We start from the raw sequence: 121,896 nt of genomic DNA on the forward strand, positions 1-121,896 counted from the left end.
TGTTTACAAGGTTTGATTTACAAGGCAAGACATTATACAAACTCAGTAGGAAACCAAGATCTAGGTGCAAGGCTGGCTCAAAATTTCATTTCTGAAGTTTTCAAGAACAAGAGACCATGGCCAGCTGAGTTACAGCAGCCCTGAGAATTGTCCACCTGGCTAATACAAAAGCCTGTTTCTTTGTCATAGCACAGCCTACATTTTTGATAACAGTCATGCCTGTAAGTCAGTGAAATTGTGTTTCAAATCCCTTGGCAGCCTTTGGGAGGTTCAGGAGTAAATCTTCATCTCCAGAAGGAAGACTCCATGCAGCACAGAAGACGCCTCAGCAGCTGTGCTGCCTGGCTGGGGGCAGGCAGCCTTTCAGAAGCTGCAGTGTGGCTCTGCAAGGCAGCAGTGGTCCTTGGTGCTCCTAATGGTGCCTCTCTGAGCAGAAGTCAGAGGCCTTTTCTCACAGTCTGGTCTTGTTTTTCTCTTTGTTTGTTTTTCACCTAAACCATCAAATGTAATAAGGCATAAATAGTCCAGGGAACACAGATCAAAACCCAGATCTCACATACACCGTGCCAGCATCCTTAATCAATAAGATAAAGATTTGCTGTCCCACTTATCTGTTTTCATTCTGGCCATCAGAGTTAGGCAGTGATGGAAAGTAGACTCTCTGACTCCCTCTCTTGAATTTAGGGATCTATGTTTTATCAGACAAAGTAGCCTTGTCTGTACAAATGTCATTAACTGTCCCCATTCATTGGGAGCTAGGATTTCTGTATGTGCCAGTGATGCATACTAGCATCCCTGAAAACTGTCTGGCTTCTGGGGACTTCTAGAAAACCTGCCTGGTTCCCAGGGCGGGCAAGAGCAAATCTAACTCCCAAGGGCAAGATCATTTATATGGAAAGAGCGAGGAATGAAAATCCACAGGGAATTTGTAGTCAATCCTCCTACTTTTGTGAAATTATTGTGAAATTTATTCAAGTGACCAAGTCTGTTTTGTTTTAAATGTATATACTTTATCTAAAGAAAAACATCCATTTTTCAGCACTTTTACACTATTTTTCTGTCTTCGTCATAAATACATTAACATTATTGCAAAGAATGGAATACAAAGAGGTGAGGGTAGTACACTGAACAATCTGCAGTATTGTGGGCCATCTGATGAGTATGAATTAGGAGTAACACTTCAGAAGTCCAAGAAGTCAAACTGACCTAAAACTGCTACAAGGCCTTTGGTTGGAGGTTTCTTACATATGAAATTACAATTGTGGTCCTCTGGCTGGTTTACAAAAGTGCTGTGCATTCAGGAGAGGTCACAAATTTATGAAGTCAGTGGCTGCCATATAAAGAGCTCAGTCATCAGGGTGAGAGCAACCTGACATTGTCTAATTGTCGAATAACAAAGTTAAAATTTCCCTGTATTTTAATGTCCTCTTTCTGAGCCCTTTGAAAAGAGTCATAATTTATCAGATCCAAGGTAATTAACAAATCAAAGTGAAGACAGAGAGTATGACCCAGGGCATGAGCCTCTTGTAACTATTCCCACTATTGTTCATGCCAGGCTCATGTTCCCACTATTGTTCATGCCAGGCACCTCTAACCCCTCAGCTGGAGTCCCAAGAGATATCTAACCTCTCAGAGCCATTTACATGAAAAATTAGGCACCACCAAAACATATCCTTAACAAAATCATATAGTGAAGGGAAGCTTCCTAAGGCGCTGGGAATCTCCTATGTCTAGCTAATAGGAAATGTCAATCATGTCTGCAATCCCTTCTCTCTCCTCTGGAATTTTGATTTTCTGATCTGAGCTGTGGGCAGACACTCCTTTCACACTTGGGACCCTCAGTGCCAAATGCTCTCCTGAAGGAAGCTTTACCAATTGCTCTTTGTGCAAAACTCATTGTTTTATTTCAAAAATAAATCCAATGGAGGAGCCACATGTAATAGCTCGGTGGTTAGAAGCACTCCCTGAGGAGAGTGAAGGGGGACCCTGCTCTCTGCAGCCTGAGGGGGCATCAAATTAGCAGCTCCAGGAGCTGTTCCAGCCAGGGAGCCCAAGGGGTGCCTCCTTCCTCCCGCTCCCCTGAGCAGCCTGTGGCTGTGGAAAAGCCAGCACGGCTTCTGGGGCCAGCACTGCACAGACAGGTCTGGCTGCAGCAGCTAGGAAGTGGTGACTGGCCATGGTTTGTACTGCCAATTTGTTTTCCCTTCCTCACAAGGAGAATTTATACTACTACACCATTGTCCTGCTGTCCTACTTTCCAGCAAGAACCCCTGTAAATATATTAAATATATAGTAAAACCTGATTCACCCGCTAGTATTGAGGAGAAAAAAGCAAAAAAGGTAGCAATCTCTCAACATTCCTCATATAATTCTTTTTATGTGCTATGTATTAACTCTTGCAAAGACTGGTCTAACTACATTTCATCGTATTCTCTAAATTCATTTGTTATGCATAATGTCACATCATAGGTCACAGTAACTTTTTTCCAACTCAAGAACAGTAGATTCTAATATCAAATATTTTTTTCAAAGAAAAAGCAGATAATTAGTGGATAGGGTAAGCAGAAGTTTTATCTCTAGAGAATTCACTCCTCACAGATCTCTAATTACAGCAGAAGAAATTGCATGATGTGCATATGCTGTTAAGCGTTAGCACAAGCAAACCTTGAAGAGGGCTGGTACAAAGTGATATAGGATATTTTACTTGCTTGTTTCTTAACACTTCATGCAGACAAGACCTCTACTTTTGCTTCAGCTGCTAATCAGCTTGTCTGGTTACTGGATTTTTTTTTTGTTGGCATTATTGATAATTATTTGCATTGCCCTGTTACTTAGGAGACTTATTTACAAGCTGAAATTATGCTACTCCTGCCAAAAAAGCAGGCTCTGCTTCAGCAAGATCGCAATTTAAGGATACATCTGTACTGTACAGGAGACTGCTGCTCATGATAAAGTCATTTCATTTAAAGATATTTCAGATATTTTCTCTCTATTCTGCAGCTAGCTCCATAAATATTATGGAGATGGTGTGATAAGAGGCAACAGATACAGACATATGAGGAAAGACAAGGGAAAAATGAGGCAATATTGGTCACTGAGATTGATAGGGGTCAAAGCACATCCACATCATAATTGCTGTCAGCTGTTCACTAAAATTTATGGTCCCAAAGAAGAGGGTTTTAAGGAGGGAATGAAAAGAGGATGATAAAGTAGCTGTGTATATGGCTTTTCCCCAGGATGAAGAGTAGGGGGAGAGGAAGTTCAGAAGATAAAACCAGTGAATAGTGAAGACTCGGGTGTGAATAGGAGGGATATCAATGGTGGAGACAGGGTCTGGAGAAACTTAATGGTGAAAGCAATAAATTTCATAACAAATGTGGGAAAAGATGCAGAAAAAGGAAAAAATCAGTCCTTTAAAAGATTGAAGAAAGATGGTAAAGAAATGATTGTAACAGCATTTTACATGAGATCAGACTCTTGTAAAACTTGGACTAAGACATCCTACAGTACTACATTGTTTGTAGTTATTAAATATCCACAAAATTTAGATTCATAGTGACTTTAAAGTTATGTTAAGCCAGTGGCTGAAGCTATATCTACAGAGAGAAGAGTGAGACTTCCAGCTCAAGAAGATAATTCATCTTCTACTCTAAGAGAGCTCATGTGAATCTCCTTTTGACTAATAGACACAATCAAAATCTTTCTAAATACTTTTTCAAATTACTTTGTTGAGTTACTTTTTTTATTCCATTTTTTCATGCACCGTCTCAGTTACATCCAGGCTTCCTGTCTCTTCCTGTTCTCTAAAGGTTATGAAGTTAATTTATCAAAGTGGTTTTAAACATGAAGTGGTAATGAATATTTACACATGCTATGTCTGTCTTTGATGAGATAAAATGTGAGGATTTATTAAACAATTTTCCAATTAAAGATAGTCTACAAAGAACAAAAGATACATCATTGGGCAGAGTAAAGCAGCACAAGTGAAGCTGTTAAAAGCTTATGAATTTTGGGAGTATTGACCTGTAATAATACTCTACTTAAAAATCCAGCACTGTTTTCTCAGACACTATTAACTTTTGGTATGCATTGCCCTTTCTAGGATTCTTGGTAGGTTTGTACCCCATGATGCAAATTCTTTAGGAGGCTTCCATCCTAACATCTGTTGTAACCTGTGGATAGTTTATCACATAAAACTGTATTTTCTTGCAGATCTGTAAGGTATAGCATGCCACAGGAGGACAAGTAGAAAAATTGTATTATTTTACCTGTGTCTGGGAAGAAGGGAGTTTTCTTTTGGTGGTGGCTGTCATCATGTACAGAGATGTCAAAAGCTGAATAAGCAGTTTAACTTCTAAACAAGTTATTTTACTGGCCGCACAAAATCTAGGGAAAGCTGCTGTTGAGTCCTACATTATGTCTGGTTTATACTGAGCAAAATCCTCATATATACAGAAATACATTGGACTCTTCAGTCCTCCCACTTGCAAGAAAACCTATGTCAATATTTCTGAAAACCAGTGGGCAAATTCACAGAAACACTGCCAAGTTGAAGAGCTTTCTCAACATTTTCAATATTTTTAATATTTTTTCTTTTGTTATTCCATGGGTCCTGTATGTAAAGGGTCCTGTATGACATTTCTCTGCATAACTACATTATATTCAGTTCAGCTGCTGGTAGGAATAGAAGAAAACAGGATCTCTCTTTGAACTACAAATTGCACTCATGTTCAAGAAAATGTTTATGTTACACAATTATCAGATCAGATTTACCTTGATTTAAAACATTTTCATAACATTTATCAAATGACAAAAAATTAATTTTGTCCTTGTTTTCCTTCAAATCCAGCAGTGTTCTTATTACTAAGAGGGCAGCAAGTGCTAGTTCAAATTCCCAAACCTTTGAAATAAATCCAACAAGTACAGTGAAAATTACTTATTTTTTAAACATCACTAACACACTTACAGACGGGCCGATAGACATCTGTATATTTTAATGTTAGGAGCGGGGACAAAACCCCAAATTTGTTATTCAAATAAAATAAGCTCTAAATATAATCAGACTAGATTCAGCTTCAGGCTCAGCTTACCTATAGGCACTTAAAATATCAAGGCATGTTACAGGAGAGTTCTTGCTGTTGGGAAATCTACACCCACGTGTGAAGGCACAGGAACAGACACGGCTGAGGGGTTACCAGGCATTGACAACATCTTGCACCTTGCTGCTCCAACTCAACCCCAATAAAGCAGTATTATGCTTTTTATACTTCAGTGATAATCTCAAGACATGCTGTGCTGTCTCAGAAGATGATATGGCATGTCAAAAGGGAAGATCAACTGTGTTAAAAAGGAGCAAGAATTTTTTCAGCAAAATGAACCCCCTCCAATTAGAATTTTTCTAAAATCAACTGTTAGGCATTTTTCCTCTTTTCTTTCACCTGCCTCATTTCAGTCAAAAAAGGCAAAATCTCAGTGCCAGCATCACACATACTGTCTGCAGCTGATGCAAATGAAACTAGTTATTAGCTTTGGATAAAGGAAATATATCTTGACAAATAAGGTTTTTTGTCAACTGTGTATAAAACCTTTGATATATATTCAAAAAACTGAGCTTGAATCTAGATACTCTGTTCTCCTTAAGTGTATATGGTAGAGCACAAAGTGAGGTTAACACTTATAAGGGGTAATTTATAGCAGAATGAACAATTGATGTGATTTTACCTTCCAAAATATGAGGGTGATATCAGACTTTTGACTTCATGTGGCCAAAAAGAGCAACATTGTTTCTACTGTTCCTGTCAGTGAGATGCCAGCTGTCAGCCTATGTTTGAATTAAAGTAGCTATTACTGCATAGATCCTAAAATGAATTGCTGCATTCAGAAATCTCTTATCGAGCAGGATTGATCCTTGCTGTAGGTTGCATCAAACAGAATATACATCCACCCATGACTGAGTAACATTTTGACATTTCAGACAGAACATGTCCAGTCTGGTGAAATCTCAGCTGGGGTTAGAGCCTGGTCCATGATGGCAGAGATTGTTGGCATCTTGAGTCAGGCAGCCCTCTGAAACCTGCTACAGGATGGCTTTTCATCCATGGGATGATTTCAGGTTGCATCTATCATTGTAAGTTTTTACAGTAAATCTAAGAGGCAGTTGGGCCTCAAAATATTTCACTTCCACTTTCTTTAATAAATTGCCTTTAATTCATTAATATACTTAAGAATTAATAAATGTAAACATTATTTATATTATTAATGATAATTAATTAATCAATTAAGTCATAAACAGGTATAATAGTAAAAATGTGATTAATTTAGAACATAGTTACTGGAATAAACTTTGTAGTTTTTCATAAATATTAAACAAATGGGAATCATAACACATTTTAGAAAAAATATTGGCAGGTAAATTCAAGAGGGGATTGCCTGCAACTTTACTCACTTCTGGCATTTTGGAAGTTGTCTCTACTAATTATGTCACAATCTTTCAGGTTCTCCATGGAGATCTTAGTTGGCAGCAGAAAGATAAATATGTACCAGATAATATTATTCTAAATTAAAACTGCCGTCATTATAATTGAAGGAAATGTGAACACAGGCAAATTCAGCTCCCTGAAATTCAGAGCCATCACCTATTCAAGTCAATGGGTCAGCATTAATTTTAATTTAAGCTTCTATTGCAGTACATAATGAAATTTTAAAAATCAACATAGAGAAAAGATTATATAGTTAAAGTTTTAAATCCGAAGAGATACATGCATCAGTCCAATCTCACACCATTCCTGCTGCCCCTCCCTACTCTGTCCATTCTCTTCCCAGAGAATGCACTCACTGCTGCCTTCAGTGCCTCCTGGTGACTGGATGGTCTTTGCACATAGTCCCACCCCAGACACATCTGCACCAGAGTTCAGATCACTCCACAGCAATTGCTGACAAGAAACAGCCCCAGGAGTTCCTGAACACAAGGTGACATCCCACAGCACCTTGAGGGAACTTAAGAATAAACTCTTTTCCACCTTTTGCACTTAGAGATTCACACAAACCTTCTACCCTCATGTTGAGAGAAAAATGGAATAAGTAGGTCAGTTAACCTTTGATTGTTTGTGAGACTAGCTCTTCTATTCATCTCTACATTGCTCAAGAAATCCAGCCCATATCTAAAAAGTCAAGGAGCCAAGGAGGCTCAATCCAGAACTTGTCCCAGCTGAATGTGATGAATGCTGGTTGGTGAACTTATATGCACAAATGCACAATTGGGGAGCTTGGGGGTTGCTGTTTATGTTCATTTCTTAACACACAGCAAGGTTCCTTTGCCATAAGAAGAAAAGGAATAAGGCTCAAATCATCTTGGTATAGCAATATTTGCCTCTGATTTCTAATTCTTCATGGACTCTGCCTCAGTAGCTTGTTTTTAGACCAGAGGCTGTTTTTCCTTGCTTCTGAAGGAGTAAATCTTTCAAAGCTGTGCTATAGCTGTGGGAGAGCCAAAGAAGGTAGACATCCCACATTTACTTTTCAGAACAAAGTAAATTAGCCAGGATGCAACTTGCAGATAGAATAACAGAATCATTTAGGTTGGAAAAGACCTCTGAGGACCCAGCACTGCCACATCCACCACCAAGCCACGTCCTCAGGTGCCACATTTACACATCTTCTAAATACCTCCAGGGTTGGTGACTCAGCCACTTCCCTGGGCAGCCTGTTCCAATGCTGGAAAACCATTTCAATGTTGCAGCTGGAGGGATCCTAATTCCTTCTTTAGGGGTAACTCAGTATTGTCTACAGAGTGCTCTATATTCACCAACATAGCTGCACAAGCTGCAGAAGCAGCAAACCTGTCCTGCTAACAGCTCGTCTCTGGCTGGCTGTTTGCTTGTTCCCAGCGTATACAACACCCATGTGTTTACATTGCTTACAAGCAGGGATGACCAGCCCCCAGGCAGCAGCAGTGCAGCCAAATCCATTGAGTTCAATGAAAATATTTCTGTTCAGGTCAGCAAACACAGGGTCAGACTCTCTTACATTCAAATGAACAATTAACAAGCAAAGAATAAACTGACACGTGCTCCTGAAGGCTTCAAGAAGAATGAGGAAGCTTCTCTTACAGCTCAATTATAAAAGGTTAAAAGCTTAGGACATCTGATTATAGGACTTCTAAGCCTCATTGATCTAGGGCATACTTGCACATTAAGCAATGAGAAATATTTTAATTGATCATCCTGATTAGCCATGAAGTGTAAGGCTGAGCCAGCTGGGCACTGAGCACTGTCCAGGCTGAAAATCAGTAATCAGAAGTTATCTCTAATTTAACTGGACTTGGGGTCTTTTTTGGTCCTGCATTTTACTTGCACATGCTGTGTTTATTCCTATCTGCCAAAAGTCTTAGCTCCTCTGCAGACTAGCAGCTTGATCTCAACATTAACCATTCCAAACTCAGACAATGCAAAATCAATTTTGCAACCAACATTTGCCAAGACACAGAATACGTTTGTGTCAGCGTTTTGAGTTACCTTTTTTCCCCCCATTGCCCTGTTTCCAACAGTGAGTGGCTCAGCATTTTTTTAAGGTAGGAGGGTTTTTTCACTTTGTGTTAGTACAATGTCTTTGATGCAGATATCTTCAAATGTTTTACAACTGTGCAGTAACCTTACTGCATATCATGGGGGTTGCATATTTGTTTATCTGTATAGCTAAATTTACACACATTATATAAAATCCAAATAGCACATACACACATGCACATATGTAAAATAATACAAGTATTAGAACACATTTTGCATTATATGATTATACAATGCTACATGTGGTTGCCAGCTAGGCAAATATCTTACTGCATTATTTCCTTGAGGGAATATGTATTCCCTCAAGGAAATTATGGAGTAAGATTTTAAGATGGTTGTAAAATATGTGAACATTTCTGAGTCAAAGATTCTGCATATACAAAATCATTGCATATACAATCATCATTGTCTTTACTCATGTCTGGATGAACTATAGCACATAGCAAATTCTCAGGATCATTCAACAAATCATGAGCACAATTGGGAATAGGCAGCCCTACCCATGAGATACAATTTATTTTCAGTGCTGTGTATTGAGAAATGGAAGACATTACAGAGAGTACTGATGCACCAGTGCTAAACAAAACAGAGTTTCTTTCTTCCCTGACTTCCTCATTTTTTGGCAGAAGCAATTTTATTTTTGAACATTTATATTCTTCTTGTAATAGAGTGCTTCAAAACAGGAGTGTCAGAAAGTTAAAGTGCAGGAAGATCAATGAAGCTTTTTAAATGGTTTCTAAAAATGTGATAAATCTTTCTTCTAGTTTCTTCTATAATAAGCACAATGTTTAGCAAAGTAGTGAAAGCAATTTGGGACTCCTGCAAATCTGACTTAAGCTGTTCTAGCATCAATATGGAGAGGAACCTTGAAGAATAAGAGGCCCTTTTGTTAGCAACTTTGGCTGTAGCTGATTTACTCTCAACCAGCAAGCAGGTTCTAAGGCACTCAAGGTATTTCTCTTTTGTCTGATTAAACCACAGGTAAGAAAACATATAATTAAAATAGTTCTAGCCTATGATTCATAATCAATATTTAGTAGGGTAGCACAGAGATTTCTAAGGCTAAGTCAGGGGTACATGATGCTTTCTTAACAGAATGTTAGTGCACACTAAAAGAAAAAGTATTATCACATGTTGGTGGCCAGGGAATCACAATGTTAGCACCATGGTTTTCCAGCAGTCTTTTGGTCGCTACATGCACAGATGTTCCTAAATACAGTTAAATTAACACTGCTTGCAGTCCATGTCACATGGTCTCCATAACATCAAATCACTTAAGCAGTATGAATTGGTTAACATATTTTATGACTGAGCCATATTAATGAGTATTAAGCATATTTTAACAAAATCAAAGAAAACCAGCCCAATATGTTAGATTTAATAGGTAACTTGGAAAACTAAATGCTTTTTTTCCTGCTTGAAAATAAGAGTCATCTGGTTTTTTGTTACTGTGTGAATATGAATATTCTGATGAAACTGGTGTAGCTGTTGCTTTCTGTTGCTCTCTGTTACTCAGTGTTTTCAGAGCTTGGGAACAGATGGTGCACCACCTGACTCTGCACACTCTAATGTAAGATTCATTGTGCTTCACAGGAAATCAAAGATCAAGCAACATTGCAGAAGGTGAAGCAGCACCTCAGCAACCAGCAACACAGTATGATATAGTCAAGTGGTGGAGCAAGAAAGCAGAATGAGAGAAGGAGAGAGGTAAAAAGAGACATAATAGAAGAAAGAATCCTTTCATTTTCTGCTTTTTTTTTTTTTTTTGCTTTATTTTCTTCTTTCTTTTCAATCTCTGATCTATTCTTTGGAAAAGGATCATGTGATTTCAAATGAGCAACTTTAATACTAAGGTTGTCAAAAGTTCAGACCTGCCGAGCAAGATATGAATGCTTAGAAGGAAGAGAGTTGTTTGATTTGGTTGTTGGCTTTAATTTCACTGCAAGAAATTCCTGTTCGCAACATTACCAGCTTTAGAAATTTTTAAAAGTTCATTCTAAATTTCAGTGGGCCTTGTGGCTATAAAGAATTACAGGTATTAGTTACCTGCCTCTCTTCACTTGCTACCCATTCTTCCCTCCTTTTGTCCTGACTTGCCATGCCAAATGGCATTTTGAGGTACCCAGGACAGCACCATGTAGAACACACATGCCTTACACTTTGCTCATAAGAGGCAGGTAACTATCTGAAAGGATCATCCCCAACTTCTCATTACTAAAATACAGGAATTTGCATAACTCTGTATCCTTAATTATATGTTCCATCTCAGCATCTAGGCGTGACCTAAATTGAAGTGAAGTCAATAGGAAAACTGCTTTTATGATCAGTTTGAAGCTCACCAGAGCAAGCTTTGCACTAAAATACTATAGGGCTGTCTGTTTGCAATATGCAAATAGCGAAGCAAAATACATGGCTGAAACATTTACCACGGCGAAGAAAGTAAGGAAAGTCAAGGATCTCCTAAAAAGGAGGGCCAGGGGAGAGTACACAGTGAAAAGAACCATTCACTCAGCCCTCAAACCTATTTGAGTGTCCAGCTTGCATCTGGGTATTTAATGTTCAATGAATTAAAAGTGAGGTAGCTGTTGAGGATCTGATCAAGAAAGTCAGCAAAATTATCAAAGCCATTGAGAAATACAAAAACTATGTTATTATTACAGGGCTCTGATGCTATAAAGAAGATCAGATCTAGGCATAAATATTCAGCAGCACATTAGAGCAGGACTGCACTGCCTCTGGCTTATGCTGAGTCTCAAGAAAGCCAGGCTGGTACCTGTCACTTAGAAAGTTTAGAGCCTATCTTGTTAGTTCTCACTTTTAACCCTTCCAGTAAGAGAGTCCTGAATCTTGTAGAGTCCCTGCTCCTCATCCTTGGCACAACCAAGGAAGGAGGTAAATATTAATTTTGTTTATGAAGGCCTAAGATAGATCTACCTCAGACTTACAGTGTATGGATACTGGTAAGAAAAAGTGCAAAACCAAAATTAAAAAACCACCTGATTGCCCCACAGGGAGAAAAATGGAACTCAGTACCAGATGAACAGAAGTTACACCAGCCTTAAAGACAGTGAAACATCACAGAAGACAAGGAGCTGAAAGCAGCACATCATTCACTGCATCAGTGCTTCACTGTGCTGCATAGACAGATGATAAGACCAAATCTTACACTCCTCCTATGACATTCCCTTTTGAAACCACCTGATTGCCTCTACACATATGCTTTCCAGTGACGTGCGCCAGCTTTACCGCATACTCTTCTTTCACATTTCTAACAGACCCTATATTTATAGGAATGATGCATAAAGTGATGTGTTTGCTCCAGCTAGAGCAGTGCAACAGGGAGCTGAGCACAGCTGATGTGCTGCCAGTTTGAGTTCACTGCAGTGAGGCTGTACCAGAGGATTACAGTGGTGTAGCTGGAGAGATTAGTTTAGTTATCCCACCTATTTTCTTTATATGAACAAGGTGGTACCTAGTCCCCTTGGTCAGGCACACAGAGAACAACAGCTTTGATGTTTAAGCCTCAGGATTTATAAAGTATCTAGTACAGGGGGGGGTGCAAACACAGTTGTGCTATCAGTATGCTAATCATAATAAGAAATTTCATTGGTTTCATAGGTTTAAAATGGACCCTTTACCCTTAAGCATAATAATAAAAATAGAAGTTACAAATTTTAGTTATCAGGTTTTTTTGCTGAAATCTTGATATACAAGACAGCTTAAAGCAAATCCTTATTTGCAGATGGATTATTGTTCTTTGACATATAGAAACTGAAACAATATTTTTGTGCAAACACAGCAGGCTTGAAACACTGCATGTAGAATCAATTCGATATTATGAGTATACATTACCTTACTGAAAGCTTTATTTTTTTCCTTTTTTTTTTTTTTTTTTTTTTTTTTTACTTCAGACAATTACAGTGTAAGCTTTGCAAGTAATCCTTCACAAATCACTGCCCATGTAGGTCTCTACATTCAAAAGTGATGTGGTTGGAATAATGATATTTCTATAAAGAAATAGCAGGCAGGAAAAAAAAATTGGCATACATACATGGCATTAGGGAAGAGATATCTAAATTTCTCTTGGTAAAATCCAAAGCAGCTGAAATACAAAATTCAACAATCTCTTCAATCTAATCAATTTTATATTCTTAAAATATTTGCTCACATTAGTAATATCATTTGTTACTTCAGAAGTAACTGCAGTCACTTGGTTTGACTCTTGTAGCTGAGCATGACACAGAATGAGAAAAGATACTTTAGCTTCAATTTGTCCACGATATTTGAAGAAAAATACTTAAACTCTTACAACAAAAACCTAAGGGTATTAGCCAAAGAAGATAGTAAGTTTGAATAGAAAACATCTAGCTATCAATATGATTATCATCGTTATTTATACTGTGTTCTACCCTACTCTGCAAGTACAATTGACTATTTTTAAAATTCAGTAAAGATATCTTAATATTTTTCTTAGATGACAGAGGCACTTTGTGGACTGAGGGATGAATCATCTCTTCACCAATGAGGGGGATAAACTGTACTTCATATTTTTCCATAGTTTTTTTCAATTGTCCTCCTTATGTCATTTGTGGCTGTTAAGTCATACTCGAACACAAACTACAGTAATCCTGTCCACTCCTCATCTCTCCCCTGGCCACACAGTTTCAATCCCTCCTTGTCACCCATGCTGGCATTTCTGTGATTTGGCACTGAGCTAATTCATGCAGCTGAGTCAGCTGAGGATCATTTTCTTTTTAAAGGATGGGGAAGAGAGGCAGAGCTGTGACTTTGGCTGGTTGTGCACCACTGTAAAATAATGCTCTGAGGGATGGGGCAAATACAAATACATGAGCTCAAGAGCTCAAACCAAAGCTCTCGAGTCCTGTTGTGAGTTTTAAGTGATGCATTGTGCATGTTGGTGTACAGCCTGCTCCTTCAGTAACAGATACAAAGGGGAATGGCTGGAGTGCTTCTAGAAACTCAAAAGTGGTCATTTTTGGAGATATTCAAAAGTTGTCTGGGCACAGTCCTGGGCAACTGGCTCCAGGAGGTCCCACTTGAGTGGAGGGCTTGAGCCAAATGATCTCCATAGGTCTGTTCCAACCTCAGACATTGATTATGTGAGAATTATCCAGACTGATACTGATCTGTTTTTTTCCAAATCACATCTTGCTCCATTCCAGCTATACTGTAGGCATTCTGTTGGGATGTCTTATGAATCAGTACACACTCTTTAACCAGCATCATTGAAAACCTAGGTAGACAGTATCTTAAAGATTGAGTCATGGGTCTTGAATCAACTTCTTAAAAACCCAGAATTTAAACAGTTATTGGGTAAGCCTGACCTGTTCATAATCAAGCTCAGCTTTCAGAGGAAATTAATTTACTTTTTCCCCTTTTACCAATATTGTGTTAATTACCACTGCAAAGAAATTTGCACATATCAGCTTTGAGATGAATACAGAAGGGAATGGGTTTTTTTCAGGAAGAACCTGGGAAATTGTCACAAGCAAGGTTACCATTAAGCCCATACTGGTCCTTCTGCACTACCTTTTCTAGTACACAATAGTAACTCTGAAGCATAGGGTTAAGAGATTCCACTTTTTAAAAATCCAAACTGTACATTGACAATAAGGTAAAAGCCATCAATATAACTAAAGTGGGTCTTTCTTGCCACAGATACGTAGCAAATATTTCATTCCCTCCTTGTCACCCGTGTTGGCGTTTCTGTGATTTGGCACTGAGCTAGTTCATGGAGCTTCTAACCTTGATGCTGGAGATCTGACTTTGCTTATACAGCTCTTTCTTAAGGTACCTCTGTACTTCATACAATCCAAATAGTGAAGAATTTATAATGAGAGGATTCCAGAAGCTTTATTAAGATATAGCATCTGGTTCTCTTAATCTAAAAATATTACTTCCTCTCTTGAACAACACAGCTAAAAGTAAGCATGAGTGGATCAAAATCTAGATCTGTATTTCCCAGAGTCTTCAAAAAATTATATTTTTTGGAATAGAAATGTGAAAATTCTTCTCAAAATGGCTTCTCTGGGAACAAAAAAAAAATCTCCCCCAAAGACCAACCAAGCTAACAAACAAAAAGTAAAAAGCATTATTGGAGTAATGTCTCTCTGCTTATTAGATAATTTGCAGAACAGTATCTTGATCAACCACAACAATGCCTTCTTTTTCAATCAATTATTACCTTTTTATTCCTAATGTCATTTAAAAATACTGGAAACTCCTGAATTTTCATATTCCTTTACCTATAAGAACTTCCACTTGCACTCCTCCCTTTTCCTATTTTATCCTCTCCCTCCTGTCAGTTATTGACTGCTTTTTTCTTCACTTTCCCTGGCCTACCCACCTGTCCTGCATGACTTCCAGAGATTTCCTATCTTCTTTCATACATAACTCATCATCCACACCCTATTTGTCTTTCTCAGTCAAACATTATCTCACTCCAAATATTTGCCTTTCACTCTATCAAGACCAAATAGACTTTCTGTTATCCTGGCCAAACCCAGACAACAACAGTAACCACACACCACTACTCTCATTCAAAGGCTGGGTTGAGCCTGTAGGTCCCCACCCCTGCTACATGTCACCATCCAGGTTGCCTCTCTTGTCCCTACCATGTCTGCTCCTTTCAGGTTTCATCAGCTCTTTGTAGCCATCTTTTCTTCCTTCCCAAAACATCAACCAAACAGTGGACACAGAGCTTCAGGACTGGTTTTATCAGTCCCCCAAAGGGCTGGGTGAGCAGCGCTCCCTACCAGACAGCCCTCAAAACCAGAAGAATGGGAACACAAAGGAGTTGCTGCCTTCCCTGACTCAATGTTTCTCTACAGACAGCTTGAAAGTCCTGTCTTTGTGAAGGTGAGGAGTGTGAGGCTCTGAATTTTATCCAAACAGAATTAATAGCAATCAGAATACCAAAAAGGGTAAAGTAATTCATACCTCACCTCTTTGAGAAATGGGAACTTCTTCAGGGTACATCCAGATGTTAGATTCTGGTTCCAGCTTCTTCTCTTTCTGCCATATTAACAGCTTTTGCAGTTTTATATTACTCAATAACAAAATTGTTCCACAAGGAACTCCTGCTTCATGACTCCAAGACATGGCAGTACTACAAGTCTGACTTGCACTCAGATTTCAGACAGACTTGAACCATAGAGAATACATATTACAACACAAGCTTATTGGTCATGGCGACTCCTTGCTGATGTTGCTGTTACTTTAAAAGTCATTTTCATTCTATCCTTGAAAGTTAAGAGCAGATCATACTAACAAAGAAGTCCTTTTCCTGGAATCTTTAGGGCTGTGAAAATCGTGATTTGGGCCTTGAGTTTTCTTATGTTGTCACTTTGTTCTCAGAACAGAGACCTTGCCAGCTTTGCTTCTTGGAGAATACTGAAGTAAAACAGCTGAACATCAGAAACAGCTCATGATGAGCTTGTCATTTGTGCTCAACAGCAGGGGCCCCACACTTGGTAACCATTACCACTGCCTAATCTACTGCATGTTTTCTTAGTCAGTAGAGATTAGAGCAATGGTACTTCAGACATCTATTGGGAATAGAGCTAAAACAGAATCATGAAAATTATGTGTAAAAATAAGAATGTATAATATAAACAATGTTACTTTGCTGAATGTTGGCCTAATAAAAATGCTGCTTGTTGTTATGCTGAAGTCCTACCTTTGGGAATTGACTGCAGACTCTAACAACAAAACAAAGAGACTATGGGCGTTTGAGGCTTCTATAAATTTAGAAACTCATTGAGAACACTTGTCCACACAGGAGGAAGTTTTCTAAGTTACGTGCTTGGGATTAGGCTGTGTGATTGCCAGCAATGTTAATGGGAGTTATTCTTGCCTCTGAAAATATCAGCCTAACTCTGCAATAAAGTAATTTCCTCCACTATTGGTTTAAGAGCTTTTTGCCAAATTTCTGACCTCAGTTACTTATTTGAAATCCAAGGTTGTTTTCTGGGTTGCATTGTAATGAATCAGTGCCTGCAGGCAAGAGAAGCAATTGCTCAATAAAATTCAGAGACTACGAGTACATCTAGGACTAATATCAGCTGCTTCTAATACATACTTTTGTACCACTATCCTCCACGCATAAACCACCAGTAGGGGACATTAAATGCATTATAAATAGAAAGCCTGTGAAATATCTTCATAGATTGAGGAAAGGAGTATCAGCTGAGAGAACTGCCAGAAGAATGAATCCAATGCTTAACCAAGGTTAGTTTCTGGCCCCTCTCCTTGGGGCAGGCAGAGCTGTTTGGTGCAATGTACAAATGCCAAAATGTTCAGTGCAATGTACAGGAGACTAAAATGACAACTGCTAGCTTTGCATTCCAGAGAGTCCAGCATCTCTTGAGACATTGTGGCTTACCACTGCATTGCAGTGAACTAAGCACTGGCCCACCACAGCAATCCAAATGGGCTGTGGGAGGCTGTTTTGCTGGTTTAGAAAATGTTCACTAATATGCAGTAGCTCTGACAGACCAGGAATAAAGGTTTTTGAGACCTAGGTAGGAGTGGGGGCATGTTTTATAGGCAATAGCCATACATCTATATTTATCATTATTTCAAATTGGGGTGACAACTTAAAACTGAACTACTCACAGAGTACAGTGTAAAAAAAAAAAAAATCATTATATAAAGGTGAAGCAATTTGCTTCTAGCCATTTCAGCATCAAATAATTTCATTATACCAATTAGAAGTGAAGCTGGAAGACATTTTTCCTTCTATGAAACAGTGAATCTGGTTTGAATATGTCTTACGTATTCATGTGAGCCATGTGATACTGTTCCACTCTTTCTGGATTTCCAAAGATGCTATGAAAAGTGGAATATTTTCCAATGTACACAAGACAATGCTCTAAACAACCCAGGCCATGTAAAATTGAGTTACTTGAACAATTTTTCACAGAAAGCTAAGTCAGAAACTACTGTTTAATATTAAATTTATCTAAAAAGAAATTAATTTGACTTAAGTTAACAAAATAAATAATTGTCATGAGATTATAAGTTATCACACGATATTGATAGAAGTAGTTTTTTTATTTTTCTGCCTCTTTTTTTGTGCGTGCATGAAATCTACATTTTTGAACAGAATAAACAGTTAATTGAAAATAGTATGACTAGGTCTAGTTTAAATGCCATAAGCCCTTTGGGTTTACAGAGTACTGGGCATCTCAGCTTTGGTGTAGTAAAGCAGAGTAAAGTATATATAACTTTAAACACAAGAACAATCCAGCATTTATACTGCTCCTGCATAATTTGCAATTCACTGTGGTTTCTAGCTGACTCCCATCAGTGGAAACTCAGTGGGCCACCACACACCTTGGTCTGATTATTTACACCAAAAGAACCTGTTGAAGTCAGAGATGCTTTGTTATTCCTTGTATATCAGTATTTGTTTACAAAGAAAAAAGGAACTATGCCTGCATCCCATCCCAACATTTAGTCAAAAGTATTGACTAAGGCAAATATTTGAGGAGGAGAGGAGTTTATATCTTGTCAAGCATATACAGCACACCATAACACATCTAGAATGTAAAGAAATTGTACAGCCTTCTTCAGCTTGGATTTGGGGTAAACTACACTGGCATAGGTGTCCTTTTTTATCAGAAGCAATAAAGCAGATTGTTGCTGCTGCAGTTTGGCAGATGCTGACAAAGGCCACTCAGGTGTTCTTGTAAAGGTCAGGAAAAAACCAACTTGAAAAACAGACTGTCTTAGTCACCACAAACAAAAAGCCCAGGTAAGAGCAACACAGCTATGGAAGGGATGGATTTTAGACAATGCAGCACTTCCATTACTGCCACTAGGTCCATTGCAGTAGTGGATTATCACTATTTTTAGAGTGCTGCTTTACTTGCGTTAATCTTTTGCAGTAGAGACATATTCAAAAAAATGTTCATTTTTCCCAGAAAAGTGATTTTCAGTCTTTCAGTGTGTGCTTTACACCTCTGTACTCTAACCTAGAAGATCAGATGAAGAAAAGCAGTGTGACTCAGAGGAGGAGGCATTGGTCCTACACCAAACACAAGAAGTGGTTAAAGGTGTAGTGTGGATTATAAACCGAATAGGAGATATCAGTCTGATGTTTACACTCACCAGGAATGGCAACAAGATCCTGTATTTATTATCCTCTTCAGCAAAATCTCAATTTGACAAAATTAGGGAATTGGCAAGAATTAGAGTTAAGCAGCAAGTTAGCAATTTGTCTGCTGGGAAATTTGTCTTCTGTCAATTTCCCAGCTAAAAACCGTGAAAATGCAAGTTGACTAGATTGAGAGAAGAACCACCATCATTTCCAAAAGAGAATGCTGCCTTATATCTGCTGATGAAAGCCTAGATCTTTGGTCTTCAGTCTTTTTACAGTATGTTATTTATGGTGTTCTCTCATGTCAGTCCTTTTATCTCATCAGGTTTCACATGAATAATTCACTGAAACTCTGGCTATATGATTTGATTGCTCTTCTAGAATGTATGTTAAATTTAGTTATGCTGCACTTTTCTTAGTGAAGCCTTATTACTGAAACTCACAGTTTAGCAGGATACAATCCCCTCCTCCCACCTTCCAACTGTGGGTTTTGTTGTGGGTTATTTCTTTTTTTTTTAACAGAATGTCAGCAACACAGTGCTAGACAGATCCTCCATTTATACTCTGAGGCTGTATTTTCATCTAGGTTTTCACTTCTCAGAAAGGTCTTAAGTGTCTTGAACTATGTTCTATTCAAGTGTATTTCTTGTAGGATGCCAGCTGCTTTCCTGGCACTAGCCATGAACGTCACTGCTAAATTATGCTCTCTAACACTGTCTCTGACATCTTGAATGCAATGTTTCTAACCCTGACCCCCCTTCTGAATTGAAAGACATGTTGAGGATTATTCCTGTTCTGGCCCATTCTTTCTCACTTCCACTTGTATTGGGTTAGATAACTGAACTAATTGCTGTGACTCAAAAACGTCACATCTTTGCATGAAGTGGCTTGCTATCATCCTCCCAGAAAACTAACACCATGAATAATGTTGCATCAGCAAAGTTTTAAAATAAAGATGATTTACAAACATTCTTTCTAACTGTGCAACAAACAAGAAGATTATTTGGAAGAGATATTTTGTATTGTCTGCCTAATTAAAATTTTATATTTACATATAAACCCTGCGCATCTCTTACTGAAGGACTGAATTTACCAGGACTGAAAAATCTGAAGGCCGTAGTCTGAAATGAGAGTGGTCAACAAATCCTTTTTTGTGTAGATACTGATATAATCAGGTGTCCTTACCTCTGCTTGACTGTTCTGCATACTCAAACTCTGTACAGCATAGAACTTTCCTTTCTGACGTGTTGGGACCGTGGCTTTTCCCAACACTTTCAATGGGAGTGATGGGGAAGGGCAGAGATTATGACACAGTAAGGAAGTGAGCAGATCTTATTAATTGCATACATGTTTCAATACTTTATGAAGCTTGAGCATGAAGGTCTAGACTATGAAGAAACACATAACACTCATATCAGGAATATCACCTGCATCTAACTTTCTTTGAAATTATTTAGTACAACTTTTGTTTATAGTTCCAGTTTGAAATCAGGAACATCTACAACCCCAAGCATCAATGCCCTTCAATATCTAATTTCACAGTTTTCTTAACACATATCTCATGTTATTTATTATAGTCAGTGTCATCCCAACACCTTTGTCTGTTCTTGCTACATTTTAAATGGTTTAGCTGGCAAGCCATCAATCATAAATCATGAGACATATTTTAACTTCAACTAAGATCAGTTTAGAAAGAAAACAAGTCTTCTATGGCCTAAATGTGTACATTACTCACATCTATAAGTGATAAATGCCTCTTCTGGAAAATTTTTTTTTTAGAGTTTTGGTATATGTCTATAGAAAGAAACAAAATTTTCCATTTCTTTATGGCCTGGAGCAACAATATTATTGATAAAACCAAGACTTTTAATGTGAGGAAGCCTCTGCAGACATAAGTTTCAGTGTTCAGAAACACATCCATTAAACACAAACTTTCTTTCTCAAGTTATATTTCAGTCACTAGCTAAATGGAGGAATGATATAATCTTAGGAATAACTGCATTTCCTCCTCTGGAGACATAAAGAAGCTGGAATAATTGTTTTTATTTACTCAGTGTATTTTAATGTTTCCCTTCCTGTAAGATATCTTATGCAGACTAGTTCTTCTGTTGTTCTCTAACTTCTGACACAATAAAAAAACAAAGATATTTTTAAAATATGAACCCATATGGGAATTGGCCATGTGTTTTTGTGGTTTTCTCTACTCGGTGTTAAAGAACAATATGACAACAATAACAAACTCACAATAGAAAATTATGAAAAAAAATCAAAAACATTCAGTTTTATAGTACAAAACAAACAAGTATTTGGAAAAGATAGCAGTCTTTCTACAATGTAATTTTAATTCAAAATAAAATAGATAATTTTGTATATTCCATCAGGTCTATTACTAGCCACATTAAACAGGTGATGCTCATTTCATTTTACAGGTAATTTATTGCAACTGCAACGCTAACTCCAAGGCAGTTCACAAAAAATAATTTACCTTAAGTAAACACCATTTGCCACTAATGATGGGGCAAAACTTGCAGAGCATTTATGAACAGTAACATCTCTCTCTTTCAGTACACATTTGGAAACCAATCTCTGTTGTTTGCAGATGAATTAAGCATGGCTTGAAAAATCATTAAAGCCATCTGCTTTGATGAGAAAAAAAACCTGCTGTGATCATTTTATTGCACTCAGAGAGGCTAGGGACCATTTTACAATATTTTTTAGCATCATTTACCCTAAATTTGACATCCTGTCTAAAAAATGATCAGTATTATCATGTCATGCTTATTTAGAGCTACATGTACAGACAAAGCAGCTTGTACAGGTAACTCAAGGTATTTGTTTTGCTGGTCTCCAACAGATGGATAAGCCTGTTTTTCAACCATTAAAATCTGTAGTTACAACAAACTAAATGTTTATGGGTTCTGTAAAAAGCTTAATCTCCCTCCTAAATGATAGAAGCTATTAAGCATAAAAATATCATCAGTGTTTCAGTTACAAATTAGTTCCCATGGTCCATTTAAATGTAACCTCCTTTTTTGGTTTTTTTCCCCAAGAGTGCTCTGCAGTTATTCTAAGTATAATAAACCAGTAGGTTAATATTGCTGGCTTTTTTACTTTCCAAATACATACATTTGAGACCAAATCCACCTCATTTAGCTAGAAATAACTTCTAATAACTTTCAGAATCTCAACAATTCCATTTTTAAAATACTACTCAAACTCCTATAATTTGATCAGATTTTCCTCTCAAGTAGCTTTCGGCAGTATTTTACCGACTGGATTCCACCACGGCTGACTCCCCTGAAATACTGTACAAGATGTACAATTGCAGCAATGCTCTACCAATAACAACATTTCCTACTCCCTGTTTAGCTTTTGTACAAATAAATGTACTGTACATATGGAAGTTGTTACTAAAATTTGTGGCAATAAAGCCTCCTAACATTAAATGAGTCATATTACGGCGCTTTTTTCAATTCCACAGAAGGGTGGTGAATGGACCACGTAGAAATGTCACTTATTGCATCATCATCCTAAACAGGATGGGCTGCATGTGACCTGAGCTAGGAACCAAGGAAGAGGAACCAAGGAGCCATGTGAGGCAGTAGCTGCTGCCTCGAACCACAGGAAGTATTTATAGGTACAATATTACTCCCTTTTCCTGTACTCATCCAAATCTTTTGGCATGTAACACACTCCCAAATCCTGAGGCCAGTCTAAAATAAACAGGCCCTGGGTATTCCTGTCTGTGCATTCATCACAGTTACAAGTCCTTAGGGATGATCAATCCAAGTAGACAATCAACACAGCACAAAGCAGCAATGGGACTGGTGGGTTTCAGTGTCTGATGGTCATAACTTCCTTGATCCAGTCTAGAACCTCATCTGCTTTTTCATGACCAGATCACATCCTTCTGCAGTAGGCAAGAACCTCTGTGTAAAATCTGCTTGAAGGCTAGATTGTTCAGGAGAAACTTAATAATACGGAGTCCTCATTCAGATGCATCTGCCTTTTTTTCATTTATTACTCTCCAGTTCTCTCCATTCTAAGTCTTTGCTAGATATTCCCCTTAAACTCTATTCCTTCTCCAACAACTCTAATTCTTCATATGGCTTGAGTTACAGAATGATCATTTCCTCATTTTTTTTACTTTCCCTCCATTTAATTTCCTTTCACTTTGCATCTCACTTTGTAATGTCTTGAAAAGTGCATACATTTCTTTGTTCACCCCTTCCTTGCCAGTCCTCCACCTTTCCCTTATGGTTATACATGTGTGTGTGTTCGAGGGATGTCAGCAACCACACTCCAAAAATCAGTCAACTTATTAAGTTTTCAGTACTTCCTGAATGCTTAGGTGTTCTTCTCTCAACCTCCCCTGTTGCCATTTCTGAAAAAGCCTAATCTTTGTAGCAGGTTTCATGAACAATTGTTTATGCTTAACAATAATATTTGGGGATATTAAATCAATGCAATTACTCCCATTTTGAGGATGGAGAACTTGAGCACAAAAAAAATGAAGACAGTGACCATTCTTGTAAAGTAGTTCAGGTTAAGATCTGAATGAGCAGACAGGTCTCTGGACACATAGCTCTGTGGTTTGTTCATTTTCTCTAGTGCATGTGACAAATATTTGACAACAAATTTTAAGCATACTTCCCGCTAGTAAACATTAAAGAAAAGTTACCCACCTGAAATCTTCCATACCAAGGTGAAAACATATAATCTAGAAACTAATTCCACTGTTAGGTATGAAAACATACTTCATCATTGAGAACATCATGCAACGAAATGAGTTAAATTGACCAGGAACACAGCAAACTCATCATACATGCCCATGTTTCTGGGTGAAGAATGGAGCCCATGGGCTCATTCCTTTCTCATCTTTTCACAGGTGGTTGACCTGTAGTTATCATCACTCTACCTCCCTTGTCTGAGAAGTATATCTGCTGATACCCACAGAGATCTTTGCAAGGCCTAAAAGCAGAATCCAGCTGTATCTCTAATGGTGCAGAGAGACTAGAAAGAAATAGCCAGGAATTTCTTTGACTATGTAGAGGATCACATGAAATGTTTGATGACTGCATAAGAGAATATTTGACATCTATCTCATACATGTAACAGTAGCTGTTAAAGCCTATGCAGTATCAACTATACAATCACAAGTCATTACCTTTCTCTCATTATCTATTCCATGCTATTTCTAAGAATAAAGCATCATATTTGCATAAGAATATTATCTCAGTTACTCAACATTGTTTTTAAAGGCAGACTTAGAAGTTAAACAGTGATATTTTTAAAACAGTACAATGAATATTGTAGGAAACAGTCACATAGCAGAGAGCTGAGTGAGATAATGCATCTGCAGTATTTTTCTGTCTCTAATAAAAGATATTTACAAGCATCCGTGATCGGGCTTCTATACTCCTTGAATGACAGAATTGTGCGGTTGATCCCTGAACATCTTAAGCTGCCTTTTAAGATCCATTCTTTTAATTAGGTAAAGTGCCTTGGATCTCATTGCTTTTATCCCCACATATTCTCACACAGCACCTTTCTTTTAAAAACTTCTTAGGTTGTGTCACAGACACATACACACACACACACACAAAAAAAAAAAAAACCCAAACCAAAACAAAAGTCTTTCAAAATTAACTCTGAGGCAGAATGTTCTTCTAGGTTTGCATGGGAAAAACCTTGTCATTTCAAGACTCTGACTGTTCATCTAGTCTCTTTCTAATGAATTCATCCTTCCATTGTCCCCCAAAATCTGCTGAAGAAAAGATGAAAGGTACACTATAATGGAAGACGTACTACCAACTTATATTAGAAATTAAGATTTATGGTTTTGAAGGAGATAGCTGTTCCCCGTGTACAAGATGTAAAATATATTATATACAACATCCAGCACAGAAAAAATTTTACATGTATATTAGTTAATCTTATCATTTCCTTCATCCTCAAACAATTAGTTAATATATTTTCTTTTTTATTCCATTATACTGAAGAATATAAATATTCTGTATCTAAGCTTACAGTCAGAGCCAACTTTTCCCAGCTGGTTAAGAGTTTAAGGAGCACTGCCAATACTTGCTGATTCACAAAGTCATGTTACTCATTCTCTCTTTGTCTGTCATCCACATTCTCTCTACTCTTTTCCCTATTTTTCTGATCAGTATTGTACAAAAGATGCAATCTTTTCTTTGTTTGCATATTTGTTCCACAAAAAATAGTGTTGATGGTTCTGATAATAGCCAGAGTATGATTTATCTTGATATATTCCATATTCATGTTTCATTAAAATTAAGACACTTTTTCTGTCCACTCTCACATCTTCTATGTTCTATACAAATGAGCTACTAAAAGAAGGTTTTCTTCACTTATTTTGAATAGAAGCTATCTTTAAGTCCTAAGAACTATCCAACATTTTCCATCATCTCATTTCTTTGCTCTTTACTTTTCCCAACACTCAAGCATCTGAGCTTTCTTCGTCCAAATATGCAGGTAGAGTTGTGACAAATTGCAGCTATAAACTAGAAAAAGTTAGAAGCTACAACTCTAGGTTCCACAGTGAAGCGCAGTATTTGCAAAGTACATTACATCACTGCTATTTTTAGGGCAGCAGCAGTAAAAAACAGATTCCAGACCTCACTTCACAAAATACTGCATGAATATGTAGTAAAGAAAAGCTTTTATTCAGAAATCTTATTAATTCTGATCAATCTACTATAGGTGTTGGTGGAAATAGTCCTATTAATTTTACTTACCTCCATGTTGATTTGGGCTTAATCTGTAATTTGCATTATAATGATTGCAACTCACATACAATCTCCTGAAATTTCAGAGGACTTTTGTAAATACTAAGACAAAACAAAACCAAAGCAGCAGAGAATATTTTCCCTGATTTTGGGCAACTAATTTAAGCATGTGCATTGTCAGTGCTGCTTCTAAAAGCCAAATCAGAAAGCAAAGATAGCACTACCTGTTGGCTTTCTGACAAAACCTCAGCTTCTCTTCAATATCCATAGAAAGAGACATGAAGAAAGAAGGTGGGGAATATACCTGTGGGAGGGATGGAAGAAGAGAATGTGACATCTGGAGTGGCATCTGGGATACAGGGCTCAGTACATTATGGCATGGTCCATAAGGATATTCAGAGAATTTAAAAAATTGTTTTGGTTGAAAAAGGCCTCTAACATTGAAAAGCTCAACTACAACCAACCCCACACTGCCAAGCCCACCACTAACCATGTCCCAGGTGCCACATTCACTTGTGGTTTTCAGCACCTGCCAAGGAGCCAAGCAATTCCAGAAGTCACTACTGGCTCAACAAGGGGCATCACCTACTGTGGTCAGGAGAAACCACAAATTAACCACTTGCTGTTTGGAGCATCTACAACCACCAGTGCCTCAGCTCTGCTACAACAGATGTTTCACTGCACCCCAGCAGAGCTGGAATCTGATGGAAGACTGGACATGGATTTATAAAGGATTTCGTCATCCTATGGAAAACTTAATAGATGAGAATAATTTTTTTCTGACACACCTGTTAAAAGTTATTATAGTTCTCACATCACTGAAAAGATGTTTTTTTAAAAATCTACACATAATATTCTGTGTTCCATTTCTGGTTTTAGTTCTGTTAAATTCTCTATGAGTTTTCCAAATGGAGAAGTACTATTGTATTGAAAGCAGTATCAATGATCTATGATAAAGCTTTAGTAATATTATAGTCATTTGACCTAGCCTACATACATGACACAAAAAACTTAGGCACAAAAACCATAGGCTCTTTTCTGTGCTTTTTCTGTCCAAATTTTAAAAAGTTATCTAGCTAGTCATTTCTTTGCTGTGAATTTTTACCTCAGGAAATTATAGAGGCATTAAATTTCTGAGTGAAGTAACAAAAGAAAAAACTCTAGGAACAATTTTCTATTCAATGACTCAAATGATTGCAATTAACAGCTTTCACATTTTCATGAATTTAAGAAAGAATTTGACCTTCTTAACAAAGAATCAGAAACTGAGTACTCTTTCTCTTAATCGCTCTCTGAAGCTGAGCTAATTTAATTCCTGGATGATGCTGATTTCTTTGCTATAGCAGAAATTTGACCTTATAGCTTATAAAAATTGGTTTTTAGTATAAGTGCGTTGGAGATGTTTTTATACAGTATTAATTGATACTTATTGCAAGCTGGATGGCTGATCATTTAAAGCTGTGGTGTCAGGCATGCCTTGCTTGTGGGTCTTTGCGACATGACAGCAAGTACAAAGACTATTAAAATCTCTTTGTGAAAACACACAAAAATCAATCCTCTTCCAGAAGGAGGTGCCCTCCAGCACAATCAATACAAACTGGTACAACAATATCTTATGGTGCTTGTCAGCTGCTTTAAACCTTTTTGCTCAGCAGAGCTCACAAAGTGCTGCTGCGTTTCATCGCTGCTGGATTGTGCCAAATGAAGATGTATTTCTAAATGAGTTGCAGGGGCAAATGCTGCCATCAGTTACCCCTGTGCAGATGGCTTTAAATTTGGCAAGGTTGTAGAAGACTGATCTCAACTTAGATTTCATCCACTAGAGTTAAAGAAGATGAATTTGTTTACTGCTTTGAGACTTTTCTTTCCTCTACTTTAGTTATATTACTGGTTCTTGATGGAAATTTTTGCTCTACATTTTGTTTCTTGCATGCTGGAGAGGCCAGAACATAAAAGCAATCTGAGTCATTACAATCTACAGTTTCTTTCACCTTCCTTCTGTTTAATCAATGGCATTAGCTCTAATTACAAGGCAACTGGTGGAAATTAACATCTTCAGGATTTGTGTGCCTTCATCAGGTGCACATCTACCAACTGCTTTAACTTTGTTTTGTCTCTTTAAGGTTGTGCATTTGTCACACCTCTAACACATGGCTGTGAAAATCCTAGGATTTCTGCAAAGACTTCCTTACAGTCAGATATTCTCCCCAGATCACTATGAACCCATAGCCTGATAAGTGGAACTGTTTGGTTCCTACTGCCTATCACCTACTTCAATCAGTTTTATCTGCTGATACATATCCCTTGAAAATAAGCACCACAAAAACCAGAATGAGAAAGAGCTCTGGATTAACATAATGTTGCTAGACACAGTAAAATACTCCACCAGCCCAGGACAACATACCCTGCACACACATTCAATACAAAAAGGCTTGTGCAGTGAAAAATTCAAAAATTCATTCAGTATTTTCTGCTCTTGTGCTGTATTTCTTTATGTAATGAGACATCAAACACCGCGACCAAAACCAAATCCCCTAAAATCTTGTCCAAACAAGCCCAGTCAAATCAAAATCCCTTTTATGGAAATTAACCTTCTGTGAGAAGAACAGAAAACTCAACCAAATAGGCAGCTGCACGACATTGTGAATTAGTACATTAGCCTTTCAGCCTTGGGAGAACAGAATTTAAGTTCTGGCATTAGGCACAAAAGCAAACAATTTTTGAGGTCTCATATGAGTCATGCTCATGATGTACTTTTGATAGCTCATGTTCAAAGAAAGGTCACTGTGATTTGAATGGATACCACAATAGATCTTTAGCCCCTGTTATTATTAGCTACTTATTTAATTTATTAAAAGTAACAGTGAAAAACAAAGAACCATCCTCCTTGATGTATAAAGAATATGGAGATGAAACAGATCCTGGTTTGTGAGACAGGGAATGGTAGTAAAAATGTTACTTTTTCATTATTCATCATTCCTTTCACAATACAAAATACCTTGGGCATAGATGGAATTGGAAGAGGATAGGAAAACCTCCTAGTAAGTCCAGAGCGTAGTTGATACACAAGCACTTTGATTAATCTTTTCTCTTATTGAGATTACAAGCCTCCAAAATCTCCAACTTTATTCCGTACTTTTCGGTTGAGTGGAGCTGCCATCATGGGCCCTGGTTAGCAGGAGATGCCTGTGCTGACAGCACACCTGCAGAAATCAGGGATTGGCCCTTCTCTTTTGAAGCTGGGGTCCATCCATGCTGGCCACATTTTAAACATCACCTCCTAAGGGCACCAGAGCAGGCAATTCCCAAATGGCAGAAGCAGGCAAGGCAAAAGGCCAGCTTGGCTGAACAGGGATCTTCTTTTGGAAATAGGGCAAAAAAGGAAGGTGCATGTGCAGTGGAAGCAAGGTCAAATGACATGGGAAGAATAGAGAGATGCAGCTTTCTACTCGAGGGAGAAAATTTGTGCGGCCAAAGCTCAGCTGGAGTTCAAGCTGGCCAGAGGACAATAAAAGGAGTTTTTTCAAATATATTGATGGCAATAGGCAATGTAAAAATAACATCATCCCATTACAGGATGATGATCACCTCAAAAACAGGAACGGGACAAGGCAGAGATGTGTAATGCACTCTCTGTGTTTGAAATTGTTCTGTCCATGTTTCGGCAAGGAAGATGTATTTAATACTGTACAATATCCTTCTATAGACTTACAGTGGTCTTATTTTAGTGGGCAATACTAGAATAGTTAATACTCTAAGACAAAATATTTCAGATACTTGCCTTTTGAAATGTTTTTCTGCCACAGGACTCCCAGTAAGATTTGTCAACCTGTCTTAGTATGTTGTTATGTCTGCCTTAGTTTCCTCAAAATGGGATTTTCACAATGAAGGAGTATGAAGCACAGAAGTACTTAAGCAAATGGAAATACATGGGACAAAAAGAAAAAAGGATTTTTGTCATCTGAAGAGGTGAAAAAGCAGATTGCAGTGCTCTGGTGCTGACAGAGATACAGAACAAAAATAAGTAATACTTTGTTACTGCTAAAAATACAGAGGAAGAAAAACTCTTGGATTTGTAAGGAGAAGATAGAAAACAACTGGATGCCACAGCCCAGTTCTTTACATTTTTATCTTCATTTGCATTTGTGCTGATTGGTTTGACCTTGCTCAATTCACACCCTCTACACAAGAATAAATGTATAAAGAAGGGGTTGAGGCAGAATGAATCAGTCTTCTCATAGCAGGCATACACAAAAAATGTGTATGCATACACATCCAATAAGGCATACAAGATTAGCTTCATCCATATGAAAATGAGGTGCAGTAGGGAAATCTTGGGCCCAGCCCTATTGAATTCAATAGACTTCTGAGTTCTAGTTTTAACTAAACTGTACAGAAAAATACATAGAACTACTGGAAATGCTGGAGAACTTACCAAACCATTGAGTGGAGCTCTGCTGCCAGAAAATGTTGAAAAAAACCAATGCTTCTGCTTGTGTTTGGTGTTTGAACTCTGTTCCTTCACAGTTCAGAGTTTCACCTGTGCAGAGAATGTTCATGCATTCAGGATACCATACATCATTTACAGGTATAAAAAAGGCAAAGGAACCTAAAGTCTGTAGGCCTCAAGGTAGACTCAGAGAAAACACCTGAACTGTGTATATTAAAACATTGTGACTAAATATTTGTCTCTTTAATTTATTTTGACAGAGCTGATTAAATTTCAATCCTAAACTCTGCTACCAGCTGTAATTATTATACTTAACCTTCAACTCACTAATTATTTTTCTTTTTCTTGAAGTCTTGTGAAGTCATTCTATTTTACAGTTCTCAGTGGAAGGTGAACATTTTTCTATTGTTATGCAGAAACTTGCAAAAAATAAATGGGTTATCTTATGCCAGTAATGGGAATCTGTTAAATGTTTCTCACAGAACTGCTCAGTCCCTTTCTAATTTCCACAGTTATTTTGGAACTGGACACAGGAAAAACAAAAAGTTTTCTATTTTCAAACTTTGAATATATATCAGTGCAGTCCTTCCTATAGTCTTTTCTTACAGATCTGACTATATTTTGAGACCTGAGTATATTTTAAGTCCTCCTTGATCCACTTCCATATCTTTTCTGCCCATTTCACCAAAAATTGGCCTGTGTGCTTCCTTTCCAGGGCAATTAGACTGGCTACTTTCCTAGGCTTTTATTAGAAGATTTTATGTACTGGTAAGAATTTAATGCAGCTTTTTTGTCTTAATTCTGACAGACCAGAATAAATACCTTATGGGGATCACACTAAGTTGTATCTTACAGCTTCAGGATGGCAGAATCATTAATGACATTCCTTAACAGAAGCACTTATATATTAATAATGTATACATTAATTACATGGCTATTATATAAAGTGCCTATAGAGTCTATGTACATGAATAGTATCCATGTAGTAAATCACAAAGCTATATGTCAACTGTAATTATCCATTCATTTTTAACTTCCTTTTCCCTGCTCCATTGGGCAATCTCATATTCCAGCAATCTAGAAAAGTTAGTCTTCCTTTCTTTATTTTCTGATAAAGTTTTCCTTACTTTCTCACAAAATCTGAAGTTTAAGCAAAATAGGAAACACCAATTTCTATCTATAAACATCTGGAATAATTGACAGCTTTTGTTGAAATAAGTGGTTTGATTATGTGTGTGAGCAGATAAATATTAGCTAACACATCTGTGCTACTTCTCTAAGATGTTTCATTTGGACCTCACTTCCAAAATTCTTTGTCGGGATTTAGGACTTGTCATCACAGTCATTAGCTTTTAAAGCAGAAAAATGAAGAAACCTGTGCCACTATTTAAAATTTTCTAAACACTTGAAGAATATTTTCCTCTTTCTTTTTCTTTAGCATATGAGGTTCAGGGGGAAAAAATAGCTTGGGATTGTTGCAATAAAAGTTTTCTTTATTTGGGCAGGGGGAAAGTTGTAAAATGTACTTCTGTCTCCAGAAACAAACAGTGTGGAAGTAACAAGCAGCTTGGGCACAGTAATACAACTCTTTCATATCCATGTCAATAAAAACCCTATACCACATTGCTCTATGATTATTCCATAATTATGACATAGCAACAGCTGTATTCAGTAGAGGGGGTCAGAGGCTTTAGCTTTAAATCTGAATTTTACCATTCAATAACAAGGATAAAGGAAAGAGTAGGAATCTTGATAGCTATTGAGCTTTAAAGGGGAAGCTTATTTTTCCTTCAAAAGCAGGGTCATGAGAAAAGGAAGCTACCATATACCTGCCTAAACATTTAAAACCTGAGGTACTGGAGAGGCTTGCTTTTCTTGGTGTCCTTTTTTGTTACGTATATAGGCTCTTCCAAGGGGCTTTTCTTTAACAATACTGTTACCATCCACTAACTGATTCAATTTTTTTTTTCTCTTGTCAATCCAGAGGTTCATTTTCTTACATAATGATGTTTTCTTTAGCACGTCTCATTGAACACTCCAGATTTTTATAAGCAAATTTGAGACCATTTCACGTAATACAAAAATTCATTGGCTTGAGTTACTTACATGTCCTAGGTGTGCAGTCCAACAGAAGCTGAACTCATCTGATGTCCCAGAATCAAAGGTCTCTTAGCAAATCATTTTAAGCTAATTTTTGTTTCTCATTAGTTACAATTTACAGCTTGCACTTGCCAATTTGCACCAAGACTGAAGTTTTAATCTTTTTTCCTTATGATAAATGGTTTTAGGATTCTTTCCTTGCTCTTCTCTAATACATACAGCTACGACAGCCTGTTCTCCTAATGTATGGAGCTACTGTCTGTCCCATTTAGGGCTGGCATGAGAATTCAGCTCACACTTGCAATGATATTTTAGACTGATACCATTTTGGGACAATGAGTCAGCAGGTCACACTTCTCTGGTTAAATCCTCTTATATAAATTTTCAGAAATACTGACTTCCCGTTATAGTTTATGCACATGGTCACCCCCAAGTAACACAAATCAGCCAAATAAAACTGCCTTTAGTCTCCCAAAAATATTACTAACTGAAGACATCACATACACAGTATTTCCAGAGTTTTTTTGTATTATTTTACATGAGAGATTTTGGTCTATTTCTGTCTGTGTTTGTCATAAGCATCCCATCAAAATCCAAACCTTCTTGTCATGAGAAATTTGGTCTTGGATCCACACCTCCTTTCAGAGAGTCAGATGCACTGCTCTGTTGATAAAATTGATATAAATGCATGAAGTCACCTGAGGTTTTAAGGAAGAGTCCAAGTCTGATGAAATTATAATACCTACTGCTTAATGTTATCTGTTGAGGCTGGAACTTAGAGCATTATGGAATATGGAATTGATAAATTTAGAGGCAATATGAGAATGGAAAGACATTTATAAGAGTGTTTTTCTCTCTCTCTTTACTTTTGGGGGTTATAACTTCTTAGCCCTACTTCAACCCTATATGTTACTATATAGCCTTAGCTTCCTATATGCAAAAAGGTCCTGCAGAGAGCAAATATTATGGTGAAAAGTTAAGTGTTAGTGGTAGTGATATAAAATGAGTATTACTCACTGACTGGTCAAATTTTATTCCTCATTTTTTAAAAATTTCTTCTTTGTTGAAAGACATACAGTTCCCAGCTAAACATAAATGCAGCAATATTTCTCTTTCATCTTTAAAAATAACTCCAACCCAATGTCAGCAGCTTTGTAATCATGCACAGGCCTTTGCAATTTAGTGTAAGAAATTCAAACTACTGAGGTGAGTTGTGTTACCTCCTCTTCAGTTCAGTTAGAGGACCCAAACAAAATGCCATACACAGAACTACCCTGTACGAATAGAAATTTGTGCCTTCATTTCAAATACTCATGTCCAGGTATACCCAAGTCACCTGTAGCCCAAGGTATATTCCTTTGCTGGTCTAGCCTTTCTGGCTAAATCTGAAATATATGTGATTTTTGCTAATATAGAGAATGGCTGGAAGCTTAGGGCAGTCCTTAAGACTTGTAAATGGTCACAAGGTCTTTGTGACAAGCTGGGCAGGCAGCCTGACCCTGCAGATCCCAGATACCTTTGTAGAGGCTAGTGCTGAGCCGCCAGGAGCAGAGACTCTGTCACACAGTCTGCCAGCATTGGTCAGGAAAGTTAATCACAAGGATCAGAGGTGTGCGTAGAGCTCCATCAGAGAGCTTTATACAAAAGCAGAATGACTTGCCTATATCAGTAGAATTAAGAAGACATGTACTTTTGTTTAATTTCATGTTTTATTGTTGGTCTCATGCTATGCCCCAGGTCTTGATCATTTGTATAACTTTCTGGATAATGCAACAAGTAAAAAATCCTGTGTATATACTATGCTAGACAGGCATACACATTACCAAATACAGGCTCTGTTAACATAAAGCTACATAGCTGATTTTGAGGAAACCAAGCTGAGTTATACCAACCCACAATCTGCCCCATTATCCTGAAAGGTATTCTTTCTTCTTTTGTGTTTGTGGGTTTTGTTGGGTTTTTTTTAGTATAGTGGGATGAAGTAGACATTACATTTACAGCCCCAAACACTCTCTGCATATTCCCGTATCTTGTTTTTAACAACTACCAAACACTGTGCAGATGATTTTACTAAATAATCATCACTCCAAAGTCAGAACTGGTATTCCTGTCCTTGGGGATATGCTACCAGGGCCATATACATCCCCAGTGCAGCTCTGAGCCTAACACATTTGGCCCACTGACCACAAAGTGCACTGCCTCCAATTACCTTTCCCCTCTTGCTCTTATCTCAGTGTACTGACGCTGCACTTATCTTAGTCCCTGCCTTTTATCTAAAACACTGCAATCTTCCAAGTCCCTTAATGCAGTTCATGGTTTGACTCCTGTTGTTCTCATCTAACATTATCATCCCTTTCTGGTGTTTTACTTTCTCTTTTCCTTTTCCTGAAGCACTCCCACAAGCACCAGGGTCTTAAAAAATCACTGCTGTTTACAGAGTTTATTACTTTCCATAATTTCTTATGATTCTCCTGCAGCATGCCATTCAAATAATTATCTTTGTGATTTATTGTATTGGTCATATAACCTCCTTCTTCCTGTACTAATCAGCTCTGGAGTAGCCGCTTGGTAGAGCCAGATTGCCCCTGACAGACTTTTCCCCATCTCTGTGCTTCCTCACTCAGGCATGCTGGGATAGTGCTCTCTCTGGTCTTCTACATACACACTGAGTTCCTTGCCAGGGCAGACTCACCCTGGCTGGCCAGGAATCAGCCTAAACTGCACATTTCAGCAAATGTCTCAAGCTGAGGAGCTGGTGCCTCTGCAAAAAATCTCTCTCTGCCTCTATTTAGGTGGCATAGCCATATGGCACTGCCCATGCAAGATTTTGACTGAAAGCCACCACAGAAAGCCTTTTGCAGTACATCTAAAATACTCAACACTCTGTACCTGAACTATTGAACTATCTTCAGACAGATCAGCTGGGTCCTGTCACTGAAGGGAGGGGAAAAGAAAATGGTGAAATCTCCTCATCTTTCCTTTCTAGGGCAGCAGCAAGGAAATAGCATTGCCTCTATTGTAAATTACACAGCAAAAATTCTATTTTGGACACCGATTCTCTACCTGGTTACTTGGAAAGTCACTGTGGAAAGTAATACACACAGACATTCCTTCTGAAACAAAGCCAGTCGTGGATACCCAAAAACTACCAAACCCCCCTCACCCCCAAATCCAGCCAGTGGCTGTAATTTCCTCTCTACCAGACAACTAAAAAGCATTTATATGGGCATATGTGCCCACAGAGCTTTGTAAGAGCAAAGACAAAGACACAGAGTTATGGCTTACCAGATCCAAATGCTTGATTGTAACCCTGCCTCAGGGTTACCTTCCTGTAACTCATTTAAAAGCTCATTTAAAACGAACAAAATTTCAAGGTACACTGAGTATTTTTGAGGTCAGCCCAATGAAACTATGTAATAAGGACAATACAGCAGTATTAAAGACATGACACATTGCTAGAGTAAATACTACTATAGCTTTGGAGAGCCTGATGTATGGATAACTTCTTGGAGTTTATTTACCCTTTCTTGTGGTGATGCGTGTTGTGGCATTTTCACACAAAAAAAGTTCTTTGGGAAAATGTCAACAAGATATTTCATAGACATTTTCAGACTGTTACATAAGAAGATGGCACACATATTTCCTTCCCACAGAAATTAAATTGGTGTTCAGGGAGAAAACGAATATTTCAACCTCCTGAAGACTGAAGTTCACTTTACCTGCTTCACAATCGTGAAAGCTGGGGGGTAAGGGACAGCACTTGGCTGATGCATTTTTGGTGTCTCAGACAGACAGATCTGGGTAATCCTGCAGTTTTAAAAGGCTACTGCCCTTAGCTTTCCATCCTGCTGCTCTGCCACAGATTACTGCTCTTGTAGCAGAAAAAACAAAAGACAGTGCACTGTTGTCCCCTCTTCTGTAAGAGCACAGGGAGGGGAGGGCCCAGTGCTTACTGCAGATACTCCAGTTCTCAGCCTGGTAGCTTAGCAAAATGCAGTGGACTCTGAACTGGGGTTTCTGATGCAGAGGCACCTGCTCTCAGCTGCTACCTCCTTTCCAAGCAGAGCAGCCTCTGATATAAAACCAAACCAAACCAACAAAATCAGAAAAAAAACCCCCAAAAAACAAAACAAACCACAGCAAAAAACAAAACAGAACACCACAAAAAACCAACCAAAAACTCAAACACACAACAGAAAAACCCTCAGATAACCAGAGAACTGAGAAATTAATTTCCTAGTCTCCAATGTTAGAGGAATATTCCAAAGTGATGATTCTTAGTATAAGATACCATATTAATTAAGACTCCCAAAAAATCTTCAAAGGAGACTATTTAGAAAAGTCCTCAGTACTATTAATGTGAGCACTGAATAGGGCTGTTTATGGGTGCTATTACCTGTAATACATGAACTGAAGCTAATGCTCTTCAGAGGAGAAAGTAGAGCCATTAACAACTCAAAGATTTCCTCATAATACCTTTTGTACACATTGATCTGTTTCCTGCTATTAAAAACCAACCAAACAAAAAAACCACAAAGAAGGCAAAAATATTTAATAGATGATATTGTCCTGTGAAAATGGACTTGAAGCCCTACTCAGTCAGATGTCAAGGGCAATAAAACTCTAAGCATTAATCCCTGGGGAGTAGTCCCATGTAGCAGAGAATCCCAAAGATGAAAAGATTCTGAGTAAAGGCCTCTTTCCAGGGAATTTCTGGAGAAAAGCATTTATGTATCCCAGTTTCCCCTGGTAACCTCACCAGACCAGTCAGGACAGCAAGCAGGTTTGGTCTGAGAAGCAGATGAAATTTGCTCTTTCAGTGAATGTAATGTTAAGGTTGTTAATGTAAGAAAGTTAGACTGGTGTAACCTTGGAGAGAAAAGGGCAGACTCTTTGCCATGGAAGTCGGATCCCTAAAGAAAAAGAAACTGTCTTAAACTTGTAATGTTAACTCTCTCAAATGGATTCTGAGGGATTCTGCCAAGTCCTTCACTAACTTCACCTGTGTTCAGCTATTGGTGCAAGTGATCTGGGATGGCACATGAAAGCTGAGCCCCTTCAGCTGTTCCACAGTGCTGGGTCTTTCCAGCGATGCCTCCTGACTTTGCTTCACAGCAGCTCTGCCCTGTCTGCCCCACTGCTCTGCCCAGCAAACAGAGACAAGCTCACTCTATTACAGCTCCCACTAAAAACAGGTGAAAGCTGCATATTCCCTCCACTTGTGGTGCAGCTTGAAAATGAAACCAAAATACCCCCAAAGCAACCAAAGGAAAACCCAGCCCCCTCACCCCAGCCCCAAACATCCCACACTCAAATCCAGTAAGGTATTAAAATGCCCTCTGAAAATGTGTAGGTGTTCTTAGTAGGAATCAATCCCAAAATATACATAGACCATCCTCCCCCCTTTTGTCAGTCAAATACAATGCTTTGGGAATCTAACTCCTGACTATAACTCATATATACACACACATTAATTGTACATACGCCACCTGTTTCTTCCCCATTCTTCTTTTTCTTTTTTCTTTCTTTTTTTTTCTTTTTTTCTTTTTTGGTTACCCTTTGCAGCAAGCCATTCTAGGCACTGGGGACAGACCATCCTCTCCTCTCCCAAAAGAGTGACCTTTCTGCAGGGGCCTCTCCAATCCAAATGGTTAGGAATCCAATACACAACAATCTTGCAGAAATCAGCTGCCAGATTTATTATTCTACCTGAAAACCCCCAAACAAAACAAAACAAAAAAAAATACCCAACCCCAAACAAACAAAAAAGTGGAATAAAAATAGACTTTAAATAAACCTCTTAGGTACATTTTAAAAAGGGTTAATCAGTTCAGTGAAAGACCTTTTTGTCTTCTGCTGAGAGATCATGTAATGTTGGTCTGACTGCTTGTTTTGTTCAGTGAGTCACTACCGTATACAGATATATATATATATATTCTTCTTAAATATTACACATTCGATGCAATTTTAAAATCTTTTTTTTTTCCTTTTTTTGTCCAACCCCTTTCCCAAATACCCACATCCTGCCACAGCCAAGAGGCGCTCTGTGCTGACATTAAAGAACCAAAACCAATCCAAGGACTTTTCATCAAAGCATGTTTCATTTGAACCTTATTTCAATGGAAACCACATTTTTTTAAACAATATTACTGAACATTTTCCCTTTCCTTTTTGCTAGTTCTGCAATTTTAGACTTCTTTTTCTCAGTTGATCACCAAGTATTTAAGTGCCATTGAGACCTATGAATGACAGAATTAGGTGGCATATTAAGGCATATATCATAAAACATGTTGTCTCATGGATCTGGGTAAATTAAATACCTGCCCAAATGCTTTTTATGCACCTGTGGTTTCTAGTGACCACTACTTCTTTACTTTTGATTAAATGTGTATTAAAATATTCATAACTTAAGTAGTGTCTTAACTGACAAAGGATGGAAGATTAACCCACCACCTAGGACTGTCTTTGAAATCCATCCATTATGATGAAAGTTATTCTTGTCTTTTAATGGTTATGTATTTATTTTTCTCCCACTTCTTGACAATCTAGGAAAACGAGGTACTTCATATAACAACTATTTAAATTTCACTGGGCAAAAAATTAAATCCAATTCTTAGCTTCCTCTCCACCCCTCCAACTTATGAATTATTGTATTTCAAAAAAGGTGCTCATAAATATTTTAAACTTTTGGGGTTTTGCCAATTTTTGTTTTTGTTTTACATACAGAATAGCACGTGTGATTTGTGTCCAAGGTAACCCCTCTCAAAAAATAAAACAATTTGAAAAAATAACAAAACAACCAAAAAAACCCCTCAAAATTTAAATTGTCTTCCGAGCATATCCGATCACATTTACATTTAGTGTCCAAAACAAGTTGATTGGTAACACCAGTGCCAGCACTACAACGTCATACAGCAACTTCATGGTATTCTTTGACAGTTCATCTCTGTTCCACCGAAAATTACAAAAGGTTCTGCAGAGCTTTCCTTAGCAAGCTGAAGCTTACTAGTCATTTGTGGATGCGCATAGAAGCTGCTTATAGCACAGCTATGGCGTAAGCTATTTTCTAAGCAATAAATGGTTCAAGTCATCTATTTTGTCCTGAAATGCTACCTGTAGTTACAGCATTGCTTATAAATGGTCATAGTAAATTCAGCATCAAAGAGAATATTACAGAAAAAGACAGCAGCAGAAGCATTAGCATTATCTAGTATTTATATATGTTATCAACATAACACAGCAGTAAAAGGTTTAAATGCATATTAATGGGTACCGTGTCTAAAAATTACTAAAGTACCTATTTAGTGTATTGGATATTTTTCTCAAGGAGTGCTTGCTGTGTCTAAACAGCATCATTAGATATGTGACTTAGTACAGTTAATTCCTATTGATTAAATAACTTATTTATGTACCAAAGGAAATGGAAGGATACAAAATGTTTTCTCCCTCCTGATCATGATCCTGTATTTAATGCTGACATGATCATCAGAAAGCCTACTCCATGTAATTACTACCCTCAAATGGATCTTGAAAAATCAGCGCCATAGCATGGGCCATATATGTATAGCAATGTGGCACCAGATACAGCATGCAGCTTGCAGTCTGAAGTCAGGGATTTCACTGCTTGGTCACTGTACTTATGGCCAGTCTGTCATTAAATAGGATTTGTTTTTTAAGTCATACACAAAAAAAGAAAAAAATAGAAAAATAATGAAAAGAAAAAAGGGAAAAAATAGGAAAACTATCTGGTTCTTCACAGAGGCAAGGAACAAGTTCTGCCACTGGAAACTTCTAAATTAAATGCTGTGGTTTATGCTTTGCTTCTCTTTTATTACTGCAGAAAGACAATTAGGAATGGCAAGAAAGAAATGCCCTAGGCATGCTGTGCTGATATCATCATCAAAAGTGGTTATTTTGCACAATGAGAATTAACTGTACTACGGATACCCAGAGAAAATGTACAATATCTTATGCCGATATGAAACAAAACAGACATGATATAGCTTTTTTTGTACTTAAAACCTGTATGTTCCCTTCCCAAACTTAAGTAAAAAGCAAACCCACCCTTTTCCTCCTTTTACACAGAATAACATTTAGGTTCCAACCCTCCCCTTTCAAATAAAGTGCGCTGTCCATGGCAGACCATAGGAGTAATGCAACAGGAAAAGCCCCTTTTTAGTGTACTATTTAAAAAACAAACTGAAGTCGATTCAGCTTTCCTCTGGGTCTTGGGAAAGAGGAGAAGCTTAAGGGAGGGGGAAGCACCCCTTCAGTGTCACTGTTGTTAATAGACATAGCCTTCGTTGTAGGGGTGGCTGTTGCAGCAGCCCCCGTCCTGCATGTAGACCATGCTCTCGTCGAAGTGGGACAGAGGCACAGTGTCCTCCTCATTGATGTGGCGCTCCACGTCCGTCTTCAGCAAGGGGCGCTGGTTGTCGGGAAAAGCCATGGAGAAAAGCGCTTCAGGGTCACAAACAAACTTGTACACGTATCTTTCTCCAGCCACCTTGGGACAACACAAAATGGAAAAAAAAGGTGAGGTGCAAGGCCTCTTGTTTCGCAGCTCCAAGTTCAACAGTCTTGCAAAGAACTCACCTTTGTTACACAATTAATAACGTGACAGCAGAACTGGTGAGCTAACAACCTAGCAAAGACAAGTGGGACCTGCCAAGGCAGAATGTGCAGAATGCTCTTGATTTTGCCACTCATGACATCCTGTTGGAAAATGAACTAAGTATTCTGCTTCTAAACATTTGTTTGCGACTGCTTCCTATACTTAACCACAAATGGAACCGTTCTTATTGGAAAATGTAAACAAATTGTCACTACAGTGGCAAAATAAAATTACACACTCCGTGTGCGAAGTGGAAAAAAGAATCGCATTGCACTGCAGAGATCTGGATTTCACTTTACACAGATTGATTCATGCTTACGTATAAAAGCACTTTAGTTATAGTGCCTGCTGATTGTACAGGGACAGTGTAAGCAAATACGTAGGCTAATATGTACTTTGCAATTGCTCATGCAAAGCTGGGACATTTGGATTTGCTTATGGAGGGGATATTTGTCCAAAGATCCTAAAGTTTTCCCTTAATCAGAAACAGCCTTAAATGTCTACGCTTCAATTTCCTAAAAGCTAGAGAATGATAAAAACAACATAAAATTGCTGTCTTATTACAAGCAACAAGCAGAAGTCACTATAGTGTGTTCTCAAGTAGCTTATTTTAAAAATTGTGCTTAAAAATATGCATTAGATTGCATGCTCACAATTTATTAAAATGATTTTAAAATAAAATCATATTGTCTGCTTCTTGCAACTCCAGCTACCATAGCAATGAAGTGAGTTAGTGAAGATGGAAAAAGTGTTGCAAACTTAACTCTCTTCTTATGGGTGCAAAATAGTTTGAAGCACCTCCTTAAACTTTCAGCTTATTTATTCTACAAATAGAATTTGGTAGGGACTGTATCTGCAGCAGAATCTTTAAAATCAAATTAATGTCAACAAGTTTGATAGACTAGAGGTTGCACTCAGAAATCAGGCTTTTGCATAACCTGCTATCATTGTTGATTTTAAAAAAATGGAGGGAAAATATGCATACAAACTTTGTCATAAAGAAACCTTCTTTGCATCTACAACACCCATTAGTTTTTAACATACATGAACTGGCCAGACAGAGTGATCCCAGGAAAAACCCAAAACATTGCTATGTCAGAAAAATAAGCACACAAGCTAGCTTTCAAAACATGTGCTAAATCCATTCTTGTAAATAATAAAGCAGTAGTTTAGGATGTAGCAAGTTAGTTGTCCAAAGCACTTGCAAGATTTCCACGTTAAATGGATGTGTGGGTTGGGGCAGCATTATCAGCCTTCTGGTATTTCTATCCCCATCTTTTCAACTTGTTTCACTCTGCTACTTTTTTTTTTGCCTGTGCTGCCTTTGAAGTGTGCTGGCAGCACAGTTGCCTATGCTGCTGAGCTGTAAAATGCAACAAGGAACTCCTCTGCCTGAAGCACCAGTCAGCAAAACCAAACACTTCTGGTTCTCTCTGATCACATCCAGTCTCAAATGCACCTTACAAAGACTCTGTGCACTGTTACGTGACACACAAAAATGAATGAGGTGCTGAGCTACTGGAGAACTGTAAGCCAATACTAGCCCAGATTATTGTCCAAGTTGACTACTGCTAGTGGAAAAGGAATGCTCTACAACAATCTCATAATCTAAGAAAGGGAACTTTTCAGACTTCACAAATCCTACTGGAAAAGGATAACTTGAGTAACTCTCCCAGTAACCTGAGCTAAGAGCACTGTTTCCATTCATGGAGCTGGCATATGACAAGTTTAAACATGTTCATCATCACTGGTCACAAGACCAATGTGAAGAGACATGGAATAAATTTTGCTGTCCAAGGTGTTTATTATGATCTTTGATCACACCTGGCAGTTTTGTAGATACAGCAGACTGGCTTCTCCTATTGATTTCTCAGTCAATCTACATGGTACTACACAGCAAGATTTAAAAATCAGCAAGTCACAGTAGGAGGATGGCTTGAATACTGTCAGCAAGGCTAGCCCGTAATAGATAAATTATTGTTATATATTTCTCTTAATTCAGTCTATTATAAATATTAAAATCCATTCAAAACCACTATTACTACAACACTATTGGTAAAAATATTAAAGTACTTGGTATGTTAATAGGCATAATTATTCTCCCCTATCTTGCACTTACTAAAGTACCCAAGCACTGGGCAGATAATTTAGATCTGCAAAACATTAATCATACTGTACTCTACCATTTGCCTTTTCCAGCTGCCAGGAAGCTCTTTTGGATATTTTTGAATGTTACTTCTTTCCTTATAATCATGAAACGCATTGTGTGAACTGAAACCACAGACGGTTTTTACATAGAAAAAAATATCTTAATGCATATGCTGTACACAGTAAGTTCAAAAGCTTAGTGTTTGCCAAAGCAGATGAAAAAAACTACCTTAACCATGCAATTACAAGACTCCTTGTAAACTGACCTATGGATTAACATGCAAGACTCTGGTGAAATGTAATACAAAATTAGCTCCTCACCTTTTGCATGATTCCCTTTTCATAATAATAGCGCAGCGATCGGCTAAGCTTATCATAGTTCATAGCTGGCCTGTTCTTCTGAATCCCCCAGCGACGTGCCACCTGCCACAAAAATGGATTAGCAATGATTTGTTAAATGCATTTAACAAGCAGATCTTATCATCAGATACTTTATTTGGGGATGCAGGAGGGAAAACCCTGCAGGTGCAACAAACAGGAAAAGGTTGCGATGACCTGAATTTCCCATGTACTACTATGAATTTTAATTGGATCTGCATCATCATTAAACTTGTAATAGATTTATTGGACAACGTGGTGGATGGTTAGGGGGTTTTTTTGCTTTTTAATAAAGAAAACCAATGAAAAAATAAAGACATATAAAGAGATGATGGACAAAAAACATTTAGCAAGTTCTACCAGAAAACTTTTACAAACCTTTCTTCAGTTTGATAGTATGGATAATTTGCACCATGTCTATCTTTTCCTTGCTGCCAGGAAAAAAACCTAAGTTATTTTAAACACACATGCATGCATATTTAGTTCATGAACTAATACAGACTGTACTTAGAATGACAGCAGTGTTGCAATTATTAGGAGATACAAGACAAAACAAAAGACAACTCCCAGTCTTAAATACTACTTCAGCAAAAAAAAAGAATTATCTGAGGAGGCAGAATAATCACTTGGAAGAACTATATGGTGGAATGAAGAATGGAATAGGAATTTCATAGTTTCAGCTCTATAATTTCCCCTTAAAAATAACAATAAAAAGTGAATTGCAAGTAACTCATGAAGTGATTCCATAGAGAACAATATGCCTTCTGCTCTGACTTATGTTTTCTACTTGACTTTATGCTTCCTGTTTTATTGCTAAAGATAGTTTTGGACAAAGCAACCCTTTGTTTAAAGAGCTTAACTTCTTATTCCTTGCCTGAAATTTAATCGGCTATTGGTGACATTTCAATTACTGTCTGTAAAAATGACTGTAATATCACCTGAGGGAAAAAAAGGCAGAGCTGATGAACTCTTTAAAGCACATTTTATAAAAATGATTGAGAAGTGCATATGCATACAGCTCTGGAAAAAGGACAGAGTAGCCAGCAGCTTCTCTGCAGACTGCTCTGCGAAACTTCCCGTAGGTGTCTGGAGCTTTTTGATGCAAGCCATGGCAACACGCAGCACTAAGAAAAATCTATGATTTTGGTGTCCACCTGGACTATAATTTCTAAAATTTCTTTTGAAAGCATTATTTCCTTTCAGTGGTGCAGCTTTTCAGGGTTATGTAAATGATCACAGTTCTGCTAACTCCAGCTAAATTTTAGCTGTACTGAAACACACCTCCAATCACATACATTTATTCCAGCTGCAGATTTGGCCCAGATGTCTAACTTTGATTCACCTATTCATTTTTGTAACACAAAATGACCACATCATTCATTTTTTATCCCTTCCAAGGTTTTTTTCTGCATTAATCGGAGTCCTAAATGTTCCCAACATAACAGCCTTGCAAAATAAATAAATACACAACAAAGATAAACAAAAAGTAATGGTGAAGAATATGTTACATTTGTGGTATTTTGAGACTCCTAAACAAGCAGTCAGGTCCAGTTCCCATCCCTGAACTGCACAGCATTTACCTAGTCCTGCTCTGTAGAGGGGATTCCACTCTTCTACCCTACCTTCCTGCTGAAGGTTGTTGTCCCTGTGACAAGCCTGCATAAATGGACCTATGCCCAATTCTCAGGCTCCACAGTTCAGTCACTTGCTTCCTGAATGAACTATGGCACTCCAGGAGCTGATACATATTCATTTTTGTTGTCACTCTCTAAGAGGGCGTAAGCCTCCAATAAGGAATGGATGGAAAGGTCATGTCACTGACATCCTAGCTTGCCACAGCAGAACCAACAAGCTCTTTGATTTCCCTTCAATTTATACTAGGCAACCAACAGAATTGTGCGACTTTCCATAGGCTATTCTTATTTTAATTGACCGTTTCTGTCAGATTCATGACATTCATGAAAAAAACAACTTAAAGTCCTTTGTACTTTAGGAACACACAGAGTGAGGCAACCTTCAAGCCTCCTCCAGATCTTGGATGCAATGCTGCTCAAAAAGCAACTTCTACATAGCCAGACATGCAGATGATCTGTTTAATTTAAATTAGAATATCCAATTCTTCAGGGAATTACACAATAAGAAAAACAGGGGTTTGTTACTTTCCTTTCCTTAGCTAATAAATCTATAAAGTTTTTTGCACCATCTGCTGGAAAGCATTTCTCAATAAAATGCTTCAATCTTTAAAAAAATTTGGTATACCTCAAAGACAAGAAAAAACTAAGAGAGTAAAAAATATGAGACTAAGCTAGGGGGAAAAAATCATGTGCATCATTCACCAAAACCAAACAAAAAACTTTCCAAAGATTTTGCTCTGTTCTTAGGTTACACAACTAAGGAATCCATGTAGCCTGCTAAGGCTGCAGGCTTGCCAGCAAAGTTTCAGTATCATATTGAATAGAGCTATTCTGAGTTCAAATCCTCAGATACACAATGACAGGATCTGCCTGGTAGTGGTGACTATCACTAGAGCAGGGGATGCTCAGACAAACGAGATCCAGCACCTGGGTCCTTGCAGCAACCTGCTCCTCAGCCAGACCACGTCAGGAAGGAAAGGGACATCAGTCCTGACACCATCCCCAGCTGCTCCAGCTTCTCCACAGAGCAGTTAGCAGACAATGTAAGTAACATGCAAGAAAGCTTTCATACTCCTAATGCCAGTAGATGGATGGCAAACAGCAGAAATAGCTGGTGGAATGCAGAAGCAGCCATAAACCCCCAAGCCTTCCCACTCAACTGTAACTCAGAGGGGATCCCGTCAGAAAATTTGATGTAGTCTTCTCTATTAGAAAACCATATTCAAGGGGCAAGAAAAGTAAAGCAGAATGATACTGCCTTTTGACAACCCTAATTAAACCCTCCACTTAAATTTTACAACAAAATTCACATCCACCTGATCTTCCAACAATTTCCATGACAGTTTAGAATGCAGGCTAGGTTACATAACATTACCTAGTCCAAAACAGTTTACATAATAAAACATTCAATTTATTCCTGTTTATCACACAAGTGAACTAAGACACGCTTCAGCAAATGTTCATGAATATAAGTAATTTTATCTACCTCATGGTTCAGAAGAGCCATGCATGTGCATGAGTGTCTGCAAGCCTAGGATCTAAGCCTGTACTAAACAATCTAATGATTCAACCTAATGAATCTAATATTTGGTGTTGAAAGACTAATAAGGGACAAATTTTCAAAGGATTTGGGGATACAGTTACATCCATAAAGTGATTCTGAAATATGCAGACCCCACAATTAATGTGAACTATTTCTTAACTCTAGTACTTGCAACATTTTTATTGTTTTGTGGGACTAGAAGTCAAATCTGTGCTTAGCCACACCTCTGCCCTAACTGAAGCACTTCCCTTGCCAGTCCTTTCTGTCAACCTTCTAAAGCACTACTGAAGCAAAATCCTGAAGGAAAACAAGGCCGAAGTCCAAAAGAGCACAGTTAAGTTTGCAGGATGGGGCAGTGGGTGTGAGAACATGCTGTCTGTCTAACTCACCTCCTCTGGCTCAATCAGCTTGAACTCCATGCCTCGGCCAGTCCATGCTATGAAGTGAGAGTTTGATGGGTCGTCCAGAAGAGCTACCAAGAACTGCCAGAGCTGCAGCGAGCCGCGCCGCTGGTACGTGGGGCCCTCGCGGTACATGCCCGGCTCCTGCTTGACATCTCCTGCGCACAACGGCAGCAACGTTAGAGGAGCAATGCCCTGGAACACCAGCACTCACTTTGTCAGACAAGTTGGCAAAGCAACCATTAGGGGTAACAAAACAAAGGGAAGAATCAGCCACCCTCAAATGCAACATTCCCCTGTTTGTTGGGGACTTACAATCACATATTAATATACTAAAAATCATTCAAATTCATTCATGATTTATGGAAGTCTCACTAAGTCTCTCCCCATGTAGGTCTGATAAATACAAATCTCTTGCAAACCATTTTGTAATATCTTCTCTTTGAAAGCACGTTAACTAATTTTGAAGCAGCTCCAAAATGTGCAGAATTGTGTTTGTACTTTGCACAGGCCCCAGTTTTGGTAAAGTAATGTAGGCTTCATAAAGGAGCAAAACCCTATTGAGTGAAACTTCTCTTGCATGCAAATACTTCTAAGGAAATTTTGACAAAGTATTTGACTTGGACTTAAACAGCATGTCCTTTATGTATAGGCATGTAAATCCTGCAGATACACAAGTTCCTCTGTGGCATATTGGACTTGCATATGAGCAAAATTACTTTTACTCATATCTACATATTAAATTCCCTCTGAAAAGCAATAAGTTAATTTTTCTAAAATTTTAAGTCTAGAAAAACATTTTTAAAAATATCAATAACATTCTACTTGCTGTTCTACAAATTGCCAACGAGAAAACCATCCTGTTACATCTATACTGTCTTTGTTGTTTTTGAATCATATTTATACTGAACAACTCCTGCAAACAACAACAGCTGAAAGGTCTGATGCTGAAGCAGACAGCATTTTTTTCTCCAAACAATGACTGCAATCCTACATATACTGGTAAATTCCTCATTTCAACTATCAAAACAGCAAAAGCCTCCAACAAACAGTGTGACCTGTTTAATAAGGAAAGTCAGGAATTTAAATTCAGCCACAACATTAGGATGCTCTGACAGCCATTACAGAATGGCTCTGTGTAGTGAAAGGCAGAATAATAATATTAAAAATGGAGCACTTCCTTTTGTAATCAGGAAAGAAAATTGACTCAATAGCTGTGGAAAACAAATAAATCAGCACAAGGCTTTTTGGTTTATGTGAGGTTCAAGTTCCAGTCCTGAAAGTCCTTCTTTTTCAAGGACGGGCTTTTTCCTTGTAATGATAGCTGTGCAATGTGCAAATAGCAAGCACAGTATTATACAGGATCAAATTCTTTCCTTGTGCTGATCTTTGATTTCAAATGAAGCAGCTGAGAATCTACTTCTGAAACATCAAGACTAGTCCTGAGCTTATCCAACTTTTGCTTTACTGACCAGAATTTGATGACACATCTGCTATTTTTCCCTCAAAACATCATGCTGCAAGCATAAACACACCTATTTGCATCAAGAGTTCAGTCTTCTAGAGTACAAGGTGTTCTCTCAATGGGCAGTCATAGAAACTAGCAGCAGACTGCTTGCTTTGCAGGCACAAAAATACTTCTTAACATTTAATTCTTTTACTGTTCTTGTATTGCTTATTCATTTTCATTCCCTTTCCTGTATAATGCCCAAATTAACCAAAAGGTTTTTTAAGGAAGACATAGACAAATGCTACTGTTAACGAGTCTTTACCTCTTGTAGTACAGGGTCTGATCCCATTCCCATAAATGTACATATAAATCTGACACTGGTGCTCAGATTAGATCCACAATCATTTTTGGGGAACAAAAAAATACCTGACACAATGTGCTTTTAAAAAATGTTAAAAACATCCAAACAAGCTCACATTACAAAGCCACAGTATAAAGCAGACTTTCAATAAAACACTCTGTGACTGTGTCAATGCAGTGACAAGGCAATACTGAATTGAGCAGCCTTCAGTTAGGTCTAATATTGTTCAAAACTCTTTTATCTATTTCTTACCAACATAAAAATATAGGTGATACTCTGAAGAATGCGCAATTCTCTGGGTTACTTTCATTTCAGAGTCTCCAGATTTTCAGCAAATACAACAAATGCTGCTAAACACGCAATATTTTGTAATCCATAAGTGAGTCTCAGGACAAAACAAACAAAATAAAGTAGGAGAAAAACACCAATTCTACAGCCCTACTTTTAGCTGTGGTCAAAGATTTGTTCACAAGTTTATCAGGAAATATCTAATCTTTCCTGCTGAAATAAATAAAGCCAGACATACACACACTAACGCAAAAGCTATAGTAACAATACTACACTAGCCTGAGTCCACTAACATAATGCCATTCTAGCAAATTTAAGTAATTTGTCTCTAAATTACTTCCCAAAGTTGCAGACTAACAGAGTCACTGGCAAGAAATACGGTGTCCATCTACTTTGCTTCTAATGAAATAAATCTGAAATCAACTCAGTTACACCAGGAAACTGATTTTACGTCAGAGTTACTGAGGATAATTTGGACCATTCATTTTAATTGACCTCAGAACTCCTCTTTAAAAAATCTGCTTTAATTGGTAGTGTTGTGAACAGGGCATTGATTTGTTATCAATCCCACTGAAAAATAAACCACTAGTACATTCAACCTAGTGCAAATACATTGGCATAAACACAAAAAATGCCCTATATAGTCACTTCTCACTATTCATCACTTCGTAGACAGCAAAACAAGAGGCTTAATCCTCAGTAAAACCAAAGCTGCTGCTTTCTCCACTGTTTTGTTAATTATAAGTACAGCTTTCATTACATCTCAAACAACAAGTAATATGTGATCATCAGTGCAATGGAAATCCTCTTATGACTTCTCAACGGTACAAAACTCATCTCCTTTGCCACGAGTCTGGATGCAGCATCTTTCGCTGGCAAAAGTCAAATGACATCCTCTTGAAGAGGAGACTTTGGTTTCAAGAAGCAAAGGTCAGCTTTGGTTGGGTGCACCACAAATGGTGTGTTAAGGAACCCTAAATTGGAACGTTACTGGGCTTTTTTGATCAGCAACAGAGAAAAGTCCCTCATCTCTTTTTCATCTCCCTGCACAGGAAAAAGAGATGTGTCATACATACCGTCAAACTTCTCTGGAACAACGCAAGTGTCATCATAAAACTGCCTAGGTCCCTTTTCGTACATGCAGCCTGTAAGTTGAAAAGAGAGAGGTGTTTATATAAATGATGCATGGAGAAAAAAAGAGATCACAGGCTCAATGCCAGAGGGAACACTAAGTTATACAGGAATCAGATTAATATCCCACATCCTTTAGACACCGCCCAATCCCAACATTTTGGCCTAAGTACAAGGGTGTTTAATTAACATATGCATTCCCAAAAGACTGTTAATCTCCACCTGCTAAAATGAAAAAGCACCCATATTTCTCTATGATTTATTACAAAATGTTTGCTCATTTCCTGTTTGAACTAGCATGGCTTTTATATTTAACCATTAGTTCCTGCAGATCTTCTCCCTGCAAGACTAAGAAGTACCACTCAGCATTTCCTCCTCACACCCACACAGGTCACCCTCACACACTGCTCCTGATGTTCCTTCCAATTAAGATAATTTTGTAAAATTTTATTTTGTCATTAAAAGACACTGTCTACAACCCAGCAGCCTTCCTAGCACACCATTCTGTACACATTCCTGCTATTTCCTATTATGCCCATGTTTTGCCTAACCAGAACTGTATTGCATGTCAATACCAGTTTCACCAGTGCTACTGAGTGAGACAAAACATCTCCTCTCCTGCCGCCCTCTGACCCTCCTTCTGACTGCCTAAGCATTGCAGAAGGCTTTTTGCCTTAAGGTTACAGTGCTTGGTTGGGCTGGTTTCCCACTGTGAAGCTGAGGAGGAGGCCCACCTCAAAATCCTTTTTTCCAACATACTGTTTCCCTGTTCCACAGGCCTGATCTACATTCATGTATTAAAAAAACATTTTGTTTAATGTGCCCAGATAACCAAACAATTCAAACTGCTTTGTGACTGCCCTGTCCTGCCCCTTATTTACTGCTCTATCTTTGTGCCATAAAGTTATCTATTAACTTTGTTCCATATCTTTACTGAAAATATTGAATAGCAACACTCCTGATATCAATTCCTACAGAACTATAATCCATTCAGAGATGATTGCCTGCTGACAGCCTCTTTTAGATCTGTCAGTTGGCCAGGTCTTAATGTATTTAATGTGTACTTTATTGATATTGCTTTGTGCTAACTTCTTAATCAGAATGTAACGCAGAGGCAAATTGAATGCCATAAAAAGTCAAACTATACGATACAAGCATCTTTATCAATCAAACTTTTATTTTCAGTAAAGAACAGAATCAGATTTGACATGACCTTTATTCTGTAAAATTGTTGATTGATTTCCAAATACAGAAAACAAATATTTAGCTAACATCACTGCTTTTTTATGTCATTCATGAAAATTCTGCCACCTCCAACTCCTTACAAGACCATAACATGGATAACATGGGTTTTCCCCTATCTGTGCTATGATTAAAACTGAAACTCTTTTGCCCTTATCCCTGCAGTTTGTTTATATTTTTTCTGATGTCTCTCAGGTCCCTTACCAAACTTCTATACTACATATAATTTCATATAACAAGACTTAGAAATTTCCATCTCCTGTTTTACCTTCCTTTTTAAACGCTATCCCTTTTTTTCTGTCTTTATTTCAACCCAGAAGCAGATGGGATTTTAGCCAGATGTGTTATCTTTTTGCTTCTATCTTTACACTAGCAAATGAAGTCTTCCTGGAAGACTTTGATTCATACGTCTATCTGGATTCTCATCAATCTCAAAACCAGATTCCTCATGTTTCTAAAATGTGCCCACTGGAAGAAAAATAAACCCTAAACAAACAAGCAGAAAATAATATATTGGTAAGACAGATAAACTAAAACAGGACAGTGGAGGCTATAACCTCCCTTTCACAGTCATCTTAGTTCTGTTGGACTTCTTATTTCTAGTACATGTAACGTTCTGTTACTCAGAATTCTTAATTTTGACAATTATGTAAGCTCTGTCCTACTGAAATCATTGGGAATTCTGGTACATCTCAATTTGGGCATAAAGTGCATCAAAACATTGCAAAAGTAATAACAAAAGAAAAAACCCAAAACTTTCACTGAATTTGAACTATAAAATGGATTACTTAACACAGTTAACTAAGCCTGTCATGCTAACAGCCTGGAAAATATCACTTGAGCAGAATGGGTTAAACAGACAAATTTTTAAGTGTGTCTTCCTTTCAACTGCTAGAGGCCTTGAAAAGCAGAAGGAGTTAAGTTCATAATATAATTGCTTCTATGCTGATCAACCCATGGCACTAAAAGAAACTACAAAAAAATCAGTGCATCAGAAACTCAACACTGAAAAGGGAAAGAAGGATGATGCAAGTCTTCCCAGAACCAGAATTAAACCAGTGAGCCCCCGATACCCCCAGGCTTTTAATTTTGTTTTTACATTTCACTCATACAAAAGTGATACATAATAGAAAACTTAACTTCTGTTCTGTTTGGGTGAGCCAGGAAGCCTTCTTGCCTCATGTAAATGGAATGGCAGCTAGGCACTTCTGAAAGGAGAAGATGACAATGCAAGTCAAAAGACTGTCAGGAATTAAAAGTGTGCAGATTATCAATGGGACAAGCTGCAAGCACAACAGCAACAGAAAAGGACACAGCTTATAGTGAGAGGGAACCTGTCAACACATAGCATTTCATAGCAGCCCACACCACGCATGGCCAAGGAGAAAGCCATGAAGTGAGGCTCACAGATCCCACCTACCACAGGCACCTGAACTCCAAACCTCTTGTAATCAACTTTGCTAAAAGCTAACTCCCATGGCAACTGCACTTTGGACCATTCACCAAAAAACCCGCACCAGTGACCAAGAATATTTTAAACCCTGTGCTTGTATATCTATCTTCGTATCTAATTCAACCCAAAGTTTTTAATCAATTGTGATGAAAAGACTGCCAGTCACACTTATAAACACTACATTTACACAAGGAATGTCAAAGTAAATTTAGAGTAGGATAATGCTTTTTAGACTCTGGTTAAGGACTTGAAGGGTTAATGAAATTTTCTGCAGTTGCTAAGCATTTTATCTAGAAATTTAGGTCTATCTATATCACTCTCCACTTCTATGTGTTTAAAACAAAAAATGACACCTTAAAAAAAATACTGTGCATATTCTAAATAATACTGATATTTATTTGCCCTTCTTCACCTCTACTCAAATCTGCAGGAAGAATGAGAAAAGCCAAATAGAACTAATGAAAAACGTGTTCTTCAAACGTCTTTCTTTTTCTTCCCCTTGTCTTGCACTGTCCCCAAGTAGTCACATCCTGTGCACAGGGACTTGCAAACAGAAACACACCGTAAATGTTTGCCCTTCTAGACCATGTTTAACCTACTTCTTGGATATCAAAAGTCTTGCTCAACAAAGTCTATTTGATCTTGCGATGAACTCCTACCCTAAGCTATGCAATCTGTTACCAGTAACTTGTAACTCTTTAAGAGATGCAAACAGAGGTCGAAAGAGCAGACATTATTTTTCCAACACCGCCTACAGACTCTTTCAGACTGTGATTCCAAATTTCACTGTTCACTGACTAGTGATGAGTATCAAAGATTTGGCAGGATAAGAAAATGAAGTTTTACACTGACTTCACAAACAAGTGAAACACAGGGCAGTAATAATAATAAGTTTCCTCTAACAGTCCATGGTCCCTCTTGCACATCTGTGCCAAACTCTTCATTACCTCCTCTCTCAATTAAACACTGGGTGCCTGCCTCCTCAGGCCTAGAGAATCTCTAATGTCCCAGGCAGCTATTCTGAGCAGCCACAGGAATCAGTGACTCAGTGATCACCCCAGTCAAGTATAGCTCTGCAGGCTAGAAGTCAAGGCTACAAGCAGTGCTTCACCTGCAAGGAATCATTCATGTTAGCAAGTAGATTGAATTCTAAGGAGAATGGAAAAATCTACGTAAAAAAGAGGAAGCTGTAGAACTGAAACAGATGCTATTTTCTATTTTAGGTAAAGCTTGTCTAGTATTGGCAGCAAAGCCCTTTTTGACTCATGAACTCCGCTCCTGCAAAGTGATAGAGCAGAGTATACTGAATAAAGAATTATGCATGCATCCACAAAGTTGTCTTCTTAGCCAAGTTGGGGTTTCATCTCCCATGCTCTTAAGTCAATTATAATTAACATCTGGAGTCTCTTTAAGGCAAGCATTGTTTGTACCAACATTACTTAATCTTCTGGTTAGCTTGTGCTTAAACAGTCCACAGAGGACCAAAAAAATACAGCAACGAAGAGTTTATTTCTCGTAAAGTAACTAGAGTCTTGTTATCCTAAAGTGCTATCAGTTAATTTATGACTATCAGAGTGGGTCAGACTCTAATCAAATTGTAGAAACATTTCCAAAGTGATTATTCAATCAAATGACTAACATGGTTAATTAGGAGCCATAAACATTGCTCTGAAGTTCATCAAAGTAATGACTTGCCCAGAAAAATTACTGCTAATTAAATTGCCTGCTGCTTTCATTTCTACCTTATCTAATAAAAAGTCCAACCAATGAAATTTAGTATTGCAGTTTTAAATTGTACTAAATGCTTGACTAAGACCCAGAAGTATTTTTACATGCTAAGTGGAGCTACTTCAAAAGAAAACATTTTAGTGCAGAAATTACAGAGCAATTATATGTTTCCTTCTTCTTAAACCATTGTTTCAAGACAACAAATAAGACAGAAGCCATGAAATACTTCCAGGGCAAGATCCAAGAGATGACTGATTTATCATCTTTTTACAAGTTTTGGTCTTTGAAGAAAAAATGTGCCTGGATTTAGACACACAACAAGCTTATTTCAGACTGTTAATGAAGCAATTCACATTGTAAGGTTACATCGGCTCAAGAACAGCAGAGCCCCTTAAAAGAAAATAAAAAACAACAAAACAAAATATGGAAATGTAAAAAAAATTGCTTATCTTTTATTATTCTTTTGGAATACTTAGGGATCATTCTTAATTGCTCTTCTTACTACAGGAACATAGCAATCATCTTAAAACAATGAATATGGTTTTATATCCTAGACCATGAAACCATTTTTTTCACAATAGTGCTGTTTTAAAAAGTACACATAATCTAGACACTGCAAAAGTGCTTTCTCATCCAGGACTGTCACAGAGAAAAATAATGGAAATAAGCTCTGCTATGCCTCCTTCAAAATACATCCAAGCAGAAAAAGCCCAAACAGACTTTCTCAGGACAAGAAAAATCTGCTATTGAACTTAGCAGGCACAGATTCCAAGTTTCATTATCAAGTAAGACACTTGAGTGGTCCCTTGGTAAGGTAGTTCATACTAATTATCATGTCAGAATTTAAGGGGTTAGGTTGTCTCAGCCCTGTATAACTCAGAGCAGACAAAGAATCCTTAAATCCTCTTTTCTGATTGTTATTCAGAGTTAAGGATGAGATTTTGTTCCCACAATCCCACCCTGTACAGAAAATAACAGAATTTCAGCCTGTGTCCTCAGCCAGAACAGACACAGGGAAGATGGAGCTTCTGCAGGCAAAGGGATGAAATGACAAGACTGTATTCTATGGGAGGAAGTGACTGACTGACTTCTTCTGAATGAAGCAGAGCAAAGCAGGAACTGGAAACCTGAACAAGGATTTATTCTTCAGCTGTTCCTGTTTCTGGCTTTACACAGCCTCCCTAACTGAAGGGCAGGTTGTTATGTTACACTCTTACTCTTTTTTAAATTCTTTCTGAATTACTTTTCAGCTTGCTTTACCGACATCAGCTGAAGTTCTGGAGGCGCAGGGCGCAGCCCATGTGCTGGTGACAAAGCACAGTGCCATACAGAGGCATTGCAAGTGTGCATGTGCAGAGGGACAGGAGATGGAGCCTAAGAAGGCACAGACCACCTGAAACAGGGTGGGAGAGGAAAGCAACTGCCTGCCTGGCCTCACCCTCCCTGTGGCAGCTCAGGTGAAAGCTGTGCTGCACTGGCAGGCAGCTGCCTTAGTCAGGGAGCCTGTTAACAGGTCACTCAAATTCACCAAATACTCAGCTTACAGTAAAACATGCCTACTTCCCTACAGGTTTAAAACAAAGTGATAATAAGACTGCGACCTTCTAACTGTTTTCCTGCCCACTTTTCCACTTACACTTTATTACCAAGTAAGTCATATTAGGAGCAGACTCCATAAGGAACTGTTTCAAAAGGACCTGGTCCCCAAAACTTTGAAGGGACTTCACTGGAAACCCTGCAATTTCACTTATATCATGTCCTTCTAAATTGTCCTTTTGGCCTGAAAAGTACTTATGTGAATTTTGGCCCCTATTTCATTAATTCAGAGTTTGTGTGTCTACACAGATAGACTTAAATGTGCCACTTTGCCTTCCCACAGACAAGAAATGCTGCACATGCAGATTCCCTCCCATTGTACCACTGGGTACAGAAGGACATTCACAAGTCCCTTGGGTAGCTGGGACCAACCTGGAGTCACTGCCATGTGCCAGCCTGACCCTGTGAACACACCAGCCCTCCCTCCGGCGCCTTTCAGGCTTCCCCTGCACGGTACAAGCACTTCTCTGCTACATGAGCAGGAGGTTGGTGTACTGGGAGAGAATTTTACCAAGTGCAGAGACAAAAGTAGCCTTTTAAAAATAAAATGCTCAAACTAGAACGCATCATACTTTTGGCATTAAACTTAAAACATCACAATATCACTGCAAATAACTTTTCTGTGCATGGATTTCCAAGAGCACTGACAAACTGTTTACAAAGAAGCACTTCATCCACCACTGAAACACATTCAGCCTCCTGGTGGAAAGCAGCTGTTTACAACATCACTGAGAAGTTCTGACCAGCTCAAGGTGAAGATAATAGTGAAAACACCAGAAAAAAGGACCTTTTTAGGTAAGAACGGCAGTTCTTCAAACAAGATCACAACAAATCGCTCAGGTAGCACCAGGAGTCACTAAGAAAAATGCATGATTTGTGTTTTGCAGGGAGAAGTAAAAAATTATTCTTTTGGATTTTTTAACCTGTAGAACACGTTTAGATTCAAACTCATATCTCCCCAAAAGGAGATATTCAGGTAAAAATACTGGAACTAATTACAAGAATTGCTTAAGCAATTGACCCACCACTCAAATGTTGGTGGATCAAGTTTTAGTTCAACCACCTTTAAAAGCTTTATCCCTTCACAAGCTATGTAATGAACCGAGTCCTACAAAATGGTAAAGTCCTGGCAATACAAAAGTCAGCATTATTTCTTTCAGTAGCAGATAAAGCATGAAAAAATGTAGGTGCACTGAAATTACATAGGTGAAAACAAATAAATAAAAAATCTCTACAAATCTATTTTAAAATTAGGCAATCTTTTCCCAAATCATTATGCAATTTAGAAACATTCAGAATGGAAGGTTTTATGCATTTTCTCAGTCATCAGCCTTTGTGCCAGCAATCTAGGAAAAAAAAAACAAACTTACAAGAATGTGCACTCATAGATACACATACACTTCCTTCTAAAAATAGCTGATTAAAATTGTTAAAGTTTAATTTCATACACCTCATTTCACAAAAACTTGTCAGAGAATTAGGTTTGGCCTCACCGGCTCATGTCTAAGTGGAAATATTACACAGATACAGAAAAAACCTTAAGCAAACATCTTCCTTTCCACAACTTTGGTTTTTAGATCTATGACAACATCCAATGCATTTTGTGAGACCAGATGTCAACAGCCTGTCTAGGCGATGTGTAACTTTTTGTACAGCAGAACAGGAAAACAAAGGCTCATACATTCAGCTCTGAATTGAAATTCCACATGGAGCTGATCTTTTGAGCATACTTTTAAATCATGTATTTGCTTTTATTAACCTCAGTAACTGTAAAATGTGTCTTAAACATTGCTCTCCTTTGAATTCAACAAAAGACAGCAGTATTTTCTCTCTCCCTCGCTCCTTTTGTTGGTAATCTTGCTGCAAAAATGTCTGTGTTGCTTTTTCTCCCCCGCCCCATTCCCTGCCTGTAAAATCGAAGTTGGACAAACACTGCACGGCTGAAGTGACATATTTGAATGGAATTCAGACCAACCAGTTCCTGTTTATGTTTCTGATTTGAGAATGTAGCCTTCTCATTCACTATACATTAGAAACACACCAAGGCCATAAATGGTGTCAGGTTGCAGGCAGGCAGGGCCAAGCAGCATTAATCATTACTTTAAGGCAACTGGCAAAAGCAGCAGCTGAGGGAACACTACACCCTTCAGCTCTGCATAAATGGACATTCCAGGGTTTGGCGTGTGTGGGTTGGCTTTTTTTTTTTTTTTCCCTTCAGCATCCATTTTATGAATGAAACTTCAGGCTGCACAGAGTCCATTCATATAAAAGCTATGCTCACAGGGCTCAGTCTCTCGGGATCAATTGGTCTTGAGCAAGGCTGATGTGATTGGTTTAAGGCAGGCTTCAGCCTTCCATTACTGATTTAAAATGCAGCCTGTGTCCATTTGACCTGCCTTAATGCACAAAGAGTAAATCCAGACTGCGCTTTCAATCCTCAAATCAAATCATTAGCCAGTGCCACTTACTGTAACTGTAGATTTAGAGGATATTTATCCATTTCTTTGAAAAACAGGGACTGCAGGACAATTTTTCAGATCGTATTGTCTGCCTTGAAAACAAAAATACATATACGATCTCCTGCCTGTATACTCACATTAACTTGGTATTCAGGCTTTCCTTTGTTCACAAAGGTAACATTGCAAAATGAAATAATTTCTAACTACAGATTTATTTCAGGCAGAAATAGTGAATAGAGGAAATCAGCTAGATTGACAGAAAGTGAAAAGTTAAATTTGTGCCCTTCACAGCAAACTTCTGAAGTCCAGGTTTCCCAAGTTTCCCTGTCAGATGCTCTTATTTTCTGCCACCACACAGTCCGACAGCAGACTTGTCTTTTAAAAGCAAGCACAAAGTCCAGTGCAGCTTAACTATTGAACAAAATTCATACTCATTCACTGAAGTAACACAGCAAAGACAAGTTCCCAAAACACAAGGCTGAAATATTTTAAACCACAGGGAAAACTGCAAAACCAAAATTGAGGTGAGGAGAGTTCTTAAACTTCCTAACTCAAGAGCAAACCCTGTCCCTTCTCCCCTCCTGCCTTTATGCCATCTGGATTTTCATTGAGAACAATTGTACTTTTGTATATATGAATTTCTTTAAAGCCACAAGGAGATGCAGTTCTGAGATGTGTGTACTAAGCACCATACCCAGGAAAAGGATGGAGTCAGTTTTGTTTCACAAAGCATTTTATAAAAATGTGTTCAAAACAGCCTGATTTTAAAAAAGGGGGGGAAAAAAAAGAAAAAAGGAAACTTGGAGAGAGAGCTGGAAGACTTTTGAAGCAAGATACAAAATCTTGAGTCACACTGACAGAGCACACACACAATCCATCTACAGTGATTTAGAGGTGGTGCATTAGTACCAATAAATTGCTTTCCACGAGATGTAGTTATGAGCAAGGGAATGCAACCAATCAAAGAGAAAATTTAGGTTTATGATCAAGAAATATTTCTTAACTGTGAAGTCTATTTGTCTGTGAAATAATCTCCCAGGGGGAAAAATAGAAGCAATAATACTTAGCAATCACACAGAACTTTATATTTTCAGAGCACAGTACAAAAATTAGCGAATACAATCAAAAACAGTAATGGAAGCACCATGACTTGTGCCACTTTAAATGCTGCACTCGTCAATGCATTTAATGCAGCACTGGAGAATATCCTGGAAAAAGCAAACCAGCACTGCCTCCAATTGACTTTTTCTCTTCACACTAGCATCTCCAAATATCTAAAATTTTTCTTCAGCAATACAATAGAATAACAAACTTTTTAAAAAATAAATTGGTGGGGGGAGGAATCAACCTGCAAATAAATAGAAATATTTTTTCCCCTTGAAATTTCAATTCAGCACTTTCTCTTATGCTATTCTGCAAAATCCCAAATTTAAGAATACGTTGGCTGACGCCTAGGGAAGACTGTGCTACTAGGGGTCTTTTTCCACCTTAATACCCACTGATTTGCTTTCCAAAAAACACCTCACCAGGAATTTGAGAGGATTCTTGCATTTTAACCTGTTTCTAATTATTAGGGAAATACATGTATAACATGGATGGCAGAATGCTACCAACATCCTATTCCTGTAAGAGCAAATTTAGGAGGTTAGTAAGTGTCATAATTAACAACTTCCTGCACAAACTTTATATGAATCCTTTGCTGCAAATATGATACAGCCTTTTGCTCCACTACTCTTGTCTTGAGAGCACAGGTCAAAACTCTTTGCTCTTTGTGGGAAGGAGAGCCATGCTGCAAACAGCTTGGCAGGAGGAGCCTCTGCTTCATTTGTTACAGGGGATGGACATTGTCTATGTACTGAAGTTCTCAAGAAAAGATAATACAGCTGAATGGTCAACTTTAGGCCCCAGTAAAGCCATTCCAGCTCCAACAAGTTTTTTCAGAGTAGCCACATTGCTTCTGACAGATTTTTGGTATTATGTATTTTTATACTGCTTATACTGAGACCCTTATCTGATGTTCCCATAATTCTTCATCTAGAAACACAAAGAAAGTCCCTAGGAGCTAAGATTTGAACATATGTAGTGCATAATGTTATTTTAAAAATCACCCAGTTCTAACTGGGTATCCAAAACAAACAGGTTTATGTATCTGATTTGTCTCTTGGCCTCCGTTCATTTCTTTTAACAGAGGGGCAGTTGCCCATCCATTCTCACTTGCCAACACAAGGTATTTGCTTGTGAGGCTTCAGGAATTAAAGGGATGAGCAACTCAGAAAGAAAGACGTGGAGGCTAATAATTCCGTCTGGAGGGCTCATTCTTTAAGCGATGTGACCAGTGTCTCGGAAGTGACAGGGACAGAATCCAAATTTTCTAAGGTCCGTTCAAGCGCATTAATTGTAAGGCTACCCTGAAATGAAACTGTGAGAACAGCCCTGCCTGTAACACATTCGGGAAGTACGGAATCTATCTAAATTTTGACAGAAAAATTCCTGGCAATCAGTAAGTAGTAGATGCAAGCAACAGTTCCTCCTCTATTCATCTCCATTACCACTGTAGGACAAATTTCAGTTTCCAAAGACATGATTATAAAAAATTCTCAACCAAAATAACTATTTCAATTTTGCAAAATAACTATTTTCAATTGGGCAAAACCAAATATTGGGCAATTGGGCAAAACCAAATATAAGATTTAATAATTTAAGATGTCGCTTTAAAACCTGCTTTTTAGTATTAATTGATACACACACAGCAGGAGTCATACCTTACTATATTTGCAAATACACAACTTCATGTAAGAAGGGTTAAGCCTGTGAAGGTCCTGCTCAAAAACAAAGCACAGAAGAGACAAGCTATATCAAGTTTGGCCTTTTTGTTTAAGTACCTGAATACATTACTGAATTCTAGCAGTGCTAACAGTAAAGGAACACCCACTATTAGGCCTTGTAAACAAAGGTCTTAGGAAGCCTTTTGGAGTATATTCATTAATTACACAAAATCTCAAACCTCTGTATGTCCCTGGCTGCACTTCTGTGACTAAAGTTGCTAGATTTACCATCAAGTACTAAATACATCTGACTGTCAGACATGGGGAAAAAAAAAATCCATGGCAGAAAATGTCTGATTGAACCTATATGATGCACTGTGACTTCTAGAAGCGTGGACGGATAAGGAAGAGCCTCTACACTGTTGACATTTTTCTTTTTCCATTATCTCAAACATCTCCATTATCTCTATTCTGCAGTAGAAATTGCATACCTGCAATTACAATTACAACTAATTGATCTGCCATTTCCCATGTCATAATTAATGTCATGTTTTAATAGAGTTGTAATCATTCTATAATAATGCTTTTCATTCATCAGCTTCCCACACAGTATAAAAGAACAGTGCACAAAAGCAATGAACTTTTACGAGTCCCTTTCAAAAACATCCCAAAAGGAACATCCCAGTGCATTACAATGAACTTTTTAAATGTGTTTCTATATTCTTATCTGAGCTGCAATAAAATACAATGAAAAAAAAGACTTTTTACTCTGGCATTCCTCCTTCCCTGAACATCCATAGGTGAAAAATGAAATCAATGATTCAGTGACAAATACATTATGTTTCCTAAGGGGTTATTTAATGTACTCTTAGCAAGGATGGAAAATGATGGTTTCTGGAGAACAGATGGTAACAAGACAAAATATCAACAGACCACAGTTGTTGACTGCAATTTATGGAGTGTACAGATGTGTCAACTTAAATGCAGTGATTCTGAGGCCAATAAAAGTACTTCCTGATACCAACAGATTAATTTTTCATGACCACTGGTTACACAGCTATTACATTTTTAAAAACTAATCATTCATCTACAAAAGAAGCAACAATTTTGCTTGAAGATAATTATTATAAAGTGGAATGTTGTTCTTACTGGCACAAAATAAATAGACATGACAGGACTGGATACGAGTTTGTACATCTTCATTTCAGAATAAAATTTCCTGCTTTCTTCCATACAGAATATTCCAAAGACAGATGAATGTTAGCTGCCAGTCCAGATTTAAAGTAACAGTATGCAATTAGGAGATCCCACTTCTGAGCCAAATAAGAAGCATATTTACAAATGGGCCTTTTTTTGACCTTTAATTTAGCAAGATGAATAACAGTGCTTGTGAAGGTTGCAAGGGACTGGCAGTGCCTGAAGCTGCAGTCCCCCATTTATTATCCACTGCCACATGAACTACACAGTCTCTCCCATATGCTCTAGGACCAGAGATGCATAACTCCACAAAGCCACAGATCTCAGAACCCTCATCAATGAATGAGTTGAGTTCTGGATCTGATCCTTGTAATTCCATTTCACTTTCATCTTGTCTTATATTTCAGCTTGGAGAAATATTTCACCCCTGGTCCTCTCCCTGTTAAGGGCTAACTCAAATTTTCCTAACAATTGGTTTTTTGCTTGTTAAGAATAAGAAAGGAAACATTTCCAAATTCCCCCATTCTAACATTGAGATCAACTCTACAACAAGCATTTCACATTAATGAAACCACAAAATACCCCACTAGATAGACAGTGTTAAGTTAGCTACAAAAAGAAAATAAAAAAACTGTTTTAAACTATATCAAATTGCAAGATAGTCTTTCATGAGCTGAAATTTCAAAGGACACTTAACTCAGCTGTCATATAGCCTTTGGAAAACAAACTGCAAAAGCATCTAGCCAGAGACTGAACAAGAAGGAAAGCCCTGGGAGTACAGCAGCATCAATAAGAAGGCGGAGTCAGACCGAAGTCAGACAGAGCCATCCATTCCCCCTGCCCAAGTCATCATGGATGTGTATGGAAGCAGTGTACCCTCCTCCAGAAGCACAGCTGGGACACGCTGAAATCCCTTCCTTTCAACAGTGGAGCATGCACAAAGCAGGACCGAGGCAGACACTGAAGAGGAGCTGCAGAAATCACTTACACTAAAACTGAACAACATTTTGATTGCATTATCTTGGCTCCATACCAATCAACTGTTTAACCCCACCTACAGCATTCCTCATGTTTTAATCTCAGCTTCTTTTCATACCACCTTTCCAGCTTTCTTCTTTGTAGCTTCCTTCACCTTGTTACTTGGTACTCATAACTCAATTTCTTTTTTGACTTCTTAATTTTCTCATTCTTTTCCCAAGTATAATATAAATATTATGTTGAAATTTTGTCAAACATTTACAGTATTATTCCCTTGATTTTTCTATCCTTCCTATTGCTTATCTTTTCTATTTTGATCAGAACCTATTGAGAGCAGATTCTGCCACCACCTCCTCTGTTTTGTACTGCCTGTAGAGCAATAAGGTTCCATTCCAGTTGCCCTATAAGCACAATCATAATAAACATTATTAATAGCAACAGTGTATTCTCTACATCAGCAACCTGGCATCTCAGATTATGTACCTCCACAAAACACAGCAGTATGCACAAACTGAGGAGCTGACACCAATTTGGCCGATTCTTCTCCCTCATCGGTTTTATAGCTGTATAAACCCCACTTCAGTGGAGTTACTCCTGATTTAAAGTAATGCAAGCAAGAGGAGAAAGAGTTCTCTATTTCTGGCACACAAATGGAAGAACTCATAAAATGGAGCTCACAAATTCAAAGATGAGATAGTACAGAACAAGTTCCCTCTTAACAAAGCAAATTTGCACCCATTACTTTCTTCCTCAACTTCTTTAATGTTTCTGGACAGAGATTTCTAGAAAATGAAGCCTTTTAAAGAGCAAGAAATGGTGGCACAAGTCACACTGTATTATTTAGCAATCTTAATACTTTGTAAGCTGTCGCACACATAATTTGTGAGATGTGTCAAAAGAGCAAGTTTCAATTCATACAATCAAGACATCAATAGCACTGGCTTGGAGTGAAATATTGTTTTGCTATGCAGAACTAAAGGAGAATCTCACCTACCTGAATCATATGCAAAATCCCTAGGTTCCTGTTTAATCATCAGAGGAGGGGGGAAATTTTGACTGGCTGCACTGCCAACCATAGCGTTGTGTTCATAAACTGGATCGTGGTACTCCTGCTTAAAACCTTGAGGCGGGAAAGGGATGTTTGGTTCAGACATCTGGCGCTGATATATTGGACGTCCTTCCCTTGGCATTGCAGGCAAAGGTGGGAAAGAATTGCAAGGTTCAGAGAGCTGGCGGCGAAATCTAGAACACAAATTAGAGAGGTCATGTAAAGGACTCCAGCTACGTTCCATTTCCCAAAGATCTTCAGAAGTCGTTATTAGTGGCTGTATCACTTTCTCAAAAACCAACATTTTGCTTATGATCATGCCAAGTGCTCCCATCAGGGTCACTGTCTCTGTACAACAGCGGCAAGCAAAGAAACAAAAATCCCACCTATTAATACCAGCTCTAAGACCTGTCCCCACAGGTCAATATCTTTGCTTTCAATATCTTTGGTTTCAATATCTTCCCTCAACAGAAGAGGCAAACAGGAGATGCACCAGCTCCAAAACAGTAGAAAGACTGACATTCTACCACAGTGACATGAAGGAGGTGTAGAGTTCTCTGCTCTTTCACAAACGTTAGCAACATCTTGCTCCTACTCTAATATACTCTTACCCATCTTACTGTTACACAGAAATCATTCTGACCACAATAAACACATTTTTTATAGAGTATTGTCTGCTCTAACATTTGGAAACATTCCAGAGTAAAAGTCCACTGTTCTGGGGTGGTGTTGTGAGAGGTCGATTCACAAGGATGGCACTGCACTCCAGCTGTAACAGGAAGGGAATGTCAGCACCCCCGTTAAAGGAGAGGGTGCAAATTTTTGCTACAACAATTAATTACCCTCCAGCTTTAACTTTTCCCCTTGGTTATTTCTACATAAAAGTTGTAATCTGTACAAGCCACACTGCCATTTGGTATTCCCAAATGCTCTTCAGTAGGCAAAAAAGAAGAGAATTTTAAATTATCTTGTTTTACATGAAATGCTACTCTCAAGAGCCTATGCTTGTTTTCTCTTCCATAAAACCTATCTAACTGAACTAAAAGGCCTGAATGTAATTACTTGGACATCTGCAGGTACAGAATCATACAGAAGAATACCAGGATGCTTTTATTCCACTGGACCCTGATGAATTGCACGATGTCTTCCAGTTATCTCCTGCAAATTACCACAGTAGTAATCACCACAGCAGTAATATTGTGTCCACACTAACCAACAGCAAATGCAATACTCTTGCAATACAAACTGCTTACCAGTCCTGTTATCACTTATTACAAACAAGACACTTAAAAAATATCCCAAAAAACTTGTGCCTTTCTTTGGAAGCTTCTTTTCACACTGTCACAGAAAAGAAAAATGGAGACCCAATCATTCCTGAGCTTCCTGTACTTTGGGTCTGAACCAGCTTTGATTCACGCAAGCAAAAGACTTTCTTTTGGAGAAAACTGTGTGAGTGAAGTACAATGCAGGAATTTGATTGCACGAGCAATAAAACCCTTGACTATCAACTCATAGGTAGTACATATTTCTACAACAATTTAAACTCTATTACCATCTGTCATAATACTGCTGTAACTTATTCTGACAAATATTTACTATCACAGCTTAATTATAAATACTGTGGAAACTACAGAGATAGAAACTATTACCATGCAGTAGTGGAGACAAAATGAATTTTTCCAATGCTGCTGTAAATACTATAATTTTTGCGGTAGAAAGAGTACTGTGCTGTAACATTGGGGTTTGCAATTCCACCTACACCTGCAGAAAATAAACTTAGAAACTCAAATGTATTATGAAACAGTTAGGCTGACTGGCACTGCATTCATTTCCTTTTTTTCCTTTTTTCATTAGCCAAAAAAAGAAGCAGAAATTATCATTAAGAACTGTCAAGGAGTGAATCAGAAAATTGCAACTTGAAGATAAAATAAGAAACAGGCTCACTCACAAAGCCTCAAAGGAAGTTAATAATACTTGTTGTACTGGAAGCTTTGTATGGAATCAAGCCATTTGTTTATACAAGTGGATTTGTTTCCTGTTGGTACTTGTTAGGACCACTTATCGTTCATATACTCATGCCCTGTATGAAGATGTATGCGCTGTATGTACTAGATATTAATGCTATCCTGTGCCACCAATGCATGCTCCAAAAACACTGTGCCTTGAGTTATAGATGCTTATATGAACTCACATAGGCAGGTCATTTGTTTAAGCGACGTTTTCTGAATACAGTCATTGTAGTAGTATCTCACCTTGTAAATCACAAAAATTTGAATTTCACAAAAATATGAAGTACATGTTTGCTTCATAGACAAGATTCAAAATAAACAAGAAAATGGAAAAAAAATATCTCCCACTACAATTCCATTTTTATTTAAAAATGGAGAAAAATGAGATGATTTTTCTTCTTCCTTGAGTCAGCTATTTTGGACTTTACTAGAACACATAATGTTCTATAATAGAAGGGAAGCATTAGTGCAAAATGCCCTAAAGAACATGGATATCAGAGATGGGGAGGGAGCAGAAATTATGTAAAGAGCCTACAAAGCTTGCACAAAGCAAGGGTTGTGGGTACAGAAAGTACATTAGGATGTATGCAAATGTCTATAAATACTGAAGTTAGGGTTGACATACCGGTTCAGTTCTTTACAAGTAGCTTTATAACAAAATATTTCTTTTCATCTGAAAAATCTTACTACTGTTCTCTGCACATCAGCCACTTAGCTTCAGCTGATTTCAGTCTCCTGGCAGCTTGACTTTGGTGTATGTACAGGAACACATTTATCCACCCTCCTGTAATCTAATCCACTGCCTGCCTTCACTGGGGGCCTTTGTGGCTAGACCACAGTCCACAGCTGGGGAGGAGATGGGGACTATGGCAGGTGAAGGGGCCAATTCAGTGTTTCTTGATGGCCAGAAAGGCTTGTAGAGAACCTTGGTGGTATTTAAAGCTATCTCAGCAGAGCACAATACAGCAATATTAACATTAGCAACCTCCTTCAAAAGTGATCTGCACAAATCCCTGGAGATAACAGCCCTTATTAGAGCAGAAACATGCAAATCACACTCCCAACAACTGTTTTTCTTTTCAGGTCTTTCTTAATTTGATAATGGTTAAGAGGTAAAACAAGTTTCTGAACATATATCTCTTTACACACCATTGGAATTTTAAATGTTCGAGGGCAATCAAAACTCAGCATACAAAAACAGGTTCATGCAATAAAGGCTGGAGTAAACAGAATTCCACAAACAAGTGCTTGGGCTGAAAAAACGGGAATCCACTGAACATATCTGTTGCAAAACTGAGCTAAGACAGTTGTCTGGGGATTTCTAACATATCAAAACAAAACAGGGTGACTTAAGGACAGTTTAAGCTTTAATTCTAGTCTCTAACTCTTGTGGCTTTTACTCAGACTAATGTTATTTAAGCACGGTTTATGTTGGCATCTTCTTTTGAAACACTACATTACAGAAGGGCTTGGAAAAACGATCCACCCTCCTAAAGAATATTCTGAAGCAGGAACACTGCAACATAGCCACTTATCCCTTAGATAGGTGAACTGCTTAGCAAGAGGCCAGATATTTATAGCTAGGAACATGCTTGCTAGTGACTTCATCACCTTGAAGGGCTTTCTAGCCTCAAGTGAATCACAGAGCTAGAGAAGAGCTCAGGTTGGAAGGGACCTTGAAAAAACATTGTGTCCAGCCTTTCGTGGGAAAGGGAGCCTAGATGAGATTATCCAGCATACTGTAATCACCCTCACAAGACAGAACCAACATGTAATTTAAATTCCGTCCTGCCAATATGAACTCATACACTAGTGCACTAAGCTGGGTGCCAGCCTTTCATGAACACACACATTTCTGACACTACCAACCTTGCTGGTTTCCACCCTTGATCCCCCAGCCTAAAAGGGAAGAGCTGTGGGCAGGAAGTCAGTATTACCCCATATAAGAGCCACAACTGAACACCTTCCCATGTTTTGTGTTTTACCTGTGATCCATGGGGAAGCTGTTGTCTGGAATGGACTGGGATGGAGGGAGGTGGGCAGGGAAGACGCGGTCAGGTTTCGGGGTCTGGGCAGAGTTTGGGGAGGCATGGTGCAGCGGCGACACGGGAGTGCTGGATGGCGTCGGTGGGTTGGAGGGCCTCATTCCCACTTGTGGTTTCTGATCATAGGCACTATTAGTAAAGCAAGGGAAAAGCAAGGTAGGTTATTTTTTCCAAAGAAAGAAGAAAAAGCAAAACCGTAGCATCTACATCCAGAAAAAAATCACCACAAGTGCCCCATTTAGGAGCTTTGGATTATAGCTAACTTATGAACCAGTTTTGGGCAGAAGAATTCTCAACTTTACACTAGGAAGAGCAATGAAGAAGTCATGTTAGAGGCAAGTGATTCGGCACAGCATTTGCTTCTCTGAGACACAGAAATGTATTTTTAAAGACTCAGTCTTACAGTCACATTCTAACAGGAGGTATACAAAATACATAAAAGTAGAAGCACCTGGACTAGAGCACAAAGAGCTGACAGTGCCTGTCAAGGCTCTTTTTCTTTTGCACAAACCACAAAGTGAGACAGTAAAACAATACAGCCAGAGGGAAGTGATCTGACCCAGAAAAACAATGGTATGCTGGCTTAGCTACCCATACTAGGATGTCAGCAGCCTCTCCTGACAGGTTTTTTTACCCCTCTCTCTCTCTCAAACTGCTGGTCCTACAAATACATAGATGCTATTTTCAAGGGTGCCTCACATCAGGAAAGGACTTGAGAACACTTTGATCATCCCTGTTTCTAACCAGGAGAAATGCAGACATTAGGAATAGTAAGCACAAGCTTGCACACTTTTCTACATCAGCTCCCTTAGCACCCATCAAATCCATCAACGGATTCATTTGATTTTTGAAACCAAAATCACTCCTTATAACTGGCAAAAGTGCCAGTCTTTTCCTTTTTTTACCCCATTCATATCCAAAAAGTTAAATGCTATAATGCTTTAAGTGCTAACAGTTTTCATACTACATTGATGAGAATCAAAGCTAGATGAAAGATTCTAAAATAGACTGAAATGTCAATAAGAAATCTTTCACGGCTGACACTAAAGGAAGGAGTGACATGTAAATGCAACCAAAAGAAAGTCAATAAGGAATGAAGAGGTATCAAGCCCCTCCACCACCCACAAATAAATAAAGCTTTTATTATCTATGCCTATAAAAGAAGACAACTTGCTTTTGAATGCAACTAATGAAACACTGTTTTAAAAGGTAATCACCCAGGAATATACACATACAACATCTTCACAATTTGTCAAATACCTAATGTGTTGCTCAGACCTGCCAATCCCTTGCCTTTTACACAGATCTCTCTTTCCTAATGCACATAATGCATTTTGAAAGTACTTTCAACACAGCTCACAGAAAACAAGATATTCCTTTCTTCTATTTCATGCTTGTACCCTGGGTTTTTAAACTCTGGCTAGCTCCCATGGAGGAGGAATGGAGGATGTGCATTTTGATGAAAAACACTGCTTTAAAATTATTATGTAAGTGTTTGACACAACTGTAAACAAATCCATCAGTGTTCATCAGCTAAATGCATTATCTCATCAGTCTGTTATCTGCTGAAGAGGTAACTTTTCTAAGATCTCTATTATGGTTTTATTACTCTTTCGTCAGTCCTCATTTAAGCCAGCAGTTCTCACTGCAAATATGCTCCTAATTACTTTACCTGACATTGTACAGGCACTTTTCCCCATAACTGAACTTGAATGGTTGCTCTTGACTGCAAGCGGAGCCAAGTTCCGAACATGGGCTATGGGGTTCCTTCTTGATTTTCACAGGGAGACCATGAAAAGCCACTGGAAAGAGAAGGAGAATGCAATTAAAACCCAAGTACAATATCAACAATTAGCTTTCCCAAGTAAGCTCGACACTGCTAATTAAACACATGATTAATTAAACAATTGTAATAATAAAAACAATATAGGAAATAAACATTTCAAATATTTCTTTGAGTGTCAACTGAAAAATAGACACCAGAGATCCTTCACATTGGCTATTATCACTTCTATTGTTTAATAGAATGATGGCCAGCATCCCATCTCATTAGCAGGAAAATAACAGCCCACTTATATTTGGCTTAACTACTGTAAATGTTGTCAGAGGCAAAATACTTCCCAGGCACCAAATGTTTCTAAGTAATATCAGAGGTTGCTTTTAGCTAAAAATGCAATAGTAGTCCACTTCAAAGAGTGTCACACAAACGACTCCAAAACAAATTTAAGATATATCAGCCTCAAGTGTATGATCAGTAATGTTTTTGTCCCACAGAATGCTTGAAAATTTGCAGTGAAACCCCTTGGAACTGGATTATTATATGCACTTTTAATTATAAATAACATCATTAAAAAATCAGAATAAATGGTTTAAGTAATTTTTCTTAAAAATAAGATAAAATCCTGGCCTGACGAAATTCAATAGTAGATGTGATATAGACACAAGCAAAAAAACCAAAGTCATATTTTTTAAAAGCTAAAAAAACCCCAGAGGGGGTGTGACAGAAATGCAGCATTAATTAGAAGCGCAAGGTGGTCTGTACTAAGGGAAAGGCCAAAGGTAAAGGCAAGGTTAACCAGCAAATTAGTTTACACCAGACAACTTTCCTTATTTCATATCCAATCTTAACCAAAATTAAAGCAGAAGAAAATTCAAAGTTCACCTGACACTGACAGACCTAAGTAAGTGGCTAGGAGGACAAAGGACTAAAAGACAGTCATGTAACAGCTTGAAAACACACCTTTCAAGTTTTAAATAAAATGAGGTTGTTAATGCATTATTGAACTCCAAGATGCCTAGAATTCAGAGATAATTTTATCACTTTGATGTTGTCACCAAAACACCATAGTATGAACATCACATTCCAGCCTGACATAGACACTTGTATCTCCACAAAAATCCACGTGCATGCAGCAGTTCCTGTTAGGGAATCTCAGCAAAAAGCCAGGCTATCATTATATACCATCAAGTAGCATCTTACCCCTTGTCTTGCACCTGAACTTGGGAAAGAAGATTTGTTACAGACTACATATCTTCTGATACTAATGCATCTGCATACACATGCCAGGGCTCAGTGGGGAGATAAATGAAATGCTGTCTAAGAAGTGAGCATCAGAACACTAAACTCTGGCATCTGTGAGCAAGGTCTGGATTCCAGACTTTTGCATTGGCTTTTCTCATGGTTAGGCAATGTTCAGAGAACTCTTTCACAAATAGATCCTCTCATACCCTATTACATGACACCTTCTACTACTGCCTTTCAGTTGAGTCATCTGCAACATAACACTATTCAATTTTGACACGTATTTTCACAAAACTCACAAGAGTTAGCAGAAAACTCCTATTCAGCTATTATATTTTGTGGACAATACCACAAAAAGTTATGCGGAAAGATTAGAGAAGCAGACAATGAAACATATAGAAATGCATATGCACAGCAAAACAGCTTAGAAAACAGAGATGGAAAATGTGAACATCACAAAAAGAAAATAATTCTTCCTGAATAAAACTGTCTGAACTTGCACTAAAAAAAAGCCCACATGGACTTCTTGAAAAATGATTCTCAGACTTAATAACATGGCAAAATGCAGCTCAGTCAGTTTTCCAAAGCAATCACAAAGCAGGCTGATATCCAGTAGTTTGTTTCAGGATGCTTCTAGTGAACTTTTACTGCTGACTGTCCTTTGTACGTCTGGTCAAATAATGCATGCCTATACATTTAATGTATATGATGGGCCCCACAACTCTGGGACGCTGGCTCCAAAGGCCACATGCTGCCTTCTTTTTTTTTTTTTTTTTTTTTTTTTTTTTTTTTTTTTTTTTTACTTTGCTACTTCCTTGGAGTTAATCTGTTATGAAAAATTACTTCCCTTATTTATTTTTAAATAACGGGAGTACAGAGACTCCCACACTGCAGCCCTGTGCGGAGAACTGGCTGGGTATTTCATCACAGCGCTGAGAGCCTGAACGTCTGCTAACAGGCAGTTTTCCAGCTCACTGGCACAGGCACAAGTGAAAGCAGCACATTCATTTTGTGCAATTTGCTTTACCTTCCCACATGGAGTTGGTGCATGTAAAAGGCTGTTAAGTACTAAATTATTCCTTATCAAATCACCATCATCTGGAGTCATGATCAACACTAATTAAATTACTTTCACTGAACACGGCTCCAGCCTGCTGCCTCAACTGCGAGGTACATTTTATTTTGCTTACTGTACAGTCCTAGCAAGGTACAGGGCACACTGCTAGAAGGCATCTCTGCTGTAGTTTTAATTAAAGTTTACCTCACCTTCCTACCAGCTTTATAAGCTAGGGTAAAGTGTATCAAATCAAGTAGGTTAACACCTTCACTTCATTTAGAGAAAGCATTACAGACCAAAGTGATTTTATATTAGATCTTTATCTTAACTACAGCCAGAAAGATAATGTAGCTGTAAAATTTAAAGCCTTCCTCGGGCAGTCCCCTGACACAGTCACCATGCTAAGCTTTATCTGTAACTCCACTTTTAGAGGTAGAAAGGAAAAAAGATAGGCTGATAAAAATACTTACTGCTTTTTGGCGGCTTTCTTGAAGGCTACTTGCCCTTTCAGGACATGTCTTAAGTGTGGCTGAAGATGACAGACTTATTTTAACTATACAATTTCAAACATTCAAAGCAGTTTTCATACCGTCACTGAAACCCTTTGCCCATCACTTCTGATTTTAGTGTGACTCTCATTCTATAGTGCACCTATTAAAAGAATTTAAACATACACTCTTTTGCTAAACCGGGTTTTATATTATGTTCTCAATCTTCTTTCTTTTGAGGAGAGCAGGGTTGCTTATTTATACAATCTAATTTTAGTGCAGCATACCAGCTACCAACACATTCATATTAACAAAATGACATTTTAAACAACCATCTCCTTACCACTTCTTTCTTCCTGATGGTAAATTCATTTTACTTAACCCCAGAACAAGAGTCTCAACCCTATTAAAGCAAGGGGCTCTCTGCCTTAATAATGGTCTTATTAAACAGTGACCAAGGGCCAAGATTTCATCCCCAGTGATTACTTACAGATAACTACCTCCGAACTTGAAAGGCAAACAATCCTACAACGTGTATTTAGATGGATGCCTTCAACACCTCCTCTCAACTACCACGCAAAGTCAGGCTTATCGGTATCAGAAACAGACCCTTGCCCCACAGACCCTGTCTGGAGCATCTCCAAAGCCAACACACAGATATAAGGCAAGCATGACTGCTGCCATATATTGCAAATTGATGAAGGTATAATAAATTACTGTATGCATATTCTCTGTGCATAAATATGTCTATTTATATCTGCAGAGTAAAAGGGCTTGCATATTATACATAATGTGCTGCTGTACAGAACTAGATTTTATACAAAGCCATAATGATTTCACCACAAAGTAAACTCACATGTAACATGCGAAAACATGGGGTGGAAACTGCCATCCATCCTTCAGAAGTGCTGTTCTACTTTGCTATCTGTCAACAGCCTAATCCCTGAACATTTTGTTCATAATAACACCCAAAGAATGAAGAACCGCACCACTCAAATGAAGAACAATTTTATTAAGAACTCTGAAGTCAAAGGAGGAATTGGTTTGTCTCAGAGGAGTCTGATATGTACACTTTCTAGCCTGAGAAACAGGAAGTGTACCACCTCTGTACAAACAGAACTGAATCTACTTCTTTTGAGAAAGCCCTAAAATGCACTGCATTAAGCAATGGCTTAAAATATTTTTCAATTCAAGAGGTGACTATTCAAGATGAAGAGGAAATTAGGAATATGTTATATGAAATGGCAAGTCATTTCTCCTTTGAACAAAAAGTAACATTTTAACTTTCAAACTTCAGATTCCTGTCCAGAACACATGATAAAATCTTATTTCTGAGGAAGAATGGTTTTAAACATACTTTAAAAAGCCACAAAATATATCTGGTAATTCAGTGATGTTGGCTAATGGCAGGCAATGCTTACTCTACTGACCAAAGAGACAAAGATGTCCTATCCACACTTACGGGTCAGGAACATCTACTATATGGTATAAAATCAATTGATAGCAGTTGATTTTGTACCACACTTGCTCCTGATAGTGAACTCTGATGTCTCTTAAGTAATACTATATTCACACGTATTACATTTGAGGTTTTTGAGTGCCTGAAGAGAAAAGAAAGAAACAGTAAGTCATGGCCTAAACACGCTGTTTCTGAGCTGTTTTTCAAACTTATGCTCTCAAATCATTCTCTAAACCCAATTCTGTAAATAAACTCACTAATTTTTATCATTAATTAAGGCAAAATGGTTAATATGCAATGTAAGTTTTGAGAGATTTCTTGAACATACTTGAATACAGGGGACTTGACTCAACAGCAAGATGAAAAGACAGAAGTCATAAAAATACTTAAGTTGATACCACTGCAACTCCAGGTACTAGACTGACTGAGGTGAACCAAGATAATACTTGGTAAAATTTCAAATGCAAGAAGGAAAAGCCCCTGTACTGATAAAGGCAACACTGTCACACTCTAAATCTATCTTTCGATACATACAGCAATGCAGCAGGCACTTCAGATACATCAGAGTCTCTCCAAGATTCTTTTCCAGTACATTTACTTCTGCCAAGCCCTCCCCTTCCCCCAACACACAAAAATCCATTACTAAAGGGTCTAATCTCAGCTATCAGCACAGAGTGCCTTTTATGGAGCCATTAAACCATTTCTCTTGTTTACAGTGCCTGAAGAAAGATGTGAATTATGTCTGTGACAAAACAGGCGATAACATTTCTAAACTGCTATCAAAATGCAAACTGAAACACACTTAAGGACAGGGACCCTAATTCATGTTTTTGCCATTTTCCTCACTCACTATAACTTAACAGCACTCACCTGATGATTCAAACAAACTGTTTATGCTATAAGTACAACAGGTAGGCATTAGTAAAAAAAAAAAAATCTGCTTTTAAACAGTTTATTGAACAGTTCGTCAAAGAGCATAAAATGCTAGTTATGTCTTAGGTGTTAGTAGTGACCTAGCTGCTCTTATCAGAAAACATTTTTAAAAAATCCAAGCACAACACTGTGGGTTCACAAGTCCTGAAATGCCTTATTTTTGCAACAGTCACCTTAACATTTGAATCATACATTCAGTATAGGTATTTGCTTACCTTAAGCAATGAACTATGAAACTTAATACTTTCTCTATAGCTTTCTAGGTGGGAATGCCAGGCTTTATATATATTTTCCAAAGAGGTTTCAAAAGTGTGCATTCAACTCATGAAACAACAGCCTTCTGCATTCTGGAAGGCATGTATTGATTATTTATTTCTAGATCATTATGACTTGAGCTTTAGACCTTTGTAGACAGCTGCATTCTGAATTTCAACAGTAAGAATCAGATTAAAGACATCAGGATGCCAAAGCAGTGTGCTCTTTCAATTTCATTGTACTATATATTTTGATGAGAAGTTTTACTGGTAACTTTGAGATGCTCAGGAGTGATCAGAGCAGGCATTTGACATAGCTGACCATTCATTCATACTCCAGAGGTTATTGTGCTGCTGCTGGATGAGGTATGCAGCCAGAGGTATACTAATAGAACCTGAAATAAAAATATCATGTAGGAGAGGTGACAGATGAAGAGAGCTGGGAGAGTAAAGGCTGGTAATCAAGAATTGCCATCTAAACTGTTCCAATGATTTTGAATAAAAACCCTGTAAAACCTAAGATTGCTACAGCTGAAGATAGAAGTGACTTTAAGCATGGACGACTGAGGCAAGATCTGCAGTTGTTTTCACCCTACGTGATCTCTTGCAAAAAAAACGTTTTGTTTCTGACCACTGCAAGAGCTGCAGAAATGAACAAGACTTGAAGGCTGTGAACTGATTTAAAAGTGGTTGAAGAGATTACATCTACACAGACTCCACTAGGTTCTTCAACCACTTATCTATCAAAGTCACCTCTATCAGATCTTAGCTGAGCTCCAGTCAACTGGATTTCATTTAGGTCCTGCTCTCTGCCAGATATTGGAAGAAGTTGGTGACAAATTGGATATCTGACACACAGATATGCATCATCACTGTGGTTTCAGAGACTATCCTGGCAGTTTATAGAAAAGCTGAACATAGACAAGAGACCTGAACTTTCACTACCTTACAAATGAAAGCTGCTAGCAACGGAAGGGAGGGTGGGGATGGGAGTAATCTATGCATTCCTGTCAAGTATCTTTTTGAAGAAATACATGATCTTGATATTATTCTCCATTTTACAGTTGCATCTAGAAAACTAGAACTCCTTCAAGATCCAGAATTTTGACCTAAAGAGAGCTGGGCTCCATCTAGACTCACCAAGTAGTGACTGCTCACCTGAAACAGTCTGCATATGTGTTTGGGTATTGTTGTGTGCACACAGAGTCAAATGAAAGTAAGCATACTGAATATGTAAGCATGTCTCTGCAATGATACATTACATATGGCCAAAATATGTGTAATACTGTGATAAAGAGCAGAAAGATTTTTTCCTTTTCAAATTGATATGTATAACTGGGGAGAAAATGGGTAAGTAGCAAGCAAAAGAAAGTAAAAACTTGTAAGTGTGTGAAAAAGCATTCAATAAAAAGCTAGTTCTTATGTGGTAACCTGACTCTAAGTCCAGAAAAGAAAATCTCTGGACAGCCTTTAACACAGAGAATGTTCTGCCACCCCTTGTCTCAGTGCTCTTTCCCAGAAAGTGGGACTTCATCACTGGGCAGCACTTGGCAAAGCCGTTATATATGATTCCATCAATTCAGTCTTCGCCTTGGCTTCAGATCAGATCCTTCCAGCCCCTACTAGCTCAAAAGATAGAAACAGCATGGGACCTCATTTTTTGGAAGCTAGTTCTGAACGATGAGCCCAAGCACCAGCTTTCAAAGCCAACTGGCAAGAATAGAATACGTGGGCAAGATGGATCTATTTGAGAACCTTGTTTAACAAAAAGAAAATACCAGCTTTGAAGTAATCTGTCACCTTTACTGGAAAATATGCAACTACAAATGCACTTTAATAACAGTTAGAACTCATGCTGCAAAATGAAGCAAATTGCTTATTTTCTCTTCCAAACTAAAGCCTACAATATTGTACATGTCAATTAATAGTCTACTTGAATTGCATGAACGCTATGCAATGGTATAGCCTTTACATCCTTAGGGGGTGGGAAAGGATGTGGGGGGAAGGTAAAGAATAAAAGACAGCCCAAAATTGTGGGATTTTTTCCTCAAAGCCTACATGGAATGTTCTCAGATGACATGGTATGAGAATAGAAAAAAAATTTATTTTGAATTTGACTTAGGAAAAAGTAGCAAGTAGGTGAAAACAAACTGCAGCACAAGCTGGAATTTATTTTTGTTTACAAACAAGGAGTTGCAGGATGGGAAATAACAGCCCATTTTCCTACAATTGATATTGGAAAACTCTGGACATTAAGATCTACAGTAATGCATCCATCTTAGCCAGCACTGTTTGCTAAAATAACTTGCTCTTGCTTTGGAGTCAGGTTTTTTCTTTGCTAATTTTTTAAGCAAAAAGCATTACAGATTAATGACTAAAAGACAAAAAGAATGCATCGATGAAACTCAATTCTAAAATAATTGAATCACATGTTCATCTCTAGATTATGTTAATTCTCTATATTCAACATAATTTTTCCTGTCCTGACTATGATCTGGCATTAATATGAAGTCTTTGAGATTAGCACCTGAGGCCAAAAAAGTGTTGAAATAGAAAACAGAGAAGAGTTCACTGCACCTATAGGGCACCAAGTCTGCATCAGTATCCATCAGGCAGATTTATACAAGGGCATTTATACTCAGGGAAAAGGTGACCAACAAAACATCACTAAAATGCAGGCATATGCCATTTCCCTGCAGGACACCTTATGTGACAATTAAACATTATGGTCCTGCCCCTGTTCAGCAAAAAAATTCTTCTAGGACCTTCTTCACAAAGGAAAGTAAGTGTCATTCTTTAACTGGAATTTTCTACAGCTTGTGTGCTAAGACACTAAAACATTCTGCCAGTGTAGCTATTTCTGGGCAGCTAACCCAAGACCCTCTTGCCATGACAGATGCAGCCTCCCCTGAGAGGTGGAGGGGTTCCCAGTTAGTGTGGGAGAGGAAGCACAATATTAGAGGTTGTACGCATTCCGCTTAATAATTGGTTCACCTCTAGAAATCCTCACTTTTAGTGCAAGATATCCCTGATTTGCTTATCTGTGGAGATGCAATTTCTGAAATGCTCATTAGTTACTGAGGGTACACCTGCAGCCTTCTGGAAGTCCTGAAGGCACCACTGAGATAATTCAGATATTTGTAGCCACTTTGCTTCTCATTTCAAAGGACCATGTCAGTCAAAAACTTCATAGTATATTCACTGAGTATATTCAGTGTAGCAACAAGTAAAAAACCCACCCAAAAGGGTAAGACACTAGACTGGGGGGGTAGGGGGAGTAACTTTCAGTAAATATCAATAAAAGATAACCTACTCACTAAAATGCAAAGGTAGACCAATTCCAAGGCAAACTTTTCCAGAGGCTTCTAGTAAATACCTAGGTAAGGCACTATAGGTCCTTTGTCATAAACTGACAGTGTATTTGGGCAGCTGCTACCTGGCTGAACTGCCACACAGTATTAGAAAACTGTCTCTACTCTTCTACCCTCAAGCATGGAACATTCTGGCACAATTGTGGTTAGTTGATCCCTCTTTGCCTCTATCCCCAAAAGATTTTCACTTTCCCGTTAAGAATTGTCTGCAAAGTATTTTCAGGCAGCAGGAGCTGCAGTTACCGAGACAGTTTCTCAACCTCCAAAAGAAGCAATCCCCCAGAAATGCTGTCACAGGCACTGTTTTATTCCAATTTATGTCCCCTTCCTGAGGTGCTCTCCTTCCTTTCCAGACAATTTACCTGTCCAGCTGTAGGAGACTCACAGCTGCAGGCAGTCGAGTGGAAAGTGCTGCCAGAGGGTCTCTGCCTCCTAGCAGGTACCTCCAGGGTAAAAGTGAACCTGCTGACTAATACCAGGGGCACCGGATTACTGGGAAGAATACAAGGAAATTTGCAGAACATTGGCGGGAGGGAGAAGGGAAGGATTAAGCTAGGAGGAGTGAACTGGCTCACTTTGATGTCTGAGGAGAGCAGGTGAGGCAGGACCAGGAGCTCTCCCTGCCCCCAAAATAAACAGAAGCTTAGGGCTCTCTGGAGGAGGAAGTGGTAACCTAATAAAATTCAACCAGCTGGGTTCTGTAGCAATTGAACTAAAACACGTGGATAGCTGAAGATGATTATAGGGAGGGAAAAAAAAATTTCAAAGAATTTTTAATCCCTCTACATTGCATCTGCTACCTCCACATCCACACAGAGAAACAGGGCTGCTCTTCACCTGCATTTGCTTTGTTAAAATCCAGGGAGGAGATCGGGGCACTTGTTCCTACAGCTACTGATAATGTATCTGGCTCCAAAGGCTCCCAGGCACGGTGCAAAAAGAGGCAATCCACCTTTAGAGCTTCTGCTAAAGAGGAAGTTCTTAATGTAAAATCAAGCCTGGGAGAAAACTTAAATTGTATTCCTACCTGGGAATTATCAATAAAGTTAAATGCAAAGAGAAGAGCTGGCAACTATATCAGGCTCTGTGTGCTTTTCTGAGGACAGGATCTCCATTTGCAGCAATTTTCAAAATTTAATTTAAATTGTGAGAGGTAATGGCTAAGCATTGCGTAGTTTCCATTACTAAAATACCCAATAATATCCCAGCATTTTACACATACACACACATGCACACTTTCCACTTCAGGTAACTATGCATTTTGACATATCAGGTCTGGATTTAAATAGTTTTATAGAAACAAAATTATGAAGAAAACTCTAGAAACTATAACAAGCATTTTTACCAAACATAACAATAAACTGTAAAATTAACAATTTTGTATTTTCTATTTATTGTTTTAAAGGTATCATCACCTTGATATTTAGGAAAGATGCCCACAGCAGAAAACAAACAGGAACTGATTCTGCCTCATCTCACCTCTTAAGGAAAAGTTTCAAGTTACATCAGTTTTTATTATCTTTGTTGTTCTTTTCTGATGTATTCATGCAAAGAGCTAACAGCCATCTATAAATGTGAGGGCCACTGATCTTGTTCTTGCAGCTGGACAAAATGTGAAAGAAACTGGATTTAATTGTTGGTTTGCCATAATCCAAACAACCAGTGTCAGAAGATTGATTCTAGTTAGAAGTAGCTCAGCCTCAGGAGCCATAACCAATGCGTCAGTTTGTGTCCCTATAAAAACAGGAATATCCTCATAATACAAGAGCATCCTAATAAAAGATTATCCTTAAGGATAATCATGCTTGTCAGATAGCTACTCAAGTATATGCAAAAGTAAGAGAAAACAATAAATAATGAAATGGACTCTACACTGAGTGCTCTCTAGCATGAATTAAAGAACTAATTTAAAAGATTATTTACAATTTGTTTTTATTTTAGCGACTCTCAATGTTAGGCACTAAAACTGAACAAAACTGCACTTTGAGATTATTTTTAATTCAATTTTGCCTTTAACAATAAGTATATATTCATAAAACAACACTAAGTCAGGGTAGTTAATGGGATGTTTGTTTACATCATGTGGAGAAAGGGACTGTCACCACTCTAAATACATGTACCCTCCATGCTTCAATGTTCAATTTTCACAAATGTTCACCAGTAATAACTCTAACAGATCGCTTTTACAAATCATTCAAGCAAGGCTGGAATCTAATTCTCTATTTCACTACTGCAAAACCTGCAGTCTCCAGTGGAAAAGGTGCGGGCCACTGAAATAAGTCAACAGTAAAATTCAGCTCACAATTTTTATCACTGATTCAACAGGGAAACAAAGAAGCCATTGTCAGAAGTGGTTACGTCTGGGAACATAAAGTCAAGACTATATTTAAGTGGGCCGATTTTCAAAGACTCTTAGCAAAGTGCTCTTTCTGGAGCCAGTGGAAGCTTGACCACCTGCAACCAGGTGCTCGTGCTCAGCACGGATATTTAAGGCTTCTGCTGCTACTTAAAGCATTCTTAATGTATGTGAGACTCGCTGAACATACATTACTAATACACTTGCTGATGCTTTCTGAAGCCAAGCATTCCTAAAGTTTTACGATTATTTTATAAGTGCATACAATCAGTTAGACTGGCAATTACATGTTGTATTTCCTACATGCATGTATACATATATATATATATTCACACACACACACTGACTATATAGACTTGTATTAATCTAGCTCCCAAATTCTAATGCAAAATGCTTGAAACTTTTTGGCTTTACAGAATACTGACAGTTTAAAAAGTCCTTGCTGTCTCCATTTCTCGTATTGCTTTGGCCGTGTGAAATGTTTTAACAGATTGTTAAGTAAGGAAACATTGCATTCAGTTACAGCATGAAGACAGAGTATTAAAAAATAATTAAACTGTTTATCTTTTCTAGGTATACATTATAAGCAGAAAGGAAACAACCTTTGAGCAAAGAGGACCAAATTAGCAAGACTGGGAATTGTTTTTGCACATGTAATTTTTCAAATGTCCTTGATGACGACTCATAATATATAAATTCAAAGACAAAAACCTGGCCAGTCAGTAACCTTCCTATTCGGTGACTGCAGGACTCGGCAGTAAATGTCACTGCTAGAAAATATTTCACTACATTAACTTACTGGCAACCACATTTGCTGAATAAGTTCATAAACAGCCACAGGAAAAAAGACAACCAGAAATAAAGCTGCTAATGATTCACTCTTTTCTAACATGCATAATCCTCAGCTTACAGAAGAAATAAATACGTAAGAATAAAGATATCCTTTACCAAAACAGTTCACTTCTCCATTCACCTCATCAAGGTCATACTAGAATCCAGGAACTGGTAAGAGTAATGTCTTGAAGACAAAGAAAATGAAGAATAAGTGAAGGGAAAAGAAAATAATCCTTCTCAGGGAAAAGACAAGCACACGCCTCGATAAAATAATCAGTTTTCCATTTACAAGTTTAGACTAGGTTTAGACCATTCCTAAAAAAAAAAAAAAAAAAACCACTGGTGACTTCTAAATTTCAAAAGAATTAATAAATATAATAATTTTTGCATATTGATCAGCTTATAAATGGCTTCACTGTATCTACTTCCTAGTACTGAAATGCACAGGATGAAAACAAAAGGACTCAGAACCTGAAACAAGGGCTATTTTTCCTGTAAGCTTACAGAGGGGTACCTCTGTGCTACGTGACACAAATGTGTGTTAAGCATGTCAGTGCTGAACTGACGTCTTGAGGAGTTTCACTCTCTCCTCCTTTTTTTAACTGCTATATCACTTGAAAACTTCACAGCACTCTGTAGGAGAGCCTGATTTCTATCTCCAGTTGCTGAGGCAGCAAGCAGAAATAAAAAGATAAAAAAATTATACAGACCGCAAACACATTTTATGTAAAGAAACATATGTGATATATAAAGTGGATGAACTCAGCTTGCAGACTACCTCCTTATTTTAGACCATTCCAGAGCTTATAGATTTTCAAATCAGTATTTACACTGCTCTTGAAATACAAAACTCATTTTGCAAAAACACTGCATGGAAAGGAGCTTTAGAATAAGGGTTTTGTATCAAAATAGAATCACAAAGACCCTTTGGTCTGCCTTGCTTGGCTTCAGTGTGAAAATACAGCTAAAAGAAGTTTATGCACATTTTAATACAACTGGAAGTGAAAAAATGTTCTAATACGTACACATACTCCTGATGAAATTAACAACTGTCTGGTTTGTAACAGAAATAATGGTAGTCCTAAGAAAATACTGCCGTGACCACAAGTTACAATGTGAGGATCACTTGTATTTCCACAGACGAGACCTCCACAGAAGGAAGGAGGGGAGGCTCCCTCAGAGAGGAAATAGGAGGTTTTTTCAAATCTGAGAATTCAACATTTTGAATAAAATATGTTTAATGTTTTTGTTTTCATGTAAACAGCCATTAGGAAGTGACCTGACAGCCTTAAGAAATTACCATTTGAAAGGAAAAAGGTCTACATGCTTCATCTTTGATCTAGGAGACAGATTTATCACAGGACAGGATGACTGAAGTTTATTCATTAGCTGATAACCTTCACATGCAACCCAAGCCTTTAATCTGCAATAAAGCAGCAGACAAGGACAGGGCTGAAGGAAAGGAAACTAACTCAGCTTGGATGAGCAGGGACATGGCAGTGGAAGGGCCGTGGGCAGACAGGGGCACAAAACCCCGCAGGAAGAGCCCTGTCCAGCTGCCTGGGCTCCCCCATGCCCACACTGCTGGAGACCATCAGCTTCAGATTGGTCCTGGGCAGTTAAACCGGTCTGCATGGGGTGTCTGCTGTCTCTGTGGATGCCCAGAGGTACCTTTCCATTACCAGTAAAATTCACATCACAGCCTGCTGGGCACTCTGAAAGAAAGCTTCCGCTTTAGAAGTTTTAAAAATCAAAAGCTGCGTTCTTGATGGGGGTCTTCTAATTTGTTTCACAGGGCTACTGCCACCACAAGTATTTACATAATCTGTGAGACGTTACCACTACTGCAATCCCGGAGAATCTCAAATCTTTGCACCTTCAAAGCTGGAAATTTAGTATAAAAATACAAGCAGATAAGCAAATAAGCAAAAACTGCTTATTAAAATCAAAGCAAGCCCACAAATTCTCTACTATTAAGATCACAAGTTAAAGGCATTACAGTCGACACTCTCCCTCACAGTAAAACTTTTTCAAGAATCAAATCTTGCAATTATGGTCACAAGTATATGGCAGATTTAAATATTTCCAATAATCTTCTAGAGGAAAAAGAAGAAAACCAAAACCCTTATTAGCACAGGCTAATGCCCATCAATGAGCTACAAAATGAGTTTTCTGAAAGACACCAAATCCTAATTTCTTTTGAATGTGAATTAAGGAAAAAAAAATTGGAAAAGAAAAAGGAAAGTTAACAGGTGGCAACAGTTTCAGTCGGCTTTAAACAAAGGAAACAAGTGCTCAGGGATACAATGAAAGAAGCAAGGCTATCTAAGGCAACTATGAAGGGAGATAAGGTGGTCAGCATCGACTCCTCAGTCTGACCTCTCCAGCTCTTACAACAGCAATTGCACTGGACTGTCTTTGTAAAATGCTTTTGAGATCTCCAGATAAGTGATCATTAAGAAAGCTGTGTATCTCACAGCAGAGTGATACATGCATTTCTGTACCTACTTCAAACCAGAAACAAAGATGTTAAGCAACATGCCCAAGGTCATGCAAAGCTAAAGGCAGGAACAAACCACAGAGCCCCGACTCTCACAGCCCTTAAGAAAGAATCCATCACAGTGGGGCATGCACTAAAAGAAGTAAGCAAATGTCTCTGTATTTGACAACATCTGACCTATGGAAGGAAGTAGTTTCAAGACAAGTGGCAAGAAACAAAACACAGCTGCAGCAAAAGCCCTACCAGGGAATAGCTCAGCACCAGGAATAAGTAGCACCACCTTGCAGGTGGTCAGACTGCCTGCTGTAGCACCACACTTGCAGAGCTACACTCAAAGAAAAGGTTATTCCAGACACACAGACTCTAACTAAAGGCATAATAAAATAAAATAAAATAAAATAAAATAAAATAAAATAAAATAAAATAAAATAAAATAAAATAAAATAAAATAAAATAAATCTAAAAAAAAAAAAAAAAAAAACCACTGAAAAGACGCTGGTGTGTGCAACTTGCCACAACCAAAACGCTACCAACTGTAATTTCTAGAACATTGTGCACTACCAAGACATGACTACCAGCTGCCTATGAAGTGAATCATCACATTAAAAGATGACATTTTTTTTAGTCCACAAAAATCTCTTCTAGAAGCTGCAAAATTAAACTATTCTGCATGAAAACCAAAACTAATACCAGTAAATATACCTCATTTTGACTTCAGTAGACCTGTCAGAACTCCTAGTATGCTGGTGTTTTCTACCTTTATTGTGTGGGGTTTCTTCTCCAAAATATGTCAAAAGAAGGGAAAATTAACCTCTGTCAATTTCTCACCAGCTCTTGCCATACTAAAGCAAGCAGAAAATGCTCTTCTAATTCTGAAATTCACTTTTGAAATTTAAATCACAGAAAGAAAGAGAAAGAAAATAAACCAAAAGAAGCATTTTTAATATGGTAATGTAAAAAAAGAATTCCTTTGTATGCTGCAAATATATAAATAAATATTAAAGCTTTTCCTCATTTAAACTGCATTTGGAATATCCTACACCATTAGTTAAAATGACAGAAGAATACAGCAACCTGAAGCCTATGTAAAGAATCTCTCTTTAACGGGCTTTTAAAGATTGAAGCAGAGCATCTAAAAAGCACATCCCTGAATAATTTAAGATTCCTGGCATCTACATTGAAAGCACCCCTTTACTAAACCTGGAGGAACAAAAAAAGAGGTAAGAGAAAGAATAAAGGTCATGAAAGATCAGTGACAAAATCACTACTAAAAAAAGTATTTTTTTCTATCTTAAAGTTTAATCAGACGTGGAGAAGCATGGATTTTTACAGCCAGCCCTTCCCATTTACTGTCAACAGCTGTGGTCTAACACTAACATTTACCCCTTGGCAGTGGTAAGGTAAGGCTGTGATGATCTCGGAAACAATACAGGAACAAAATAAACAAGAAGGACGGAAAATGATCAAGAAGGTGAAGCACAAGACAAATCCTCATTAACTGAAACTCCGTAGCAAATAAAAGCCAAAATCTAGAATTTATGCTTAATTTTAAATACATAACTAACATTTCAGGGCAAAAGAAATAAAAAAGAGAAAACTCTGAAAAAGTAGATCCATGCAAATACATATTATTAAAACAAAATAAACCATGATTATACTATTAAGACACCAGGCAATCAAGTTTGGTGCCGAGTAATCCCCATTCATAACCAACTGTACCAAGGTCGCGTTACAATTCAGTGTTTTGTTGACAATACCAAGTTTTCTTTGCCAACTACATCTTTTAAACATCAGCAAATCCTACCTACTTCCTCTTGTGTCTGTCACAGAAACCATCCAAACAATGGGAGCAAGTAATCTTCACCTCAACAGCTATTGACTTCAAGCAAACTGAACACTTTATTCATTTTTGCTCCTGGAGTGGAAAGTCCTTGCTGTTCTACAGTATCTGAAAGCCTTGCCACTGATTACAACCAGTTCAGGATCTGGCTCCTCCTCAGTATATGAAAATGGACTTGAAACAATAGGAAACCTTATCTGAGGAAGTTAACACAGGTCACCCTTCTCCAAATGTGAATACTGACTCTATATGGAGGGAAAAACAGCTTAATTAGGTTTTATGAATTGGGTAAGAATTAGGAAAAAGTGTCACACAAAGTATGTTGATTAAAAGACCACACGAAAACCTTTTTAGAGCAAACAGATTTTTACATCTTTGCTTTACACAACTTTTCATGTTATTGTTAAAGAATAGTCATTAGGGAGTTACTTGAATGTTCAGCAAACAAGTGAACTGCATTATAGAAGCAGATTCAGAAAGAGACAAAACCAACCTGCCTAAAACAGAATTTTTGGGAAAAAGCCTGTAGAAGATTCCTCACTCTTTCTGTGGAAGTTTTATTTCTTGTGAGAATGAAATGAAATTGAAAAACTAAGAAAATGACACTATTTAATATGCAATTCAATATTTTTCCAGTATAATTTCAAACAAAAAAAAGTTTTTATACACATTGTTGCCTCCTAGAACTCAAGAATTTCAGTGCTCACAGAAAGTAGAAAGGTACAAGAAACTGCATTTTGTTTCTCAAATTTCAGCCAAACAAGCTAGTTGTTATCTACTCTAAATTCCACTCACTCTAAATAAAATTACAAAAAGGTTCTTTGTGATAGATATGCCAAGTTAAAAATATTTAATAAAAGAGTAAGAGAAGATGAGACTATGATGACAAAAAATTAAGGTTTGAAAGTGCAGTAAATAAGAATTACTAAGATTCTTATGGTAGGAAGGGCCTCTTTCCAGAAACCATAAAGGAGTAACAAAACAAATTTTACTTTTAAACAGCTTAAAGCTTGACATGCTGGATCCTTAGCTAATAGAAATGTGCGTAATTCCAATAACGTCAATAATACCACAAGAAGTTATGCTGGCTGTTGATCTCACCCATAATATCTAAAGCCCACACCTAACTATAAATACACACATTATGTTTGCTTTTCAAAAAGTGATTGAAGTTTAATAGCAAGTCATAATTGAAATATTCATGGGCCCAAGCTAGCTTTGAAGTTAAATCCCTGAGTGGACAAAGTGGACTGTATATCTAATCTAAACTAAATGTTTCCCCTAGTTACTAATACCAGTGCAGTTTCACTAGTTAAAATCATTATTACAGATAATAAAGGCAAAAGCCACAGCACTTTAAGGGGCATTCAATCCTGCTCAGTGCTAGGACGCAGCACATGATCTTGGCATATCAGCTCCTCCACTATCTTCCACATCTTGTTTCAAGAGCTGATTTCTTCAGATCACCAAGCTGGTGATTTCTAGGCAAGAAAATTTTCACCACACTTTTCCAAAACTGCCACTGTTACTGAAGCTTCTTAAGTCTCCTTTTAATGTTTCAATTTAACATCACAACTTTCAGTTTAACAGGACAGATCTGTCTCGGCTTTAAAGCCCCTTTCTCAAGCAATGAAGCTATAAATAAAATGTCATTAGTTTTTCTACCTGGACTGCAGATTGTAACTGTTTCACTGGAACACTTCTGTTTTATTTACACGCTTTGCACATCACATAAACACCCTTATTTCTGTAGCAAAGCACAGTTTAGTTTAGATGCCTTTAAACTAAAGTGGCTGCAACCCCTTCATTGGTATACACTGCCGTCCTTCTTCACATTTGCCTCAATTAAATGTATTAAACACTAAATCTATGACAGCTTGTCCATTCTCCCCCATGTAAAAATAAAAATTAAAATAAATAAAATTAATTTAAGTAGATTTTAAAAAAAGGAAATCAAGTGCTTCTGCCAGACTGCTGCCAGTAATGGGCTCAGTACTGCACAGTTATAGACTATATAGAGCAAGTCATTATAATGGAGTTTGAAGGCAGGCTTGGATCTAGAGAAAACAGTCACAATTGTGCTACTTCTGCAGCGGTAATTTCCCCATGGCTTTGGTTATGTTGATCTCTGTTCCTGTTTTGCAGAGCCCACAGCTACATACATTATATCCAAGTATATGTCTGAAACTCCATAACCTTTGCCAGAGTAACTCTCCAGGAAGCTCTCCTGACCTTTACTTAAGATAAAGAAACCAACTGAAATGAAGAAATAAATGTTCCTTTGATAATACAGTGTAAGCTGTGGCTAAGGAACTTTGAAACACAACAGCATTAATAAAATAGCCATATTAGGAGAATTTCTTTATCACTAAAAGCAGTGGCCAGCTTCAATAGGGCTTTTCATAGTCCACAAATTATTTTCCAAGAATCATTGACTTGTTGTGTAACGATAATTGCGGGTTAATAGAAGCCCCAGTTGAACTTTGTACTCTTACACAAAGGCATATGCATGAATGACTATATTTGGACACAGATCCATATGTAAAGTAACATATCTAATTTTCAATGTATAGATTGTTCTCTCTTTTGTATTATAATTTAATTTTTTTTTTAAAAGTCTTTGAAGACAGAGGTAAAAAAAACAAAACCTCTGTTATAAAAGGCAATTTTCAAAGTTTAAAAGTGACCATGATTGTTGGTTAGCATATGTACAGGAACTTTAACAGAAAAACTAATTTAAATTGTTGCTGTGCAGGGATACTATCCTGCACAGCAACAATTCCAGGGGATTAAAAAAAAAGTGTGGGCTTTTTTTTGCCTCACAAAATGCTGTTATGAATACTCTCAATTAATTCTTCTTAAAACAGCTACTTAATAACTGGAAAAATAATCTAAAAGATTTATAGGAAAATTCAGTAAGTGTGATTTTTTTTTTTTGGTTTAAAGACAATTTAAATGCAATTCTTCCTAATCTCTCTATATTAATCTTAATATTTCAGTATATGAATGCCATGTTTAACAGCTATCTGGTTTAGTGAACTGCAGTAATTCACTCCAATAGGATAAACTATTTAAGTTATTCAGCAAAATGGAAAAGCTACCATGTGCTCTGCTGCAATCAGCAGACACTGTTTAGAACAGACCTCTGATGACGGGGAGAAGCCTTGCTATGAAGAACAGAACTACAAAAAGAAGCTCCAAGAAGCCTGTGACTGTCAGACGTTTCTCATGCTATGCCCTTGCAATCACCCAATACCACAGAACATCAGGTACAGCAAAACGGAGCCAGTATTTAACTGAATAGGAGCATTTTAATAGGTAAAGGCAAGACTTGAGGGGTACAGGCTGATAAAAATAAGTTTAGACTCTTGTTAACTAAGTAGAAAACAATGCAAAGCAACCAGCTTAACATAACTCCTGTTCTCACCAATTAACTCAAAGGAAAATATTGTTTGAGCAAGAAAATGCCACATGCTAAGACAACTTTAGAATGCTTCAGCTGTGGCTTTATTTGACTGATTACATGGAGAATTTTATTTATTCTTTCATACACAAAACGTGTCTAGCAGCCTGACTTCTGCTCAGCAGAGATGCATCCTCCGTCCCACAGTATCTGATCTGTGCTGGCTAAAAAGCTCCTCTGCACACTCTACAGACAAAGAAACTCCTTCCACCTCCACAACCTAAGGTTTCCGTGCTTCCCTGGGGCTGTGGGTGGAAATGCAAGGGAAGGGCCCCATGCTAAAGGTTATACCTTCAGCCCAAAGAAGTTCTTTTGGCTGCACATCAAAACGCCGCTTGCTTTATCTACTCATCACACTGATGTCACCGATCAGCAAAAGGAGCTATCACATGACCACAGATGACAAAATAAATAACAAATATGAAGATGCAGATATAAATATACAAATATGTATATTTCAAGAAAGTGATGATTTGTAGTATACTTACAACTTTCAGCCTGATAGTCTGGCACAAACTGCTCATCATTGTCAGGTACCTGAGCTGAAGAAAGGAAAACAAAAACAAAACAAACAAAAACCAAGAATTAAAATAAGCCATTAAAGCATAAATAAAGACTCTTGTGCTTAATTTAAAGCACAGTCAAATTTAAAATTATGATTTTTTGTTTCTTCATTGTTGGGTATGAAAATCAGGCAAGCGTATCATTTTAATATCAGATAAGCCCTGGGGTGAAGCTGTGTGGTGCAGCGTGAGTCCAGAGAAGTCCTGGCACAGAACAATGGGAATGGGAGGATGTGGGGACTCACTGGCCCTGCCTCAATCCCTGTACCAGGATCTGGACCTACCAAGCCACTGGCAAAACTCATCAGTGCTTATTTTCAAAATATCTGCACATCAAGTCCACATAAAACCAAATCCCACTGATTAACACCAATGCTTCTTTAACCCGAAACTACCACACCTTTGGCTTAGTTAAAAGTGATTCCAATTGTTTGTGGCAGTCAGCCAACACAGTAGGGATTTTCTGTTATTGTTTTAAATATTCAAAAAGAACTATTTTACCAGACCACAGAATTTCTAGTTCAATGACAACATTTCAGACATCAAAAAAGATTTAGTTAAAACAAAAATCACGACTAACATCCATTTGCCTTTTGTAAGATCGTCTTTGCTTTTAGGAAACTTCCATCACAAACCTGAGCTATTAAATACAATCATTTCACGGTCTGCTGATAGATAATTTTGCTCCTCTGGTACCACATTTCCTTTTCGTTGTATATCTAAGACATTATCCATCTCTCAAACTGTGTGGTAAACTCATTTAAACCATTTAAGCTGAAATAGCACTAAACGTTTATTATAGATGAATACATTCAAATAACTGCAGAACATTACACAGAAGCGGCGTCCTCAGAGCATGACTGTTTCTGGTACACCAAGAGAGATGCAGCTTATCTTCTCTTAACTTTGTCATCTTTTCCTCAACATCCACACCAACTGGAATCGCCGCAGCAAAGCTGCGTAAAATTCCCGTTTAAAAATACTTTCCGCAGTTCTTGTCCAAAGACAAGCAAATAATTCATACTATCTTAATTAAAAGTTAACATCTGCCATGATCTGGTTACCCAATAACATTTGAAAGGTAAATGCTGCTTATATAATCTTTTATCGAAACTGTGATTATCAAATGTTCTCAAATATGTTAATTGATAAAATGTGACTTTCGTGCCCTTCAGAACATTTTCTAGTATAGGAAATGCATGTTCCCCATTATATATGTGCAATTTCTACTAGTTTTTATATAATTTGAATTAAAAATATATATTTAATTAAAATTACTCACAATTATTTTGAATGTGCATTACACTGCTCTTCATGGACCAGACCTCCACTCCTTTACTCAGGAAATATTTCTAATGACTTAACTGGAAGTTTTTTTCCTGGGTAAAGAGTTCAGAATCAGGCTCATAATACTGAAAAATTATTTGTTCTGGGTTTTAAAATAAAATTAAAATCCTACTCTCTTAATTGCAGCAAATACCCCTTAAAAGCAAATGACCTTGGAAATGTGCAAATACAGATTTGAAAAGAAGTGTGAGATAAAGACACTAAGTGTAATTAGCCTTACTTTGAAAAAAAAAGCATAGCTACTGTTGCTTTGTTGCTCGGGTTTCTAATTAAAAAAAAAAAAACTGAACAAAATCAAACCTGACTGTAACTCATCCTTTTATAATAAACCAGTACCTCTGAGCATACATTGGCTCCTCAAAATTTGAAGTTGTATAAAACACTACCAACCCAAATATACCCAGTATTTTGATGTATTCAATTTCTCTTTCTTCTAGAGAAACCACACAAGTTTTACCAAGAAAAATCTGATTATGAAATCAAGGTCTTCTACTTAGAAATCAGTACCTAAGATTTCTAATAAGTCCACTTGTTTTTGAAGCATCTGTGAGTACATTCAGAGTTAAAGTAATTGAATCAAGTCACTTGTTTACAGAAGACACATCCCACACATTTTTCTTAAGCCACACACCATTTTCAAATGCAGCAGGGAGACTAGCAGGATTAATTTTTTAACATGCACCTGCATTTCATATATACATGTATATGTAGAGATATATATATATAAAAATTTGTGAATCTAAGATATCTTTGAAAGCCTCAAAGAAAACAAAACCCCCTTCTGTTTAAATAAAGAGGCTACATTTAGTGGTTGCAGAACAGGGATAGAAATCTCATATAACTTTCCAGAGAGCATCCTCCGTGCACTGGACAGCTTCACCAGTGCTTCATTCTGGTTTTATCAGTTTAATTTGACTTAGTCCAGAAAAAAAATCCGCTGTAGAGATTTATGTATATATCAGTAAGTAAGGTCCTTTTTTTTCCCAGCCATAGTACTCTATGAAAAAAATAAAATATATCTGGTTGAACTGTCATAGAAACTACTACATTTCTGCCATTACCACTGATTTGCTCTTGTTTATGGAGTAAACAAGAATAATGTACTTTATTCATGGATCTCCAAAATTTATGAAGGCGTATTTAATAGAGACGGAGCGCGTCATTTTATCGGCACTTTAGAAACAGGTGGAGACTATGCTGTCAAAATTTACTTTAAATGCAATATTAACATAGCCTTAAAAGCCTCTGTAGAGAAAGGAACAATGCAAGTTAAAGAGTATTTAAAACCCTACCAAATATAAATATAACAAATAACAGCAAGCAAAACATTCAAACTAGGAACATGCATCTCCAACTGGAATGCAAATTTAGTAGCATAAGTACCTTAGAAATGAACCCATAAGCCTATATGGAGAAATTAAAAGGACCTGCTAACTGGTGGAAATGAGTACTTATTTCTTTCACTTAATCTGATATTATTCCTAAACTAGCAAAACTGAAATTGCGTACGCTCATCCTGCTGAAACGCAAGCACTCATCGTCATGCAGAGGCCCCTTCCACCAGCATCTCGCTGTGAGATGCTGCATCATCGGGACACATCATCCCATCGCTCAAGCAGAGGAGGGCTTTTCTACCTGGATTTTGGATAATCACAGGTAGATTTTGCAGCAAATTAAATAGGCAGGTAAAGACACTTCAACATGAATGTCTGAAAGGAAAATGTAACTTGCAGCGTCACAACTGTCTACACATTTATCTACATGGCCATTCATTTCCTCTTTTATTCATAAATACTGCAACTTAGCAAGGCCACTATAAAAGCTTCTGTTAACATACACAAGACACAATGCAGAAATCAGCAAAACTTGTTTTTTTACTTTGCCATTCAGAGGGAAATTGAAAAAAGATATCTGAAATGATCACCCATCTGAATGAGAACATTTCCTTGAGCTACTTAATTAAGGGGGTCTGAGAAGGCAAGTATATTCCAAAAGGCTGATAAAAGGTTTTGAAGGATATTAAGCACGTGGCTTTTACTGCTTATAGCAGAAGCAGCTACATGAGTTCATTCCACATTCAGAGCCATCAAGTCTCAGACTCCTGAAGCAGACAACATCTGCAGCATAAGCTATCCAACTCAGCCTAGAATATTACCAAAAGTTTTTTTTTCCTTCTGACTATAGCTATAATGTCTCAAGAGGATTTGGAAAGCATGCAGAAATTTAAATTACGATCTTGAAGATGTTATCAGTTTAGGTTTTACAGTTTCACTACCTACTGAGATATGCAAACATTCACAGCACAAAAATACTTAATGCTTGTTTGTAGTTTTTAAAGCTTTAAACACTCTTTGAAAGGCTGAACTGACGGCTCATTTTGCAAAGGGAAAGCAATTTGGAGGGAAAAAAAAAGTTTAGAACTCGGGCCTGTTAGCTTGCTTTCATTGCAAGTAAACAAAAAGTCCCCATTAACAAGCATCCAGGACAAAAGGAGTTAATATTTAATTAAAACCAGCTCTATCCACTGTAACAATGACCTGGAGCCAAACAAGGCAGAAGATGTATGAGTCATTCTTTCTGCCAGTGAATGAGACAGCTGATCTCCGAAGCAATTCCTCAAGACAAGCAGTCAGAACTGGAGTTCTGCCTCCATTCACAAAAACACAGTCCAGCATGAACCATGTGGCCCCAACCACAAGCTTTTCATGTCACACCCTTCCAGAAAGCTACAGCAAAGTAAACTTGAACTTTAGGCATAAACACAGTGATTTCACTGCTTTGTCTCAAGATGCAGCACAGACCTGCTGAGGAACGTTATTTAATAAATGAAAAGTTAAGCAAACTATAAAGGGCTTAAACTTAACTCTTCCTTCTCCCACTCACCAACTGCTTCCAAAAGCTCAGCTGCACTCCAGAGAAAGGTGTTCTTGTTTAAAAAAAAAAAAAACAAACTGGAAACAGTCCAGAAAAACAAGAAGCTGAAAATGCTTCACTTAAAACTTTATTTTGGGTAGCAGAACACTTCCTGCGGTACTGTGTGCTCTGACCTCATGCTTCACTTTTAGAGCTAAGAGCAATTAGCTTTAAAATATCCATCATTTATTCAAAGTGGCAAAAGAAATTGAAATTGACAGGAAATTCTATATGAGCAGTAGTATTTTGGCCTTAGCTAAAATAAGACTTTAGCTTCAAAAGTAATGGATCTACTGAGTTTTCTTTGATTCATTGTCAGTTCTGAATATCTGAAAGATTGGCTAAATTGTAAGTATTCTGCAAGAGCTGGGGTGGGGGGGGTGTTGGTTGGTGGCTGCACTTTTTCCACGGGAACAACTGCTTATAACAAAGAAGCACTGGGAAGGTAAAACAGTGATAAATTTCAAGATGGTAAAAAAAATTATTACCCATAAGCACTGGATTTGCTGTCAAAACAACCCCAAACCCTTTTTACATAACGTGAGATGCTCAGACTAATAAACTTAAATGCACTTCCAAACTAGTTCCAGATCTCAAAATTCTTCCTTATGTGAATAATCCCTAGGAATATGAAGATGGGTTTGCAGAATCTGCTCTTCATTTGCTGCTATACTAAAAATGAGAAAAAAGTTAGTTTTAAAAGGAGTTCTCACATTTAGTATTTTGCTACATGTCTCATGGTTAGCAAAACCCTGTCCGCATTTGAAAATTATGATTTTGAATAAAATTATTTACTTTACTAGCAAACAAAAAAAACACGAAAAAGTTTATTGCTATGCAGCCTTTCAGACTTGTAGATTTTTGGTGAGTTTATTTCTTTTGGATTTTTATTTTAATAACATCCCTTTCCTTCATTTTTGCCTAATCTAACTATTCTTTTTTTTAGTGCAGATATTTATAATCATGAGCTGTATTAGAAAATCAAATCTATCAGATCACTGGAGTCCACAAAAAAAAAAAAAAAAAAGAGAATAAGATATTCTCTGTATTACAAACTGAAAGTGTTTTCACTTCTTTTAAGAGTGTTTCTTCCTGTCAGGCAGATTTCAGTCATGGAGGTACTAAATTACAATTTCTTGACTCTTACTGCTCCTATAAAAATATGGACAGCTCTTGAATGTGGCTACATACCATCTGCCTTGCACTGGCTAAATTTTACAACTTTTTGGGAGAAAAAAGCTAGTTAGCCAGATTAAACAAAGCCACTCCAACTAGAATAATATTTGAAGATCCAGTACTCTCTTTTATTAAAAGCAATCCTTCAAGACCTAGAAACTATTTCCTTTCACACCTCCTCATTCAAGAAACAAATGACAAGTCAACACTTGCTTAGACATCACTGCAACACTGGTGGGACCTTCACATCAGGAGAACAGAGGGAAGAAACTTATTTCCTCAAGTTCATTCCAAAGCTGGCCAATAATTATTTGAGAGAAATTGCTTACTTTCAGATACTAAGAAGTGGCTTCTGAATACCAGTAGCTGAAGAAGCCATCCCCTCAATTTAGCAGAGTTGCGGCAGAGGCACGAACCCGATACCAGTAGCAGTTATTTCAGACCCCTTTCTGTTTACTTAATCTTTTTGTATGTTTTACAAATCACACAAAGAATGTTATATTTTAGTTTTTAGTGTATTGCCATCTGAAAAGCTTATTAACTTGCTCCAAGAAGCAGATCTAGCGTATAAATTTATTATTTGTCTTCACTTGGGATGCCTTTTATGTATCTTAAACAAGCTGTAGGAGAAATAAGTGTCTAAATAATATTTTTTAAAAATTGGAGTTCTTTGTTAATCTAGTATTCCCCAAAACCAAATGCTTTCACCATAGAAAGGAGACACTCACTCACTCACTAACAATTTGTTCTCTCTACATTTTGTTCCACAAGTAGGTAGAGTTACCATGACAAGATAACATTAGATTAATATTTTAACCACTTTTTTCCAGTCACCGAACAATTGCTACCTGACAGAACCAATCTGATTCCAAACACATGGAATCAATAAAGTCATTTTATAGTATTATCATGTCAAAATGTTGCCACTGAGTTATTTAAATATACATGATAAAATCCAAATAATATTTGTCTTGATTAGCAATAGGCAAGTTTAACTATTTCAAGGTTGAACATTGAAAAAATTATCAAAGGCTTCCCATTTTCAATTTCTAGCATGAGAAAACTGTTATACTCTATCTTCTGTCTTGCATAACAATTGACACAGGGCAATCTTAGAGTTGTTTTACATCAAAATAATTTAGAGTCTTTCTTACGTATATAATACTACACAGAATAAGAAGTAAAACTCATTTCCATAAAAATCTACTATGCAGCTAGTGGAATACATTTGTGAGCTCTCTGTAAGTAGTATTCAGCTTGTTAATTATGTAGTAATAAAATATTAAACAGGTTACACAAATTGTTTACATTTGGATTAATTCTTTAATACAAGTGAACCTCCCACCATTTTCAAGAGGAAAAGAATACACATATTTTCTGTTTACTTGTTTACCACCAACTTGTCACAGGTGACACTAGCTGTAAAAATCTTCAGGCTAAAATATGTGATGCAATAAGGACAGCTTCAAGAAAAGCAAAACAAAGAGAAATCCACAAGCATTATTTTTGTGTGTCATAAAATGCAACTCACTTTCTTCTCCTAACAAATAAGTATATTTTTGACCTGGTTACACCCCAGTGGGGATCTGAACTTGCGGGAGAAACCTGGTCAGCTGCCACTGCTTTTCTTAAAAAGGGTCAAGATGTTTTAAAATTTCATGGTCATTTCCCTGGCTCCAGAGCACTATGAAAAGAAATATGTAAACAGAAGTGATGCTGCCAAATTGGCAGACTTCTAGCCTAGGAAGGTCCAGAAGAACATAAATGGACACATCTAGCAATGGGTAAACAAGTCTGATTTCAAAATCTGTTTCCTGGCTAAGCTCATCCGTATAGACATTTGAGCAGAGCTACAATGCCCTCAAACACCAGCATATTATAAGGAGCAACAGAAGTTGTTAAGGGTGGTTTTTTATTTTTTTCGATAAAACTTTGGGATGAAGCTAATAGTTCAATATTTGATGTTGTCATCTTAACTTTTTATTTCAGTTTTAGTTTAGCCTTATGAAAAGCTGTGCAAAGTTTGTTTCATGAAACAGCTCAAACCACGGCATGGCCCGAAACAGAGATTTCTAAAAGTATTTCTAGAACACTGCAAAACCTGTAATATTTAGTTGAAATATAACGTGGACAAATAGTGTTATTTAGGTTTATTTCTTTCTGCTATGTAAAAAAAAAAAGGAACTTTTTTTTTCATTTTTAAATATTTCTCAGATTATTTTATCTGCCTTTATAAAGGCTTTTCAACCTAGCTGACATGGGACTAGACACCTTGTCTCTCAAACCTATCTAAATTTATTCAGTGAAATATTCTCTGATAAAGAGGTTAAAAGGCTCTCAAACAAATGATTCTAGTCTAAAATAAGCAGTGCCTTCAGAAAAAAAAATTGCCATTACATTAATTTATGTACCTATGGAAGTCATCAAATTTCAGTTTTAAATTCTGCATTATTTTTCCAACTTCCATTATTATCTGCACATGCATTAAGAATCTGCCTGCATTTTTCTGACTTAAGATCAAAGAAATTTAACCATTTTTCAGAAATAAAACCATCCATGCCAGTGAAACAATCAATCTGAAAGTTAACCTCTAAATTAAAATATAGTATCTTTTGAGTAGCACTTTAAATGTTTCTGATTGCTATCATGAATGAGATGATACAATGTAAAGAGCTCCTTAGGAAAATCACCACAGGGAGACAGCTACAGCTGACCATTATACTACAAAAAGGATCTTAGTTCAGGACAGCCTGTTTTCAGTTATTAGGGAAGAATTTTATTAGTTCATAAAAATATATCCTCTGTTCATTAATTTCAGGAGGGGTTTTTGATTATACACAGAATAACCCCATAGTAAAACTAACACTAGCAGAATAAAAATGTCATCAAAATAAACATTACCCCACAACTTACTAATAGGTAAAGAAACCCCACAAAAAGCTGTTAAAACAGAATCAGGGTATAAACAAGCAGTCAGCAACATTTCCCTTTCTATGAACACTAACAGCAAGCATTTCACCCCAACATCCCTCCTTTAAAACAAAAACTAAACAAAACAAAAAAATCAAAAACCAAAAAAACCTCAACAACAACAACAAAAAAAAAAAAAAAAAACAAACCAAAAAAATCAAACACAGAACTACTCTTCTAAAAACAGCTATACATAGTCCTGTCCAGGAAAAAACTTAAACATATGTGAATACTCACATTCATTTAAATCAGGATGAATCTGGAGAGATTATTTTAACTTGCATCAAATTTATGTCTATTTCAGATGCACAAGTTTACATAAAAAACTGACCAGAAATATTGAGAAGAGATAATGCAAAAAAATCTTTATGCTTCAAATAAACAGTACTGCAAATATCAAAGAAAAAAAATCAGAAAATGTTGCTGAAAACAAATAGACTTGAACAAGCAAAAATGTACCTTGCAACTTGTTAAAGTTCTATTGCAGCAGCTCATTTTTGTTACTGTTAAATGAATATCTCAACAACTGCTCGAAATTCAGATTTGTACATTATTGTTCTTAAACCTTTTCTCTTCACTAGAATGTGCTCTGCAAGATTATCTGAAGTACTTAAAAGAGCATGCATGTGTAAAACAGACCGATGTTAGTTTTCTAATCACCCGGTAGAGAATCTCACAACTACAAATACAAAGACAAAAATAACATGCAAAATATTTACAGGTTTCTGAAAAAAAAAAAAAAAGAAAGAAAGAAAAAGTACTGGTTAAGCATTTCATACACACCTAATGTTCTGTGTTGTGAACAAGGTGGAAAGAAGACACTTGCACTTAAATCTTGAAGCATCCCGTCCCGATGAACCCAGAGAAACTAATTTCTGCCATCAGAAAAGTACTCCACCAGAACACCAAATAATTATATGTGCTGCTGAAAAGGAAACAGCAAGCCCAGTTCTGGCTGTATGTAGTCTCTCGAGGTACAATAATATAAACCTGATCAATTGCAATTAAAATCTGAACAGAGGCTTAGAACTTGAAGTCTTGGTGCATTAGTTCTTGCCAAAAGCAGATGTGATTGTGAGCTGGAAGCAATTTCTCCTGGTAATTTGTGATGACACTGGGTAGAGCAGCCCCAGAGTCCCCAAAGACAAACTCATCAGAGGCTCTAATGTATGCATGACACATGAGGTGGCTCTTTTAGAGCTCAATTAATTGGGCTGAACATTAAGACAGCAAGTTCAGGACTTTTTTTTTCCCCTCCAGAGTTGTTTTTCCTCTTTTTACAAGCAGTTTTTTCCCTTACCTTCTGCAAGCCATGTCTCCTGTAATTGGCTCAGATCTTGAAAGAGTTCTGCAAAAAGATAAAGACATGGATAAAATTTTATCTCTTCAAAAGATTAAAATAGGTTCAAAAATATATTTTTCCTTAAGAGCAATATACATCAATTCTGGTTTGGCAGTCAAGTGCACAGAAAAAGCAGGCATTCTGAGGCATCAGTTACTGATTTTTCTACACCTATTAAAAAAACCCCAAGCACTTACTGTATTTTCAGCTCCTGAAATAATAACCAGAATCTTAACAGAGCTCTGTAGTATAAAAGGCTCATTCAGCAACACATAGAAAAGTTAAAAATCGTAACATTTCTTACAGGTGAACAATTTCTTCTTATACAATTCAGGCCTCCTCCTGTAATATCTGCCCCAGATAAAGCTTGCTTGGACTTCCACAGTTCTGCCTGAGCAACAACTGAGAATTTTTAATAGTAGGGTCATAACTATCATATAAAAATTCTGAAGCCGTGACCTGAGATGCTGCAATAGCAAAGAGAAATGGGAAATCTTTTGTACTTCCCCTAATGTTTTACTTCATATGACATGAGAACCACCACTATTTCCTCTATGCTGTACTCACTGCACTTCTTTAAAACTAAAACCACCTTCTTCATGGACTGAATTTTGCAGCAGCTTATCTTTTGCAATGCACTGAAATCAGGTACTTATGATGGGTGTAAAGCAGAGCAGCATTTAGCTTACTTGCAAGCCTCAGAAACTCAGTTACGAAAATTCTGTTTGCCAAGACTAAGTAGGATATTTGAACTAACAAATGGTTTATTTTTAATTTACTGTATTTTGAGAGAGACTTCCTCTTTTATGAATGCTGACAGATAACTATTTACATATACCTAAGTGACAGAGGCTATTCATTTATCCTGTGTACTGATACCCTACATGCACATTGGGAAATGATTTAACTGAAAATCAGAAAGTTGCTTGTTTTTGAATCTACTTTTCCAGGCAAGTATGGACTTTGAAAAGTGTGTCAGTGTGTTCTTACCCTGATAAGATTTACATAGGGGTAAGTTATAGGCCTCTACATATCTTCCTGTAGGTCTCGTGTACTTTCTGGGCTGTAGGCGTAGCATAACACAGCCCTTGTAACCTAAAGAAGTGTTAACAGCTACAGCTCTCAAGCTACAGTCCTGGGTGGCTACTGATGGGACTAAGTTACAAACCTCTGGGCCTCCAAAACTTTCTCCACCCTGGGTTCTCTTAATCGAAATTCCCTGGATTTTTAACCCTGTCAGTGTCATACAACAAGAGAAACAGGCCAGCAGGCACCAGAGCCCTGACTATACAGCAAAGCTGGTGAAAATCAAATCTCCACACCCAAATTATCTCACTCCTGCTACCACTAGTGAAGATATACCAGGGAAAAGGACGTTAAAAGATGGGAGGGATGAAGACTGCCCTAAATATGAAGAGGCTTGATGGTGAAAACCCAGGTGCCATGATTTGTGTCAGATGCCGCAAAGGCTTGTCCTCGGTGCATGACATCCGTGTGCCACATGTGCACAAAATGCAACAGGGTAAGTCAAGGAAAGACTTTCAACTTTAGAAATTTATTGCCTTTGCCAGTTTGTTTTGCATTAGTAAATGTAGTTTTCTTGTCTTGTTTATTCAGATTGATCTAGATATATTTATCTCCAAAATAAATAAATAAAGAGCTCTCCAAAAGCTTCTCTGCATTAGTAAGAAAAGGGGGGGGGTGGGGGGGGAACAACAAGCCCTCACCTTCTGAATCATGAGCCAGGTCTCTGTTAATGAATTTTCTTTTCCTGACATTTGTCGGTCTCTCATTACAGTTTCTCCCACGCGGATTCTATAAACAGGAAAGATCAGTTACTTTAGAAATCTGAGGTTTGAGATTTGGTTGGGTTTGTTTTGGGCTTTTTTAATTAATCAGGAATATGCAAAGTTGGCGTAAATTCTTTATATTTTCAAACAGGGACTTCTTGCCAGCCTTCAATTTCTAACAAAAGATATTGCTGAGCACCTAATATCCTCCCAAAGAGTCCTATATCTAAATGCAACACATTTCTATCTATCTATGTAGGCATCTATTTGTACAATACATATATAATGTGCTCAAGCAGCAACACAATGCCAATCGTATTTTTAGCATCTAAAGTATACAAACCTACACAATAGCCCATAAATCCCCATAGCATAAGCTATGCAGGAGAACCCAGACATGAAATTATAATAGATTGCTTTGTTTCCCTGCGTTACTTATAAAATTGTTTGCAAAGTCCTGAAAGAAAAAAAAAAAAAAAACAGAGAGGGAAAAAAAAAGGTTAATGTTTGCCTCAACTTCATTCTTTTGAACGTTGCAGGCAAACGCAGCCAGAAACTTTGAATGCAGCTGCTGCTGCTCTCGCCTCCCTCATCCGCTAATCATGTGCATGATTTTTTAATCATCCCAAAACTGTCTTTAAAAGAACACGATGCTTTATTGCAATAACTAAGAAGATAGGCTCATCTTGCAAGCAAAGCTCCCAGATGAAGAGTCGCCCCTACAGCCGTAACAAAGCAGAGACTGTGTCTGTAAAACTCCCCCACAGAAATAAGTCGGAGTCAAGTTTATAAACACCAACTTTGAACTGATCACTCACATTGGTGACCATGTAAGGCACTTGCTGGTCATAAAATCCATCCATTCTGCAGCTCTTCCACGAGTCTTAGCTCAGTGTTTTTTATTTACTGGGCATTTGATCTGGAGATTTCCTCGGGATCTGGACTCCAATCAGCCTAGAGGGGAATACAAGATGGCTTTTAGATTTAAAAAAAAAAAAAAAAAAAAAAAAAAAAAAAAAAAAAAAAGAGAGACAGCATGAATGAACTGCTTGCATTTGCATACCTAATTAACCTCAAAGAGTCCCATTCATAAAAACAACCCTCCCTTCTCTGCCTTCACCTGGGTTACACGCTCCTGCCAGCAAAGCGCGGAGCACAAGCCCGCGGCGGCGGCGGCGGCCGGCGGGGCGAGAGGCAGGGCTTTATTTACACTGCGCGCCGCGCCCGCGGGCGATCCGCGCCGCCGGCAGCCCCGGCTCTCGCAGCGTGTGCTCAACTCGTAATGGCGAACGCGGGGCTCGCCGCGCACCTCGCGGCGGCGGCGGCGCCCGGCGGCCACGCACTCACCGCCCTCACACACACACACACACACACACACACACACACACACAGACACAGACAGACAGACACACGCACGCACAGACACGGCCCCCCCGCCCCGCGCACCAGCCACCTTCTCCCACAGGATCGCTCCCGCAGCCCCGCTGCCGCCGCGCAATCCTGCGGGGCGGCGGGCAAAGTTGCGGGGGAAGACCCACCTGAAGGCCACGCGCGGCGATCGGCTGCAAAAAAATTCCCTCCAAATTTAATAAAAACATTAATTATTCCCCGGCACTTCCCCCTTGGAAGCCGCGAGCGCCACTGACAGAGCTCAATCCCGTGGTTTTTCCTCTCCTCCTCCTCCAGGGGCCCCCGAGCCGCGCCGGCGGATCCCCGCCGCCCATTGGCTCCCCGCGCCCCCCGCCGGATCGCCGATCGCCGCGGCCCGCCCGCCCCGGCCCCGGCCCCGCCGCCCCGCCCGGCCCCGCGGGGGGCGACTCCGGCCGCGGCCCCGGCCCGCGGGGCAGCGCCTCGGAAGCGGCGCCCGGGGCCCGCCGGGATCCCGCCGCGGGCACGCCGTGTCCCCTGCGCCCCCCCGGGCGGCACGGCAACCCCTTCCATTCACAAAAATTTAAATTATTTAAAGAAAAAGTTTCGCCCGCCTGACTCCGTAAAGCGAAAGGCGCCCCCCGCGCACACGCGCGCCCTTTCTGGCGGCAGAGCTGCCCCGCAAAGCGCCCGGAGTGAGCGCGACCAGAGGCACTTGGTACCGTTTTGTCCGGAGCTGGTGGCATCCCGGGGCTCACGGGTGCTCTCGGTTTGGCTTTTTTTGTCGGCCCTGTTTGGTTGGTGGGTTTGGGGTAGGTTTTTTTTGGTTCTTTTTCTTTTTTTTTTTTTTTTTTTTTCATTGAATCATAGAAAGCAATTTTTATTTCTACGAGGATGACATAATTTCAAGGTTTTGTGGACAGAATTTGGCAGCACCCATACACCGGATCTAGGGCAATTTTTGGTGTAGTGGTGCCAGGACCTACCAAGGTCAGGACTTCTGAGGACTTCTCTAAGAAAGCAAGCTTTCTGTTCTTTGGACAGAGCGGCTGTTGGAAGGCTGTGTCCAAAAACTCTTGCTTTTCTGAACTACCAAGATGCACCAAAGGAGATTTGTGTGGTTTCGTAACAGCTATATTTGTCCTCCCTTTGAGCAGTAAATTCCAGGTATCACAACAATCAGGTGGTAAATTTAGGTATTCATGACGGCGTCTTGCTGTGAGATACAAAGTTTCAGGTTTCTATGTCTGATGTAGTTCAGCATTTAACAAGTAAAGCCCCAAAGCCAGCAACTCGGCCATTTCTGAGGCCTCACTTTGTAGCTGACAGTGTAAACCCAACTAAAGAAACGTGCTTTTGCATAATTTCCCTCTGGTGGTTTTAACAATATTCAGGCCACTTCTTCTGTACTACTTTGTTTCAGAAACTATAGTTGTTTCATTACACTGTCCTTCCCATATGGCCTTCACAGGGAAAACATCCACCACCAGCAGCTTGTTTTTTCTGTTCTTGTTCCTTCTGTTTTCACACACCCATCCCAGCATACCTGCAATTACAAGAGAGTAATGTTATTCTAAATGTAAAAACCTAATGATAATTTTATTCTGTTCTTGACCAAGTCTTTCAGTTGTTCCTGTAAGCCACTTTGGTGATACAATAATTGCTAATTCTACCCCTCACCATGGGCAGCTCTCACTACACCAGATTGCTCAAAGCCACATCCAGCCTTGAGCACTGCCAGGGATGGGGCGTTCACAGCTTCTCACAGGCCACCATTTTCTTATTTATACCCATACTCAGACTGGAGCAGCTGCTGGGCTTGTGGGAAGGCTGTGGCTGCACATACGACCCTGGGAAGCAAGTGGCCAGTCTGATCCCCGGACCAGCAGAGCCAATGAAGTGACTGCCTCCAGCTGACCACCCCACCCACTGGATGGATACGCTGAGCCACTCACCAACCAGCTCCCAAAGCACTGGACTTGACCACATATTCTTCCAAAGCAAAATCAGTAATGGATTTTCTTGTCTTTGAACAGTGCACTAAAAATTGTCAGTGTGTCAGTCAGCCAAGGTAATTAAACCAACATCAAGTGAAGTTTCCAAAGTTACCTCAGAGCCATCACATATTAGGAATCGCCTATGAAATTCACACGGGCTGGGTCCCACCTTCCCTTCCCTACATCACAACCTGCACCTTACAAAGCCTGGCACAGCACCGTGGCCACCTTCCAGCACACAGCACCACCTCCCCTGCATGTGCACAGGTTTGGCATCCTGCTTCACTGAGCTCTAGGAGGTCGACTCTGTGCAAAGAGCCGAGCTCTCTGTGGTCCCGGCTGGGCTGTGGCTCTGAGAGAAGCTGTGCAATAAATGCATCCTAGCAGGAGAAACACTGTACTGCTTGCTGCTCCTCCTCATGCCACACATCTCTTCCTTCCCTTCCCTTCCCTCCTCCCTCTCTCTGGCCCTGTTACACATGCTAGGGAGGAAAGGAAGAGTAAAGCTGTTTTGAAGCCCTCTTTATCCTCATCTTTGTTCATCCACTGTGCTGAGTGGTACTCAGAAAAACTTCATTAACTATTAAGAGGAGGATGCTGTAGATGTAGTTCTATGTGCTGAATTGCAATTTGTATCATCATCAGCCATAACTGTCTCATATGTTAACTGGGGAAGGCATAGTAATTACTTTGTAATTTTACATGCTTGTTCAAAATTCTTGCAACTTTTGGGGGTTTTATAAAGTTTTTATGTTTTAACTACTCTTTTTGGAAAGAGTAGTTAAAACATAATTACTTTAAATAGTACTGTATTATTAAATATCTTTTCCTTTTAAATAATCCTTTTAGAAAATGAAAAATTAACTTCAAAATCACTTCTATTTTTAGTTGAAAAGGTGGAACAATTTTTAACCCAACTGAAAATATCCAAAAAATGTGCTGAATTTTTTTTTGCTATAAGAAATTATTTTTAAATCAACTTTTCCAATAATACCGCTTTAGAAATAAGATACTAGCTCCCTTTTACAAACAGACATGTTCAAGTACTCTATAAAGCTTCAATATATATTGAAATTATATATTATTTCCATTTCCTAATGGTAATATATACTTCAAACATTTATTTGAAAGTGGACAAGGAAAAATATATTTTCTGTTCAATTTGACACACTATGGAGTTACAAATAATTGCTGTAATGTAAAACATAAAATTAAATCAAAACAGAGCAAAGAGAAGATTCGATAAATACTGGTTTCTTCTGGAAAATATAGAAAGAGTTTAAACACATTTTCAAATCAAGAAATAAATCATCATAATACAATATGATAAAATCCAAGTTCAATAGTATTTTTTTAAAAAGAATAAAACAATAAAGATAATAAATGTACTTGATAAGAAGACAGGGAAATACACTCAAAAATACTTTATGATAAAAAAAACCCTTTTTTTTTATGGACACCCTCATGAAATAATGCTTATACTGAAAAAAATCCTTCAGAAAAGGGATAGTCACAATTGGAGCATAATATGCAGGTACATTTCAAAGCTACATTTAAAAATCCTAGGTTTTTTAAATACTAGGTTTTGGAAATTGTTTTCCTTTATCCATTCCTTCCAGGCATTTCCCCAGTAAACTCTGATGTCACTGATGAGCCAACAAAAAGGATGCCCTCCATCCAAACTGTTGAGCAGCAACTTTTTAAACAGTCTATAGAAGACTCATTAAAACAACAACTACATATGTGACTGACTACAGCAAATCCATGAAAACCTAATGAGATTTCTGTCTGGTAAATTAACCCTTGACCACATTTTAACCTCTTGACGCTGACTCTTTAAGAAGATTAACAGTGTTTATTTTATCATGATGTGTCATATAACAAAATAGTATATAATATCAAAATTAAAAAGAAAAAAACAGAGAAATTAATAAGGCAGATACTTGCCCAACATTATGGCTTTCTGTAAAGCCTTTGTTTCAAATGCAGCATCAAGGACTAAACCTTAAATCAGGAAAAAGTAATGTACCAGTAGGAAGAAATAAAATGGTTATTATATTCACATGTGAAACTATGAGATGTGGAATTAAAAGTACATGCAAACAAGTATCTTCAATGCAAAAAGAAAACAAGTGTTGTTTTCTGTTTGACTGTATGAATTAACAGCACATTGCATACATCATTGTCATTTAGACCTAGAATTACAAACCTAGAGGCCCCCATAACCAATTGCATTTCAATGTCTGTTTACCTGATAATGCAGTGTAGGGCCATTTTCAGAAAACATTTATGTGCTAGAAAATTATGCTACACAGGAAAACCAAAATTAGAATATTTCACAACGAGTGCAAGAAATTAAAATTCCAGACAAATCTTTTATTGCAATGTGTGCCAGCCATACCCTGGGCTTCAGGAAGAAGTGTGACGAGGAGATCAAAGGAGGTTCTTCCCCTCTCTTCTGGGCAGACCTCACCTGGAATACTGCATCCAGCTCCGAGGCCACCAAAATACAAAAGATCTAGACTTGTTGGAGAGGGCCACTAAATTGATCATAGGATTTGAGAACCTGTGGTATGTAGACAGACTGAGAGAATTGGGGTTGTTCCACCTGAAGAAGAGAAGGCTCCAGGGAGAGAGACCTGATAGCACTTTCCAGAACATAAAGAGGCCTACGAGAGAGATGGAGAGGAAGTTTTTATGAGGGCATACAGTGACAGCACAAGGTGGGAACAGTTTTAAACTGAAAGAAGGCTGCTTTAGATTAGATTTTAGGGAGAAACTGCTTACTATGAGGGTGATGAGGCACTAGAACAGTTTTGCAAAGAAGTGATGGATATACTATCCCTGGAAGTGTCCAAGACCAGACTGGATGGAATTCTGAGTAATCTGGTCTAGTGGAAGGTGTCCTTGTCTATGGTAAGGGGACTGGAACTAGATGACCTTTAAGGCCTGGTCCAAGGCAATCCATTGTGTGATTCCCTGAAAGATGAAAACTACGTTAAGTTTAAAAATATTTTCAGCCTTCATCATAACCAAGACTTCAAAGTATAAAAGCTTTAGAGAGGAAAAGGCTTGGCAACTCACTTAGAGCACTGGCCCAGTTGTTGGAGCAGAGTAACCTCAGTATTGTTCTGGATCTCCTAATGGTCTTCTGGGTAATTCCTACACAGGCACGCCCTGTCATCTCACTGGGGGTTTTGTCCCTATAAAGTGAGATATTGGGCACTGAGTTCTTAACTTGAGAAGTACTGTTGGCAATATCAGTCTATTACTATTGATTGTGGAGATGCTGGCTACATCTAGCTCCTTGGATTTTCCTAATCTAGTTCCTTCTGAACCTTTGAGGAACTTCCTTCTGAACCTTTGAGGAGCAAAAATGCTACTCATATGTATTAATTTCAATGACAATTACGACACAACAGGAGTGAATCATCTAGAACTGTGAATCCATAATTAGAATGAATTCTCAGCTCTCTGTGCCAACACAACTGAAGCATCAGGCAGTGCTCTAGTGCAAAATACTAGAGAAAATGCAAAAGACTTCTTGACTGAGTTGTATAAATCATCTTAATTCCATCACAACAATACTAATTTCCTTACCAACTGAGAAAATCAAAATAAAATAAAAATGATCCTTGTCCAGGACTTAGTATAGCAGTGTATGAGTCACTGGAAGAAAAAACCAAGTTAAAACATTAAATGTAAATTGCAATAGGTTCTTGCAGGGTCAGTGGAGTTTCCAGTTTTCTCTCCTTGCAATTCAATTAATTAAATGGCCAGCCATGATGAAGTGGTAATCAAGTAGCCTAGAAGTCACTTGAATTTCAGGCCAGGGAAAGAATTTGTGCATAATCTCACAGATGGCTTTAATTTGCATGTCCTCCTGTACGGGTACCAAGAGAGAATCATGCAAACACTTCAGAATCCTTCACATACTTTGTGAGATTTCTGCCCCACTGTAGTTCATTGAGTTTGTAGAAAACCTCAAATCTCTTGATGCAATTATAGTCTAAGGCAAACATGAAGCAAGGAACAGGAAGCGAAATGCTTAAAGATTGTGTTTGCTAAGTTTGCTGGAAAATCTCTCATTTATAAGTTGTTTAGTGCGCATTAAATGGTTTTGGTCATCCTTTAAGCCCTCCTGAAACCCAGAAGACACAAAGATGACACAACGTGCCCTTTCAGAATTACAGACTCTCACTCAAGATCACTATTGGACATGCTCAGAGCTTGAGCTCAGATATTAGCATAGCAGCAAGGGGTCAGTAAGGAAAAGCAATGCCATTTATTAAATGACTGGCTATAATGACAAACAAACCAAACAAGCTTGTGGATTTAAAGAAGGGCCTTAAGCCTATTTCCTCTTTTCTAGCAACTGCATCAACTGGGTTAGTAAAAAATATGACATCTCTCTACAATTATTAATTCATGAATTTTGATAGTAACAGCAATAATCAAAACTATTACTATTAGCAGGCAATTGCTATATTTATATTATATTGTATATATGTACATTTGAAATAGTAAACATGCATAACCATTAGTACCTAGCCATCCACTCCCACCTGTGTACCACCCCTAAGCTCAGATGGCTGTGCACAACACCTGAGTATTACAAGACAAGCAACAGAAGAGTCAAAGAAAAGAGACAAAATCTAAACACAGCTCCATGCACATAAACTGACAAGACACTGAAAGCAGATGTTGATTACTAAGAAGAAAAAATTTAAAAGACAGAATAGTATTTCTTAGAGTTTTATTAAGAAACAAAGACCTAATAAAATTATAAAAAAGACCTAAATAAACCAAGACATTAGTTGAAAAGCACACTGTAAATGTTGTTTCAGAAGCAAACTCTGCCCCACTCTCCAGTTAATTAGGGAGTGGCTTTGCTATTAAGAGGCTGAGGCATGCATGTGTTGCCACTGGTGTTCAGGAGAGGAATTAAACTTTTTGTGCCCATTTGCAGTAGGGCGTGTATTTTGTTGTAGCGTAGATAATGTAGGAGAACAAACTATGTTAACTTCTGTGAAGATAATGAGATCATATGCATTATGTTCTCACTTTTGCCATATTTAATATGTTCTCTGTTTTTAGTTGCTGAGAATGCCGGCCTTTGTAGCAGGGCTTTGTTGTTCCTGTGAAGGTGCTGAGCAAAGATGGTGGTCTCTGCCCTGGAGAGCTGAGGGGTTTGCTCATCAAAACAGCAATGAAAATGTGTTCTCCCTCTACCCAAACCCAGTATCCTTGAGAGGCAGAGGTAGCAAAACGGACAGTGGCTATGTGTCACTTCTATCTGTGACTAGCAGATGCATTTTAAATTAGAAGTTTTAAAGCAGCATTTGAAAGAACATAATATATGAGGTTCTTGAGCTTTCCATAGGAAAAAGTACTTTTTTTTTTCCCATGCAAAAAGTAAGAAGAAAATGTGGGGCAGTGCAGGCTGTCATTACTGCTTTTATGGTTATCACAGCTATTAGAGAGCTACCTAGATCAACCAATCTCACACTCAGGATAAACTGTATTGCAATGAGCCAAAGATGAGGTGCATCAATGAGAGGCGAGCATGGAAATCAGGAAAGGACAGCAATAAAGACAAGGAGCTAGTACTTGGCACCACTACACGGCGCACACAAGCAGAGATGCCAAAAGAGAAAATGAAGTTCAGATAAAAGAAAGCCATAGGTAGATGGGAAAAGCCAATGTTCACAAGATTTAAATTGAGGACTATACAGCTATGTTGAGTCGTGGTAGGGAAATTCTTCCCTGGGAGGAAATGTGGGGTAGGAAAAAAATATACAAAAATGGAGACTAAAACTATATGTATAGCTGTAATAGGATATGCAGGAACTATAGATCAGAGTCCCACCAGACAAATTGTGCAAGTCTTCACTGAAATAATAAATGCCACAAAGGAGATATCATTTGAACCCTTTGAATTATAAAACACAAAACATTTAGAAGCAGGAAGTGATCTTGTCATTTGGTGAATTTAATGTGCTTAAAAACTTGTATTTGCACGTCCCAAAATCTGTTCACAAGATAGGAAACAAGAATTATACCTGTTTTTCAAAAAAGGCAAATTAGGCTCTTGTGAGTATACTAAGGATCAATAATAGGGACCAATGTTGCATTCTGGGAGGATTTCAGTAATATTCCAGGACTTCATTTCTTCTTTGACCTAGCTATATTGGGTCACCAAACTCAGCTCTGATGTTAGAGGCTTCTTCCACACAGAGTGCGCAAGGTTACCATTATTCACAATTTTGCAATTCATTAGTTTTCAGTATTTGAAAAAGAGGGGAGAAGGGAAGAACATGCAATCTTTGAATGTTAGGATTTTCATTTCTGAAAGTACTGTGTTTTAATAAGGCATGAAGTTACTGGCTCTTATTGGATTTTATTTTGTCATAAAGATTATTTTTTTTCCTGTTTTGAAGAGTAATGTTTTAAAATGTCCCACATTCAATCAATCAGTCAATCAATCAATCAATCAATCAAACAAAAAAGGAATTGAAAGCAGGAGGTGGAATTCAAGCCCTGATATATGGGACAAGGGCCAAATGTGCTCTAATTCCATCTGCAAGTGCTGCTGTTACTGCTACAGGTTCACCATAGGGAAGCAAGCAAGGTAAAATGACTGCATGTTAAAGGAAGCTGCCCAACTCTTGCTCTCTGAAATATATTGCTATGAATTCACACAATTCTAGCCTTTTCAGGACTGTAGAAGCATAGAAGTGTTCTCCAGTCACTTTCCATTAAAGCATATTAAAAGAAAAATTAGTTCTGTAGCTAAAATAAGACATCTTCTGAGAACTGTGTGCTGCCTTAATAAGCAAACAGCACGTGTACTGTCCCAAAGAGCAAGAAGGATTCCTGTAGCATAGTAACATTCTATGGTCTTATCTTCATTTCTAACACTCTGCAGGCTGAACAAAATTATTGTAAATCTGAAAAACACTTTTTTACATAAGAAACCCTCATAAACCATTCTGCTCCATCTATTTCCTTGTGCACATTGTTCTGCCTATTAATTCTGATCATAAAAGGTGTAATGTAGATCAGAGATTTTGAAGACAAAGTCTGTACAACATTCTATTTTATTTTAAAGGAGGAGAAGGTGGTAGAGATATTGAAAAATCTTTCACTGATGTTATTTACTCTTCACTGTACCTTTTTAGTTAGTCTCTGTATTCCTTAGGTTTGCACAGTATTAAATTGGGTGGTACCTACTCCACATACAAGTTTGGAAACATCACAGACCAAGGTTTAAAAGCAACTAAAGGGTTTTTTTGTGGGGGTCAGAGTGCCTTCAGGAAAGAAAGGTACTATTGTGAAAAAAGATCCACAGAAGCAGCTGCTTTCAAAATGTCATGCATAGGCACAGCAAGGGTTGCATAAAGACTTTTGCAAAAGAGTGTTAAAATAACATAAAATAATAACAACAACAACAACCACCACCAGTTCAACAAATGCCACTCAGCCCGAGTGGAAATTTTCAATTGGGCAGAAATTCAGCAATGGAATGGCAGAACAGAGGCCAAAGGAACTGACATTCATTTGCTCATGTTTCAAAATCACATCTAGATTGAGAAAGAGGGAAAGACAAGAAATAGACATGTCTAAGAAAAACAGCAATATAAAAGCTACAGTTTGTGTTTGGTAGGACAGAGAGTATTTAATTACATTATGCCATTAACCTAAGATATAAAAGACAGAAACCATATTTGGCTTTGGAACATAACAGGCTTGACTGACATTCCTTTTTCCAATTTTGGTTTGGGTTCATCTTTATTTTTTGTAATTTTAATTTAGGTTTTTTTTTATTTTAAATATTGTAATTCTAAGTTTAGGTCTCTTTCAGTGTTAAGTGCTATGCTAATTTTTCTTTTTAAATTTAGAGGCCTGTACTACAGTTTGAACTGGAGATTAAGTAAATTCCTGATAAATCGTGCTCTAACAGGAAATGTTGGAATCCCGTTGTGAACAGGGCCAGACTACATTTTAAAAAAAATTTCAAAATCTTCTCATTCACTTAGAATCCAGTGCAGATAAGACCAGAAGCTCAGAATATCATAATATTCCTAAGATCATAGATTTACCTCAGAAAAACCCAAAAATAAAAGGCTCCTTATATCTCAGATTACCATCTCTGTAATCTAGTACTTAATTCAGGATGTTTCTGTTGCAAACTGTTGAATCTTTATGTTATCATCTCTATGCTTTTGATGATAGCCTAAGGAAGAATGATGTTTTCCTTCACATTTTACAAAGGAAAGCTAAAATTTACTAAGCACAGTCCCCTGAGTCACTGTGACTTTTTTCCCCCTTCAGACAAGGAAGATACAAATGAAACCATACTTGAGGTATGGAACTTTCTTGCTTGCTTTCTTCTAACGTTGATTTGTTTTACCAACTCTGATTATTAATTTAATCGTGTAAATCCAATTCATTGCACTAAAAATGTACCAAGTTTTTTGGGGGTAGCACTTTACTACAAGTCAAAGAAAAACCTTCCAAGGAGGATTTCAATGTTGATATAATAGGTTTTTTTGTCTTATTGTCTAGCCTGGATGTCATTTTTACCCTCAAGGTCTCTTAACAGGGTGTCAAAATGTTAATTTCAAAAACTAAAAGATACAGGAAGAAAATTACCTTTGCCTCCCTGAAAAGTCCATGTCATGACCATAATCATGCCATCTTTGGTACACTTTCCTTGGATAACATAGATGAAAAAGAGAAGTAATATACACAAAGAAGCACCTATGCAGTCAGCCAGATCTAAAATCACTTAAAAGCTAAATATTCCACTCATAGCTCTACCTTAGGATAGTAAAAGGGGTGTACATTATACATATTGGTTAGTTTGATAGAATATCCTTGGGCAATGTTCAAAAACAATTGTTATAGCCACGCATAACGCAATTCATACACAAGGATTCTACATTTGTATACGTAAAGTCAAATTACTTAAAAATACTATAAACAAATAACAATGGTAAAAAGAGAAAATATTCAAGTATTTTGGCTGAATCACACAGTAAAAATACAGATGCCCATAAAATACATATCTATATCCTAGAGTTTAATGTTTCATCCACACCAGCAAATGCAAAAAAGGGAGCAAACAAAACCTCAAAGCTGAGAGCTTGAAAAATTAAAGAAAATGCAATTAGACATGATTCTTTCTAAAAAAGGTGGTGTTACCCTCTAAGATAATTGCTAAGTAGCAATGTCAGGGATGCTGGCCTAATTTCTAGTAGTAAAGAGTGAAGTAACAAAGGATGATTGAACTTGTGCTTCTCTGATTGTTTTAGCTGCCATCCTTACTAGAAAAGAGCAACTGTAGGCTGCACTGATGTTTTTTAGAGCTCAGGTCATCAAAAAAAGTGAGCTGGTCTCTGTAAAATTCCTTCAATAGCTTTAGCAAAGGGATGTGATTTCACCATGTACCAACTAATGGTTGTTCCTAGTGGTTTGTGATTCTCCAGAGGGCTCCTGATGATACAGAAATAGTTTCTGCATAAACTAGCATAAATTCTTCAGTAGTCTTTCCATGCCGCTTTGCTGCAACAGTGTAGTAAGTAAAGACTATTAGAGATAATTTACTAAAACTTCTAAGGGTTTCAAATTTATCCTGCGGCTCTTTCTAGTAATAGTTCCTTTATTGCATGTGATGCTGTCAGCTAAATGTGACTTAGTGGATTGTGCAGCCTATCAAATTTTGCAAGCTCATTTAGAAAGCCCTTATGGAGCTTAGATTCAGAGTTTTCTCCTGAAAGCACAAGCATGTCCCTAAACAGAGCTAAGAGAGACCAAATACTTCTGGCATTTTCTTTAAAAAGCCCCAAACAAACCACAACACACAATTTTGTAGGGAACTGAGCACTTCAGGAAAATGCTGGAATGTCAACTCAAAGAAGTACCCACACTGTGCCTTTAAAAAGTAGCAGTTTATATTAGGTTTAATATAGCAGAGAAATCTGTGCTGCCAGTACTGGCTGACAAGCATCCCTCAGCTTTTCCAAGAGGAACATGTCTATGGGAAGAGTGCAGTTGACTCTTGATGAGCATTTGGGCTTAGACTTCTGAGCAAAGACTGTCAACATGAAAAGTGTTCTTGCCAACCATAGTGGTGCTTTTGCAAGACCACTAAACACAGCTTCTTTTTTCTGTCTGAATATAGCATTTCTTATATTTTTTCTTGCTTTCCATATGGATATCATCTGGTGTTCTGAATGCTTAATAGTGTAATATAACAGGAGCATGTTCAGAAGACCTCTCTTATCTGTAGCAACATCTCCAGAAGCAACTCGTGTGAAAATATTACCCATCACATTGGAGTGAAACACCAAATATAACTCACCTCATCATGAATACAAAATCACATTCATCCTATTTATCACTGTTAAGATAAATTAGTGAATAAGGAAAAAAAAAAAAAAGCTTTCTTGCTTACTTAGGCTAATGACGATAGTGTCACATTCTATTTATTATTACCAGGGGATTTTAATAGTGAAATAGTAACCATTGTTGTAAAAGAGAAAGCTATCCTAAGTGTTAAACATCAAACAAGCCACATCTAGCACCCCTGAAGACAAGGTCTGGAAAACTGCAAGAGCTCATCAATTCACTCAATAGTCATCAGCGGAGTGATTTTCAACATGACAAGGGAGGATGGTCTCAGTTCTCTATTTTATATTCTTTTTTTACATAAGAAATAAATTTTAAGAAAATTTTAAGAAATTAAAAATTTAAGGGAATAAAAAGGCTAAGAACCTAGGTCAAATTTTGTGAGTCACTATTGCAGCAGACCACATTTCACTAATTCTAAATCAAAATTTGCCTTGTCAATACAAATTTGACACAAAAGTTCCCATTGTATTTTATTTATTGATAGTAGTCTAACTAGCCTAACTCATATCATTTTTCTTGTTCTGACTAAAACCTATTTCCATAGGGATGGCAATTATGCAGAGTAAGCTCAGGAATATCATCTGGTATGATAACTAAAGTACTGTCCTGGGTAATGTTTGGTGTAGGTAACACTAGTGGGGTCTAGAGGTCTTTTTATGGGACTAGGAAAGCACATAGTGTTATTTATTTTGTATCAAAGAACAGAAGGCAACCCTTTACATTATGTACAGCCTTTATGTTCACTGAAACGGGGAAGAGGAAAAACAGAGGGAAGGGGAAATGTCAAAAATCACCTGGGAGGTCTCATCTACAGGACTTACAGAGAGGTGGGCAAAACAAAACATGTGTGCAGTAAAAAATAAAATCATCACATCAATACTAGATAAACAGAAGAAATGGGCACAGACAAAATAACAGATAATTTACACTTTTACAGTCTGAAATTTTGTGTAAGACTTTCATATAAGACTTCAGAATATCAGTGAAAAGTTTTGTAAAATGTTGATAGAGATGTCAGGAAAAACTTTATCTCATGTTTTAAACCAAAGTGAATTTTGATAGATCTCAATTCACACAGCACACACTACTGATGGGATGGTAGCAATGACTCTATTTAGAGCTGGGCTTGATTTGGCTTAGTAAATTGTGTTAATTGTAAGTTCCAGTTCACCTATTTGACATAGTATTTTGAGTAAACAAAGCCCTTAAACTGGAAAGAGAACGCAATTCAAATATTTGTGAGGGAAACAGAGACAGAAAGCAGCAGAGTACATTGTATTCTTCTTGACCATTTCAAAACATGGTGCCCAGAGAGGCTACCTGGAACAGAGGCTAGTCAGTGTTAAAGGAATAAAGTAGGTATTTATAAGAAAGGCCTTCAAAGGATACGTCTTGGGCAGTACAAGAGCCTGTCCATGGCTACACTCAAGATGGACAACTGGTCAGGAATTTTGACACTTTTATAAGTTCTGCTCCATTTACATATTGGAGTTAACTGTCCAATTACAGCTTCAGGTTAACTCCCGTCCTCCCAGATTGCCCTCCTCAATTTGCTGTTGCTTACAGTGTTTGGGCCTGAAGCTGCACCAGTGTCCTTGTTGTTGGGCTGGAAAGGGATCTTTTTGTCCAGCTAAGTTGTGAAGAGAAGTTGTGACCCCTTTATATGAAGTTCTGAGTTATACTAAAGCAGTACAGAATCTGGAAAATATGAAAGCTAAAACTTAAGGCATCAACCAGACTCCCAGAACTTTTCCATACTTCCCAGAAACATCACCCACACAAGGAACATAACCCAGCACAATGAGGGACAGAAGCTGGGACCTCATCCCTGCAAGTAAGAGTCTCCATAGATTCACAGTGTAAGTGCTTCTGAGAACATAGTTTAGCTCTTTGGTGTACCACAAGTATGCAGCCGTTTTGTTAAAAAGTCCCAGCTGTATAGTAATCAGCACACATTTTTAATCCATCCATTCTCTGTTATGAAATGCCAATAGAGCATAATAGAGAATTTTAAACAAGCATCCACTGCCTGCAGTTATAATATTCACTTCAGCCAGCTCCTCATTTCTGTAGGTGGTGAACCAGTACACCACACAGATTCAGCAAGACTGTAAGTTAGAGTGATTTACTGGGACAAATGACATGAAAGTAGGAGGATTGTAAGGATGTCACACTTGCCCAGTAAAACTATTCAGAATTACACACTGTCCTTGTTGCATAACATGATAACAATTAGGGTGCTATGTAGCATGCCTCCCTCTGCCCTTCAGCAGCATCACAGCCAGGTTCAGCTGTGAGAACAGAGACCAGCCCTTGGTAGCCCCACACAGACACTCACTGTGGAGGGGTTGTTGAGTAGGGTGGTGTTGACTGTTTGTTTTTTTTTTCAACAGAAAAGCCTGGGAGAAGGCTTCAGTATATTCTATTTTTTTAAAAGAAGCACTTTTAAAAGCACTTCTAAGCCCTTTTACTTTTAAAAAGGTAATATCCTTAAGCAGCAGAACAATTTTTTAACAGCACGGGCAGCTGTAAAATGGAATCTGACAAAATGGTCTGTTATTTATCTGCACAATTTCATTCCAATTTTGCCAATATCTTAAGGCAAACTTCCTGCAACTTTTCAATGAACTGAGTGCTTTTCATTTCTCCTCTTTGAAAATGAAAATCTTTACATTTATAAACATGGAGATGCCTGTAATAAGCAATATTATTTAAATTAGAACCTCAGAAATTCTATGCTGAACCCCAGAAGGCTTTGCTAGCCTTATTATATAATTATGCCTGATGACTTGCTTATGGGAAGGGACAAATCTCCTCTTTCAGCTGGAAGGTTTCCCTGCCCAGTATCCAGCAGTCATGCCAAAGCAGAGAGCGTCCCTTTTCCAAACTACGTGGCTGTAAATGGTCTGTAACATAGAAGCTGCAGAGAAACAAGGCAGATAAGAGCCTGCAAGGGAAATTCTCAGTCATGAAATCACACATATGGCTGGTTGTTCCTCTGAAATCTCTGAAGAAACATCCAGTTTTTTAGACATATGGACATGAAATGGATCATTCTGTCTGGACATGTGACATCACATTATCTGTCTGTAGTGGTTTTGGTTAGCCAGTTTATGATTTCCCCAATTTTGAGCTACCCTCATTATTCACTTGGATATATCGTGCAACCCATCCTCTGCCAAAAAGACGCAATGTGAAAATAATTATGTATGAAGATATTTACAAAACATTAGAATAATTTATCGATGGAAACTGACCATTCTGACTTCAAAAATTTTGTGGGAGAAATAGTATATTTAATAATAATAATAGCAATTACAATAGGAAAGCTAAATTTAGTCCATTAATAGCGTTTTTAGAGAATTGTCATAATTTTTAAATCGTCGTAATTTTTAAATTCTCATTTTTCATTAAGTAAAAATTCCTGAGTAAATTATTCCACCTCAGTCCTGTCTATGCAATTCTAACCAAACCAGATTTAGTTTCTGTGACCAAAAATTACAGTTCACTCTATTTAAAAACATTTTAGGGACCAGGTTATCAACAAAGAAATAGAAAATTAGAAAATATTTCTGAAAGCTAGTACAAACAGAAATTGAAAATTTTAAGTACAATCAGTACTTACACCTCAGTAAGTACACCTCATATATTGGTATATAAATTATGAGTTTTTGAAGTTTCATCAAAATACACATAAATGACTATAAGTGTATCTGCCTAGTCTCTGAATTTTAGTCTAAAAATGAAGCTCAGAAGTATTTGTACATAATTTGAAAAATTTATTGAGATTTGTATTTTTGTAAAATAAATGCTTTACTTAGAGCATGCATTCTTACAAATTAAAAAATTATTTAAGCCTTATGTTTTTGAAAGGAAAACCCCTATTCAAAGTTAAAATTGTGATTTTGGCAGATATAAAAATGCCTAAAGATGGACCACTGACTCCCAACCCGTATTGAAATCAATAGTGGCTATGCATTGCCAACATATTCAGAAGTCTAAAGACAAATATAAATCTCATAATAAATGTCTACAGTTTGAAAGAAAATTATTATCCATTTATGTGAATGAGATTGTGTTCCCTGTTTGGGAAATTTAATCCACATCTGTTCAAGCATGTAAAAATGCCACTACTTCATAGACACTTCCACATAAAAACCTCATTATACAGGAGCAGCGCTGTATGTTCACTAATGCAAAAACAAGCAAAAAAAATCCCTAAAAAAACCCCTGCCCCAATTAAACAATAACAACAACAAAAATAATTCACAGTATGCCACAGACTAAACACCATTTTCTGTTTTGACATTTGTCTCCATGAATGAATTAAAGGATTTTTCCACCAAAATTTCTAAGGATTTTGAGAAATATTTTAAGAAATAAATTACATGGAAGGAACAGTACCATTTTTACTTCATGTTGTTATGTCTATCGAGTTTGAAATACTGATGTTTTTAGGGACTGCTAATTATTGCTAAAGCTTTTCACTTTTTTTCCTATTCTTTTGATTTGACTGCACTTCAACTATAAGAGTACTTCCTTGGGAGTTCATGTGTGACATACAACCATAAATATCTGGCATCTTTTTCAAAGCCTAAGTTGTGGTGCATCTTCTAAACTGTACAAGCATATAAGCTTCATCTCAAGAATCTTAAAAGTGCTTAGAAATCAATAATTGAGTGTTTTGTAAGAGCATCATCAACTCTCTAGTGATGACTTAAGAGGACTTTGAAAAAAGGTCATTGTGTAATACTTGAGAAAGTGTAACTCCTCTCACCTTCAGCATTAAAACACCTCTTCATCTTAAAAATAATTGCATAATAATGCACATGAAGCAAATAGTTTACTTCCACGCATAGATATTGCATACTGAAATAGTGTCCATTGTTGGATAATAAAAATTTCATTGCAGACACACAGACAAGTAGAAAATTTTGATGTATTGTTTGTGGAAACAATGTAACCCCCATCTATATCAAGTCTAATTCTCTAAAAGACTACAGTGCTCAAAAATTCAGTGCACTGTAGACAACAAGGGCCTTCAAACACATTAAAGATTTTGCACTTCAGACTACTTCAATTTGTTTTAGCTTTAAGAAGGTTTACTGAACTGCATGTCACTTGCATGTCACTGCTTTGGCACAAAAACGTAGCTGACGGACACAAATGAAGCTTTGTTGCAGTCACTGTTCAGCTGCTCTATTTGTTCAATTCAACACATTCACCTGTATCTGTATTAACTTGGAAATATTTCTGTTCATTTCAGAAGGGTTTAATCACATTAAATCCCACTTTTTTACACCTTCCACTACATCTTCTCTAAAGAATATTTATCCTAATGTCACATATAAAATGGTGTGAAATAATTAGAGTAAAACTTTCCTCCGTAACTGAATTTTAAATTTGCAGTATTGTGTAGGTGAAGGTGGGGAGCTTCTTGTTTTAAACTTAATAGGAATGGAAGCTATACTTCCCTGGAAATATTTAACATTAATAGTAGGTTAGCATGAAGGATTACCTACTTAAGTCTCACATGGTGCTTAATTGTGTTTTGTTCCCTTAAGCATAAAATCTAGAAAAGAAACATAAGCCCAAGAAGAGAGCATAAACATTAGTTTTGATTATTCAACTATCTTGGTTTGTGTCATATCATAAACATGTTTCCAGAAATTCTTGACAATTCATATAAACCAGTCACAATAAGAAGCTTCTCACAATTTCTCTGAGAAGATGCACACTGTGACAGAGCCATTTTTAGGAATCCAATTTACTACTGTTTCCCTGAAGAACAGGGCTAAAATGAAGGGATGCCAGGCAACTTTGAGAAGCTTTCAGATAATCTCAGGGTCTGAGGCACCAGAAGGGTTTGATCATCTCAAGATGCACTCCCTCCAACTGGCTTCAAAGCCTTATGGCCCTCTGTTTCACTGGACATGTTCACAGGAAATTGTTGAGGATATGCAGAGGAAAGTGAATTGAG

At 37.7% G+C, this 121,896-nt stretch overlaps 1 protein-coding gene across 3 annotated transcripts; it reads right to left on the minus strand.

Annotated features, from left to right (window-relative positions):
- Positions 1 to 38,071: 38,071 nt before the first annotated feature.
- Positions 38,072 to 103,836, minus strand: ETV1 (ETS variant transcription factor 1). Of its 3 annotated transcripts, none has more exons than XM_063152289.1 (13): positions 103,674 to 103,836; positions 102,954 to 103,089; positions 102,073 to 102,160; positions 100,304 to 100,351; positions 90,523 to 90,576; positions 70,130 to 70,259; positions 68,398 to 68,586; positions 64,350 to 64,597; positions 52,319 to 52,387; positions 49,883 to 49,951; positions 46,696 to 46,865; positions 43,073 to 43,174; positions 38,072 to 40,495 (listed from the first exon to the last, which is right to left on the minus strand). In XM_063152289.1, the coding sequence occupies exons 2-13, from the start codon at positions 102,996 to 102,998 to the stop codon at positions 40,274 to 40,276; spliced, it is 1,434 nt and encodes a 477-aa protein (XP_063008359.1). In that variant the 5' UTR covers positions 102,999 to 103,089; positions 103,674 to 103,836; the 3' UTR covers positions 38,072 to 40,273. The 3 variants fall into 3 exon arrangements, with proteins under 3 accessions (XP_063008359.1, XP_063008368.1, XP_063008377.1); XM_063152298.1 differs by lacking the exon at positions 103,674 to 103,836 and adding an exon at positions 103,199 to 103,245; XM_063152307.1 differs by lacking the exons at positions 100,304 to 100,351; positions 102,073 to 102,160; positions 102,954 to 103,089; positions 103,674 to 103,836 and adding an exon at positions 99,787 to 100,160.
- Positions 103,837 to 121,896: the final 18,060 nt, after the last annotated feature.

This window comes from Melospiza melodia, chromosome 1 (assembly GCF_035770615.1).
Source record: "Melospiza melodia melodia isolate bMelMel2 chromosome 1, bMelMel2.pri, whole genome shotgun sequence".
In the NCBI taxonomy this organism is placed as follows: domain Eukaryota; kingdom Metazoa; phylum Chordata; class Aves; order Passeriformes; family Passerellidae; genus Melospiza; species Melospiza melodia.

Coding starts and splice junctions, on each gene's coding strand:
- ETV1 (XM_063152289.1), bottom strand. CDS start 102,998: ATGGATGGATTTTATGACCAGCAAGTGCCTTACATGGTCACCAAT. Junction 100,352..102,072: donor CCTGGCTCATGATTCAGAAG/GTGAGGGCTTGT, acceptor ATCTTTTTGCAG/AACTCTTTCAAGATCTGAGC. Junction 40,496..43,072: donor AAAAGGGAATCATGCAAAAG/GTGAGGAGCTAA, acceptor TGTTGTCCCAAG/GTGGCTGGAGAAAGATACGT.